This window comes from Molossus molossus, unplaced genomic scaffold (assembly GCF_014108415.1).
Source record: "Molossus molossus isolate mMolMol1 unplaced genomic scaffold, mMolMol1.p scaffold_m16_p_8, whole genome shotgun sequence".
Taxonomy (NCBI): domain Eukaryota; kingdom Metazoa; phylum Chordata; class Mammalia; order Chiroptera; family Molossidae; genus Molossus; species Molossus molossus.
In genome coordinates this window covers 27604120-27748298 of record NW_023425402.1, presented here as the reverse complement: position 1 = coordinate 27748298, position 144179 = coordinate 27604120, and the positions used below count along the sequence as shown (strand labels likewise).

The following is a 144179-nucleotide window of genomic DNA, read 5'->3' as shown; positions in this document are numbered from 1 at the left end:
CCCGCAAATAACATCAGGGGGGCCTTTTGGTGGCTTTATAATGTATAGCCACTGCTTCTACTGTGGCTTATGCTTCAAAAATTAGAAGGCAAGTACAAAACATTTAGAGGAAAAAGTAGAGAAGACAGACTGTTGCATATGTCTCCCTGGATTAGGGAACGCCATTGCTCTTGCCCAGGTTCCATATGCTGTATCCTGAACTTTGGGAAAGTGCTTACAGAGATGTTAATTTTAATCCTATAGTTATGTAGAATGACAATCTCCAAATGTATGTAAGAAACAAGCAATTTAAAACCAAGGGGAAGTAATCAGAAGTTTTGTTTAAATGCTTTCTGTGTCCAAATTAACATTGTCGATCTCTTCCATGCCCATTTTTCTTGAACCAGTCTTCTAAGAGCAAGTACATTAGTTGATGTTTCAGCTCTTCAACAGTCTCAGAGCATTTGGAGCTGGGTCTTCATTAGACCTATCTTGCAACTTATAAACTCAGTTCCATGGTATTTTATTTTATCTGGACACATTAGAGCCATAAGAGATTGACAGAATTTCTCATAGATGTTACTTAATGGATGTAACACTGTATCTTAGCAAAGGCATACCTGAGTTAACCTTTACTTCAAACAGCTTAATTAGAACTAATTGCTAGACGTTTCCTCCCTAAACAGTTGCCTGGAACGGAATTCATACAGAGCAGCAAAGTTAAATGAGGGGGTTCTAAATAGTGGTCAGGATTTATAGCTACCATACTGAAGACCTACTGGGATTTCTCGACTATGACAATGGTCTTTACTCTGTATCCATTACCATCAAATAAAATAAGACTCACCCCCAAATGGATACTTTTTATTAAGTTATCGACTCTATTACATTATTAAAAAGAGTGGTCTCCAAGATGGTAACCCCACTATCGGGGCTACATAAGGCAATCCAAATGAATTGAAAAAATTACTAAATTTTTTTTTTTTTTAATAAAAATGAAAATTAAGTTTTATCAATTTTCCAGCACTAATACTCAGACAAACTCTCACATTCCCAACCATACGTGTATTGGGTGGTCACCATCACAAACAGGAGATGAGGTATCTTGAGGGAAAAGAATTGTTTCCCAGTGTGGAGGGGTTAATGCGGCACCTCACCTGTTTGCTTGTGGTGTGGTGTGCATAGAGGACCTGAAAGTGACTACTATGGTAGAATTATGGGTTGGTTTAGTTCTAGCTAAAGAACTCTTATAAACTATACAAGAAGCTTAAAAATACTCCTGCAAAGACCCCAGATTGAATGTAATACTAACAATATAAATATCTGTGGACAATAAATGTCAGAGCTGATAATTATGCTCCTTATATGAAAGTTTACTTATAAAGTAAAAGCAAAAATAATCTGGCCACCAAAAGTAATTTGATTGTTTCAAAAAATTACTTGAACTATGGATATACATTTACATTTACCCTGTCTTAGCTTTTTGGAGTGCCATGAAATATTACCAAATGATTCTACCACTGACTGACAAGATGTTTTAAATAATGTATTAAGTTGTGTTCAACTTTGTCTTTACTTCTGTGTATACTTTTTTTTTTTTTTTAATCCTCACCCGAGGATATTTTTCCATTTTTTGTACAGATAGAGCGGGAGGGAGAGAGAGGAAGAGAGAGAGAGAGAAACATCGACATGAAGGGACACATCGAGTGGCTGCCACCCGCACGACCAACCAGGGCCAGGGACAAACTGCCACCGAAGTATGTGCCCTTAGCGGGAACCGAACCCGGGTCTCTCCAGACCGCAGGCCGACGCTCTAACCGCTGAGCCAAACTGGCCAGGGCTGTGTATACTTTTTAATGCACCCAATATATTAATGAAATGATAAATGTATTTATTATATAAGCAAATAAATTATATAAAGATATTTGGGGAGTATATACTAAAAATATTTTAGCAACAGATGGAATACTAAAATAGTTTATAGATCAGTGACCTAAAAAAATGGTAGAAAGGTGAAATATAGTAGAAAATAATAAGTAATTCACAAATAAGATAGATGTACACATACACACACTGTTGTGATGTGTTTTTCCTGTTTTCATACTTATTCTGAATACCAGTGTGTTTTACATTTTGGGAATATACACACAGCAAAAAACAACAATCCCCACACTAAAGATTTCACTTAGAGTTTAAAATTTCTAAATATCACTTTTATTTTTCATTCTTTAACACATTTCTTCATTGCCCAATTCGGACTGAATAAGAAATTGCTCCCAAGATCTAAGCAATCAGCAATTTGAGTGGAAATACAATTAGGTTCTCCTGTATGTTTCCGGTTTAAAGGAAGCCACAGTTATTTAATCCCAGATTAAAATGTGCCCTGAGGAACTAAGAAAGAAATATTAGCAGGAAAATATCTCTGCACTAGTTTACTGACCATGCTTGAAATTATGGCCCAGCCCACGGTAAAGGAGATTTCAGTAATGTTAGCACCTCCAAGGTAGAGTGAGATAATGATATCCATCACCTGTAAGAAGAGAAAAATGTTATGACTAGAATACCAAATACATTAACTCTAGAAATAGCAAAAACCCCTCGTGATTATGATGAAATCTAAAACGAAGACACCTGCGAGCCACTTACCACCTGATCAAACAGCGCCTCCTGTCATAGACGTTAAAATATTCTCAGTGAGTTGAACTTTTCACTTGACTATCAGTTTCCCTAAAGGTAAATCTTGAGTAGAAATAATTTGAGAACTTCTCTCGCATATGAAAGCTATCTTTTCTTGTCTCCTATAATTTTAAAAGGTATTTTAAAAATGTTCCTGGGATCAGACTTTATGTGGAACATGTCATGGGAGAGTGAATATTTATGATCAAATTGCTCTTCTAAAACGTATCATAAAATCAGGTTTATGGTAAATGTTCCTCAGACCATTAGCTACCATAATTCTCTAGTCTTTTTCTTAGCTGTTTTATTAATAGTGTACAATCCTCATTACTACTAACTGTTACTTCTTAAATACAGACCCATCCACCATAAGCCAGATTCTTCTCCTGCTGCCTGTTTTACAGGATCTATAAATAGCCTCAAAACCCCTCTGTCTGGGATTCTTGGGGGCCCTGGCTCCTAGAAAATAATGAAAAGGGCTCAAGGGCCTCTTCTGGACTTTTCCATTTCTAGAACACAGTAAGCCTCAAAACTCAGCCTGGAATTATAACTCATTTGGTGAAATTTTTGTAAAAAAAATAAAAATTAACTTACATCCTGATAACGTGCTGTGCAGAAGAAAAGAAAAGGAAATGGGCATTCAGAACGAATGCAAGAGGGAAACCCAGAAGCAAAAGAGAAGTCCTTTCCTTCTTCCATGATTACTTTTGATGTCTGAGTCACCTTATAAAGTCCACTTAGTGAAACCGGCAGCAGCAGGTATGTTTGGCCTTCAGGCTGTGTCGTGTGCTGTCGGGAGTAAATGGAGGCACCTTCTGGAGGTCTCGGACAGTCCCCGAGGAAATCTCGCTGCTTCCTCACTGAGGCCCAGTGCGGAAGGCTCGTGGAAGTTCGGCTGAACCAGATTGCTTATGTGATGAGGATGGACAGCAGGAGAGGAAAACCACTCTGCAGAGTGGAGAGCAAATAATCAGAGGGAAGATAGATAGCAGGGACTTCAATGACTCCGGGGACACCCTCGGAAGCCAAGTGACATTGATATCAACATCTAGGAAATGATAGAGGCAGATAAATGGCTTGGGCAAGAAAAAAGAGATGACCCAGTTTAAGCAAAAAGTCATTTGCTAATCACAAAGCAGAGAAATGACACAATAGACTCCTCTCTCCACTCGCACACAGCAGGGCCGGCCACTATCCAGAGACCGCAGTGGACAGAAAACGAGATCAACTCCCATGTGACTGGTGCTCAAACCACAGACGGTTTCTTTGGAACAAGAGCTCACCCCAAAGAAAAATTGGCAGCCAGTGCCACCTGCAGAGGGAAGATATATCGTCTGCAGGCCCCAGCTCTCCAAAGCTGACAGCCTGATATATTCTGCTGAATAAATCGAAAAACTTTCGAGTGGTCTTAAAAAGGTAGTCTGAAGTAGACTGCACTGCAGGGATCCAATCAAGTTAAGAATGTCAGGAGCCCATGGCAACATCCACACCAGGAAAAAGGCTCCCAAACTCCGAGCTAAGTGCAAATGAGAAAATATCATGGTGGGTTTTGTTTCTTTGTGTGAGTATGTTTTCGATTTTTTTTTTTTCTTTTCAGGGTTTGTATGTTGTGATTTTCTAAAAGACACAAAACTGCCAACTGTTCTTTTCATATATGGAGAAAAGCAGGCACAGAAAGTACTTTTTCCTGGAACACAGAGCAGGTGAGTTACTTTCTCCTTGAATTTTTCCTTCTGCTTTTTGACACCACCTGGAACTGACCTTGGCTTCCTCCAGCTCTGCTTCGGCCCGGGCTTCTCTGTGAATTTCTCCTGAATGACTCCAGCCCTCATTGATCTCTCCCCTCGCCCAACTAGTAATTTACTTATTGGTCGAACCATTCAATGTGGAGCTAAATTAAATAGTTGTGTCTCACGGAACTCCGGGACAGGTTCTGGGAAATGCACTGTCAGGTGACTTCGTCGTGTGGACGTCACAGAGTGCCCGCAGTTGTATAGCCCACTCCACACCTAGGCTACATGGAATACCTCTTGCCACAAGGCTGTTCACCATGTTACTCTACTGAACACTGCAGGCAATTGTAACATAATGATAAGTATTTGGGTTACTAGCACTTATGTCTAAACATTCTAAACCTATCTGAGCACAGGAAAGGTACAGTCAAAACATGAAACAGAAGACAGGAAATAGAACACCTCTACGGGCACTTACCATGATGGGGCTGCAGGACTGCAAGTTGCTCCGGGTGACTCGGTGAGTCAGTGGTAAGTGACTGTGAAGGCCTAAGACATGACTGCTGCACTACATTTACAGAAATAATTTTTCCCTCTTCAGTAATAAATTAACCTTAGATTACTGTAACTTTGTGACTGTATAAATTTTAATTTTGTTTAATTTTTTTAACTTTCAATTCTTGGGTCCTAACACAGCTTAACACACAAACACATGTTATAGCTAAACAAAAATATTTTCTTCCTTCATATGCTCATTCTATACGCTTTTTAAAAATGTTTTCTTACTTTTTAAAACTTTTTTGTCAACAACTAGAACACAAACACACAGAGTAGCCTAGGCCTGCACGGGGTGAGGTCACCAATATCACTGCTCCCACCTCCCCTCGGGCCCCACTGGAAGGTCTTCAGGGGCAACCACAGGTGGAGCGGTCATCTCCCATGACAGTGCCTTCTCCTGGAAAACCTCCTGAGGGACCTGCCTGGGGCTCTTCTTGAGGAGATGTCACTCTTTTCAGAAGCATGTCCATGGTGATTTGCTTGATTTGTTTCCTTTTTCATCACATATTTGCTAATAATCAGATGAGGCACCGTGAACATTTCTCTCTATTAGTGAAAGCCTTTCGGTGTCGTGGTCCCGGTTTCCAAACTCTTTCAGGAGCCTGTTGAGGTCTGCAAAACCTTTGGCTAAACCCTTCACTGTGGATTGTCTTGGGGGTTCTTGTTCATTGTTTTGTTTTTTTTTTCCTCCTGCAGTTTCCTTTGTTTCTTGCCTCTTTTCTTCAGCTCTGCGTTCCTGTTCTGGTTCCAACAATGACTCATCAGTCAGTTCCTCAGAACCCACCCCTAGGGGCTCCTCAGCCCATACCTGGGTTAAGACCATTTGCCATCTCAACCACAGCCTTGTTGAATTTTGCAACCTCCTCATCCATGGCAAATTCTTTGAAGTAATGGATGAACCTCTTGAGCGTCTTCTTCCAGATACCATTCATACCGTCCTTGGTGACATCACCCCAGAATCAAGCAAGCTGCATCTATGATGCAGTCATAGATGCTGCAATCCCTCCAGATCTGCATCTGTGTCTTCCTCAGCTGCAGCAACAGCTTGGGCAAAGGTCTTCCTTAGCTATTAGGCCTAAAATGATGCTTTAACTCCTTGATTCGTTGGTTGGGTAAAGAGGTGGTGTTTGGAGGAATAAATACCACATTGATATTGGGATGAAGACACCAATAAAAGGAGGATGTCCAGGAGCACTATCAATAAACAAAACCCATGTTATTCTTTAAACAACGCTTCTCCATTTTGCTGATGGAGCCGTTCAGGAGGACCTCACGGAAGAGCAGGTGGGTCTCCCTGAGTTCTCGCTGCTCCTGCAATACACAGGCCGTGGCTGCTCACCTGAAGGCCCCGGGGTTCTCACTGGGCCAGATCAAAGGGGTTTCAGTTTGTAGCTGCAGCATTGCCCCCAAGCAAGACTGTTATCCTGTCCTTAAAACCTTCTAAACCTGGGTTAAGACCATTTGCCACCTCAACCTCCAGTCAGGAGGCCGTTGACTCGGCCTCCTTATGGGTGAGAGTCCTTTCAGGAATGTGTTTCCAGTAAGGAGGTTCAATCCAGATCAAATATTTGCTCCAGCAGGTAATTTTTCTCCACAATCAACTTATCTAGAGTTTCCCAAACTCCCTCCTCTGGCCTCGCATCAGCACTTGCCGAGTCACCGCTCACGGCCACGTTACGCAATGGATGACGACTCCCCAGTCATTCAACCCACCGGGGCTTACCGTTATTGTTGTTGTTAACAAAGCCAACACTAAGTGCTTACTATGGGCTAAAGGTTACATGAATTTTTTTTCTTTTAATTGTCACACAACCATGAGTAGACTGTTATTACCCCATTTTATAGATAAGCAAACCAATGGAGATGTAAATAACTTGCCCAGATCCACCTCGTCAGGAAGTGATAGAGTCATGAGTCAAACCCAAGTCTTTTTTTTTTTTTTTCTTTATTGATTTTAGAGAGAAGGGAGAGGGAGAGAGAGATAGAAACATCAATGAGAGAGAATATCTATTGGCCGCCTCCTGCATGCCCCACACTGGGGATTTGGCCCACAACCTGGGCATGTGCCCTGACTGGGATTCAAACCAGCGACCTCTTGGTGCATGGGTCAATGCTCAACCACTGAGTCACACCGGCCGGGCATAACCCAGGTCTTTGAATCACACAATTACCTTTGCATGTCATTACAGAATAGTTTAATGTACGTCGAGCTCCGGGTTTAAACAGAGCTCATAGTAAGTGAGTGCCAAGCCTTTAATGGTTCACCAGCACCTACAAGGGTAAGTTCACATACTTCATCATGGCATGTGAGTCCCTTCGTGATCTGGCCCATTCTGCCTTTCTAGCCTTGCCCTGGCCGCCACCAGTCCCAACCGTCTAAACTACATAGGTTCCTCGAAATAGACCACATGCTTCCATTGCGACCTGTCTTCTCCCAGGCTGACATGCACTCTGTTCAGAAAGTGCTGTCCACACCCCTGACCACCCCTTGCCCAGTCCTTCCCTTAGCCTCGTCAAGACCTAGATACAGCCTCAACCCCTCAGGAATCCTCTCCCGGGCAGTTACATGCTTCTTTCTGAGCAAACATCTAGTGCTACACGCAGCTCATAACAGAGATGTTACAAACATAGCAAAGATATACCATTTAATTGTTTGTTTATATCTCATTTTTATATAAATCTTCATGCCTTGTAAAACTCTGGAAGGAAGGGACTATATCTTATTCTTTGCATCTTTAGTGCTCATCACATAATGGATATTTTAGAAATGTTGGATAAATGATTTGCTGGCTGGATAAATGGATTGATGGATGGTTTCGTTATTCACCTATATTAACACAACCCAAAAATTGTTCAAATAAATTTTCCAATAAAAAAGTCCTTATAAAAAACATTTGCTTAATCCTAGTTTATCTAGTGCCTTAATCTTGTCTTTTAAAATACATGCACACACACACACACACACACACACACACACACACAAATGCCTTGAAGGGAAAGTGTTGTTTTAGGAAATATGCTAAGCATTCACCAGTAATTAATATTAATAAATATTTAAAGAACACTTAGCTAATAATAACTACACTTATTATTGACTGCAAGCCTTGTGTATCCCATACACAACACACTGTGACATATGATTATTATTCCCATTTTATAGATGAGTAAACTGACTCCTAGAGCACATAAGGACACATGGCTAAGATAAGGACCTGAAACCATGAATCCCTTACCTACAGTCAATGCTATTATCCACTGCTAGACTCAAATAAGCAAAATTTACAACACCATCATGTAGGATGTGACTTTCTCTTTAATAACTATGTAAACAGTTTTGGTATTTTCTTAGACGTGGTAAAGACAGAATTTAACCAACAGCTCCACCGTGAGTACGACAAGAAAGCAATAGCAAAACAGGTCAATATGAAAATTCATTTTATACCACACAGCTAACACTGCCCAATTTATAATTTGTTTGTTGTTTTTTTAAAAAGGCAAGTTTGCCAACAATAATCTGTAATTATTTCTGTAATGAATATGAATAAGGAAGCAATGTTTCTGTTTCAGGGCATGTTCTCTAAATTATTTCCAAACAATCCAAAAATGCCCCTAGCATGTTAGAGAACAGAATTCTTAGTAAATATTGTCATGATTGTTTCTAGTTTTAAGAAATGATTTCTTTTCTGTCCCCCCGCCCCCCAATGAAGAACACAAATAACTTGGAGCTTGTCTACACTGTGGAGGACCTTGTGGATAGAATTTGGTTTGCTCATAGTTGTCTCATGTAACTGCTTAGAATGTTGACAAATACTAGAAGCTCAAAATGAGAAGGAACACATACTTTACCTTAAGGACACAGCTGGGGCCCTTTTGCTCACACCCTCGCAGTTCCTTCCACAAGGGAATACAGAAGCTACGACGTGTGACTTACAAGGCCATGTCATAAAAGGCATTTTGGTTCCTCTATCTTTTTCTCCCTCTCTCTCAACCCCCCCTCACTCGGGGTGGGGGGAGCTGACTTCCATGACATGAGGCTAGTCCCCCTCACACAACCCTACTGAAAAGTCCACATAGTGAGTCCCTGAGACCTTTGGAAAAGAATTATCCTAAGGACATGTTATTTGTACACATTTGTTTTCTAGAACTCAGCTGTAACATGCCAAAGCAAATAAAGTCCGGTAAAAATGTCTGTATTTTTAGATTTTACTTTGAATATAAATTGAACACCACAGTCTCAGGGCTTTGGGTGTTAAAATATTTTTTTTGTCCACTAAAAATATGAAGCCAACAAAATTCAAAGATGTGCCTTTTGTCTGTCCATGCCACCCTAGACAGTGTGAATAGCTGTGAAAAGAAGATAGGACTCGAAAAGGCTGAGATTTTACTAACTCTTGGAATTGACCCAACACGCAAGTTTTGTCTTGAAGCATTTAAAAAGAAACCACACCTGACTGAAAAGATCTCATTGAAATCGTGTGTTCTGTTGTGTGACTTGGAGCAGAGAAATGATAATGAAGCGGTGCCCTTGTCAAGGAATGTCTCCGACGCCACGAAGCAGGCCGTGCGTTCTGTCTGGGCAGCTGCGCCATTCCCGGGCACCGAATGAAGCCACCCAGAACGCAGTGCGGCGCAGTCTTGGCTTCTTACAGTAATCTACACCGACTTGGTTGGGATGTTATAAAGGCTATATTTTAAAAAGGAAAATATTTCTTTGTTTAGAAAATATCTGACTTTAAAAAAATCATGATCGTCTTTCAAGGATGCTGAGCCGAACACCTGTGTCCTTTGTTAAAGAAAATAGCTCCACACGTCACCAGAATCCACTGCTTCCAATGGCAACATTATCAAAGACTCTGCCAACACTCCTGGAAAAAAAATCACAGTTATTTCTCTGAACATCATTTCTATGAATAGAGTCAAGGTCTCTACCACCCAGAAGTTCACTGGCATTCCAGAGGATACAGGGTAAAGAGGCCACCAGTCCTGGATTTCGATCCCAGATTGGTCACTCACTAGTAATGGGACCTTTAACAACTCCTCTCGCCTCTCTGAGTCTAGAGCTTTTCCATGACTAAATCGGTAATGATAGTATCTACCTAAAAATGAATGCAAAGGCTCAAATATGGTAATATGGAAATACCTAGCAATGTGCATGGCACTTGGTGAATTTTTGGTTGCTTTAAATTGATTAAAGATGATACAATTTCTTTTATTCCTTCTCCTGAAGTATCAAGTCTAAGTTTTCCCAGTGGGCTGGGAGGTTTTTCCCCTGATGCCTAATTGCTCTCCAGGTGCTCCCAGGACTGCAGAACAGTTTCTCCCAGATCCTGCCGCCAAGAGGGCCCCTTTTCCCAAGATCAGCCTACGTCTGCCCCAGCAAGGGAACCCCAAAACGTATAACCTCGCTCCCCTCTCAGATATGGACACTATTTCCACCCACACTTAGCTATGCTCTTAGCTGCTCTTTCGGGGTACGGAAGCAAGCCCATCTGTTTAACAAGGCAGAGTTTTCCTCCAAGCTTGGTACCGCTGTCTCCTCTGGATGGGCCGGGCTGCTGCAGCTATACACCTGTCATTTTAGTTTTTATTCAGTTAGCATTTGACATCCATTAATCTATCCATCCTCTATGTATATGCATATTGGGTTAAGATTGACTATGACAAATACAATCCACACCTGAACCCTTAATTTACTTCAGACTTTACAGCTCACCATCTGACTAGTGTGTCATTCTATTATTTTTAACCAACGTTCACTAAGTGTCTTACACTTTAGCAAACACCTTCGAATATCTATTTAATCTTCGCAAAAATCCTATGTGGTAGGTAAACCAGATGTTATTGGTCTCACTTTTCTAAGATGGGGGACAGAAAATTTAGGTCCACTGGCTAAAGCTACTTGGCTAATCCATTGTCAAATAAACTAGCTCTTGTGGTTTAAAGTGCATACCTTTCATCGGGCTGAAGTGGCTCAGCAGTTGAGCTTCAACTCATGCACCAAGAGATCGCAGGTTTGATTCCCACTCAGGACACATGCCCAGGTTGTGGGCCAAATCCCCAGTGGGGGGCATGCAGGAGGTGGCCAATCGATGTTCTCTCTCATTGATGTTTCTATCTCTCTCTCCCTCTCCCTTCCTCTCTCTCTAAAAATCAATAAATGAAAACTAACTAAATAAATAAAGTGCATGCCTTTCCCACTATACTCTGTTGTTTCTTGGTGTTGCTGAGTGGTGTCTTTTATCTCACTGGTAACAGAAGTAGTCCATACAAACGGAAGCCTCTAAAATTTGCATCAGGGTATGGGTATCAAACCGACCGATTAAAGAAAGCACCAAGAAATGCTTTATGTAATTTTAAGTCAAAATGTTATCTCCTTTATAAAAGCAGAAAAAAAAATAAAGCCAAATTATTTTTCCGAATATAAAAATTACATAGGAAATTATAGAAACTATTAAAAATATAAATAGGAAAATTAAAAATTGCCTGGATGCTATTTGGAGTGCATTGGATATGTATTGACCACTTGGAGGGTGAGAATGATGTGAGGTAGTATGTTTTTAACCCATCCCCGTAGCTGCCCTGTGGAGAGTAGTCAACTAGCCCACGAGACAGAGGAGAGGTCAGTTAGGTGCTGACATGTGATGTCTGGAACTGGGATATACTTTGAAGGTACAGCTGGTGGAGTGGATGGAGGATGTGAGCAAAAGAGAAAAGTCAAGAATATCTCAGGATGTTGATCCAATAGGAAAGAGAAGGAGAGGGGTAGGTTTAGCAAGCAGAAGTCAAGAATTCTGTTTTGGATGTTGTTACAGGAGCTGCTGGTCGTTCATGTGAATTACCCAGTGGGCACATGGTTGGATATTTGAGCCTAGAAAGCAGGGGAGAGTCGGGCACAAGATAGAAGGGGGCGGGGGGGTGCATTGTCTTCACACCACTGTCTCAGTTCATGCACGCAGCTTCAGATTTGTCTCAAGCAGTACCTGTAACATTCAAATAGGTGAACAATCAGCACAGGTACTCCAGTCATCTAGGGAGGTCAGTTTGATCCAACTCAATAAACTAGTAAATTATGTGACTAAAAGTACTAAATTGATAATGCTATACTTGAACAAGCTGGGTAGAGCTTATATGAGGACATTTACCTCCCTAATTATAATCTGCTTATTGATTATTACAGGAAATTTGTCCAAACATCATTTGTTCCCACTTGCTGTGTTAGTTTTATTTTTGTTTAGCTTTTTTGTTTGTTTTGGAATTGAGTATTCCCTCATTTGTTTGTATTTATGAGGCAGACATAGTTGTTCAGATACAGAAAGCAATTCTGTTTTATTTTTAAATCATTCATTTTAAATAGCAGCAATTGCATACTCTTTAGCTGTCTGGTTTAATACTAATTCAGAAATAATTTCTGAATAACAAAATACTTTTATCCTCTCAAGCTTGCAGCAATGATAGCTGAATCAAACAGCTATGTGTTGGGGTGGGGGAGGGGGAAAGGAGTCATCTGATGTCTCCTGATTCCTGGATCTCCAAGCAACCTTCTGATGATAATTTAGCTTCCTATGCTATGCCAGCAAGAATACGCTGATCTGCACGAGACTCATAATTCTCATTAAAATTATTAAAATGACCCTCTGAAATACAAAATGTACATACATACATAACTAAACTTTTCACTTGCGAACCCAAGAAGCAAAAGTGATGTAATATTTGGAAAAAAATAACACAAGGGAAAGCTAGAGAGAAGGTAGACTCAAATGGGCAGTTTCAACACCACCAATTAAAAATCACCAAGGGGCGTGACAGCTGATGGTGGGAAAGAGAGAAGAGTAGCCGTGGTACCTGGTGGAAGAGAAGAATATTAAGTACTTTGAAGCCTAAAAAGGCACCTGCCCCTGTGGGCACCTGCACTAAACTCAGGCGAATGTTATTACAGAAATGACACATTGCAATGGTGGGTTACTAGCTCTCTCCCCGAAATTTGTGGGTCTTTGATAGTATCAAGGTGTCATGAAAAGAGAAAACGAAATGGTGTAGTGAAATAGCATGAAAGGCTCAGGGAGAAACCGCTAGACGAACGTGGTCTGGGGACAACTGAGGCTAATGACACAATAGTGGGTCCACAGCAATTTTTCCTAATGTGCGCTGTGTGACAGGCACCGACCGTGCTAACTGCTTTCCATATATTTCTTTATTTACTACTCAGACAACCTGGGAGATAAAGTCCATCACCTTCTTACCACTACAGCAGTAGAGACCCCGAGAGAGTGTCTACATGATGTACACACAAACGGTTGTATATAACACAACAGAGCCACATCAGTGATAGAAAACCATCCTGAACAAGCTTGAGAGGAAAAAGAAAGTAAGCTTCATGCATATAAGCAAACTGTGTTCACAAGGGTTAGTGCAGCCATTTCAGGGGCGCTGCACCAGGCACAGTGCACGACTCTATCTTAAGATATGAAATCAGCCCTGGCCGGTTCGATTCCAGCCAAGGGCACGTACCTTGGTTGCAGTTCGTCCCTGGTCGGGGTCGTGAGGAAAGCAACCAATCGATGTGTCCCTCTCACGTCGATGTTTCTCTCTCTCTCTTCTTCTCTCTCCTCCCCTCCCTCTCTATCTGAAGATAAATAGAAAAATGTCCTCGGGTGAGGATTAAAAAAAAAAAATGAAATCACTTTCCAGACAAAGTCAAAGAAAAAGAAGCAGATCATTAAAGGAAAAGAAATGGGAACGTACTACATAACTTCAGAAGTTTAGTTCCAGAATATTCATGGTAGATTAATTACTGGTTTGTCTGCATCATGTGATACCAAAACACAGAAAAATAAAATGCAGTCGACCCTTGACCCACGTGGGAGTTAGGGTTACCAACCCCCTCACAGTAAAAAATGCACATATAAATTTTAACTCCCCCAAAACTTAACTATTAATGACCTACTGTTGACCAGAAGCTTTACCAAAAATATAAACAGTCAATTAACATATATTTTGTATGTTATATGTATTATATTTCGTATACTCACAACAAAGTAAGCTAGAGAAAATATGTTATTAAGAAAATCATAAGAAAGTGAAAATACATTTACAGTAGTTATTGAAAAATATCTCTGTTGTTCAAGGGTCAACTGTATTTCAGAATATTCAGATTCTCATTTATCTTTACTGACAAAGCAACACCTTCAAACATAAAATAATCCTCTTCCCCAAATACTACGAAGCAGTTAGGAGAGGTCTAACCTTTGGAAATTCAATCCCCTTAAGAATGTGATTAAATCTACAGACCATAGTCCAGTGATGCAGCTATTATCTCTGAGATTTAAACGCACCCAGTTTTGAGATGCTGCAACCACATTCCTGCTTTGCCAGCTGTCGCGTCTTGCTCAGGGAGACCGCAGGATGGGAGGAGGGAGAAAGATTTTGCGTTTCCCTGTCAACTTGCATGTTCCTTGATCATTGCCCAGCAATGCTTTTTCCTTTTCTTTTTTCTTTGTTTGCAATTTTTATTAATTTATTTTTGTTACAGATGATTCTTCTTTTCTCCCCATTACACCCTCCTCTGGATCCCGCCCCCGGCATTGTTGTCTATGTCCATTGGTTACACATACATGTATACAAGTTGTGTGGTTTATCTCTTCCCTCCCTCCCCCACCCCACCACCCTCTTCTGAGGTTTGTCAGTCTGTACCCTTTTTCTATGTATCTGGGTCTATTTTGTTCATCAGCTGCCATCTCCAGTCTCCTTTTTTTTTTTAATCCTCAACTGGGGGATATTTTTTCACTGATTTTACATAGAATGCAAGGGTTGGGGGGAGAAAGAGAAACATCCATGTGAGAGAGGCACATCAGTTAGTTGCCTCACGAATGACCCCAGCCAGGGCCAGGATGGAACCTGCAACCCAGATACACGCCCTTGACCAGAATCAAACCTGAGACCCTTTGGTTGGTGGGCTGACACTCTAACTGCTGAGCCAACCTGGCCAGGGCCCAACAACGCTCTGTCCCCCAGCAGGGGCAGTTTGCCTCTGAAGCTGCAGATGAGTCTAGGGTGAAGCACCAGCCTCACGGCGCCACCTGAGAGGCCCTGCACCGGCTGCTTTAGGATTCTCCCGAGTGTTCTGGGTCCCAGCACCACGTGAGGAGCGGCTCCTCTGAAATCTTAGTTTCAGATCCGTAGGGTCCCTTCACCATGTTCCCAAATTTTAATCACACTAGCCCTTTTTCTTTGTTTCTTCACCTCTAGGAACAGTAGCAGCTTCCTGCCATTGCTACCTCTGTGATAACTTAGAATTCTCTTTTGGCCTTTTTAGCTACCTTATTAATGATTTACACTTAGTTAATAGTTGCTTATGTAAAATTCTCGCCAGTAAAATCGCGGGTGTGATTTCTAGCTCCTAAATAGATAGTTATGGCCATACTCCCAGAAACAGGCACATATTACATTCACACACTCTATAAAAAGTTTGTGTTCAACCACACGCTAACATCCGTCTACAGCCACCGTGGAGCCCACGCGCCCACGATTAAGAATCTAGGGGTCTGATGCAGGACGTGTTCAATAATGGCTCTCAGAAAACAATCTGAAAGTGCTTGTGTTCAAAGCTATTGTTCACGGAAACGTTCTGTTTCCTAAGTCGATGCATTTACCTGTGTTGTGTGCTGCTTCTTAAAACGTGGCCTTGGCATTTCAAGAGAGACGTTGCATCGGAAGACTCTATAGTCACCGGTGAAAAATGGTTAATAAATCGTGTTCCCGAGGGGGAATTTCATGGTCCTGAGGAGTTTCTTTCTGGTCAGAGTTTATTCTCTGAATAACTTTACAGAACTGATTTTTTTTTTAAAGTCTATTCTTATCATGTTTTACAACCTTTATTTTGGCAGGTCCCAATGAATCAAGTTCCCTTGGTTTAAGTAGACTCAAGGTAAAAGATGATATTAAGATCCAAAAAATTGTAGGGCTGATGTCACGTGAGGAGGGTCGTTTTTTTTCCCGCCAATAGAGAGAACTCCAAGATGAAGTGTAGATCCCCCAAGAAGAGGGCAGAAGGACCTTCTGAGGCACAGAAAGAACTTCTAGAGCCTCTATGTAGATTCACTTTATCTCATGTTTTTCAAATTTCTATTTTTGTGACTATTTTATAATGCACATCACTTAGTAGATTGGTAAGACATATAAATACTTTATACATAAACATCATCAGTACCTCAAAGCTTTTAATAATCAGGGTCCACTTTTTAAAATGTGGATACCGCTGCTCGGATGATAAGAACTGCATGTTTGAAGCAAAGATCACCAAAAGTCAGCGGCAGGCAAACTCTGAGCCATGGCCTCCTTTGTGAAGCTCTCCAAGCGAAGACTGAGAGGAGGAGGAATAAGCGGAGAAGGCTGACGGGCGGCATGTGGCCCACAAAGACTAAGAGATACACCAACTGTCCTCTACAGGAAATGTTTGCCAGCCTCCCCTCTGGAGTGAGCCCACAGCCCACTTCAAAACACCTCCAACAGTCTCTGAAGGGAAGAGGGCAATTCCCTTTCTCACTTCATTAATGAAATTAATACAAATGAGAAGGAAGGAGAGGCAAGATCATAGGTTAGGGCTTCTGGCCCAACGACAGCTGTTACAGACCCGAAAAGTAATTATATGAACAGGGATGAAAAGTCAAGAGCAAACGGAGCAACAGTACAGACACTGATAACGTTTTGAGGGTGATAAAGGCACTTGAAAGGGGCCGGTTACACTGACCCAAAGGATCTTACAATTAAGCTTCATTCTATGAGAAAGAAACAAGGAATCAAAGACTAAGTTGGCAAATAGCCATTTTATTTCAATATCCATGACTACAAAATTTCCTGATGACTATGCTCAAAAGGTGATTTGGAATCATGAAAATTAGGGTAAATTATCTTCAGTATCCCCCAGTAAGGAGTGGGAAATACGTGTACATCCAAGTAAATGGCTGAAATAAACATTCCTGAACTTAAGAGGTTAATTCACATCCAAGAAATGGCTACACAGAATGACTTGATACCCGGTTGACCAATTCTTGATCATATAAAAATAAAAACAGAAGCTTAAAGCCAAAATGCTGAGAGCCAATTCATTGACGATACCCCTTAGTACCTGTTAATGAAGAAGAGAAAATTAAAATATAAAGTAATTAGGCTACCTATGTTAGGGGCAATAAGGCTTTCCAGTAGGCCTAATTAGCTGTAATATGTTACTTCTATTCCATTTTCAAGCTCATTGAATATGCTATTCATAGTATCTAAAATCTGGAAACTGGGAATATATCTGTCCTTCGACCACACAATCAAGTAGAATTAACCTTTTCAAATTTAAATATAAATGCCTAATAGAAAGCACACACCAGCTAGCGGCCGCGGCTGCCAGGATGGAAAGTTTTATTGCTCACTGAGGCGCCGTACTCGCGTGTGAACAGCTTGAGCACCGGGGTTATGTCTGCAGCAGACACAGCCAGTCGGCTGCCAGCATCCACTCTCCCTCCTCCCTCTCGAACAGAACTTCAGCTTTGTTTGGGGCAACAGTGTCACTAACTACAAAGATCCAGCACTCTAGCTAAGACTAGCCACGGAACCCAGAACCTGCCAGTTAGCACACAGATGGAGTCTCTAAGGAGGGCATCCCCTCCAGAATAAAAAGGCAGAGCTTGCGAGTAGAAGGCATTCAGTCCGTCCATCTTTTTCTTTCTGGATTGCAGTTAGGCCTGGAGGAACAGCATCCCGGTGCCACGGCAGCAGGAGCCACTTGCTAAGGCAGAGCATCAAGAAGGTAGAGCGAGCCTGGCACGGCAGCACTGGTGAGGAGCTGAACCGTTCTAGGGTGTCTATCTCTGCCCTTTCTTTTTTTTTTTTTTCCCCCTTATGTAAGAAAAGAAAACTCCTTAATTTTTTAAGCTATTGCTGATGAGATGTCCTGATACACTCAATCCAATGCAACCCTCGCTTTCACGATGTGTTATTATTGTGCTAAGTACAGTACTAACTGCTGTATTTTTTTCCCTCTTTATTGATTTTAGTGAGAGAGGAAGGGAGAGGGAGAGAAAGATAGAAACATCGATGAGAGAGAACATCGATTGGCCGCCTGCTGCATGCCCCACACTGGGGATCAGGCCTACAACCTGGGCATGTGCCCTGACCAGGAATCGAACTGGCAGCCTCTTGGTACATGGGTTGACACTCAACCGCTGAGCCACACTGGACAGACCTAACTGCTTTAAATACGCTATCTAACTTTGTTTCTTAAATAGCTCTAGAAGGAAAAATATAGTATTTCTCGTTTTACAGGGATGTAAACCAGTGAAGTAGCAGAACTCAAACTCCAATCCGGATCTGATGGTCTCTACTGCCTCTTCCACCATGCTGCTCCCAGCGCATTGCACACAGACGACTGCAGTTGTATCTGGGGAAGTTTGCATCTCAGACAGCCACAGAAGCTATAGCATGTCACTCTCTTGGTCAGAGAGCTTATTTATGTACTCACTCTAGGATAATACAGTCTCCCTGCTTTCCTCAGAGATTTGCTTGCATCCCAAGGTATGAAAATAATGTCCTTAGAGGCAAAGATGGAGCAGGTTTGCCAACAGCCTCTTATAAGCCTAGAGGTTTCCTAAGCTCAGGGTTCCTCACTGTAACACATACCCCTGTGTGCACAGTGTTCACCTGGGCCTAATCTGCACCACCCATGCGACTTGGGGACAAGGGAAACTGATGTAAATATTAAGCTCATGCATACATTGTCTAAATACACGTGGGCTTGTTGTCTCTTTACTGAAGGAATCAATGGAAAGGTGGCAAGTCGATCTAGCAACTGCAGTACTCATTGCTGCTTCGAGTCTGTTTGACCTCTTGACAACAGACAGGAGATACTTAGACAATCCAGTTGAGAATCTCTTTTTGGTCCAACAGGACAATTTTGAAAGAATCAAGAAACTTCCATTCAAATGCCTCACACTATATTGTTTAAAATATAATTCTCCCAAAGCAGTAGTTCTCCACCTTTTGGAATGCATCACACTCTTGAATTCTAGAATTTTGGCAATATACTTGAAGGATTAAACAGAAGATCATCATCATCATCAAAGTCATTAACAACACAAATCAGTTCTGCAACATAATAGCTCACAGTTTTCATAAAGCTTCCCTAGTATGACTTCACTCATTCCCTTGTAGCCTTTCTCTGGGGGCTGTTGGAACAGACCTAGCTCCTGACCTGAGTTTATCCTCTTATATCCTCAAGGTGCAAAAGATTTCACCTGTCCCAAGAGCATATGCTCTTTTTTTAATGCCAGTTTTGCATTGACAAAATTGCATCATGTAACCCATTCTCTCTACATGGCACCTCGCAGAGCTCTGAGTGACAGTACTGAGTCACAGCGAAGACAAAATGTTATAGCTGATAAAAATGTGTCGTGTGATTTGGTGACGGGATATGCCTAGCACACCAGATGAGAACCACTGTTCTGGAGGCTCTGGGTAGCACATGGATATTTGCTCAACACTCACTGTATAGAGAGAGTGATGTTCCAGGCACAGTGGAGGATGATGACAGATATTTTTAAGTGGTCCTTGCCATCCAAGACATAATAATATACTTTGGAAAACAGGACACGTGAAATATCCAAAGAACTCATCTATAAATGATATCCTTACAAGATCCAATTAATGCAGTGGTTATAAATCTAAGTCCACAATCCAGGTGTAGAGAAAAGAGTGAATTTCTTTACTGTCTCCAAGTAAATTAATCCAGTTCCAAATACCGAGCCTATGAAGTGTTCCTTCCTTCCAGAATGCACAGAGGTTGTGTGTGTTATAGCAAGGATAAGGAGGGGTCCCCTTGCCCCCCACTCCTGACTTATCCCCCTTAACTAATCACTGCTGAGGCCTCGCTAAGATCATCCCCATCCTGGGGACACAGGAGATGTGGCAAGGCTGGGAGGCCCTGTGCCCAAGCCAAAGCCTCTGTGCGAGCCATGCAGTCTTCTTCCTCTTCAAGAAAACTCTGCGCCCGCTCAGCCTCTGTTTCCATGGAGGAGCTCCAGGGAGCCATCTGCTGTGATCAGCCAGCTGCTCTCCTCTTCTCATCAGGAAGAAGGTCCTCTCACTTGCCTTCCCTCTTTCTCTTCCTCTCTCTACTTATCTTTTTTCTTGGATACTTAACATTGTCTCAATTACACTTATACAATTATTATTATTATTATTATTATTATTTTATCTTCACTGAGGACATTTGGCATTTATCTTCAGATAGAGCAGGAGGGGAGGAAGGAGGTAGGGAGAGAGAACATCAATGCAAAAGAGACACATTGATTGGTTGCCACCCACATGACCCCATCCGGGGCCCGGAACAAACTGCAACTAAGGTACTTGCCCTTAGCGGGAACCGAACCGGGGCCTTTCTGATCCGCGGGCTGATGCTCTAACCACTGAGCCAAACCGGCCAGGGCTATACAATTATTATTATAATGCAACAAAAACTAACCATTAGATTGTGTTTATTATGTGTCAGGCACTATTCCAGTGCTTTATGGCATTTACTCACCTAATCCTTATACAACTTTCTGAGATAGACCTATTATTATCCCCACTTCACAGGTGAAGAAACTAAGGCATGGGGACATGACTTTGTTCCAGGTCTTTTAACTGGTAAAATTGCTCATTTTGACATTTAGTAAAGATAAGGGGAGCCACTGACCTAAGAATCTTCTGCTTTTCAACATACCCCTTTTCCCACAATGCTGTGGAAGCTGCCTCAGAAAACGTGAACCACAGACAAAAATAACACATAAAAATGGTCCAGTTTTCCCCCCTTTTGTAAAAACCATAAGGCAGAGTCAACCATATCTTAAACACTATTCTAAAAACCTTACATAGTTGAAGTTTTCTTATGATAGCTTTTAATTTAGAATAGTATTATCAGGTGGAAAAGGGTTTATCTCAATTGTTCAGACACAAGAAACACTCAGCTTTCTGAATTTGTTACTCAGTTATCTGACTTCTGGACAGCTGGATAGCCATCCTGTAGTAACAAGTGCTAGTAGTATTAATTTGTAGTTTTACAGGAAGTGAGGTCAAGAATGTTTAGGTCACACATCCTCGACCCTGACCCGAAGGTTTGCAGACCTACCATCCACAGGAAATTTCAAATAACATTCAAGTGAAAAGCAATCTCCTGGACTCCCAGAAAGTACTCCTCTGAGGGCTCCTGACTTTCTGGGATAGAGAAAAGCTAAAAAGGAATTATTCTCTCTCTCTCTCTCTCTCTTTCCCCCCCCCCCTCTCTCTCTTGTTTCAAAAGCTAAGGCCAAATCAGTATAGTGGACTGTCTAGAATTTGTTCACATTAAATGGATACTACAAAAAATCAGGACTTTTTTCCTTACAATTCATCCAATATGATCAAGTGGTATACGTTTCCTGTGTCATATTTGTCTTATTCCCAACAGTAACTATTAAGAAGCAGCCTTCCCTTCTAAAGGGGAAGTACAAAGTCTGATGGGTATTTCAGGAAGAAAAACCAACTACAATTTATTCACTCTATCATAGCCTGTCATGTAACAGCTGAGCCCTGGCACCACCACCAACAAACAAATGTGCCAAAGACAGCAAGATGCATTAGGGAGATAAAGCACAGCTCCCTTCTTGCCAAAGCACCCTCTTGAACAGACGAAGAGAAGGCGTGAGTACTGCTTGAGGAAGGTGGATGATGAGAGGGCAGTAGTGACAACACGACACTGGGCAGCAATTGAGAATGTCGGTCTTACTCCAGACCTCTGAGACAGGGGAGTTGCACCGTGTCTTTTGACATTGCCACTTGGAACCAAGTCATCTTTCTCATTAGGCTCTTAAAATGCCACCTGGCTGTGCTGAGAAATCTGCAGTGACGAATTTCAGTGTTTCCAAAAAAAAAAGGTGTTGTAAAAAGCTAAACAATGTTAACACAATGCAAAATTCTAACCTGCCACTGACATATTATCGTGTTGTCACAAATTATGGTAGCTCAATCTGAAAACCTAAGTGCAAATTACAGAATGGTTTGGCAGACTCTCCCTTCTGTCATTGCTGGGAGAATTATTCATGGGCTGAAGCTAACCATGCCCACAGCAAAGCTCTGAATGTCATCTTTTAAACTCGGAACAAGAATTTGGTGACTGGCCTCTCAGTTCCCAGATGCAGAGCAGCTAGACTATGTTTTAATCCATATCTAATCTAAGATCCAGAAAAGATACTCAGAAAAGAGCTTTGTGAATTTCTTAAACCACGGAGGTTACTTGTTACAAAGTCTCCATCTGTACCTCCTGGAAAGCAATGCTATTCTAGATAAGAGAACAAAAAAGAGTAAAAAATTGAGACCTGAGATAAAATAGGTTGAAGCGGTCGTCGCTGTTAAGCATCCTCTGACGGTGAAAAGTAAGGAACTACTAAGTAGTTAACAATTAGCAATGATGTTCCCCACAATTAGAAGTGCACGTTAAGGAGAGACAACCAAAAAATTTCCAACTTGATTGAGATGATTATCAACCCCAGAAATACAGACCACTGGGACACAGCCTAGTACTAGGGAGACCTGTGAACACATTCTAGATCCGTGTTATAAGGCTTCTGCGGTTTTATACATTGCTTAGGACAGCAGTTCTCGAAGTGTGGTCTACATGAGTAGGCAGCGCAGTCTACCCACTAGGAGTTTGCAAGATCCTGTCAGAGGGAACATCAGGTCAAAACTATTTTCCTAATAAGAAGAAGCAACCATCTGCCTTTTTCACTGGGTTGATAGAGCACTTACAGTGCAAAGCAATGAGTTAATGAGTCAAACTACTAGCACCTTGGGCTGAACCTGTGTGTGTGTGGGGGGGGGGGGTGTTGTCTCAATGACTCAATAAAAATCCTTAGCTTTATTAACTCTCAATCCTAAAATTCACTTTTAAAAAATATTTTATGTGACAAAATACGCACAAAGCTCTTCTATTCTATACCAAAGTATAATGGTTGTCTCAAGAAACAGCACTTACATGATTGAGTTGGAAGTGAACTAGCTGGCCAGACATGTCAGTCCATAGAGACTGATAATCCATTCACTCATCCAACTAATATTTCTTGAGTTCAATGCTGTTCTTAGTCTAGATTAGAAATAATCTCTATCAGCACTCCTTCAAAGTTGAGTGATGTACCGGTAAGCGTTCAATCATTATTTTTTTAATAATAACAGTTTTATTGACACATAATTCAGAAATTTAAAAAATACAATTCAATGGTGTCTAGTATATTCACAGAATTGTGCAACCATTACCATAATCAATTTTAGAATATTTGTATCACCTCAAAAAGAAACCCCCAGAATCATTAGCAGTCATTCCTCGTTTTTTCCCACCTTCAATTTTAGGCAATCACTAGTTTACCTTTTTTTTATGTAAATTAGTCTATGTTGGACATTTTACATAAATCATACAGTATATGATCTTTTCTGACTGGCTTTGTTCTCTTAGCATGTTTTTGAAGTCCATCCATGTGGTAGTATGTATTAGCACTTCATTTCTTTTTATTGCCATGTAATATTCCATTATATATAGGCCACATTAAAAATTTTTTATTTTCTTTATTGCTTTTATAGAGAGAGGAAGGGAGAAGGGTAGAGAGACAGAAACACTGATGAGAGAGAACATCGATTGGCCGCCTCCCATACCTCCCACTGGGGATTGGGCCTACAACCTAGGCATGTGCCTTGACCAGGAATCAAACTGGCAACCTCTTGGTGCATGGGGTCGACACTCAACCACTGAGCCACACCAGCTGGGATATAGGTCACATTTTATTCACGCCATCAATTGATAGAGATTTGAGTTATCTCTACTTGATGGCTATTATGTAATAATATTCTGCTATGAACTTTATGTACAAGTTTTTGGGTGGGTTTTATTTTCATTTCTCTTGGGTATATACATAGGAGTGCAATTGCTGGGTTATATGGTAACTCTATATTTAACCTTTGAGGAAATGCCAGGCTGTTTTCCAAAGCAGCTATGCAATCATGCATAAAAACTTTCAGCACTAATTTATTCACTTGTTTAGAAAATATTTATTGAAAACTTACTATGTCCAATTCCATGTGCTAGATATTAGTGACACAATGCCAAATAAAACAGTCTCTGCCATAATGGGGATTACAATTTATCAGGAAATACAGACAAAATAATAACACTCAAAATAAGAATAGTGATATGTAAAGCACAGAGTACGTCGGACCAGGAATTAGAGGGACTTCACCTGTTTAGATATCTGGTAAGATCTTCCTGAGGAAGAAATGTTTTCACTGAAACTCAGTGAAACTCAGGCGAAGGGATAATCGGAACTAACTTGGCAAAGAAAGGGGAAAGTGTTTGGTGCATAGGAGCACAGTTATGTGAAATCCTATAGCGAGGGAGGGAGCATGTCTGCTTGAAGAACCAAGAGACACTCAATGCAACTGTAAACTGTACAGTGTGCAAGGTCAAAGAGGGTCAAAACTGAGTCTGGAGAGGTAGACAGGGACCACTGACAGATGTTTAATAGAGCAGTAACACAATTCATTTGTGGTCCTTAAAGAACACACTTGCTTCTCTCTGGAGAATGGATTGGAGGGAGACACAACTAGGAGCTTGAAACAAGCCTCGAGGTTATAGACAAAGATGGTCGAAAAGTTATGGTGGCCCAGGCCACAGTAATGGTAGTGGGCCTGAGGGAATGGGATGGAATCAAGAAACATTTCGAGAGTAGAATCAATAGGACTTGGTGACTGATTGCATATGGGGGGCAAAAGAAAGGAAGGAATCAAAATAGATTTCCTATTTAGGTACTGGATGGATGGTAATGCCATTTACTGAGGGAGACAGAGCTATAGGGAGTATGCCAAGTCAGGATCCACAGGTCAATGAACAGAGAAGCATTTCCCATACACTCACATATGCAAGGCACCGGGCTAGAGCTGGGACTATAAAACCAAAGGAAATAAACGTGCTGTCGGCAGAATAATAATAGCCCCAAATATGTCCACATCTTGATCCCTTAAGCCTTCAAATACGTTGCCTTACATGGTGTGCAGAAAAGAGTTAACGTAGCAGTCTTAAACTGCTATTCTTGAAAAGACCTACTTGCAAGATTAGCCCTTGACTGACATCTGGGAATTTAGATTTTATAGGGTTCCCACTGTGAACTGATAAGAGTGGCTCACTGTGCCTCAAATGTTTGTGTGAACAATACGGTTTATGATAAACATCTGCTTTCCTCCTAGGACTCTGAAATTTTGGTTCAAGGCAGGCAAAGGATGCCCATCTGACCAGCACCAATAAAAACCCTGGACCCTGAATCTCTAATGAGCTTCTCTGGTTAACAACATTTTACATGTGATGCCACAACTCTTTGCTGGAAAAATTTAAGCACATTCTCTTTTATTCCACTGGGAAAAGACCCTTGGAAGCCTGCACCTGTTTTCTCCTAGACTTTGCCCCATGTGCTTCTCCCTCAGTTGACTTTGCTTTGTTTTTTTTTTGTTTGTTTTTTGTTTTTGTTTTTGTTTTTGCCTTAATTAATCATGGTTGTATGATTATATGCTAATATCTGTCCTAGCAAAGCATCAAACCTGAGGGTGATCTTCGGACCTCCAATACATATAGCAAAAGGGATTTTGCATATGTGATGTAAAAAGATTGTCTTGGATTATCTGAGTGGGCTTAATGTAATCAAAGCAGACGTCCGAGTGATGGGACTGTGATGTTGAAGATGGAACAGGCCATAAGCCAAGGAATGCAGGCAGCCTCTAGAAGCAGAAAAGATGACGAAATAGATTCTTCCATCAAAGCCTCCAGAAGCAAGCTTGGCAGCACTGCCGACCTCCAGCACTGCAAGATAGTAACTTTGTGCTCTTTAAGCTAGGAAATGTGTGGCAATTTGTAATAGCAGCACTAGGAACTAATAGAGATGCCCTCAAGGACTAGAAATTCATAGGGAGGAGAAAAATACATAAACCTGTAACAATTTCCAGTTTCAATCAATAAGCTTTAACTATTGTGCACTATCCAGTTTACCGTAACTATTCTCTTTCCAAGGATAATGACAATATGTGTGGATAATTAGAAAGTAAAGCCTTTTCATGCTACCCAGAGAGGGGTCCATACAGTGATGTCTGGGTTCCCGTCATAACTTAAAGGGAAACTTGCACAATGTCCAGGGCCATTGATGTCCTGTAAATGAAGGAGGGGGATGTCCTTAAATTTCTTGCAGCAGGAGGCCACTTAGGTGGCATCCACCTTGACTTCCATACGCAAAAGGAAAAGTGATGGCATCTTCATCGTACATCTGAAAAGGACCTGGGGAGAGCTTCTGCTGCCAGCTTGTCATTTGCCATGAAAAACCTGGATGATGTCGGTGCCGTAGCGTCCAGGAATACTGGCCAGTGAGCTGGGCTGAACTTTGCTGCTGCGGCCACGGAAGCCACTCCTGTTCCTGGCCGCTTCCCTTCCGGGACCTTCGCTAACCAGATCCAGGCATCCTTCCAGGGGCCACAGCCTCTAGTGGGTACTGATCCCAGGGCTGACCACCAGCCTCTCCAGAGGTGTCTTATGTCAAGCAGCCTACCATCGCTCTACATAACGCAGACTCTCCGCTGTGCTATGTGGACATTGCCGTCCTGTGCAACGCCAGGGAGCTCACTCCGTGGGTCTGAGGTGGTGGACGTTGGCCCGGAGGTTCTGCACAGGCGTGGCACCATCTCTCGTGTGCACCCGTGGGAGGTCATGCCTGACCTCCAGTTCTACAGAGACCCTGAAGAGACCGAACAGGAAGAGCAGGCCACTGCTGAAAAGGCGGTGGCCCAGGAGGACTTTCAGGGGCAGTGGACTGCTCTAGTTGCTGAATTCACTGCTGCTCAAGTCAAGGTCAAGACCGAGCGGAGGTGTAGGTGCCCGCTGCGCCTCTAAGCCATTCCCCACGGAAGACAAGTCCACGGGCCCCCTGCTCGGCCCTAACTGGTAGGAGCAACCAGAGCGGTCTTGAGCTGACCTTGTACAGACTCTTAAACCGAAAATGGAAATAAGGTTGATGGATAAACAGTTTCTTAAAATAATAAAAGAAATAAAAATTTTTAAAGTAACAATTAAGGAGAGTTTGTTGTAGAGTGACAAAGTCAAGTAGAAATGGCTCACTAGACATTCCAACGTTATCACACATAGCAACACTGTGCAATACCAAAGTGTAAATGACAAACTGGTTTATCCAACCATGAGCCAGAAAACAATATATAGGCTTTAATGCCTGCTTTAAACATTTTTTTTGGGGGGGGGGACCCTCGCTGGCAATGTATCAGGTTAGAAAACTCAGTAGGTTTCCTGATGTAAAGTAGAAAGTAACATGATGTTAATTATTGTGAGACAGAGTTAATTGATGAACTAGCCAATGATACATATAAAACAAGGTTTCCACTACCAAGAAAACAGGTGTTTGCTTGCTGGAAAGGCAAAGTTAGACAATACAACTGCCTTTAATTTCACAGTCTGTGACTCTTCATAAAAATTTTAAAGATCAATTATGTCCCATCAGTGTTAGATCCAAGCCAAACTAAGTGATTTATGTACAAATATCCTCACACATGGAGTAACTGTTGATGGAGTAACTTATCTTTATTTAATATGAACTCAAGAGATTATACTGAGCCCAGCTGGTGTGGCTCAGTGGTTGAGGATTGACCCATGCACCAAGAGGTCACTGGTTTGATTCCCGATCAGGGCACATGCCTGATGTTTCTCTCTCATCGATGTTTCTATCTCTGTCTCCTTCTCCCTTCTTCTCTACCTAAAAAAAAAAATTGATAAAGACATTTTTAAAAAGAGATTATATTGAGAAGTAATTTACACACGACTTTCTCTACACTTTTTAATACACCTCTGTTTTCTGTTTAAAGAATATGCCCTTTAAATAACTAGAAGACAAGAGATATTGCTTTTATTTTAGAACTAGATTAAACACAGAAGTTTAATACAGTGATTCAGGTGTGTTCGTGAAATTTAGGTGATATTATATTTAATCCAGTTTTTCAAAATAAGAGCTTTCAATGATGCTGCAGAGCAATGAGAATTCTAGTTCCTGGGAGTCGGTTGTATTTATTCACTATACAAACATTCACACAGTATTTACTACTAGGATGAAGACATAGTGTTAGGCATAGATGACTAAAGAACAGCCTCTGATCTCAAGAAGCTCAGAGTCTAATGGTGGAAACTGACACAGGTCCAGGTGATTATGAGCAAGGGATGAAAAAAACAGTGATGGAGTGTTCTGTGATGGATGCAATAGGCAGGCACGCAACCCAGCCTGAGGGTAACATAAAAACACCCTGGAGTCAGAACCACTTGCTACTAGCCTTAACGACCGAGGCAGAAGTTATATGGGGTCTGGCAGAGGGGACTAAGTCAGCAAAGACAAAAAGGGATGAAAACTACCTGGTGTGTCCAGGCAACCACAACAGCTGAAGCTGCTGGAGGATGAATCATTTCTCTGATCGCTACAGACCTAAGTTTGATTTATCCCACAAAATATGCAATCATTAATGAGTAATAGCTGAAGGTTCATAAACTGGTACCTATATGGTTAGGGGAAAAGATATTTAAACAGTTAATGTTTGGAGTCGGTTTAATACTTTCCCCAATTTCTATTGCCCCCCCCCTTTTTTTTTTTTTGCTGTATCCTGAGTGAGTTAATATTTAAATGTTTAGTGGAAGAGAATCCTACGTCTTCTTTTGCTGTGCTTCTTAACAATCTTAGATTAAACACAGCCAAAGAAAAATCCCCTGGATATAATATTAAGTCTGAGAAGAATCTGGGGAAGTACCCACATGCAGCTAAATACACCAATAGTGTTTCTAAATCTTTATTGTCCCCCAGCTCTTATGTCACTCTGAGCTGTCAGTGAGTTCAAGTGTATCTACAAAACCCACCCCGTGGAGACAATCAGATTACTAGGAGTGTACTCCTGGAGCAGGCTGCGGCAGTAATAAGCTCCCGCATTACCCTGGGATACCTAGAACTTAAAGGAAAATCCAAAGCTTCACATAACTGGACTAAATAATACTGCCATGAAAAATGGTGACAATAGGTTATACAACCAGCTTATGAATAAATATATGAACAGAATAAGTAGAATTTACTATTTGCTTTCCAATTGTATTCCCCAATAACCTATGAAAATAACCTATAAGAAAATCATACCACTATTCAGTGTATTCTTCACTAAAGTGTAAAATACAACATTAAGAACAATCTAGGCATAGAATCGAAGGTAATTACATTTTGCAAAATCTCAGACTGTTTCCAGTTCCTTTAACCCAGCTGCTGAAGAGGTGTGAAGCAACTGAACTATCTTAACTTTTCAGGTGGAACTCCTCTATCAGAATATATTTTAAAAAAGAAAAACCTAGAAATAGAAAAACAGTGAATTCTCTTTTAGTACTAAGATGTAATTCCCAGCTAACTGTAAACTCAGAAAGTCAAAGCTTACATTTCACAATTGCACACATCAAGTGTTCAAAAATCCAGTCTTTTCTAAGGCTGAAATAAGTTGTTAAGGATCACATAGAGACAGAGCCTTGGATATAGAAGTGTGATTAAAAATTTTTTCTTTTGCTTATTCAGCAGCCACACACACACACATACACACACACACACACACACACACACACACACTGACGATCTACTCTGTGCCAGACTTGGCACAAGTGCCTGGGAACACAAACACCATGCCAGAAGTGTTACAAGAGAAATAGAATTAAAGAACTGGGAGATATGGATGCCACTCCCTGGGAAATGTGCAGACAGTTTCACAGATGAGGGATCTTCACAGAAGAAGAATCTAAGCTTTGAATGTTGAAGCTCACCAAGCAAAGATGGAGAAGAAGGAAATCCCAGTCTTGGGAGTCAACAGAGGCATCGAGAGATGGCAAGACATGGGTTTGTGCAGGGAATCCTGTCTAGTCCGATGCCGCTAGGAATGAGTGTGTGTGAGAGATGGTGGGAGACAGGAGGGTAGGCAGGACCACAGACGGCAGGACTATAGGAAAGTAAGCAGGGGAGCGAGCTGCATAAAGGCAGGAGCAGTGTGAGTAGAAAGACAACTCTGAAGTGATGTGATGACCTGGACGCATGGACAGTTAAGAGGCTGCCATGCCTACGCCAGTGAGAGCCAGAAGGGGCCATTACTAAGACCGTAAAATGCAGAGAAGGAAGTGGCCCTGGGAGACATATCAGAGGCAGAATAAACAACTGAATTGACAACTGAATTGATACAGAGAGGAAGACAAACTTACTGATATGGAAGTATAGGATACTGCTATTTAATAGAGAAAATAAGTTTAGCACTTTTCTACATTGGGTATGCAATACCTACAGGATTTCCAAACAGAGATGTTCAGTGGATGATTTGGGGTTAGGACTGCACAGGCAAGGACCCAAAATGATTGTCAAATGTTTGAGAAGCTAAAGTCTTTGAGGCCAGGGTCTTTGCCTTTTACAACTCGTATCCCCAGTGCCTCGCACACTGTCTGGAATATAGCAGGCACTTGATAAATATTTATCTTATTATATTTCTAAAGGAATAAGCATTAAAAAAAAGATAAAGCATTGAGAATAGAACCCTATAAATATATTTGAGGCACAATTATATACCAGGGAAAGGCAGAAGTAGAGATTCCAAAAAGGAGAACAAGAAAATGTCAGAGAAAAGGGAGATGCCCAGGAAAGACATCTTAGCTACCGAGAGGACAATGATACGTAGGGAACAAAATTGGAGAGACACAGTATATGAGCTGTTGGCAAATTACAAAGAAGAAAGCTGACACTAAAATACAAATTAACTCATTTCTAGAATATATTTAACCTATGTTGACAGATATCTGCTATAAACTAGCTTTAGGGGCTACACAATTTTACTCTAGTAATTATTTAACATTTGCATTTGCAAATTTCTCAGAAACATTCTTTATATTTAGCACTATAATCATGCAAAGATAGTTTCATTTAATCCCATTTAGCTAATAAGACAACTGGGACCTAGAGGAACATGTAATGTGCTGGAGTTCCCACAATATAGAAATCTCACAAAATTGAAAACGTGTTGTTCAGCAGTTTGTTACATATCCTTCATTACATCATTTTCCAATAAGAGCCTTTGGTTCTGAGCTCTTGATAAAAGCCTATCAGAGAACCATTCTCACCCCACCCCCACCTCCCTCTTGATCTAAGCACCCTCTAAGCTGAGGGCTTCCCAACACCTCCTCCTATGAGGATGCAGTTAGGATGCTTTCTTCTCACGTTTATTTCTCATCCTCAAAAGGCCATTGCATTTGTTGCAAACATTTCTTCAAAACTCATTATCTTTGGCAAGAAACTAAACTTAATCAACTAAATATCCAGAGAAAGAAAACAACCAGGAACTTTAGCTCCAAGAATCACAGAAACAATGGTTTGAAAAGCCTTAATTATCAAGTGCTAAATATCCCAAACCGTATTGCTTCTCAGAATCACCTGGGGGATTGTTTATCTATCAGCACTTTCCAACTTTTTCCTACCCCTCTTGCCTCAGACCCTGAGGACCCCCACTGAGGCTGATCATGGCTATGGCACCTGGCCTGGGGTCCTTGGCCTCTTGAGGGCTGAAGGGATCAATATATCAAGTCATATCTTCAGCCCTATCCAGTCAAGGGTTAACTCAGCAGGTCTAGGTTGCTCAAACACTAAGCTTTCCAAATAAAGGACTAGCCCTTGACTCCTCATAGGTTGATAACCTCTGAGCGCTTAGAATATCCTACCTGATGTGAATGTTTCTGTATGCCTCAGGCCCTGGGCCATGCTGATCAGTTTGACCTCAGGGGGGCTGGACACTAAATAACTAAGGTCAGTCTCTCAGGTGCTGAATGCTTTACTGACCCCCAGTAAAAACCCTGGACACTAAGGCTTGGGTGAGCCTACCTGGTTGACTATCCTTTGTACATGTTGTCACACATCACTGTTGGGAGAATTCAGAGCATCTCTGTCCAAGCAATTGCACTGAGAGGAGACACCTGGTTACGCCTGGACTTTGCCCTACATACTTTTCTCCATCTGCAGAAGTTAATCTGTAGCCTTTCACAATAGACCACAACCGTGAGTATAACAGCTTTCCTGAATCCTGAGAGTCATTCTAGTGAATCGTGAGTCTTCAGGTGGTCCTGCTGACCCCCAACAAAAGCCCATTCATGGCGCAACATGACACCCGATGGGAAGGTCTGATCCACACAATGGGGCTCTCCCAGAGCTCCCTGAATGAGAATCTCTACCCAGAAACCTTTGTGTTTTACACACTCCCTGGTTTAATCTAGCACAGCCAGTGAGCCACCAGTTTTAGAACAGGCGGTTAGAAGCTTCTGATTTTGCCAATCAGCTATGAACTGCTTAAAATGACCTCAAAAAAGTCCCTGTCATTTGATTTGTAAATTTCCAGAGATAGGAAATTCACACTCTCTCAAGACAGCCCTCTTCAATATTTAAGTGGTTCAGATTGTTGAAAAATTTTCCCTTATGCGTATGTAAAATATCTCCACATGACTTCTAATCTTTGCTCCTAGTTACACACAATGAGGCCATTCAGAGTAAATTTCATCTGCCTTCAGATGACATCACAGTCCAAACACTGCAGTGTTGTTTCTCCGAAGTCCTCTCTTATCACCCAGTCTCCTAAATCAGGCTGATGGAAAAGGAACTCTCCAGCAGTCGTCTATATCAAGATCCTCAGGACAATAACCATCAAATATGAGTATATAACAAATTTATTGGTCAGGGAACGAAGTCACAATTTTTAAGTACCTCCATCTTTATTCCAAAGCTTTATTTTTATAGTTATGATACTGTATCAAACACAGAAAAACTAGTTTCACAATAAAAGAACTATATGTACATTCAATATGGATCCATGCTGACATCACAAAAATGTACAGAGATATAAATAATGGTGTTTGTTTATTTGATTGGTTGCACAGACGTCAACTTACAGAGTCCGTTAAAAATAGAAAACTCTGGGAAATAATATCAGGCAAGTGGATGGGGAAGATATATACTGGGGTTGGCTAAAATAGGTCTACAGTTGTTCATATGAAAAATTACAAATTAATACATAAACAATAATACAAAAATAAACTCTGTGTTTCCTGTACTCACAACAGTAAACCTCCCTTTGCCCATCCCCGTGTTCCCAAGGAAGGAGAAATTACTTTTCTGATTGGGGAAGTTCGGAAAAAGTGATAAGCAGTGAGGTGAGGCACCTTCTGGTTCTTTCCTAGTTGCCTGCCTGCGGACAGACACGCCGGATCTGTTCTCTGCCATGCGGTAAGGTCCTGTCGCTGCGGAGCGTGGCCTGTAGCTGACCAGCTCTTCCAGTGACGGCAGCTCATTCTGCCTGTGGCAGCTGATAAGCATTTAAATTAATGCAGCCACACGTTACTCATGCCCTTCTATTGAGCTTCTATCAGTAATAAAACTGATATTCTCTCCAAGTATCTGACTCCTGTGTTTTTCCTCTCGATATATCTAAGCTTGGGATGGCAAAAAAAGGGTTACTTATTGGGCCCCTAAAATCCATCTTATTTTTCCAGCCAGGCTTCCCCTGGGTCACAAGCTTCTGTCTTTACATGATTGTGAGGGCAACACACAATGAATAGAAATTGATCCTCCAAAGTTGTAGCTCCAACCCCACATTCTCCTGGAAGCTATCCTGACCCCTGTAGACTAGTCAGGTAGAGGTAACCTTTACTCTGTTACTCCTCTGGGACCTTTAACTTACTCCGTGCAAAAGTTTATTTCCATTTCATATTCAGATGTTGTTGGCTCACAACCCTAGCCAGGCGCTTTCCGAGTGTAACCTGAAACCGGCCTCCACCAGAGTACAGGAAGAGACTGGAAAAGGGGCAGACCTCATCCAGCTTGGTAGGTGGCAGGTTGAATGACAAGGGGATTTATGAGGTTTGTCTCAGGAGGCTGCAAGAAGAGTAGCTTTCTACACCTGTCCGCCAAATCTTAAAAGTTTATATAAAGACTTTAACTGGCTTCAGTCACATGCCCCATCCAGAGAGTCTCAATATCACATTTCTGCTTCAAGGATACAACCTTGGAGCAGCTTCTGGGAGCAGGGGATGCTAGGGGAATGCACGGTCCAAGGCACAGGAGAGGGATTGGGAACCTTCAGTTGCCCAGGTCCAGCTTGTGGGTCAAACTGGCAGTCGTGTCTTGATGACCTTCCCCAACATATATGTATTTCTCACCTGTGATACGTGACTATAAGTTCTTTAGGGAAAAGGGTCAAAGTGTTACAGTTCTCCTTTCTGTCCCTTGGCTGCTTTCTTAGTGCCACACACAGAAGAGGCAATCAATAATTGTGGATGGCCAAGTAGTCCTTCCAAGCAGCTCAGACAACCATAATTGATGAAAATGGTTTATGGGGCACATGAATCTCACAGTCTACAAATAACTAGCTTCTTCTCTTTTCCAGTTTGATCCATGGCAGGATACAAAGCTGACCTCTATGAATTCCCGCCTCACCACGGGACTGCTCTGCTGCTTTGAGTCAGGTGCCAATGTGCCCTTGAGGCAGTTCTTTTGTCCATTTCACATACAATTACATCCCTTCAATTCACCACACTCCAAGGGCCCTGGCTTCCTAGTGTCATCCATTCTCATTGCATTATCGGCCAAGCATCATGGAATTGTGATAAGCTTGGCATGAATGTCTATGGACGGTCTCTGCTTCCAAACCTCTTTACGAAAGACAGTTTGATGTAAAATAAAGCAAGCAGGTGTGGCGATGAACTCTTTCCCAAAGCCAAAAGGACATTGGCTGCTAAGAGGTCAAAATGTCACATCCATACCATAAATAGAGCAAATTTTGCTTTGTTGACCTTTGCATTCTGTAAAGGCCTAGTTCTCTTCTCTGCTATAAAATCTGCTAGAAAATTGCCTCTGGGAGCCAACTATAAAAACCAAATGTTTCTGTGCACTGTGGAGCCTAGGAGGAAAGTGTTAAATAATTCCAACTTTTTTTATTCCTCCTAATATGTTCCCACTATTTTTGTTTTGTTTTGTTTTGTTCAGGGAGTGCAACTGGACGTAGAACCTTCGGGCTGAACTGCAAAGGCATCAGGATGCTGAATGTAATTTAAGATGTCCAATGAAGCTGACAAGCAAAGGCGCTAATGAAGACTTGGGGTTAAATCAGCTGGTGGAGTCAGAAATATCAGGATCTGGATGCAAAGTAAGCATTCAAGGTCAGGATGGAGGTTGAGGGTAATATAGGACCTGTGTTCATAGGAGTCCAGTTCATTGGCCACCAAGAACTCAGGATAAGCAGAGGCCAGTGTCCAAGAGGACGGAGTCTCTTCTTGGGGCTCAGAGCCTAGAAGGGAAAGGCAAATCAGCAGAGACGTTCAGCTCATCCTGGCCATGTAGGCTAGTAAAAGCCAGCCTGAAATACCAAAAGCAACACTTACCTAGCAAGGCTTGTAAATAGGAATTGTGTCTGTAGGAATGCATGGCAATAGGAATTTTGTTGAAATTCAGATTCTGTTGCTGAAGCTCTGAAACTGGGCCTGAGAATCTGCATTTCTAATAAGTTCATGCTGATGGTCTTCAGACCACATTTTAAATAGCACCAAAGTGCCAGATACTGCTGTATGCTCTTCGCATATGTGTACGTACTCGTTTCATCCTCATGACAGGTACTCTGCTGGTATAACCACCACACTGCCCTTCCAAGGCTATGCCATGGGTACTGCTTCTCAACACCTCTGAGTAGAACTGGTGCTGAGCCAGATCTGGGTGCCCTGGCGAAGTTAAAGCTTTGCCACCATCACTCTAGTATCCAACTCAATCCAACAGGAAGAGGAAGTAACTCTGGCAATACTGACGTGGTTGAATAAAAGTCATGTGATCTGCAGTGTGCTGCCTACAGGCTCATCACACAAAATGGTGCGTTTGCATGTACATTCTCCGATCATTTATTTATTGTATCATTTCTACCTGAACGTGTCCCTGAGGATTGAAAATAGACAACAAATTAGCACAATGAGCAATACACATGGATTTGCTCTCATTTTTCCTTCCCACACAAGAGCATCTGGCTCAACTTCCTCCTCAAGACTTTGTATTTTACCAGCCTCTGTGTGTGTACAGTTTTGCTCGTCTTTGTGAGGCAGAGAAATGCTGGCTTCTCCCGTGGATTAAAATAACTGTAAAAACTCTAATTTGAAAGGACCTCTGGGCCTGCTGCCTGGCTGCTCCAGGCAACTAAAGATTTGAATTCTATTGAATTATAATCTAATGTGGTCAGAGGCTGCAGTGTGGGGAGGGAGGAGCGCCAGGCCAGCCTCCTGATTGTGCAGCTGCCGAGCCTTTGACAGGTTCCCAGAAGCCCTGCAGCCTTTAGTGGCAGCTACAGCAACCCGCCAGGCCAGGGCTCCATCTCAGAAATAGCAACCCTATGGGGAGGCTTAGCCGACTGCGTGCGTTCCCAAATGCACCCAGAGAGGCTCCTCTGTTAAACACACGCATGGAAGCCGAGCACAGGGTAGGGGTGAGGAACAGTGAACTGCTGCCATGTGCTACTCTGCAGAGGGAGAGGGAGAAATGAATAAAATGTTTCCTTATAAATCAGTGAAAACAAATGGACATAGACAACAATGCTTGGGGCAGGGGGGCAGGATAGGGAGGAGGGTGTTGGGGGGTGGAGGAAAAACATCTGTAACAAAGATAAATTAATAAAAAGAAAAAAATAACAACAACAAAAACAAGTGGAAACAACAGTTGCTCCCCTCCCCCTGAGTGAGAATACTTCCCCTCTTTTATATTTATTGAATTGGCCCTGACTGGTTTGGCTCAGTTGGTTGGACACCATTCTGAACACCAAAACGTTGCCAGCTAGATTCCCCATGGGGCACATGCAGGGGTTGCAGGCTTGACCCCCAGCAGGGGGAGTGCATGCAGGAGGCATCGATCACGTGATATTTCCCTCTCCCGGCTCTCTCTGTAAAAAATAAATAAATAAAAATAAAAATATTTAAAGAAAACATTTTTATTGAATCATTTCGATAAATTTATATCTTAGACACAAAGTAATAATACATGGAATAGGCAGGAAGCTTAAATGTGAAAAATGGCATGTGAGTTCAGTCAATGTTAATAACAGGCAAATATGTAGTGATTTACCTTTTTCTGTGATGCTATCAATTGCATAAAAAGGAAGCAACTTTCTTATAACAACATATTTTTAAAATATATATTTGGATTTTTTAGGTAAAATGATGTATACATATATTAAGTCAGCCTATAAAGTATATTACATAATGCTTAGAGAACATCCAATTTGCATCTCTACTAAATATTAAGATAAAGTGCTTTTTACTTACTATAATTATCTCAGGATAAGTGAATGTAAATATATATGCATGTTTGGATAACACAAACATTTTCCAATTAGCTGAGAGTTTGAAATGCAGTAAAATTTTTACATGGTTTTCTTTTTAGACTTTTGTTTTAATTCATTAATCAGTGTAGCAGAATAGCAAATATCTAACTCATAAATCAATTCAGATGTGCAGAGAAAATGTAACTTCTTGATTTGTCTATAATTAATAAGGCTTCCTAGCAAGTTGATTAGCAATAAAACAAAATCTACATGTTCAGTCTGTTTGTTTGAGGTCTCATCCTATAGTTCCAAATAGTACCTTTAAGTACTGTTCTCTTGGATAGAAGTGCTTCTCAGAGGCTTCCCCTCCTTCTGCTTCTCTCCAGGAGTTTACCCCTGGATGCTTGACAGGAAAGAGGGACATGGGACTTTGGGGCTAGTTGTGGTCCTTGGACCCACACTGAATTTCACTCTGGTCTCTTGGTGTCAGAGACAGTATCCCACAACTGACTGAAGATTGTTGGCATTTCTGTCATTTTTAGAGCTGACTCCGTGACAGGTATAAGCTGTAGTCTATTTTCTCCAGGCAGTGTTCCCTCAGTGACTCAGCCTCACCTCTGCTGGCAAGGTTGGTGTAGACTCCTGTGAGGTCCAAATTGGACTTCCCAGTCATTGTGCTCAGTAAAATAAGCCAGTCACAGAAAGACAAATACTGCGTGATGCCACTTGCATATGTGTGAGCTGATAAACTACGTGTTGGTCCCATTCCCCAGTTCCTGGCACGGAGCTTCTGAAACCTTTGTAATGTCCTGGGTAACAGGAGTGCCTTTCATTCTAAGAAGGAGCTCTGAGCGGCTCCTGGAGGCTCCCAGGTGAGGACAGGTCACCAGAAAGAATAAGCCATGACTGGAAGCTTAACATTTTCAGCCCTGCCACACATTCTCTTAAGAAGTGGGAAGGGCTGGAAATGGAGTTAATGATTCATCATGAATATTTAATTAAATCATATAAAAATCCCAAAATTATGGGGTTTAGAGAGCTCCCAGGAGGGTGATGTGCCCCAACTCCATGGAGACAGAAGCTCCTGTATTCAGAACCCTCCCAGACCTCATCCTCTGTATCCCTTCAAATGGTTATTCATCTGATTCCATTACCATATTTTTAAATAAACTGATAAACATAAGTAAATGTTTCCTTGAATGCAGTGAGCCCCTTAAGCAAATTATTTGAATCCAAAGGGGTTATGGGAATTGGTAGACAAGTAAGATGGACATTGTGGGTAACCTGGGGACCTGGGGACCTACTACTTGCCGTTAACCTGTGGGATTTGCTGCTATTTCTAGGTAGAGTGCCAGAACTGAGTTAACTTGTAGGACACCCAGCTAGTGGAAACCCCACACACATTTGGTGAACAGACATGTCAGAAGTGAAGTGTTCCACGTGAGGAGTAAAACAGAGACACGGGTAGAAAATATAATTTTTCTAACACAGTACCTAAAATGGTCAGAATCACAGTAGTGGTAGCTGGGGAAGGGGGATAAAAATATGGTGGGTATGAAGTTTCAGTTATACAAGATAAATAAGTTCTAGAGGTCTGCCATACAAAATAATGTCTGTAATACAGTTAACAATACAGTATTGTGCCCTTTGAAATTTAAGAAGGGAGATCTCCAATAAATAAATACATATCAATAATCACCTTAAATGTAAATCAATTGAATGCTCCGATAAAAAGATATAGAGTAGCTGAATGGGTAAGAAAGCATGACTCACATACATGTTGTTTACAAGAGACCCACCTCACAACAAAAGACTCACATAGGTTGAAAGTGAAGGGATGGGAAAAAAATCTTCCAAGCAAATGGAAAGGAATAAAAAGCTGGGGAAGCAATACTCATATCTGATAAAATAGATTTCAAAATGAAGGCCATAACTAAAGACAAAAAAGGTCACTACATAATATTGAAAGGATCTATCCAACAGGAAGATATAACCTTGATAAACATATATGCACCCAATATAGGAGCACCAAAATATATTAAAAATCTTCTGGAAGACTTCAAAGAAGAAATCGATAGCAATACAATCATAGCAGGAAACTTCAACACCCCGCTGACATCACTTGATAGATCCACTAGAGAAAAAATTAGCAAGGAAACAGAGACTCTAAATGAAGCACTAGACCAAGTGGATTTAATAGATATCTATAGAGAATTACACCCCAAAAATACAGAATTCACATTCTTCTCAAATGCACATGGGACATTCTCAAAGATCGACCACATGTTAGGACACAAACTAAGTCTCTACAAGTCCAAGAAGATTGAAATCATATCAAGCATCTTCTCAGATCACAATGGCATGAAACTAGAAATCAACTGCAACAAGAACATGCAAAGACATTTGAACACATGGAAGCTAAATAGCCTGTTATTAAACAACTAATGGGTTACCGAAGAGATCAAGGAAGAAATTAAAAACTTCCTAAAAACCAATGAAAATGAACACACAACAACACAAAATCTATGGCATGCAGTGAAAGTAGTTCTGAGAGGAAAGTTCATAGCCCTACAGGCCTACCTCAAGAAACAAGAAAAATCTCTAATAGACTATCTACCCTCACAACTTAAAGAACTAGAAAGCAAACAAAAAGAAAAACCCAGAGCAAGTAGAAGGAAGGAAGTAGTAACAATCAGAGCAGAAATAAATGACATAGAGTCTAACAAAACAATTCAAAGGATCAATGAAACAAAGAGCTGGTTTTTCGAAAAGATAAAAAAAATTGATGGACCCTTAGCTAGACTCACCAAGAAACAGAGAGAGAACCCATATACACAAAATCAGAAATGAAAGAGAAGTAACAACTGACACCACATAAATACAAAAGATCGTTAACAACTACTATGAACAATTATATGGCAACAAATTTGACAATCTAAGTGAAATGGACAAATTCTAGAAACACATAGTCTCCCAAAACTGGACCAGGAAGAGATAGAAAACTTGAACAGACCAATAACAACAGAAGAAATTGAAGAGGTAATTAAGACTCTCCCAGCAAACAAAAGCCCAGGCCCGGATGGATTCACGGGGGAGTTTTACCAAACATTCAAAGAACTAATACCCATTCCCCTCAAACTATTTTAAAAAATTCAAGAAGTAAGTCATCCAAACTCGTTTTATGAAGCCAGCATAATTCTAACTCCAAAACCAGAAAAAGACATTACAAAGAAAGAAAACTACAGGCCAATATCCCTGATGAACATAGACACCAAAATCCTGAACAAAATACTAGCAAATTGAATCCAGCAATACATCAAAAAAATTATTCACCATGACCAAGTGGGATTCATCCCAGGGATGCAAGGCTGGTACAATATTTGCAAATCAGTATATGTGATACACCACATAAATAAAATGAAGAATAAAAACCACATGATCATATCAATAGATGCCGAAAAAGCCTTCGACGAAATCCAGCATCCATTTCTGATAAAAATAAATAAATAAATAAAAAAGCTCAGCAATGTGGGAATAGAGAGATCATATCTAGACATAATAAAGGCCATATATGAAAGACCTACAGCCAACATCACACTCAATGGGCAGAAACTAAGAGCATTTCCCTTAAGAACAGGAACAAGACAAGGAAGCCCACTTTCACCACTCCTATTTAACATAGTACTGGAAGACTTAGCCACAGCAATCAGACAGGAAGAAAAAATAAAAGGGATCCAAATAAAAAAGGAGAAAGTGAAGCTGTCATTATTTGCAGATGACATGATAATATACATAGAAAACCCCAAAGACTCCATCAAAAATTTACTAGACTTAATAAATGAATTTGGCAAAGTAGCAGGATGCAAAATTAATGTCAAGAAATCGATGGCATTCTTATACACCAATGATGAACCCATAGAAAGAAACTAAGAAAACAATCCCATTTACCATTGAGGCAAAAAGGTTAAGATACCTAGGAATAAACTTAACCAAAGAAATAAAGGACCTATTCGCAGAAAACTATAGGTCATTGAAAAAAAAAAAAAATAGAGGAAGATATAAAAAGGTGGAAGCACATACCTTGTTCATGGATTGGAAAAATTAACATCATTAAAATGTCCGTGCAGCCCTGGCCTGTTTGGCTCAGCGGTTAGAGCGTCGGCCTGCGGTCCTGAGAGACCCGGGTTTGGTTCCCGCTAAGGGCGCATACCTCGGTTGCAGTTTGTCCCCGGCCCTGGTGGGTTGTGCGGGTGGCAGCCACTCGATGTGTTCCTTTCACATCAATGTTTCTCTCTCTCTCTCTGTTCCTCTCTCTCCCTCCCACTCTACCTGAACAAAGAATGGAAAAATGTCCTCGGGTGAGGATAAAAAAATAAAAAATAATAATAATAATAATAAAATAAAATAAAATGTCCGTGCTACCCAAAGCAATCTATAGAGTCAATGCAATCCCCATCAAAATACCAATGACATACTTCACAGAACTAGAACAAATACTTTAAAAATTCATATGGAACCAAAAAAGACCTCAAATAGCCATAGCAATCTTGAAAAAGAAGAACAAAGTAGGAGAGATCACATTACCAGATTCAGGTTATACTACAAAGCCACTGTAATCAAAACAGCCTGGTACTGGCACAAGAACAAGCATATAGGCCAGTGGAACAGAACAGAGAACCCAGAAATGGACCCAAGGCAATATGCTCAATTAATATTTGACAAAGGTGGCAAGAGCATACAGTGGAGTAAATACAGCCTCTTTAATAAATGGTGTTGGGAAAGTTGGACAGCTACATGCAAAAAATGAAACCAGACCATCAACTTACATCATACACAAGAATAAACTCAAAATGGATAAAAGACTTAAATGTGACCCGTGAATCCTTAAAAATCCTAGAAGAAACTGTAGGCAACAAAATTTCAGACATCATACACAGTAGAATTTTCACTGATACATCACCTAAGGCATCAGAAACAAAGGAGAAAATTAACACATGAGACTACATCAAACTCAAAAGCTTCTGCACAGCAAAAGATACAATCATCCAAATGGAAAGGCAACCCACTGTATGGGAGAGAATAATTGCCAATGATATATCAGATAAGAGATTAATTTCCAATATATATAAAGTGCTCATACAACTCAACAAAAAGAAAACAAAGAACCCAATTAAAAAATGGGCAGAGGAACTAAATAGGCACCTCTCCAAACAGGACATACAAATGGCTAAGAGACATGTGAAAAAATGCTCAATATCACTAATTATCAGGGAGATGCAAATTAAAACAACAATAAGGTATCACCTCATACCTGTCAGAATGACCGCCAACAACAAATCATCAAACAACAAGTGTTGGCGAGGGTGTGGAGAAAACAGGACTCTAGGACATTGCTGGTGGGAATGCAGACTGGTGCAGCCACTATGGAAAACAATATGGTGTTACCTCAAAAAATTAAAAATTGAACTTCCATTTGACCCAGTGATCCCACTTCTAGGAATATACCCGAAGAAGCCTGAAACACCATTCAGAAAGAATATATGTACCCCCATGTTTGTAGCAGCACTATTTACAATAGTTAAGATCTGGAAACACCCAAATGTCCATCAGTAGACGAATGGATAAACAAGCAGTGGTACATATACACAATGGAGTACTATGCAGCAGTAAGATAGAAAGCTCTCTTATCCTTTGAGACGACATGGAGGGACCTGGAAAGTGTCATCCTAAGCGAAACAAGCCAAACAGAGAAAGACAAGTATCATATGATCTCACTTATTTGTGAAATATAATGAACATAACAGTCTGAGGAATGGGGTAGTCCCAGAGACGTGGAAGTGGGGTACAGACTGACAATCCCCAGAAGAAGGGGTGGTGGGGGAGAGATAAACCACAGAATTTATATGCATGTATGCATGAACAATGGACATGGACAACAAATCTGGAGACAGGGCAGGGGGGGAGAGGGAGAGGGAATTAGTGGGGGGGGAGAAACATCTGTAACAAAAATAAATAAATAAATTAATTAATTAAATAATAATATTTAAGAAGGTAGATCTCATGTTAAGTGTTCTTAACACACACACACACACACACACACACACACAAATACAAAGGGACACAAGAAAACTTTTGTAACCTTGACTGTGATGACGAACTCACGGATGTATACATATGTCCAAACTCATCAAACTGCATACATTAAACGTGCAGTTTTATAGCAATTATAACTCAATAAAGGTTTAAACAATTAAAATATATAAACTGGACTTCCCATCTGGCCTCAGCTCAGAAGGTCCACTCTGTAGCCCTCCTTGCCCCGGCACATTTTTCAGCTAGACCCAACTATCCCTATATCCAACTATACCACACTAAAACCAAGATTAACTGGGGAAACCTAAACTTTAGAAATCAAAAGTCCACCCAGAAAAACCCAGAGAGGGAAAATTAGGGTGCATGCCTGATCAACTCCCATATCTCTCTCACCTTTCTCTTCCTCAGATCCCCCTAAGTTTTGCTTTGAAAAAATTTCCCCTAGCTTTCCCCTCATACCATCAAGCCATAAGGCTTGTGGTGTTTCTATTATTGATGAAAATGTTAAACTGTAACAGATTTCTATGCACATCGGTCTTTCATATTTGATTATTAGATATTTTATAACAAATGATAAATGAATTTAGAAAAAAAACAGTTTCTCTCTGGATCTCAAAACTTACTTGAAAATCTCATTTTGCATGTTAAAAGTTAAAAATTATCCTATTCTATCTCTTCGCTTTCCCTTGGTAACAAATACTATCTATACTATGTATATAGGCAACTTGGTCTTGGGCTAACCTGGGGGAAGGGCTAGTCCTTAGAAAAGCAAAAGAAAATAGGACATTAATAAAATATAAAAAATCCCATTAATGAGTCAAGATAAACTTAGATTGCACATTAAAATCATTGACCCATACATCTCTACTGTGTTACGTGATTATTATTAGTTTCTTAAATTCAAAACACATTTATTACTAGCCACTTAGTGGGAAATCGTGTTGCTAAAGAAAAGATCACAAGAAAGGAAAGTTCTTTTCTGAGAAATAAAATGTAGGTTCACAGTTGTGAGTATGTGAAACACAGAGTTTATTCTTGTATTATTATTTATTAGTTATTGTATTATTTTCCATATGAACAACTGTAAATCAATGTTTGCCCTATCTTGTATGTAATAAAAATAATACAAACAGCCCTGCTGGTGTGTCTCAGTGGTTGAGCATTCATGCATGCACCAAGAGGTCACCAATTTGATTCCTGGTCAGGGCACATGCCTGGGTTGCGGCTCGACACCCAGTATGGAGTATGCAAGAGGCAGCCAATTGATATTTCTCTCTCATTCTCATTCTCTCTCTCTCTCTCTCTCTCTCTCTCTCTCTCTCTCTCTCTCTCCCTCCTCTCTGTAAAATCAATAAAGACATTTTTAAAAGAGTAATAATAATAATACGCACAGAAGTCTTTCAACCCTATCCAAAAAGCCGTAAGAAAGAAGGATGCTGAGAACCGACCTCCTTCCCCTAGCCCTCTGCTGTTTATGGGATTTTGTGCCCCACCCCCCACCCCGGGTCAAAATTCATATACTGAAATTCTAACCCCCATGTGACATGATTATGAGGTAGGCTTTTTGGGAGTTATTAGATCATGAAAGTGGAACCCTCATGAATGGGGGGAGTGCCTTCCTACGTGAGACTTTAGAGAGCTCACCCCCACTTCCACCCTGTGCAGACACAGGAAAAAGACTGTGCTCTAAGAACCCAGAAGCAGATTCCCACCAGGCACTCGGTCGCCAGTACCTTAGTCTTCGACTTCCCAGCCACCAAACTCCAAAAGGTCCATTTCCAGTGTTTATAAGGCAGCCAGTCTATGGTATTCTGCTACAACTGCCTGAAAAGACTAAGAAGCCTCCTGGGGTGGAGTCTGGCAACACCTGGGAGGAGGGCCTCGGCTCACGCCCCAGCGGGGTGGATGGAGGCGGCGCTCGGCTTCCTCGGAACCACAGCGGAACCACAGCGGAACCACAGCGTGTCCTTCATCCCCGGAAGCAGCAGCACCGAGCCCGTGAAGGCGATGGCATTTCCCATGTGCCTTGCAGAATGACTCCTTTCTGGACCTTTGTCATTGTGGTAGTCTTTCAAACAAAAACCGCAGTAGAAAATATATGTAACTTAAATAATCTAACATCCCAGCCATGAAACGCGGTCATTGGGATCTTCTGTTTTGCCTGGAAGGGCCTCACATTAAGCTGTTGAAGAGTGTAATGGAGACGGCTAGAGCCCATAATATCCTTCTCCCTTCTTCTGGGCACCCAACTGAACCCCATTTTCAACTCTCTTGCAGTTAGGCTAAGCCCATGTGACTCATTCCTGGCCAACAGAAGGAGTGGAAGAAATATATGCTACTTCTATGTCAGAATGATAAATAAATCCCACACAAGACTAGTCTAGCAGTCAATGAACTAGAGTCTGATGGCTAAACCCAGCCCACCATATGCGTTTGTATATAAAATTTTATTAGGACCAAGTTACAGTCACAGCTGCTTTTTTGTTACAATGGGAGATTTGAGTAATTGCAATAAAACCATGCGGTTTACAAAACCAAAATATTAGCTATCTAGCTTTTTACGGAAAACGTTTGCCAACGCTGCTCCAGTCTCTCTCAATTCCCATTATGCAATAACCTTGAGAACCTAAGGTGTTTGGCTCCCAATATAAAATAAGTCTTAATTTTTTAATTACTACATGTAACACAACTGTTCCTATCTCCTTGGGCCTTATGTGAGCAAAAAATTTGCTTTTATTATTCAATGCCACATAGATTTTAAGATCGTCTGTTAACAATAGTATCACTTTCCCCTCAAAGCCCCAAAGGCAACCGTGAATATACCTGTGTGGTTTGGGTTAATCATTCTGACTCTGAATTGGCCTACAAATTGGAAATGTGTACTCTACAATGAAGTCACTCTGAAAATATCTTCCTCATAATGACAGTATGCAAACTCTCATAACCTCTAGCTGCACAGGACCGAAACTAGCAGGTGACTCTATAAGAGGTACAGTCATCTCTACGTTCTCTGTCCCTGCAAAAGTCACATTTTCTACCAGATAGCACTAGGAGGGCGAATGACTCTGAGTCTCTAGTTGTCAGTGTGGACTCATAGTAGAACGAGACTGTGAAAGGGCATAGCTCCCAACAGGAGCCCTTCACAACACGTTCCAGAAAAGCTGTTGACCTGGAAGGACACCTGGGAGATGCTGATGGCTGCTACCTATTATCTCCCACACAAGATCAGATGTGACGGACAAGGACAGAACGCTGGTAACTATGCATGTGGAATTCCCTAATCAGGACAACACCAGTGGTCCTTCGACAGCGCAGGAATTTCCAGTGTTTTTAGTCACACCATCTGATGTGTACTTTAAAACTATAATTCGGATCCTAAAACGAGAGGAGGAACCATCTCAGTCAAGACCCACAGACGTCTTGACTCAGAGAAGGTGGAAAAGTAGAACATACAGTGACTCTAAGACCTTTATTACATCATTCCTGGGTAGCAGCTGTAGCCAGAAAAATCACAAGATCACCTTCAACGGAGCCAAGCGACTCTGCTGACAGGGGGCACCTGTAGGAGGTCAGCCCTGGGAATGAGGTCTCAATATGACCTGTGCATCTCGATGATGACAATGAACTTCCTTCTGTAATCTGACGCCAGGGAAGTCAGAAGGGTGAAACAGACAGACAGGAGGATAGGCACATTTCGGATTTTAAGTTATCCCTCCTTGGGTGATTTTGGGGGAAAAAAAACAGGAAAGATGGCAAAACAAATCTGAAATTGTGCACTTCTAAAAAAAGAAGGAAGAGAGTCCAGATGCTCTGCAGCCTGTACTTCTATAGATATTAAATTATTTACAAACTGTCTCCAGGCCTGGTTTTTAGCAGGCACAGTATATGTTATGTACACACAGCTATGTTTAAATTGCAGTATAAATGCTAATCTAAGCATGTTGATTTTTAACCAGAATTGTATTTGCAAAAGGACATATGAACATTTATTCTATGTACAAATGTCCTTATAGGGAATTTCTTTAAAATGGCTCTCTCTTTTTTTTTCAACAGAATAAACGTAGATAAAAGTAATATCTTACCTAAGCAAGGTTTTGGGGTAGTGATTCTCAGAAGAAACCATTTATTGTTTTTTAATCTTACTAGGAGACTGGTCAGAAAAGTATGCAATATAAAAAAGAAAAAAAAAAAAACAGACAAAAAGTAAGCACTTTATATTAAGTATATTCTCATTGCCACCCTCCCCCCTTACAAGCATCACCCCCCCTCTGTTATATTGGGAGAGAAGAGGCGGGTTTTCTGAGTCCTTCTGGTACTACCTGCTCCACAATTTGTCACCATCAGGGGCTGCCCTGACACTTGGAGCACCAGATGGACCAACCTGATACCCCTTAGGCCCCTGGACAGCTGATGTGGGGCAAATTACATTTCCTTTAACTCTCACTTTATTCTTAACACTACCACACACGGCTGTACAGGAGTATTTAACCTTAACCAAGGGTTGGAGAAATGAAAGAGAACTGTGCGTAGGAGAAAATTGAACTGTACGGCAAACATGGCTTTTCTCAGAGTCCAAAGGAAAGCGGTCAAGATCAATAAACCTTCCCAGGACTCCTTCAACAGTCACATCTCACTCATAAACTTTCTCTGCTGTCCAGAGGTCTGCATTTTTCTGTCTGCTCCTTTCTATTCTACTCCCAGCCCCAAGTGTGGCTGGGGACCCGCCTCCGTGTAAATCCCACTGTATGTCTACAGGCACTGTTTTCAAACCAGATTCATCTCTTTCTCCCAAGTAGTATAGTGCATTTCTCCAAATCAGGTTAATTTGGCCTAGAACAAAATCTGAGAGGGCCTCAGCTGTGTAATCAGTGGAGGTATTTGACTTGAGAAATGAGGTATAACCCTGATGCTCCAAAGTCCTCGAGGAGAGAAAGGTCCTTTTCAAGCCTGACATCCTTCAAAATTTTTCTATCAGGTGACTCTCAACTATACCTTTTCATTTTCCCAACCACTGAAACACTTGCTCACCTACACACACAAATACATATACAATCACAGACATGCCTAAGACAGGCATAAAATATCTACGTATGTGCTAAACAGTATTGAGTCATTTTTCCTTTCCTTTTAAAAAATAATTCTTCCTTTGATATCAAATTATGTCTGCTGAGAGCTGCTGAGACTATGCAGTAGCCATGGCCCAGCTCTGCTTCTCTTAATAGCTGCTCCCTAACAGCACAATGACAGGCCCTGGGTCAGTTTCCAAGTCTGGCAGCAGTAAACAAGCTGGGCTTGATTTACCTTCCCTCGCCTTCCAATTTAAAGACCCATGAAAACAGAAAAAGACTCGAAGTTGTAACAATTTAAGTAAAGAATATCAATAAAGGAATTCCCCAGTTTGGAAAAACAATTCATCTCTAAATACAAAGCAGATGAATGGATCTGAGAAATTATTAGCTCCTGAGTCACTTCTAAAGCACTTTAATATGTAGAGATAAGAGGTGGGTAACGGTTTCCAGCCACCTCTAATTTATATGTTTGAAATTGCAGTTCTGCCCTGGTCGGTTTGGCTCAGTGGTTGAAGCATCGGGCTTGCAGAGCAGAGAGCCCCTGGGTTCGGTTCCCACTAGGGGCACGTACCAAAAAAAGAAAAGAAAAGAAAAGAAACTGCAGTTCTATCCCAGAGGCTGAAAGTCACTCCTCACCACCCCAGTCTATCAAGAAGTTCTTTACCCAAGGGAGCTCTTGTATCAGTGTCTCTCTGCGTCCATTCAGGAGACCCCAGCTCCCAACAGTATAAGACAGGACAATGGTGCAGCAAACAACAGCTCTGGTGGTCCAGGGCCTGATTCGCTGCATTGATTGACAATTATGATGAAGGCAGTCTGGTTTAGCAGTGAAGATTATGAACTCTAGAATCAGAGAGATGTGAGTTTTACTCCTGACTCTTCTACTTAACCAGCTGCGTGACCTTGGGAAAATAATTTAAACGTCCTGAGTCCCTATATTTTATTTGCAAAATTAAAATAATATCTTATCTGATTGTTTCGAAAAAAAATTTGAAGTGAAGAACTTGTCGCCATGTCTTGCACATGGTAAGCACTTAATAAATAGTATTCAAGAGTAGGCAGGATAATGAAATAATTTAGAAAACGGTCGGGAGCCTGAGCTTCCCTTCAAGCTAGAAGTGATTAGGTTCAGCTGTGTCTAAGTTCTGGTCAATTAGACATGAGCAGAAAGAATGTGAGCAGCATTTGGATTCTGTACTTGAAGAGAGGTCCTTCTCTTTCCCTATTTCTTTCGGCTGGATGAAATGCTGACATGGTAGTGAGCCATTTTGGACAATACAGATTAGGGCAACGCAGGAGAGAGCGTGAATCAATAAAACCTCTGTCCTCCCTAAGTAAAATCATTACTCTCTACACCGGACCCACAGTTGTCATTCTGCAATTGCCTGCATCTCTCTCTAGCTTATTACTTTTGTTCCCACGTCTCAGGCCCTTCCTTATTTCATTCCCTCATTCTGCTTCATTAAAGAAGAGTACATGGAGTGTAGCCCTTCTGTGTACCTGCAAGTCTAAAAATGTGTTTTCTCTTCACGTTGAGTGATAGTTTGGCTAGGTATGTAAGTCTAGGTAGAAATTCATTTGCTGTCATATTTTTTTAACATTATGCTCTACTGCTTTCCAGAATCCACTATTTCCCTTGAGAAGTCTGACATATGCATTTATGTCTCTTAAGTCTTCAGTAGTGCTGTTCCATTTGAAGAACCATGTCATTCTTTGGCTGTGAGAAACAACAAGCTGTTACTGCTTTTAAAACTTTCTTTGTTGAAATTTTCTGCTCACCTTTTCTGGAAGACTTAGAATATGTTAAATTTCTGAAATTATTTTCTATGTCTCTGAACTTTATCTCATATCTTCCTTTTATTGTCTTCTTATTTTATATTATGACATTTCCAGAACTCTTCCAATTCTTCCATTAATATCCTATATTGGTACTCATAACAGTATTTACTAAGAATGCTTTATTGTCTATAAGCATTCTTTTTCATTGCATGCTGCTCTAATTTGTGGATGCAATGTTTTCTTAAATTATCCAATTACACCAAACTCTTTATATGAATTATTATTTTCTGGAATCACGCTCTGTGGGATGAGGAATAATTATTATTACTTTATAGATAAGGGGAAAAAGGTTTAGCAAAATTACATTAATTTTTTTAAGATCATAAAAGAGGCCCTGGTCAGTTTGGCTCAGGGGTTAGAGCATCGGCCCGCAGACCAGAGAGAGCTGGGTTTGGTTCCCGCTAAGGGCACGTACCTCAGTTGCAGTGTGTCCCCTGCCCCAGTTGGGGTCGTGTGGGTGGCAACCACTCAGTGTGTCTCTTTCATGTCGATGTTTCTCTCTCTCTCTCTTCCTTCCTCTCTCCTTCCCACTCTGTCTGAAGATAAAGGCAAAAATGTCCTTGAGTGAGGATAAAAAAAAAAAGAGATCATAACAGAAATTAATCTAAGTGACAGAATTAAGAATTTAGTGACCACATTAAAATACCCCCATTTTCTCCTATTGGATTACAGTAGGCTGAATAGTGAGCTCCCAAAGAGTTCCACATACGAATCCCTGGACCCTTTGAAGATGTTACTTTACATGGCAAAAGAGCTCAGTAGATGTGATTAAATTAAGGATCTTGAGGAGATTATCCTGGATTATGAATCCACTGTAATCACAATCCTTGGAGGATGAAAGAGGGAGGCAGGACAGTCTGAGAAGCAGCAGAAATGACAGTGATGTGACTGCTGCCTTTGAAGACAGAGGAAGGGACCACGAGCCAAGGAACACAGGCAGCTGGGAGGCAAGGACACGCCTTCTCCTCTAGAGTCTCCAGAAAGGATGGGGCTCTGTGAACCCACTTTGGACTTCTGACCTCCACCACCAGAGGACAATCCATCTGTGTTTCCTTAAGACACTAACTTTGTGGGACTTTGTCATAGCAGCAATCGGAAACTAAAATGTAGATCTTGCACATTTTGATGAGATTTACTCCTGGATGTTCTCAGTATCTGGGCTATTTTTAAAGACATCCTTTCACTCACTACATTTATACATTCCATTTTTTTCTCATTATAAATTACTTGTGATAGGTAAGAGATAGAGAGGGGACTCCCCAAACTATGGTCTCGGGTTACTATTTACTGAAATAATACTTTAAAATGTATACCTAAATGAAGGATTCCATATAAAATTCTATATCATTCTTGGGTAAACCAATAAAAAAGTATTTGGATACAGAAGAAACGAGGCATTCTTCTCCACACTGCCCTAAGAACCAGCATTTCTATGATATAAACCTGAGTGTTTTTAGGTACAAAGATATTTTTTATTTTCTTCTTGTTTGGGGGAGGGGTTATGTAGAATCCTGCCTAGGGCAGAGCCTGGACCGGTCTTCCCAGAGGAAGCCCAGGCTCTTGGGTTCTCAGGACTGCTGAGAGGTTGGGCAGGGGAGTCCTGTGAGAAGAAACACTTGGGGGCCACAGTCTGCAGAGGCCCTTGTTCCAGACTCAAGGCTAAGGTGTCTCGCTCAAACTACCCATCAAGCAATGATCATTTGTACCTCAAAACACTTAAATTTGATCTCACTATATACCCAAATGAAGACATAGATTTCCTAATTTTTTTTCACTAATTCTAAAGTTTTACAGATAGTCAAACCCAACCAACTGTTCTTTCTTTTTAGACTCACAAGCCCTGTGTATTCTATCTCTGGCACCTCTCTGGCTCCTTCTCTCCATTCCCATCACCCCAAACACTACCGTAAGCTCCTATCTGATCTTCCTTACTCCGGTCAATCCACCTGCCAAAAGCAGCCTACGTGGGTTTTCTAGAAAACAAAGTATCCTAATACTTTCATGCTTAAAACACTAAGTGGTTCCTCTTTGCCAAGATTTGGGTGGGAAAATCCTTTCGCCCTGTCTTAATGGATTTTTTTTTTTTTTTTTTTTTTTTTTTTTTTTTAGTCAAGATACTACCTAACTTTCCAAACTCATGTCCTGCCCCTACCCAACCATAAACCCCCTTACCTGGCCTTATCGCCAGATTCTTCGTGTTCTGACTATTTTGACTCTGCGGACCTGCCTGCCCTGCAAGGCTTTTATTGCCCAAATCCATTTGGCTGACTTCTGCTGATCATACAAACTCTTTACCTTCTGTGAAGCCCTGATCAGTCTGCCCTCTCTCTTCTCCTGACTGAGCCTCTCTTCCCCCAATTTGAAAACATCAACATTATTATTTCTTTATTGAGGGCGGTACTCTACCCACTCTCCTCAAACACCTTGGAATGGAAGCATTTCAGGTGCAGAGACCAGGTCTTACTCCTGTTTGTACTCACGCATCTCTGAGGTGATGCCATGGGTAACGGGGTAAGGAGAGGGGAGTAACTCAAGGTTACCAGTGAACAAAGCCCCGGACGTTTCTCCTCCCTGCTCACTTTGCACAAAGCATTGGCTGGGGAGACATGCGTCTTCGGTGCTGGAGCTGACCCCGCAGCTGCCGTGTTGAATCTGGGGAGAAAGAAGCTTCTGGGGGGGAAGCCAATGGAGATGAGGCAGGGAGACCACAGCATGTGTCCCCGAGGGTCCCCCTGCAGCCCTGAACCCCGGTCAGCACGTGGTGGAGCCGGGTGGGGAGACATGGGAAGGGAATCGTGTATCAGAGCGACTTCAGCTGCAGGGCAGGTGGGGCCGCAGGGCAGGTGGGGCCGCAGGGCAGGTGGGGCCTCGGCCCAGGGGATGGCAGAGCAGGCAGGTGAGCAAGAAGCCGGGAAAGCTCCCTGGCAAGTGGGAGGAGGAGCCAGTCAAAGTGGCTGCACCAGAGGTCAGGCCGGCCCAGCAAATGAACAGCCAGCCGATAAATCACAAGACTCTATCCTCCCTTGCCGAAGACACCTAAAAGCAGGTGCTTTAAATCACCTTAGTCAGGAAGACAGATTAAAAAAAAAAAAAAATTAGAGCCAGACTGATGCAAGATAAAGGTGAAACTAACCAGAAAATTATGTCAGACCCCATTATACGCTCATTTTAATACATCAACATACTGAAAAACACACCCAGAAATTTAATGAATACTGTTCAATTCCTCCCCTCAGGACACAGGATGCCAGTACCCCCTGTTCTTTGGGCATGCCCAGGCCCCCTTTCCTCGGCGGGTACTTTGCTTCTGCTATCCTACACCCTGAGGGTACCCTTGCACCAGAAGAGCAATGGGCAGCTCATCTGGGCTTACCCCCTGATCCTGTCTCCAGGGGCCCTTCCTCTGCCTCACTGTCACAAGTTTAATAAATTTACTCTCAGGAGTCAAGAACCTGGAGGTCTCCTGACACTCAAAAGGTCCCAGACCATACTGGGGGAGGGCCAGCCCCCAGCATGGAAGCAGTCCGGTAACAAGAACAAAGCAGGTCAAGGTCACTGGAAGACCTGCCCTTCAAAAGCAAGGGTACACCAACACACTGACCATTCTGGCTGAGACCCTACAGGAGCCAGTCTCTCCCAGTGAGGCCCAAACCGCCAAGGTTTCATACGCCCGAAGCCTCCTATTCATCTCATTCCCTGATTTTAGGGTTAACCTCCTCCCAGGTCTCACTTCCAACCAAAGAGGGACAGTGTTCCCCGCTCCGAATCTCCCCTCTAACGCGGGCTTGGTGTTCAGCCCAGGCTTCCCGAGTGAATAGCGCTCTTCGGGGAGGGGGAGATTTAAAGGCAGCTTGTGGTGTGGGGAAGAAAGAGTTGAAGCCATTTTAAGCCCCTGGGAAGATGGGGAGAGAGTCTTCTCCCCAACTTCGCCCACTTCCCCTTTGAGGGGACTGTCCTCTGTGGGTTGGAGGGAGGTGTGGGTGGGCTGCGATCTGCATTGATAGTTAGTGCGGCGCCCCCCTAAGAGCCAACTTGATGCCTGAAAAGCTCGTGATATGAAAGGAAAGGGAGGGAAATCATTTCACTCCCTCCAGCGGTGCTCACACCCCCAAAGAGGACGCTGGAACACACACACACATTTGGGGGTGGGGCAACTAATAGAACTTCTGTTTGCCTATTGGAATGTGCCCACAAAATACAGAAATTGGGGGAGAGGATGGGGTTTGGGTGGGGAGAGGAGATCTCAGCCAACCTGTAGGTGGAGACTGGCCCACTGGTAACAAGTTATTGTCAGTGATCGAACTTACCAGGTTGAGCCTCCGTTTAGCTCAGTGAACTCGAGCCCTGACCGGTTTGGCTTAGCAGTTACAGCACCAGCCAGTGGAACTAAGAGTCTCAGCTTTGATTCCCAGTCACATGATCCATGTTTCTCTCCCTCCCTCCCTCCTTGGGTGAAGATTAACAACAACAACAACAACAAAGCCACTTTAACAGTGATCACCAATATATTGGGTTCTTTTCTGTAAATGCATTTTCTCTAAGATTGTCATTTTTTTTGTATTCTATTTTTTAAAATTAAGTATGGTTGATATATACCATTACTAATATATTGTTCATAGGTGGTGTTTTAGTGTAAAACCGAGTGGTCTGACTTAATAAATGGTTTTGAAATGTGTGACTGGTATTACAAAATTATGACTGCAGCATAAACATGGTTTAATCATCTCCTTTGAAGCATCTGGTAGGCACTGTCTCCTCCAGTTGGGTTCAATATTAAAGTCGTGGCCTAACAGAGTTGCTAGGCAGGGAGGGCGAGTGGGGAGAGGAGTGTGCTTCGGAGCCAGGCGAACACCGGACGGAGCTGGCGATGAAGCATGCGCGAGAGGACTGGACTCCACCCACACTGTACAGTCCCAGCTTCTGACCCCGATCCCTCCTCTGCTCTCCACCCACTCCCTCCGACAACCACCAGCCACTGTCTTGTCCCCCACTAAGAATGTCCAAACCTGTAGTGGACTTTTGTGAGTTGATTGGAGCCAAATTGGCGACAGCTGCCAGGAAGCAAGCTCTCAGAGGCTCCCGAGAATGACAGTTCGCAGTTTCTTTTATGCATTTGGAATTAAGAAGAGGGAACAGAAGAAAGATCACATAAAGGTGGGAGGAAGCAAGGCTGAGGATGGGTTACAGGAGACTTCACAAGATCATGCTCCCCGAGGGCTGTGGAGTAGAGGAGTACCTCTGGCATTTCAAAGGTGTGGGGGTGTTAACCTAGATGCACAAAAAACAATGAAGGGCTTAAGGCGAAAAAAGAAAACTTTTATTAAAGAAGTTATAGGCCTGGGACATGACTACCCACCGTGACCTTTCCGGTTAGGAATTTATGATCAGATCACCCTGGGAGGTTACTTTTGGTTAGATTTATTATTGCACCCCCTTTTCATCCACAGTCTAATTTCCAAATGTCCTGGGGACGTAAAACATTCCCTAATTCTCACTGAACTTTACTAACTGAATTTTGGCAGAGTTACCCCTGTATGAAAAGGGTGAGTTCCTCATCTTCTGAGCCCCTGTTACTTTAAAAATAAAAAACCTGTCTCAATAACAAGAAGACCCAAGATAAGGTAAATAATAGGCATTAATTGAGGGAAGAGCAGGATTTACACTTTGTAACTCATGAAATGGTGAGAGATTGAGGTAGGTCAACCTCAATATTCAGTCAGCTATCACCAAAGAGACTGCAAAAGTTTTCATATAAAAGCTATTGCTCTAGATTCTCTCTCTGCCATGCCAAGTTGGAACACACACACACACACACACACACACACACACACACACATTGCCATAGCCTCTGCTCAGGCTACCATAACAAAATACCATAGTCTAGGTGGCTTAAACAATAGAAATTTATTTCTCACAGTTCTGGGAGCTAGAAAGTCCAAAATCAATGTGCTAGAAAGATAGGTTTCATTCTGAGGCCTCTTTTTCCTAGTTTATAAGAGGCCACAATCTCACTGTGTGCTCACATGACCTCTTCTTTGTGTCCACGGTGGATAGATGAAGGGAGAGAACACTCTCTGGGGTGTCTTCTGATCAGGACACTAATCCAATCATGAAGAACCCACCCTACTGACCTTATCTAACTCTGATTACCTCCTAAAGGCAGCCTCTATGAATACCATTGCGTTGAGGGTTAGGGCTTTAACATATGAACTGTGAACACAAACATTCAGTCCATAATAGCCCATAATCCACAAAATAAATGGCATCTAATACCTTGCATGACTTGAGCTCTGTGAATCATGTATTCTTCACTGGTAAGTATCTTCACTAGCTGTATTACTTCCCAGTGTACGCCTATCTGTATAGAAAAGATTGAAACATTATCCATAGCTCTTCTTGTACCATTTATTGTCTTCCTTTTATTTACAACTGTTTGCTTTACCTGTCACACTGACATTAACATGGATGTTCTCTTCAAATTAAACAACTTCGTTCCTGATTTGTAGTCACCAGTATAGTCTGTCTACTGCTGTTTGTTCACAATTACCAGCATGTTCGTTGAACTAGGTCAGGGGGCCTCCATAGCTATTTCTACCCTCAAAAAGAAAAGCCAAACATTTACCAAAATTCTGCATGCAGGTGTATAAAAAGTTGTCCACCTGAGGAAGAATGTGTCGCCTTCCTGAGTATTACACAAATGCATATTACTCTTAGCCATTTAAACCCACGGTGTCCAAACATTCTTATATGAAACAAAATTGATTGTTACAGAGATTCTACAGGGATTGTGTTTTTATTAATATTTTTATGGAAGTTTCAAATTCCCTGAAGCAGAAATGTAATTTCTGTTTGGTTTATTTTCAGAAAGGAAAAAAATTTTTCTTCACTCCTGTAACCAGCTTAGAAGAGACAAGATGGAAGAGAAATTGGTGAAAACAGGGGTGAACAGCAGTGCAGGCATTTGAAGTCAGCAGAGAACAAACCCGCAGCACTGTAATATAAAAAGAAAAAGCTATCCTTGACAAAAGAGACTGTCTGAGGACACTGGTCTCCTTTGAAAGTCTGGAGAAGCAGTTCCGAATAACAACGATGGCCATTGTAATGACTACAATTTGTGCATTGTAAATGGTATGTTTCTAATAAGTTCTTAAACTGATACATCTCTTTGTTAGAAACATTCTGTTTCTCCCCACGTCATTTTTTATGTTCTTCTCCCTGAACGCATCCTCCTTTTTCTAGCAAAACCGCCATATCCATATTAATGGTATAAAATGGATCCGAGTCAAAAACAAATTGTGTGACATAGCTATAATAGCTCTGCTCCTGTCACCTGAACTGAAGTTGACCTTGGAGGGAAGGTTCGGTGTTACATCCCTAAGGATGTTCACTGGAGCTGAAAAATGCCGACTGTGGAGGTGACGACACACTGAGGGAGACAGAAGGCATGGCAGCTGTTTGTTCTACTCATATGGATGCTGGGTAATTCGTGGTTCAAACAGTGACGCCAGCCTCCCAAGACACGGAGCCACGAATCTTTCCCCTTAACAGCAAATTATTCCTATTGTGAAATGAGAGTAAACCATCCTTATTTCCAAAAGCTAGAGGTCCCTGTGACTGTTTAACCAACCTGCAGTGTGCAAACAGCCCTCCGTATCCACGGGTTCCCCATCAGTTTCTACCAACGCTGGGTCAAAAATATTTGGGGGGGAAAGTTACATTATTGTTGATGGGTATGATGTAGTTAGGCCTACAGTCGTTGTCTCTGTATGAAACATGTACAGAGACATCTTTTTCTTGTCATTATTCCCTAAACAATACAAAATATTTATATAGCATTTACATTGTACTAGGTATTCTAAGTACTATAGAGATGATTTAAAGTATACAGGAGAATGTGCTTAGGTTATATGCAATTACTATGCCATTTTATGTAGGGGACTTGAGCATCTGTGGATTTGGTATCCACAGGCCTCCTGGAATCAATCTCCCGTGGATGCCAAGGAATGACTGTAGAGCGAAATGTGTGTTGTTTTTCAGAGGAATCCATTGGGAGCTTGATATGTGTGTTCTATCAGAGGTAACGTTATTCAAAGAACTCCAGGATAAAATGGGGCGAGGCCTTCCAAGAGGGGAGAGCAGTGAGACACTGTGTTCAAACAGCACCAACGCCAGCATAAGCAGAGTGAGCGGGGAGACTGGTAGGCCAGGCAGGCGAGTGTGGGGGAGGCAGTGTGCCCCATTGGACCCGACAGATCATGAAATAGAGCTTAGAATTTATTTTGGTTTGTTGGGAAGCCATTAAAATATAGGGTGTCCCCCCCCAAAAAAAAATGTATACACAAAAAAAGTGTAATTATAAAGCCAGTGTTTATTAAAATACATTTAATTTTTGAAATGTAATAGAATCTACTGATACCTTGTGCACATTTTTTGGGACACCCTGCATTTAGCCATGGCGGTGATAAGATACATTTAAATATCTCTCTGGCTGCTATGTGAAGAGCAGACCAGAGAAGGGCAAGAGTAGAAGCAGAGACCTTTGCTGGGGTGCAGGTGAGGTCATGGTGGCTCCAGTAGGGGGCAGCAAAGGAAGCGGTGGGACCGGGTTAGTGTGGGTTGTGATTTGGATGGGGACGAAAGAAAAGAAACAGTAGATGTGAAAAAAGTAAAGTCCGTAAAATACTAAGTCCTTTATTATCCTTTCAAACACTGAAGATACGAGATTAGGAGGCTCTGATTGTTTTGTTTCTTTGCAAATATTCACCTCTATCTTTCTTAAAGGGATATTAAGAAAAATATTCAATAAAAAAAAATAATGCTGTTTTAAGTTTAAAACTAGTACACTTTAGTTCCAATTCTTCTAAAATTCAGAGTATCCATTTGTTCATTTATTCCACGATAATTACTGACCACTTACTGTATGTCTGGTGCCATGCTAAGTAATAGAAGTCAAAGATGGATAAGATACAGTACAGTTTAGCAAGAGTGTCAAGAATATAAAATTTTTCTACAGCTCACAAGTATAAACACACACAAACTCTTGATTGCTATTGCATAGAGGTATTTAACACCTCCAGGTCAAATTGCACCTGTCAAACATGAATTTTTTCCATGTAATAAATTTACAAATGTTGTAGTAAGGGCAGTAATCAATGTGAACTCTTGATCTGGTTTTATGTAGTCCATACTTCTATAAGAAAGGAACAATTAAGGGGCCGCAGAGAAGGTACAGATATGTCTTTGAAGAATTCATTATTTATCTCAAAAGACTTCAGTGTCCTCATCTTTCAGATCATGGTAATAATACCTACCCAGACACCACAGAGAATTTTGATATGGTACATGCCATCTTTTCTATATCTGTATGATCATCCTATAATATTTCATTTATGGAAATTTACAAAATGTATCTCCTCTCATAACTCTTAATAAGCATTCCTTTCATTACTAGGCTGTGGCTTGACGCTCCCACTAAAAGAAAGTTTCGGCCTCGTGTTTTCCACATTAGCTTTCTTTGCCCACTTTATATTTTAATTTTGTATTTGAGTCCTAATATTATTTATCTTTTGTGCAATTATATTTCAAGCAGAAATTTGATTAAAATACAGCGATGGTGCCTATATCTAGAAGGCTTAACATATATTAATAATCATTTAAATATCAAAACAAATTAGAGGAAAGCCCAAACTATTAACATGACACCTTAGGATAAATTCTGTAGGTGAACAGAAATGCTGCATTCCCTATCTTCTCACGTGCCTGTTTAAAATATGAATTATTCTTCTCCAACAGTATGTTTAGAAAATTAGTTTTTGGAGACCTCCACCCTTCTAGTCAAGATGAAAACATGCTCTGCCTGAAATAAAAACAACAAACCCCAGACAAATAAATGAAAAAGGTTTCAAGAGCCTTGACTTGAAGGACAAAGGATAGCAGTCCCTGAGAGACAGGAATCAGGAAGAATTTCCAGGCTCGGTACAGAAAGGGGAACCCCGGCTGAGCCTGATGAACTTTCTGAGGTGAGGAGGCAGAGCTGAGAGTCCAGCGAGACCAAAGAGGCGAGAGTTCACAGGACAGAGAGTTCACAGGACAGAGCATCAGCTAGGAGACAGCTACGTGGAAGGAGAAACCAGGAAACAGCTGGTCTCCCTTGAGGATTCAGCTGAGTGTTCAGCCCCTGTGTGTGAAGAGATTACCCACAGCCTGGGAAAGAACCATTCGAAATCATTGGAAGGAACAGTCCCATATGTTCACACAGGACTGGGAATAGTGCCTATTCACAATCACCAGACCCCAAAACCTAATTCACGGGACATTGGCTGTCATCATCAGGAAGGTCTTATCTCAGTGGTGGGGAATAGTGAGTCCTAAGCTCAACATTATTCCAGATGCACCGAACAATCATAAAAATAAGACCTGAGCCCTGGCCGGTTTGGCTCAGCGGTTAGAGCGTCGGCCTGCGGTCCTGAGAGACCCGGGTTCGGTTCCCGCTAAGGGCGCGTACCTCGGTTGCAGTTTGTCCCCGGCCCTGGTCGGTTGTGCGGGTGGCAGCCACTCGATGCGTTCCTTTCACATCGATGTTTCTCTCTCTCTCTCTGTTCCTCTCTCTCCCTCCCACTCTACCTGAACAAAAAATGGAAAACTGTCCTCGGGTGAGGATAAAATAATAATAATAATAATAATAATAAGACCTGAAATGATCAAACGAATTCTAACAGCATCCTAGAACAAACCTTGAGGAGATTCATAAAAACACAACACTTAATAAGATAAAAATTGAATAAAAAATATTCAACACTTAATAAGATAAAATACACAATGGCTAGTACGCAATCCAAGATTATCAGTCATACAAAGAAGCAGGAACGTATAACCGAGAGTAAGGAGAACGAGTTGACTCAGAATTGACACAGATACTGAAATTATTAGATGGATATTAAAACAGTTATAACTATATTTCATATATTTTCAAAGTTAAATGGAGACATTGAAGATACAAAATAGGTTCAAATCAAACTTTCAGAGATGAAAACTACACTGGAGTTAAAAAATACACTGGATGGGATTACAAGCAGGTTTACATTGCAAAAGGAAAAAAAAATGAACTTGAAGTTATAGCAATAGAAAATTTACAGAATAAAATACAAAGAGAAAAGAGATTTTAAAAAAATAAGTGAATCAGAGACCTTGGGACAACTCAAAGTTTATGTGTCACTGCAGTCCCCAAAGAAGCAATGAGGGAAAAATAGAAAATTATTCGAAGAAGTAATGGCTAAATATTTTTCAGATTTGATGAAAACTAAACCCACAGATTCAGGGCCTCAACAAACCCCAAGTATAAGAAACATGAAAAGAAAAGGAAAAAAACGGAACTACCATAAGGCACATCATAATCAAATTGCTCAAAATCATGATAAAAAGAAAATATTCAAAGCAGCTAAAAGAAAAAACATTATTTATAGGTAAACAAAAATAAGGATAACAGCAGATTTCTCTTCTTAGAAAGATACAAGAAAATAAAAGTACAAGCCACAAACTAGGAGAAATTACTTTCAAAGCCTATATCTGATAAAGGACACATATAATATATAAAAACTCATAAGAAAGCAATCCAGTTTTTAAAGGCAAAAGATTTTAACAGACACTTCACCAAAGAAGATACACAGATGGCAAATAAGTACATGTAAGGTGCTCCCCATCATTAGTCACAGAAAAATGCAAATTTGGCTCAGCGGTTAGAGCATCGACCTGCGGTCCAGAGAGACCCAGGTTCGGTTCCCACTAAGGGCATGTGCCTCAGTTGTGGTTTGTCCCCGGCCCTGGTTGGGTTGTGCTGGTGGCAGCCGCTCGATGTGTCCCTTTCATGTCGATGTTTCTCTCTCTCTCCCCCTCTCCCTCCCACTCTATCTGAACAAAAATATGGAAAAATGTCCTTGGGTGAGGATAAAATAAATAAATAAATAAATAAAACTACAGAAACTACAGTTAGATATCACTACCTATTGGAATGTCTAAAATTAAAAAGACTGACTCTACCAAAAGTTGGCAAGCATTTAGAGGAACTGGAGCTCTCTATTACCACACTACTAATAGGAATATAAAATGGTAATTTGTATTGGAAATAGTTAGGAACTTTATTAAAAAGTTCAATATATATGCATCATATTCTCAGCCATTTTACTTCTAGTTGTTTTCCCAAGACAAAAGAAGGCATATGTCCATACAAACACCTGTACACAAAGGTTCATAGTGGCTTTATTTGTAATTGTCCAAAACTGGAAACAGCCCAAATTTCCATCAACAGGTGAATGGGTAAACACACTGTGATACAGCTATATAATGGGAAAACTAAGCAATTAAAAAATTGATAAATGCAGTAACACAGATGATTTTCAAACTAATTATGCTGAGTGAAAGAAGAGAAAAAGATTACAAATGGTATGAGTCTATTTATGTAAACTTTAAAAAATACCGACGTATCTGTAGTGGCAGAACAGTGGTTGTCTGGGAACTGGGATCGGGTAGAAGAGAAGGTGGGATTTCAAAGGGGCATAAGGAGACCTTTGAGGTAGAAATGTTTACTACTGGGATTGTGTTGATACTTCTACTGATGTGTACTTACGTCAAAACTCACCAACACATATACTACAGATATATATGCCCATTATACTTCCACAAAGGTGTTAATATTTTTAATATAAAAAGAAAAAAAATGAGGGGTTTTTTAAAATAGATTTTCTTTTTAGAGCAATTTTAGGTTTATAGTACTAGTGAGCAGAATGTGCAGAGATTTCCCATAGACCTCCTGCCCCCACACATGTCTCCCACATTATCAATATCCCCACCAGAGTGATATATATGTTACAATCGATAAATCTACAGTGACACATTGTTACCACCTAGACTCCATGGTTCACTCTTGATGTTGTACATTTTATGGGTTTGGACAAATATATAATGACATGTATGCACCATTATTGTGTCATACAGAATAGTTTTGCTGCCCTAAAAATTCTTTGTTCTCTATCTGAAAAATAAAATCTTTATCTAACTTCTTTTACTACTTTAATTTTTACATGATAATGATAATAAAATAACCTTTTTATCTTTTTTATTAACTCAACTGCCCTTTGGAAAATGAGTAAATGGTTGAAGAATATATATCTTGGTACATGTACAAAATTCATCTTCAAATGATATACATTTTAAGTACATTTTATGTAAAACTTTATATGTGAGAATTTAGGAGTTCCTGTTTAAGAATTTTGGCATTGCTTGGTTGATCTCCTGCATGCTTTAGGCTTTTTGACTCAGTGTTGAAATAATTCTTGATGCGCAAAGGATTTCATACTGAGACTCCCTGGTGGACACAATGATGAAGGTTGTTTAGTTGATATGTTTATTTTTTTCAAACTTTACCACTACACTGACCCCCAAGTATTAAATCTCAGCATGAAGATGTTGCCAAGTTACATTTATACAACATAGTCATCCATAACACTTCAGGGATTTTATATCCCAGTGTCAAGGTTATCTTCTCTTAGCCACTGGAGTTTTTCATAATCATTGAGCCCCAACATGATGGCTGCTGCTTATAAAAACAGTATTTTTTAAGATTTTTCTTATCAAGGATATGTCCAACATGAATATTAGTGCACATTTTCTGGTGTCATTATAAATAAAACTCTTTATTACCTAATGTTTTCCTGTCTAGCTGGATGTAGACACATGATGTGTTCTATAGCTCATGGAATTTTCCAAATATAGCATTTTACTGATGTGAGAATTTTAAGGACAAAATGTCCTGTGATCTTTCAATTGTGTTTTGATCAATATCTTGCTAAACTGGTTTGAATACTGGATTTTATCATGCTATTTACGTGTGTTAACACAATGATTCTTTATAATCCCCCACCTACAGAGAAATAAAGAAATGAAGGTATTATCTAACAAATATCATACAATGATTTTATAAACACAAACCACATTAAAATTCAGATGATCCCAGCCCAGCCCATGTGGCTCAGTGGTTAAGCAGGTGCCAGTTTGATTCCTGGTCAGGGCACATGCCCAGGTTGTGGGCCCCATCCCCAGTGGGGGGCAAGCAGAAGGTGGCCAATCGATGTTCTCGCTCACCCGTGTTTCTATCTCTCTCTCCCTCTCCCTTCCTCTCTAAAAATCAATACAGAAAAAAAATTTTTTTTAATTCAGAGGATCCCAGGCTAAAATTTAAAAATAAAAAATCACATGTTATAATGCATTTGATTTTTTGTTAGAAGACAACACAAGTTTTCAGGAGACCTAAGCATTGTTTTGATGTGTTTTCTCAGTGTTCTTGTAATGGTACTATTTTTCAAAGTTTTGGTACAAGCCATTAAAGGTAAATAATGCATGCCTTCTTTTTTTGGTGGGGGGTGGAAAAAAGATGCTGTACAAATGTTGGTGTGAGGACAGTTGCAGTAGCAAGAAGGTCCAGTGTGGAAGATCATCTTAGTGACATTGCAGTAGTCCCTCGCCACTTCGCGCTTCGATGTTCGATGTTCGTGGTCTCACTCTATCCCTGTTTGAAAATAGCGCATCCTACTTCGCGGAAATTCATTTATCGTGGTAGAGTCTGGACCTGATTAACCGTGATAAACAAGGGCTGACTGTATCTTATTCTTAATTGGAGGGTTCTGTAATCTATGCATTTAGATTTCATCCAATAAACCTAAAAATGAATTACAACAGCAAACTATTTCATTTCCCAGAAAAACCATAATGGTCAAATATGTAGGTTTAGCATATAGAATCATTTTTACAGAGGGAGTCTAAAGAATTTCTGAGTTAAGATTAACTGAGAAACAGCACAATGGATCGACAGCACTTTTACTCAGGCCTAATTGTATGTAAAGTTCTCGGTGTTTTTAACCATCCTGGTAAGATGTTCTGCTTGATGTTGGTATTTCTGCTGTTACAAACGGAGGACCCAAATGAGGCCTGAAAAGTGGGAGAACATCACATGGCATGAGGGAAAAGAAAAATTAGATACACTGTATTGCATAACAAATCTAGAAGTCAAAGTAGCTACTAACGTTTACTTATAAACTTGCTTCCTGGGCTGGTTAACCAACAGTGGTGTGCGGCACACTATTGGGAAAGGTTGGTGAGGATTGTTGGGAGAGAAGAGGCTGTTTCTGGATGCTGGAAACTTCTGAGTTCTCTGCCGGTTAAAGACTGTAGTGGGGAACAGCTTGGGGATGGACATCTTCATAAGAAGACAACTTGGGACTATAATTAAGGAAATACGTTTAATCCTTGATCTTATCAGCCAATGGTGATGTTTATGGATTTCAGAGTAAGTGAGCAAAGACCTGCCTGAACCACTGTACCTAGAGCCGAGGAGAGCAGATCATCAGCAATGTCTGGTGTCAGGGCACGAGTGTCAGGAAGATTTTTGAGTCTGTCAAGAAAGTGCCGATGAAAACACTTCGTACCTGCCATCATAAACCGTTAATGATGTTGGCGGTATGGACACCACTTATAATAGAGAAACACATATTATAACTAAAATGAGATGCCATAGGTTATATCAACTGGGAAAAAATTTTTTTAAATTGAATGTTGTTGGTACATTGCTGATAGAAATGGAAATTTCTACAACTTCTAAGGAAAGCAATTTGGCAATGTGTGTCCAAATTATGGCTACCAACACCCTTGACACAGCAATTCCACTTCTAGTGACTTTTTTCCTACAAATGGATTCACAAATCTGCAAAAGGACCTAATCATTTAATAAGTGTACTGAGTTAGCACCAACTACATAGCAGAGCTACCATTTGGGCACTAGATGTAGAGCAGCAACGGCGGTCTCACGAAGCTTCTGCTGGTTGGGAAGGTAGGCTGCAGAGAGCTAAACACGTAACCTGTCAGATGTGGGCATGAAGGAAAGGGAAGTAGGGTAGGAGAGATGGGAAGTACTGAGGGAAGTATGCTGTTTTAGATAAGGTAAGGAGGTGACATTTTTTTTTTCTTTATTGATTTCAGAGAGAGAGAGGAAGGGGGAGGGAGAGAGAGAGACAGAAATACTGATGAGAGAAAACATTGACTGGCCACCTCCTGTATGCCCCCCACAGGGGATCGGGCCCACAACCTGGGCATGTGCCCTGACCAGAAATCAAACTGGTACATGGGTCAACGCTCAACCACTGGGCCACACCAGCCGGGCAGAAGGTGACATTTAAATAAGACCCAAATGAGATGAGGAAAAAGCTTTGCAGACACCTGTGGGAAAAGTGTTCTAAATACACATCACTGCAGCATTGTTCGTGAAAAATTGAAAACAACCTAAATATCACCAATAGAGACCTGGTTAATTAAAGTATAGATAGATACATACATACATACTTATATACATATAGTATAACTAAATCTATTGTGTGTGTGTGTGTGTGTGTGTGTGTAATCATAGAAAAGAAAATGATAAAGTGGTCACTGGAGAGTCCTGGGTGTCTGAGGTTACTGACATTTAAGAAAATGTTTTTATTTTTCAATTACAGTTGACATTCAATGTTATATTAGTTTCAGGGATACAGCATAGTGGTTAGACATTTATATAACTTACAAAGTGATCCCCCTAATAGTACTGACTTATTTTTTACTGAATCTCTCTTTGTACCTTTGAAATTTTGTACCACAAGCATACACTCTTGGTTTCATAAACAAAACACTATATGACATGGTTTGTGTTAAGTAAATGTCTAAATTTGATTGAGGCAAAACTATCTGTCCTGTTTTAAATATTTCTGGGAGGTCTGGAAATCCAAAATGATAATATTCTGCAATCTAAAATACCTGAAGACGTGTATGTGCAAATACATGTCACATGTGTACACCAATAATATTTCTGGCCTTGCTGATAAAGACATGTTATGTGAAGAACATTTCTGGAATTATTTTAACAGGGGAAAAACAGTACCTTTGGAAAGAGTAATTCAAGTAACATCATCATCTATATCACTAAACGAGAATGAATCTCACAGACACATAGTATCTTGTCAAATTTTTAAGAATTCCTATTACCACTCTCTCACATAAAAAAAAAAAAATCGTATATATTTTCTCCCCCCGCATTTTAATTAAAAATGGTCATGAAGCAAAGGCCTCAAACTGAAAACACATTCAAGCCAAAAACCTAGCACAACACATCAGAACACACACGCAAACCCTAAACTCAAGGTTATCATAGAAACGAATGCTAAAAACATTTCCCTGTCTTTTCCTTGATTTTCCGTAGGAATATGAATTTTTTAGGAAACTGTAGGTTTGCCGTTGACAGATAAGCTACAGGACATAAGATAGCTTTAACTATGGGACAAATCGCCAATATTTAACTGACAGAGCTTGCTCATGCTGATTTACTCTTATTGACTGGATGTACCACATCCTGACGGCTCTAATCCATGTCCCCAGTTGATATCATCAACCAGTCAGGTGTGAGGATGGCGGCAGCCCGTGCTGGGAAAAGGGCCAGCAGGCTCATTAAATGAACCCTGGTCGTGGCCACACACCAATGGACATAACGCTCCACTCCCCAGGACCCTTCTCCAGTATCTGCTGCATCCTTCCCCCACCGCCAGTAACCAGCCTGAAAGCATTCTGCATTGAACAGCCGTGGTAAGCAGCACTTCTAGGATTCTGTTCATCTTACTGAATTGTTTTCAAGTCTGAGGTAAAGAACTATGAAATGTGCAGAGAGGGGGTTGAGGCTGGGGTGGTGGAAGAGAACATCCTTTTCCCAAAGTCTGTTATCTTCCACGCTGTTCCTTCGTGGTTAGCTCAAGGGTTACATTCAGCTTGGACTGAGGAGACAAGTGTTTGGAAGTGGGCTCAGAATGTTCTGCCCTTACCCCTCTTGTGTTTTTGTTATATGCATGTTCATCTTTTCTGGTTATTTATTTATTTATTTTATCCTTACCTGAGGACATTTTTCCATTTTTTGTTCAGATAAAGTGGGAGGGAGAGAGGAAGAGAGAGAGAGAACCATCAACGTAAAAGAGACACATCGAGTGGCTGCCACCCGCACGACCAACCAGGGCTGGGGACAAACTGCAACTGAGGTACGTGCCCTTAGCGGGAACCAAACCTGGGTCTCTCGGACCGCAGGCCGACACTCTAACCGCTGAGCCAAACCAGCCAGGGCTATCTTTTCTGGTATTTTAGCAAACAAAACATTCCAATTGCATCTTCAAATCAATAGAATGGGACCTACACAGGCACTGCCCTTCATGTGGCATTCCCTGTCGTTGACCTAGTGTCAGGGTTGTAACCAGCTGCTCATCTTCTTAGAACAGTCTCCTCTTTCTGCAGTTAACCCACCCCCAACTACAATAAACCAGCAAGATCAGTTGGAGATATTTTAAATAGCGGCCTTTCCATCTATTTTTCAGAGGTCCAAGTATAGTTGCATGATACTGTTTTTTATAGCCTGGTCACCATAGAGTGCAGCCAAGCGAGTGGTGTGTTCTAGTGCAGATCTGATCCCAAATCCTTTTCAGATGTCAGGGAAATCAATAAATCATACATGGCACGTATGGCTTGTCCATGTAATCAACATTACTTCATAATAAGATTAGCTAAAAGTGCTACACTAGTTTTCTTTTATTGTGGTGCTACACAAATATATAGCAACACCAGATTTGTATGTGAAGAGAGGAGTGAGGAGGAGACCAAAAAACTAACAGTGATGATGGGGGTTGCCTAGAAGCAAATAGCTTAAGATTAAAAGGACTCTTCTAAAAGCATCTCTCTGCAACCCTGACAGTTTCAATGATGAAATCAACATTATGTTGAATATTTTCACTCTTAAAACTCCTTCCCAGTCTGTACTGCTCAGCCAGCAGGCAGGAACAGGAAGGACCAAGGGCAAACAAAGAGCCCCCCAGTATTGCTCATTGTCCCCGGAAATGACAGCAAGAAGAATGCGTCTAGCTGCATGGCGAAAGCATCGTTGTTTTTACTGAGTCCACAAACTGTTTCAGGGTTTGAAGCTGGTGCTGTTCTGGGCCTTTTTGTTTCCTGTGCAGATGTAGGTACACACCGTGAATAACAATAATCTCTGCACTGTAAAACTCAAGTTGTCATTTTTTTCAGAATGCATTCTGCACAAACTTGTTCCCAAGGCAATTGGAGTTTTATACCTTAAAACTCAAGATGTGGTAGAATCTTATTAATGGGGATTTCATCATGGGTGCAAATGTGAAAAGTGATGTAGGATCCTTATCAAAAAAAAGATCAGGATAAGCTTGTTAGATAAATTGGAATATAATTGTGGTAAGATCAAAGCATGCCCTCTGTTTATAGCAAAGAATTTGTAATGGTGATACAGAAAAGGACAATTAAAAAGGGGGAGGGGATGTGAAACTCTTAATGACAAAACTGTGGCTAAAGGGTATTCCATGAATGTGGCTGCTATGGATTAAAACACTACACATAGTGCTCTGACCAAGAATTCGCTGTCAAGTGTGCAAGGAGTGCAATGAAAAATAAGTTTTCAAACCTAGCATAGTAAATTCTAACCATGGATTCAACAGCCTGCTTTTACCAAGCAGAAGTAACAAGAGGTCACATGCAGAGGAGAAAAGCACAGGGACCTAAGTCAGAACCCAGTTTACACAGTGCCCATCATCCATTGGGAATCAATTTATTTTTCTGTGAAAAGAATGTTTCAGAGTTTTTTAACCCCCTGGATTCAACTTAATCAGTGGTATCTGGGGATATGGGTTATAGAGCCAGGAGAATCTTTATCTTATTAGTATATATGAAAAGTGTCCATCTGCTTATCTTAGTTTTGTAATACTTGGTTTGTGTCAAAAACATACAAAAATATTTTGAGAGTAATCAAAATAATAAATGCCAAGCACTTCACCTTTCACTTCTCAAAGGTCAAGTTCTACTTTCAAAATAAGATTTCCCTGCTCATACAATCTGGCACATGGCAATTACCACTTTAAGATTTTTCTGAACTGAGAGGGAAGAAAGCATTTGTAAAGCAAGATGAGCCTGTGTCCCCCCACCCCCAACACATTCTCTGGGCTTCTCACTTTCCCGTCCATGAGAAGTTTTCATTGATTTGTCATTGAGTGCTCCCCGGAGTCCCATGAAAGCAGAGAAAATGCGACCATATGTTTCAGCGGTGCCCTTGGTCAGGGAGCTGCTGACACCTTCATTGTCCAGCCTTCAAGATTCTTTAGTACATTTTATGTCTTAGAGACAGAAGTTATTTTAAAGTGATTGACTGAAGCCGAGCTTTTGGAATTAGAACAGGTGTGATTTGCGTACACATCTGTTTGGTCATAAAATATTGGCAAGTAAGGGGAACATCCAGGTTTGCAGCTGCTTTCCAAAAGCTTCACGCCGCAGTTAATACCCTTCTCCCACAACAAGAGTGGGGCATTCAACAGTCTCTCACTGTAGACCACAAAAACAAAATTATCTATGTTTTGCTTATCATTTATCCTATATTTCTAGTTTTTTAATAAAGTTAACTTATCTAAATTTCTTGATTCCAATTTACTCCTTTGTTTTAAAATGCCCACCCAGCCCGTGTGGCTCAGTGGATTAGGCATCGTCCCAAGGACTGAGAGGTCCCTGCTCAACTCCCCGCCAGGGCATATGCCCAGGTTGGGGACATGTGGGAAGCAGCTGATCAATGTTTCTCTCTCAGATCAATGTTTCTATCTCTCCTTTCCTCTCTCTCTAAAAATCAATTTAAAAAAAACATATTTTAAAAAAATACCATTCTATTTTCTTGTGGAACCGAGAAGGCAGAGATGAAATACTTAACAAAATAAATAATTTGAACCACACATAATGGCATGATTTCATCATTTCCTTAGAATAAACCTCTGAGGAATAAATATAATATTTCTTCTTAAGAGAGAAGAGTATCCCCAGAGAACACATGCATACAAATACATGGAACCAATCAGGCCTTTCCAAATATTTGTTTCTCTTTTTTCTAGTTTTGAAAAGACATATTTTGATACATATTGACCAGTGTCGAGATGGAGGTTTCTAGGAATACTCTATTAATGTATTCAGACAGCCAGACCTTTGCAATTTAGTAGTATTATAACACACGCTCAAAGAAAATAAATTTTAGCTCTGCTTCTGCAATTCCCCTTACACATTTATACGCAAATATTTTCTCAGGCCAGGAAACTAACTACCAAAGGAAAAATCATCCTGCCTTTCACGCCAAGATATAAGGGCCCCTTAGTTTTTCTCTCCACAAGGCCAGTATTTCCACAGAAATAGGTTGTTTATGGCATGATTTCATATTCATTTGGAAATTGTGCCTTCGAGGTTATTTTCATTTGTTTGGCACCGCCAAGGGAACTTGACACAGAAGCCATTTGCTTTTAAGTGGCTTAAGGAGAAGAAGAATACCAGCTAGCCCTGGATTCTTGGTGTGCTATTCTTTCCCTAGACCCACTATAGCTACTAGTGCCCCAACTGTCAGCCATTTCGCTGGTGGTCACTGAGACCCTGACTGAAATCACCGGTGTTTCACACTGTAATTCCCTAGCAGTTTTGAAAGGTACGTGACGTACTGCGTACAGTGCCAAGTGTAAATTAGGCCTAGGAGACAATGTGGGCAGATGCCCAAGCACAGCTATTGAAAGATAAGGCCCCGCCGGCCCTCTTCCAAGGCCACCCTAAGACTGTTGCCCAGAAGAAAGGAGGCTTTCAGAGGCTCCCGGATACTAAGGCAGGAAAATGAAGGCCGGAGAGAAGCTGATCTGCTCAAATGCCCCCCCTCAGGCCTCCAATAGTATAAGAACCAAGAACCCTTTGAAGATCCAAGTCAGTAACTGAGAATCTAGCCTTCGGTAATTCCCCAGAGGTCCTAGCGTATTGGAATACTGACCAGGAGCTGCATTAAGGTTCACTATCCGGTCACAAGGACACACCACTGGAATTTCTCATTCAAGTCCAATACCAAATCAGGTGTACAGCCATCCCCCCTGCTACCCAGCCAAGAGAAGAGGCAACCTTCCCTTTAAGCCTGCTTCCATGTGCCCCCTTAGGTAATCTTCAACCCACTGAGCCTTGATTATTTACAGCTGCAGTTGTAATGCGTGTGAGCAAATCTCAATCAGCCTTCACCTCAGTCTTTTGATTTTATTTTTTTAAGAGAGAGAGAGGAAGGGGGAGAGAGGGAGAAACTTTGAGAGAAATATTGACATGAGAGTGCGACATTGACTGGCTGCCTCCTGCATGCCCCCTACTGGGGATCGAGCTCCCATCACAGGCATGTGCCCCAACCGGAACCAGTGACCTCTTGGTGCATGGGGCGACACTCAATCCATTGAGCCACTCAGGCAGGGCTCTGCTTGTCTTTTTAAAAGCAACTCATTTCACATCAACAGACACTTTCTGACCATTGTGGCTTTATTATCTTTCCCCTATCTAGACCACTCATTTTGGCCATTTATTATCATCATCCATTCTTACATACACATGTGTATAATTTATAGTTCTAATTACATTGGTTCTTCCTAGAGAATAGGAAGTATTCCTTACAATTTCCCCTTAGCACTGAGCCTAGTGGGCACTTTATAAACACTTACAGAAGATGAACAGATGAGCCAATGTGTCATTCAGTTTTACATGAAGTAAAGAACCATGAAGAGGTCTAACGGGAGTCTAAGCTGAGTCAGATCTGTGGGATTCCTGTTAAACCCTAAATTCCCTTGCTAAATGTCCATGTTAACTGCAAGTCCTTAAATGCATTGTAAAAGCCAATCAAATGTAAAATTACTTCACAGGGGGGGAAAATGTGAATAAAAGTATCACTGAAGCACCAGTTTCAATCTAACATGTTTGAAAAAAAAACTAACTTTGGCTTCCATATACCAGGGAACTATCTCCTGATAGTATACATAGGAAGGAAATATATATTAAACAACTGCATGTGACCAAAATAAAAATCCTAGAACAGCAGATAAATAAACAATTTTTGTTAAATGTATTTTCATGTCAAAAATTTAAGGCTCATGTATATGGGCAATAATAGTCGAGTCACATAAATATGAAAATCAAAAAGAAAGTGGTATTTATAAAATATAAATTATTTCAAACTCTTTAGTCATTTGAGAAATATCTAATTGACAAAATACCACTTTAAAAAACTGTGTTTATAGACTTAACGGTCAAGATGGCGGCGTAGGTAAATGTAGTATCACGTCCTCCCACAACCACATCAAAGTTACAACTAAACTACAGAACAACCATCATTCAAAGCCGCCTGAAATCCAGCTGAATGGAAGTCCTACAACTACGGAATTAAAGAAGCAGCCACATCCAGACTGGTGGTAGGGGCAGTCGGGCTGGTCTCACACCCACTTGTGGCAGATAAAAATCAGGAGGACACCTCAGCTGGGAAGGTCCTGACTGAGGGGTCCCCGTCCCACACCAGGCACCATGCTCAGGGTTCCAGTGCCAGGAAGACAAGTCCCCATAACATATGGCTGGAAAAACCAGCGGGAACTGAGCTCAGGGAGGCTGAGGAGGCTGGAGCCCAGGCAGCTCCTCTTAAAGGGCCCGCGCATGGACTTACTCAGACTTGCTCCGTCTAAGCTTGGAAGGGAGACAGCTCGAGGGGTGCCAGGGACATATGGGGAAGAACTGAGCTATTTGTCACTGGAGCAAGGACTGGAGAAGGGGCTTTCTCTGGGACAAACGTGCTGTCAGAGGCCTTTGTTCCTTTGGTGAGCCCTTCGCTGGGGCGGCCGACAGTAGCCATATCTGGGACTCCAGCAACCTGGCTCACACTGGTTGCCCCACCCTGGTGACTCCCTGATGCCCCGCCCCACCCAACTTTCAGGCCCACCCAAGTTGTTGCCAGTTGGTTAACCATAGGATTGGCCTGTCTTGGATCCTGCTTCAGATTTTCCTAAATTCTTTCAAACAAGTAGCATCTAGTCTCAGATAGCCCCATACCTCTCATTAAGTAATACACAGAAACAAACAGGGAGGCAGCCAAAATGAGGAGACAAAGAAACAGGTCTCACATGAAAGAAAAGATCAAAACCCCAGGAAAAGAACCAAGTGAAATAGAGATAAACAACCTAACAGATGCTGAGTTCAAAATACTGCTTATAAGGATGCTCAATGAACTTAGTGAGAACCTCAGTGAACTTAGTGAGGGCCTCAAGAGCATAAAAAAGGACCAGTCAGAAATTATGGATGCACAGTCAGAAATGAAGGAGGCACTAACTAAAATAAAGAATAATTTACACGGATTCAATAATAGAGCAGGTAAAGCCAAGAAGCAAACCATCGATTTGGAATATAAGGAAGCAAAAAACACCCAATCATAACAGCAAAAAGAAAAAAGAATCCAAAAAAATGAAGATAGTGTAAGGAGCCTCTGGGTCAACTTCAAGCGTGCCAGCATTTGCATCTTGGGGCTGCCAGAAGGAGAAAAGAGAGAACAAGAAATCGAAAACCTATTTGAAACAATGATGGCAGAAAACTTTCCTAACTTGGTGAAGGAAACAGACATACACGTCCAGGAGGCAGAGTCCCAAACAAGATGAACCCCAAGAGGCCCACACCAAGACACATCATCATCAAAATGCAAAAGGTTCAAGATGAAGAAAGAATCTTAAAAGCAACAAGAGAAAAGCAGTTAGTCACTTACAAGGGAGTTCCCATTAGACTGTCAGTTGATTTCTCAAAAGAAACTTTGCAGGTCAAAAGGGAGTGGTAAGAAATATTCAGAGTGATGAAAAGCAAGAACCTACAACCAAGATTACTGTATCCTGCAAAGCTGTCATTTAGAATCGATGACCAGGAAAAAAATGGCGGCGGAGTGAATGGAGCTACACAGACCATCTCCCAGGACCAAACTGGATTTACAACGAAAATAAAGACAAATCGTCAGGAAGGAGCAACCGAAAGGCAGCCTGGAGGAACACATAACCAGGGACACTGACTCAATCCTGGTAGGTTTGAGAGGAGGCGAGAAGGGGCCGGGAGCCCACCGTCCGCAGTGGCCTGGACTGGGACCAGCGGACTCGGCTGGAAGCTGCTGCTGCCTCGGCTGCATGCTAAGCCCTCGGCTGGTGCCGCACAGACTGGGCTGGGACCAGGGGACTCGGGGGGAAGCTGCTGCCGCCTCTGCTGTGACCGTGGCAAGGTCCTGAGTGCTACGCCCTCGGCTGGTGCCGCAGACTCAGCCGCCCTTAGCTGGGAGCAGCTCCATTGGGTTAAAAGTCCCAGGCGGCTCCATGACACAGAGTCTGGACAGAGGCTAAATTGGCAACAGCCACTCACCTTGGGCTCCGGCAGAGGGAAGGCAGACTGGACTGGAACTGTGTGGGGACACTCGGGATTTGGAGGGTGCTCAGAGCTTTCGCTGAGTGCAGCCACACAGGACAGTGGTCATCTAACTCCTTCCCAGGGCCCTGGGGAGAGGTGGCGGACCCTCCCTGGGAGATTCAACCCCACCTGGCGGCCATTGAAATGCTAATTGAGGCCCATTAACAACCAGCATCTGCTCTTCCTTCAGGAAATCCTCTTACACTGAGCACCTGAGGGAGTTTTTCAGGCAACTCAGAAACCAAGGTTCTTCTGGTGACCTCTACTAATCCTCCAGGCAAAAAAAAAAAAAGCTAGAGGAAAGTTAAGACTTGACAGTGGTGGTTAAAGTGGGTCCTCCCTGCCTCATCCAAACCCAGGAGAGGGAGCCACAAACAGCAGAACACCAACACCCACAGGGGAAATTTGGCAGACTCCAAAGCCCACTGTGATAGCCAAAATGGTGAAAAACAGAAACAAAAGCCAAATGAAAGAACAAGAGACCTCTACTGAAGATGAGATAAATGAGGTGCAGTTAAGCAAGTTAATAGAATCGATGGCCATATAAAGAGTTTCCCAGACAAGGAAAAGCTAATGGAGTTCATCACCACCAAACCATTATTATTTTATTTTTATTTTTTATTCTCACCCAAGGACATTTTTCCATGTTTTGTTCAGATAGAGTGGGGGGGGGGGAGGAAGAGAGAGACAGAGAGATAGATAGATATATATATAGAGAGAGAAACATCGACGTGAAAGGGACACATCGAGTGGCTGCCACCCGCACGACCAACCAGGGCCAGGGACAAACTGCAAACGAGGTACGTGCCCTTAGCAGGAACTGAATCTGGGTCTCTCTGGACCGCAGGCTGATGCTCTAACCGCTGAGCCAAACCGGCCAGGGCACCAAACTATTATTATATGAAATGTTAAAGGGTCTTTTTGAAGACAAAGATAAAAAATATGAACAAAATGGCAATGAATACATAGCTATCAACAATTGAATCTACAAATAGAATGAACAAGCAGAACAGAAACATTCTCATAGATATAGAGAACATTTTGTTGGTTGCCAGATGGGAGGTGGGATAGGGGAATGAGTGAAAATGGTGAAGAGATTAAGAAGTACAAATTGGTTGCTAGACTGACAAACCTCAAAGGGAATGGGGGTTGGGGATGGAAAGAAATAAACCAAGGAACTTATATGCATAACCAATGGACACAGACAACAGTGTGGGAAAAGGCAGAAGGGGGGTGGGAGAGGGGAGGAGTGGGTCAATGGGGAAAAAATGAGGAACATCTGTAATATATTCAACAATAAAGATTTAAAAAAAAAACTGTGTTTAGCCCAGCCGGTGTGAGCCAGTGGTTGAGTATCACCCCATGTACCAGGAGGTTGCGGATTCAATTCCCGATCAGGGCACATGCCCAGGTTGTGGGCCCGATCCCCAGTGGGGGTCATGAAGGAGCCAGCCAATCAATGCTCTCTCTCATCGAAGTTTCTATCTCTCTCTCCCTCTCCTTTCCTCTCTCTCTAAAATCAATAAAGAAAAACAAAATTTTTTAACTATGTTTACTATGTACAAGACCCTGTGCATCCTCATTTAACCTTCTCAAAAAATCTATGAATGAAATACAATTACTCCCATTTTACACCCAAGGAAACACACCAAACAGGCTCAGTAACTTGCTCAAAGTGTCCAGAGCAGGCTACGGGTCCAGCAGGCCAAGGGCACTTGGGAACAATCCTGGGTCACAGTTTCCTTCGTCCAGGCTGGTGGTACTAATAATTATGTGTGACATCTTGATCCACGATGATCTGTGGTTGAAGATTAATCCTTGCTAATAGAAGATGCTGTCCTTTTCAAAGTATTGAATCGGCTAGAATCTGTTTTAACGCTCACTTTATTGTTCATTTCAGCATTGTTACCACCTTGTTCAGTAGATCTAATGGACTTCCAGCTGCTTCGCCAGTTCATGAAGAACCAGGTTAAGAAACAGAAAGCATCTCCGTTGATATTTTAATCCCTGCTGAAATGTGAGGGGAAAATAGCAGATATAAAAAGAAGAAAAACAAAATCTTTGAAAGGTCTGTTTTCTCTGATAAAGTGTAATACAAGGAGCTTCCTCAAGCCCAGAGCCTGGAAAGAAAATTTCAAGTATTCAAAGAATCATATTTAGTGGTCAGTTGCTGTATAAAGCTCACAGAAATGGAAACTTATACACCTTAGAGTGTGACCTGAGGGGAATTAGTTTATTCGTGGATTTATGTCTTCATCTGTCACCTAAAGAGACAGGTGGCTTCTACTTAACATCACTTATTCCTTAATGTACTTGAATGTTTATTTTTACATTTGCTTTAATATATAAATGAGTTAAAATGATTGCATGATCTATAAATATTCCTATATATCTAAGTGATTTAGCAACTTGATGGTGAATTTTTTGTTATTTGTCTCTTATTCCTCTACTATTTTAATTTTGAATAATTGCAAAGCAGAAAAAAATTAAAAGAACGGTTTAATGAACGTCATATATTCTTCACCTAGATCCAGTTGCTAACATCACACACAGAGAGACATACACACTTTTTGACAAACCATTTGAAAGTAAGATACAGATATCATGGCAACTCACCACTAATTATATGCCATACATCTCTTAAGAACAAGGACATTTTCTTACATAAACACATCTTTATCACATCCAAGAAATTTAACACTGGAATAACATTGTTGAATATACAGCCCATATTCAAATTTCTCTGATTATCTACAAGGATGGTCTTTCTAGCTGTGTTTATTAAATCCAAGATCCAATCAAGGATTGCACATTTATTTGTCGTGTCTGTTTAGTCCTCTTTAACTTAGACAGTACCCTGCCTTTTGTTTGTTTTTTTGTGATTGACATTATTTGAAGAGTCCAGCTTTTAGGAAGTTTTCTACAATCTGGACTTGTCTGGTTGTTTTCTTGTTATTATTATTTTTTTAAATATTCAATATGCTATAATCTATTACTGTCCTTTTTTTTTTTTTTTTTTTTTTTGATGTTTCTATTGTCTCAAATGTAGTCAGTCAAATAGTGTTTCTGTGTTCTTTTGACATGTTCCCATCATCTCTTTCTGCATTTTCTTGCTTCTGACCAAGATTCTTCAGGTTTATCTTATGTTCTCTTGCTGCAAGTCCTGGAATCATGCAATCCTCCAAAGAGTCCTGGTTCCTTCTAGTGGAAAAGGTATTTAGAAACTAGGATCTCAGTGCCTGCGAGGGTCAGTCACTGCATCCGGGCCCGTTCAGTGGACAGAGCTAGGAAACGGACTCTGTTACATTTATAACTTTGCTAAAATAGACAATCCATTTGGAGTTTATGGTGATGCATGATCTGAATATGGGCTCTATTTTCTCCTTTTTCATATTATTCAATTGTTTTAAAATCGTGTAAAGTCAATCTTTTCCATAGCAATTTAATATATAGCTTTATCATTTACTTTATCTTTTACTTCCTTTCTATATTTACTAATTGTTGTACATATTTTGGTTTGTTTCTGAACTTTCTATCTTTTCCAGTAATTCATAGTTTCCAATAATTCTCAGTTTCATAGTTTTAAAACAATTTTATTTTATTGTGATAAAAACACTGAGCATGAGATCTACCCTCTTAACAACTTTTTTAATCCTCACTTGAAGATACGTTTATTGTTTTGTTTTTTATTTATATTTAGAGAGAGAGAGAAAGAAAGAAAAATCAATCTGTTGCTGCCTCCCACAGGATCAAACCCAGAAACCTAGGTATGCACCCTGACCCGGAATCAAACCCGAAACCTTTTGGTGTATAGGACAATGCTCCAACCAACCCAGTCACCCAGCCAGGGCTACCCTCTTAACAACTTTTTAAGTGTACAATGCATTATTGTTGACTATAGGTACAATGTTATAAATCATATTTCTAAAAGGTATTCATCTTGTTTAATTAGAACTTAATTTCAGTTCATTGGTAACACCCCAGTTTCCCCTTCCTGGGGCTCCTGACAACCACCATTCCACTCTTTGATCCCATGAATTTGACAATTTTAGATCCCTCATATAGTATTTGGAATCATGATGCATTTGTCTTTCTGTGACTGTTTATTTAGCACGATGTCCTCAAGATTCATCCATATTGTCCCATTTTGCAGAATTTCCTTCTTTTTTTTTTTTTTTATCCTCACCCGAGGACATTTTTCCATTTTTTGTTCAGATACAGTGGGAGGGAGAGAGAGGAAGGGAGAGAGAGAGAGAAACATCCACGTGAAGGGACACATCGAGTGGCTGCCACCCGCACGACCAACCAGGGCCGGGGACAAACTGCAACCGAAGTACGTGCCCTTAGCGGGAACCGAACCCAGGTCTCTCCGGACCACAGGCCGATGCTCTAACCACTGAGCAAAACTGGCCAGGGCAGAATTTCCTTCTTTTTAAGGCTGAATGGTATTTCACTGTATATATACACTACATTTTCTTTATCCACTCATCTCTCATAGACATTTAGGGTGTTTCCTCATCTTGGCTATTGTGAACAGTGCTGCCAAGAGCATACGAATACTAAAATCTCTTGAAGATTCTGAGTTCAATTCTTTTGGATAAATGCCCAGAAGTAAGTAGCGCTGCCTCATATGGTAGTACTATTTTTAATTTTTTGAGGAACTTGCATACTGTTTTTCCACAGTGGCTGCACCATTCTGCATTCCCACTAACAGTGTCGAAGGGTTCCAATATGCCCTCCCCAATACTTGTTATCTCTTTGATAACAGCTGTCCTGACAGATGTGAGGTGTCAGTATCATATTCTTTTAATGATAGGAGAGTTAGAGTATTTTTTATTGATTATTTAGAGAGAGAGGAAGGGAGAGAGAGATGGAAACATCAATGTGAAGATACATCGATCGGCTGCCGCCTGTACAGCCTGACCGAGGATGCAGCCCAAACCCGGGCATGCGCCCTGACCAGGAATCAAACCGAGACCTTTCCGCCCATGGGACAATGTTCAATCCACAGAGCCACACCAGCTGGGCTAGAATATGTTATATGTTTTAACATACAATTTAATCATTTTCTTCACGCTGCTCTTATTTTTTTTAGGATCCTCGGTGTATATTTACTTTTCCACCTGAATATTTTTACATTTTATTTTTAAATAATTTCAAATTTATATAAAAGTGGCTGGGATAATACAATCTCCTCCATACACTTCATCCGTAACAAAAATTAAGTGCGCCTCAAGTTAGCTGCTTCAAACCTTTAACTTAGTATGAGCTCTGAGCTGAAAGAGGTTTGAAGGATAGCTTATTCAGATTCTGACCAATTATCAGATCAATAATCTGAGTCCTCAGGGATTTTGATTTGATTCTTAGATGAATCTAAAAAATAATTAAAAATTGAGACCATGATATATCAATATTAAAGACAATCCATTTTTAACCATTCAGTCAGGCCTCTTTAACAGAAAAACAATATCCATTTTGGCACATTGCCTTTGAAACCTGTTCCCCATGCTTCTGTATTGTTTAGTGTAATAAATATAATGTGTCTCTTAATTTGAATTTTTATTAATCATATCAAAACTTTTCTCCAGGTTTGTGCGTAATCTACATAATTGTCATTTTGAAAGGTTGGAAATATTCTGAGTTGTGTCAACACCTATTACATTATTACCTATCACTGAACCCAAAGTGTTTTTCCATGTTGTTTAACCCACAGTAACATCACCTCTTCACACCCCCAACAAAGGACACTATAATTCTAAATTTGTGTTCACTGTCCCCATACTTTTTAATTTTTGCTACAAATATAGAAATGTATGTATTGCTAACTAGTATTCAGTATTGTTGTACATGTTTTTAAACTTTATAGGACTGGTATCCTATCATATGCATTTCTCTATGACTTACACTTTTCATTCAAAATTAGGTTGTAAGAGTACATGGATGGATATATATTACTCTAGTTCCTTAATTTTTACTGCAAAATACAATTCCACTACTCGATTACACCATAATTTATTCATATATTTTCTCTTATTGGACAGTCAGGTTGTTTATAATTTTTGCTATTACAAATGCTGTCATTCTTGTAAATACATCCTTGGATACCTGTGTGGGAGCTTCTCCAAAGTATAAATGTAAAAATTAATTGCTGATTCATAGGATATTGTATCTTAAATATTATTTATTGCTACATAATTGTCCATGTTCCATTTTGTTCTTTCATCACAGGTCTGGTATTCTTATAGCAGGTGCCGTGGTCTGAATGCGTGTGTCACCTCAGATTTCATATACAGAAATCTAACACCCAAAGCTGATGATATTATGAAGTGGGACCATTGACAGGTGTTTAAATCATGAGAGTAAAGCCATCACAAATAAAATTAGTGCCTTTTTTTTTTCAAGGCGGCCCCAAAGAGATTGCCTAGTCTCCAGAACTGTGAGCAATAATTGTCTGCCCTTTATAAGTCATCCAGTCTGTGGCATTTTGTCATCGCAGTCCAAACAGACTGAGACAACAGGTGTCTTCTGACCGGTAATAGTTGCCTATCTGACAGATATTTCATTTTGGTTTTACAGCCTAAACACTAGTCAAGTTCAACATTTATTGGTTATATATAATTCCCCTTCTGTAAATTACATTTATTCTTTTCTATTTTTTGGCCTTATCTGATGAGTTTGAAAGGATTCCTTTACCATTTTCCCCAGCATCCAGATGGAGACAAGTATCTTTTTCACCTTCCTTTTGCTATCTGGTGGAAATGTCAAACTTGCTGCTTTCTCACTGAAGATCTACCACAAAAAGAGTGCTTTGCTCAGTAGCCTCAGCTCCGGCCCCATCCTGCACAAGCCCAGGGCCCTGTCTCCTACCCCACACACCAGGTTCTGCCATGAGCAAGGCCCTTTAGAGCATTCTTGGATGTGGCTAACACTCTGGTTTCCTAATTCTTTTTGGCCTCTATAGTTCTTACTTCTTTGCAAGTTAAACTATGCCTTCAAATGGATATTTGTTATGTTTTATCCAGCAATGGGTTTTTTTATGATGTCTAATTTTTTTTATTTTGGAGGAGGTACCTTTTATATGGTATCTTGTACAGTGTATGTACCATAATATAATCCACTTTTTCCTGTTGGTGCACATTTAGATTGTTTTTAATTGTTCAACATTAACAGAAATGCTGCAATAAACATTCCTGTGAACCTACTGTGCCTCCATGAAAGTATTCCTGTTGTATAAAATTAAGTCTACATTTCTAGAAGTAGATTTGATGTTTACAAGTGTTATGTGCATTTTTAGTTCACTCACCAAAAGGTTGCATAAATTTACAATTCCATAAACATTAGGTGACAGGGACTGGGTTTCCACAGCCTTAACAATACTGAATCTTCTCTCTAGAGCAGTGGTTCCCAAAGGGCTGCCTGGCACCAGCGACATCAGAATCTCCTGGGACCTTGTTAGATATGCAAATCTTTGGCCTCACCCCCGACATACCAGACCAGAAATCTGGGGGATGGAGTCCAGCAATCTGAGTTATAAAAGCCCTCCAGATATTCTGATGCAGGTAAAATGTGAGAATCGCGGATCTAGGATCTGCAGACTGAGGAGTAATGAGAGGGAACAAGAAATACTGTGCACTGGTGGCGGGGAGACAAACGGAGAAGAACGGCACTCAGCGAAACGAGTGAGAAGAAATGTGAGAGACGTTTTTATCTTCACTGATTATTGTGTTGGTTATAACGATTTCTACATGGCTGCAGGTAAAGGGTAAAATAAAAAGTGCTGCCCGGCTGGTGTGGCTCAGTGGTTGAGCGTAGACCCATGCACCAAGAGGTCACTGGTTCAATTCCAGGTCAGGGCACGTGCCCAGGTTGTGGGCCAGATACCCAGTGGGGGGCATGCAGGACGCAGCCAATCGATGTTCTCTCTCATCGATGTTTCCATCTCTTCCTCCCTCTCCCTTCCTCTCTCTCTAAAATCAATTAACAAAAAATAAAATAAAAACTTAAAAAAATAAATAAATAAAAAGTGCTTAGCTAACAGGATCCCTTATACTTTTCAGTTCAGAAAAACTGAGAAACCGTTGAACCAGATAAACATCCAAGAATTATCATGAGATCTGCAGTTGCGGAATCATGAGTGACCCTTTGCTAAGACCCAAATGCCCATCCCTGTGAATGTTAATCTCCTTCAGAGGTTAGAGCAGAAACAGGTCCAGGACCTGAGTGAGGAAGAAGTTTGGAAAAACCCAGAGAAGAGAAAACAGTGAGAGATAACAGAAATCAGGGGAAACTGTTGAGAAAGACCAGCATACAGCAGCAGTGCCGCTGGGAGGCTCAGGAGAAGGGGTGAGGGCCAAGGGAAGGAGTGCGGGCTGCCAGAGTGGACCTTGGGGAGGCTGGGCCAGCAGCACCATCTGGGGTGGTGAGGTGAGCCATATGCCCTGTGCATTTGGGCCTTCCACAACTGCCTCTGTGATTAAAAGGGAACAAAAAAATAACTTTTTCATTATTATTTTTAATTGGATACATTTACCATTATTTGCAACAACACACAGTTGAGCCAAATTCTCATTGAGTGAAATTAGCAACTAGAACCAGCTGGATTTGCCCATGCAAAAAGGACTTGGTGGGTTCAGGTGTTTAGCTTCTTTGTAAGAATTACCTATTAATTAAGTGATTAAAGATAATTAGCCTTTTGGTTGGGTATCCTGTCAGAATTAGGGATACATTCTTAGAGAAGACTGACTGTTAAAGGCACAGGATTGGATTGAGCCCATTTAAAATATGTCTGGGTCTTTCATTCCGCAGCAAGGTGTTTGCTTGGCTTAGAAAAATTCAGCACACAAGATTTTCGAAATAACCCTATGAACAGGACTGTTACTGTAGCATATCTTTGCCACCCTCTTGGAATTTAAAGCAGCATTTTCAAGGTTTATTATTTGTATTGGTTTTAATAGGATTCTTTTATGAACCAGTTTAATGAGGACTATACAATTATTGCTTCCTGAAAACACTGCTGTAATATCAGACTCCGTGCTGTGAGGCAGGCCTCTTTCAGAAAAAGTGTGTGTGATCTGAATGGAAAGGAAAAGGACCATTAAATAGCCATTTACTTCCTTTACTGTATCAAGCTTTCTGTCTGCCAATGTGGGTGAATGGTGGATGATATATGCAAATATCCCATCTTTCTGGTTTGATAAAGGCACTGCATATAAAAAGAAAATGTATTTAAATCTTAAAATCCATTTGCTGTGACACATCAGATAAGCACTTTTGCAAACTAAGACCTTCTCTATTTCCTTTGACAAATCAAAAAAGATTGGGCAGAAGTATTCTAAACCTGTGGGTTGATTAATCAGAGAGAGTGCCCCAGGCAAAGCTCAAGAACCCAAAGTCAAGCACGAACATTTAATATGTAAAACTCAATCTGGAATTTTAAACCGAATCTAGCATCTTGGAGCATGTGCCCCAAGGCATGGCTCAGAGACTCTGCTATAGAAATGAACCGGTACCGGGAGAACCTAAAACTGAATCCACTTTTAATCACCAAACCAGAGAACTTTGGCAAATGTTTGATAAAACAAGCCAGCATTCCGCTTGAGTCGAAAGTATTACTCGCCTTTTATGTCCATTTAATTACAAGCTATGGAAGTTCTCAGAAGCTCATGTGCATAGTAGATAATATTTCATTTTAAGGCATGATGAGTGGGAATGTTCACGACCAGTCTGGGAGGTTCTAGAATCAGGCCACCATCGATAGAAGGGTTGGGGCAGGGAGAACACAATCATCCCAACTAAATCAGGACCATGCTCATCCCTCCCTAGTTATCAATGTGTTATACTGACTTTGAATTTTTAATATAGATGGAAGAGTGTGTTTTTGTTTATCCTCACCAGAGTACATTTTTCCATTTTTTGTTCAGATACAGTGGGAGGGAGAGAGAGGAAGAGAGAGAGAGAAGCATCGAAGTGAAAGGGACACATCGAGTGGCTGCCACCCGCACGACCAACCAGGGCCGGGGACAAACTGCAACCGAGATACGTGCCCTTAGCGGGAACCGAACCCGGGTCTCTCTGGACCGCAGGCCGACGCTCCAACCGCTGAGCCAAACCGTCCAGAAAGAATTTTAACCCCTGGTCACCCAAACATTTATTTGGTACTAGACAATTTCATATATGATGTGATATGCACCTCATAAGAGAATTTCATTAATGTCCATGGAGGCCTTCCTTCCTTCCTTTGGCATTTCAGTCCTACACAGATTAGCATTATTCTGTGAGAGAATGACATGTGACATGAAACAGAAATTACAGAACAACACTTCCTTTGAACAAAGACTACAGCAGGACTAGGTCCGCAGTAGGTGTATTGACCGGAATGAGTTATTCTGAGTTCTGCAAAGGCAAAACACCCTGCATCAGCAGCATTAAAAAACAGCTTGTGAGGAATGAAGAGAGAGAGTGAGGCAGATGGACACTCCCCACCCCTCCTTCACCCATCTGCCCAGTTCTTATTCTTTGAATTTTTTTAAAAAAATATATTTTTAAATTGATTTTAGAGAGAGGGAAAGGGAGCGGGAGAGGGAGATGGAAACATCGATGAGAGAGAACATCAATTGGCCGCCTCCTGCATGCCCCCACTGGGGATTTGGCCCACAACCTGGGCATGTGCCCTGATTGGGAATCGAACCAGTGACCTCTTGGTGTGTGGGTCGACACTCAACCACTGAGCCACACTGGCTGGGCCTTATTCTTTCATTTTTAACAGTTGTCATTTTCTCAATCTTAAGTGAAGTGCTGTACCAACTACATTGCCACCCTCCTACACAGAGTTTCTGGCATTGGTATTATATAAATGGCAAGTGCTATTGGGTTTTCCCTTTTCTTGCTATTATTATTATTACAGTTATTATTGTAATTGTTCCCAGGTGAGGTTGAGGAATCTCAGAACTCCCTGTTGCTGTTCCCTCCCTCCTATTGAACTGGAGATTACCACCTTATTATGCCAAGTTTTTATTCATCACCAAACGGATGCATTGGTATGGGAATATTTTAATTAAAATATTTTTCATAACAACCTGATGATTTGGTTAATATGATTCTACTGCTTAATTGAAAGGGCAAAAACACCGAAGTAAAGAGATGCCATGTGCTTCACTAAAGTTTACCTCAAGTTAGAATTTGTATGCCCTGACTTTCTCAGTGGTAGTCAGGCTAGTTATAAAAACAAACAAACAAGAAACTGCCACCCAAGGAACTCTTTATCCTAGAGTAAGACACATTGATATAAATTAACTTACTTTATTAGTTCATGGGAACACTGCACCTTAGCACTCATTCATCAGCTATTGGACGATTCCATTGCTATTGAAATAGCTTAACAGGGAGAGAAATGCCCCATCGTCAAGAATGTGGACCAATTACACATCAGTACCAAGTTCAGAGGCTGTGAGACTTTCAATGGTGAACAAAGCTTGTCTCTACCTTTATAGACTCCAATATGGTCCCATGTTTTTGTTTTTTGTTTTCCCATCACTGGAGTAACTCCTGCTAATTGCTCACTGGACCTGTCAACACCTGGTACAAATACCTCTTCAGGTACTAGGTTAAGAAATTCTTATAATCTATTCCTCCACCTCTGGGACATAGATCTTTATCAAATTTGAATTCCTGAGCTCATCTTTTTCTTTCCCCACTTGGTCCAACTATAATAGGAGCAAACAGCCAATTTCATTAAATTCATTAGTTGCCCAAATGTTCAAACATTTTTTTAATTTTTTGGTTACAGATATTTCTCCTTTTTTACCCCACTGGCACCCCCCTCCCCACCTCCCACCCGCGTCGTCCCCGGCTTAGTTGTCCATGTCCATTGGTCATGCGTACATGCATATAAGTTCTGTGGTTTATCTCTTCCCACCCCCTCTTCTGAGGGATGTCAGTCTGTGCCCTACTTTCATGTTTCTGGTCTATCGTATTCCTCAGACTGTTATGTTCATTATATTCCGTATATAAGTGAGATCATGTGGTATTTGTCTTTTTCTGCTTGGTTTATTTCACCTAGGATAATATTTTCCAGGTCCCTCTATGTCGTCTCAAAATATAAGAGATCTTTCTTTCTTACCGCTGCATAGTACTCCATTGTGTATATGTACCACTGCTTTTTTATCCATTCGTCTGCTGGTGGACACTTGGCCTGTTTCCAGATCTTATCTATTGTAAATAGTGCTGCTATGAACATGGGGGTACATATATTCTTCCTGATTGGTGTTTCAGGCTTCTTAGGGTGTATTCCTAGAAGTGGGATCACTGGGTCAAATGGAAGTTCAATTTTTAATTTTTTTTTTAAATTTTTTGAGGTAACACCATATTGTTTTCCATAGTGGCTGCACCAGTCTGCATTCCCACCAGCAGTGTATTAGAGTCCCCTTTTCTCCACAGACTCGCCAACACTTGTTGTGTGATGATTTGTTGATGGCGGCCATTCTGACAGGTGTGAGGTGATACCTCATTGTTATTTTAATTTGCATCTCTCTGATGATTAGTGATGGTGAGCATTTCTTCATATGTCTCTTGGCCATTTGTATGTCCTGTTTGGAGAGGTGTCTATTTAGTTCCTCTGCCCATTTTTTAATTGGGTTCTTTGTCTTCCTTTTGTTGAGTTGTATGAGCACTCTATATATATTGAAAATTAACCCCTTATCTAATACATCATTGGCAATGATGTTCTCCCATATAGTGGGTTGCCTTTCCATTTTGATGATTGTTTCTTTTGCTGTGCAGAAGCTTTTTAGTTTGATGTAGTCCCATGTGTTCATTTTTTCCTTTGTTTCTGTTGCCTTAGGTGATGTATCAGTGAAAATTCTGTCCTGTATGATGTCCGAAATTTTGTTGCCTACATTTTCTTCTAGAATTTTTATGGATTCATGGGTCACATTTAAGTCTTTTATCCATTTTGAGTTTATTTTGGTGTATGGTGTAAGTTGATGGTCTAGTTTCATTTTTCTGCATGTAGCTGTCCAATTTTCCCAACACCATTTATTAAAGAGGCTGTCTTTACTCCACTGTATGCTCATGCCACCTTTGTCAAATATTAATTGAGCGTATTGCCTTGGGTCCATTTCTGGGTTTTCAGTTATGTTCCACTGGTCTATATGCCTGTTCTTGTGCCAGTACCAGGCTGTTTTGATTTCAGTGGCTTTGTAGTATAACCTGATATCTGGTATTGTGATCCCACCTACTTTGTCCTTCTTTTTCAAAATTGCTGTGGCTATTCAGGGACTTTTTTGGTTCCACATGAACTTTTGAAGTATTTGTTCTAGTTCTGTGAAATATGTCATTTGTATTTTGATGGGGATTGCATTGAATCTATAGATTGCTTTGGGTAGTATGGACACCAAATGTTCAAACTTATCATATACATAATCACCTAGATCCTTGCTTATTATAATTAGATGATTAGGAGTATCCAATGGTAATACTTTTAGTATCTCTATTGCTAGTTTAAGTCATGAAGTATCACTGATGTCTTTACTACTATAAAGAGAGTCATTAATATCTTTAAAACTAAACAGATTAGGAAGCCAAATCTGGAAACCCTAGAACTGATCCAGAAAACTCATCCTTAAAATTCTGTTCCTCCTGAACCACTCTAGGTACTAGAATCTGTATAAGTCAATATTCTCCAGAGAAACAAAACCAATAGCAGATAGATGATAGATAGATAGATAGATAGATAGATGATAGATAGATAGATAGATAGATAGATAGATAGATAGATAGATAGATAGATAGATAATTAGGAATGGGCTCACATGATTATGTAAGCTGACAAGTCCCAAGATCTCAGTCAACAAGCAAGAGGCCCAGGAAAACCAATGATTTAATTTCAAACCCAAGTCTGAAGGCAAAAGCCCAATATCCCAGCTCCAAGACAGTCACAGTGAGAGCAAGTTCTCTTCTTCTGCTTTTTTGTTCTATTCAGGCCTTGAGTGAAATAGATGAGGCTGGCTAACATTGGGGAATGCAATCTCTTTTATTCAGTCTACCAATATAAATGTTAATCTTATCCAGAAACACTCTCATAGACACGCCCAGAATAATGTTTAACCGAATACCTGGGCACATTGTGGTCTAGCCAGGTTGATGCATAAAATTAACCATCACAAAACATTTTCGGTTCCTCCCAGTAAGTTTAGAGTTTACCCATTCGGTCACCTCGGTATTCTATTCTCTGAAGACCAGCACAGCAGAAAGTCCCCAGATGTTAATATTACCAAAACAGAGTTTTAGATTGAATTAAAATCAAGTTAAGCAATAATTCTGAGCCAAATGTACAACATGCAGGGTTAGGAACCAACACTCCTGTGCTGATTATATAACATACACCACAGCTACATTTCAGTCAATAATGAAACACACATATGACAGTGGTCCCATAAGATGATAATGAATTATAAGAGAAAAATATGCCATGTTGAAATAAAAGGCTGGACTTCACTAAGATGATGAATATATTGCTAGGTATGGGTGGTTGAAATAGATGAGATTTGCTTACCTTATGCTCTGGGGCTGGGAGAGGCTGGGGAGGATGGGAGGAGGGGAGTCCTCCCACACCACCTGTGCACATGCACACACACTTGTGCACACAAACTCATTTCCCTTCCCTCAGTTCCTTTTTGTAGCTCTGATCCCATCCCTCCTCCTTCCCTCCCTCCCTCTCTCTTTTCTCTTTCTCCTGCCCCCCTTCCTTTTATTATTTCTCTCCTCAAGCTTTATCTCTGGTTTTCTTTCCACCTCTCATCTCCCTTTCTCTCCCTTTTCCTTTTCTCTTTCCTTTCCACCCTCCCTCCTCTTAATTCCTTCTTTCCCTCCCTCGGTGCCTCCCCCCCCCCCCAAGTTCAGATACACATGCACACTCTCTATCTTTTATACTGACTGTATTTTTACTGTACCTTTTCTATTTAGATATGTTTAGATACACAAACACTTACCAGCATGTTACAACTGCCTGTAGTATTCAGTACAATAACATGCTGTACAGGTTTGTAGTCTAGGAATAATGGGCTAAACCATATGGCCTAGGTGTGTAGTAGGCCCTACCATCTAGGGTTGTCAGGTGCACCCTATGATGTTTGCACAATGAGGAAGTCACCTAATGACGAATTCCTAAGAACATAGCCCCATCATTAAGCAATATATGACTATATGTGTACATATGTATACACATACACATATATGTCATTAAAATAGTTTTTTACTTTTGGCATGTAACATCTGTCTTATGTTTTACAAACATGCCTTATATGTAATACTAGCTTGTACACTGCCTTGTAATTGGTTCCCCAGTTATTTTTATGGATTTCTTGTCTCTCTAACGAGATAGTAAGCTCCTCATATGTCAAGAATCATGACTTCCTCTTCCTTTTGAGTCATGTTTATGAGCTAAAATTGTAATGCTCAATAAAAGCTGAATGAATCATACACCTTTATATTCTTGCTTGAATAAATGAAAGGATAAATGAGTGCCAAACCCTCTGATATATATATTATGTCTGATTTTCTAAGGGAGGAATGGAGGGGAGGATCCATCTCATAATTAGCAATAAAGAAGTTGCTTGACATAAAAAAGCTGAAAACTTAATCTATTTTTTTTATAAAAATTTACATTTCAAACAATATAACTAGCAGTGTTCTTAAAAATCTTATTCTTTGAAACACTTCATTATTTAAATCAACTCTCAGTTATTCAGGAGCTAATTATTCAAGGGTTATAACCCAAGAATTCAATACTTACCCAAGTTGTCTTTCACTGAAGGTGATCAAATACAAGGTCTCTAGAAAGATATACCTTTATGTTCTTCTTGAAAACATTATTTGAAGACAGAGAGAAGAAATATAATTAATAGGTCAAGAACAGGAAAGTTGAGATAAAAGAATAGGCAGTGAACATGAAGACCAATTAAAATAAGAAATCTAAATACTTGTAAATCTGGTCATAAAACTAGAGGCAAATGTCAAAAAGAGAAAGTTTCTTAGTGGGAAAAAAAAAAAAAAAAGAAGTCTTAGTAATAGCATAGATCTAAACCCAAAGATTCTATTAACAAAGGCTGAGAGGTAATGAGGGAAAAATAGAAATTCTCTTAAGCAGGTTTCAAAATAAATCATTTCACTCTTGATTTTGACAATTATGGGAAATGTTAATGATGCTTTAGAAAAACTTAAAAGTAATCACATATAAGATGAAAAGCAAGCCAGACTGGTGTGGCTCCATGGATTGAGCACGTCCCATGCACTAAGAAGTCACCAGTTCAATTTCCCGTCAGGGCACATGCCCAGGCTGTGGGCTCAGTCCTCAGTAGGGAAGGTGCAGGAGGCAGCCAATCGATGGTTCTCTCTCACATTGATGTTTCTCTCTCTTTCTCCTTCTCCCTCTCTCTCTAAAAATCAATAAAAATCTATTTTTAAAACATTTAGAAAGATGAAAAGCAAGATACATAACTTTAAAACATTGAAGAAGATTTAGAAAAATTAGTTTATTTCTTCACTTATCAGATATTTGTTGAGCAACCAGTTTGCTAGCACTGCTCTGGTTTGTGGGTTTACTGCAGTGCTTGGCAATCTCTTGCAGGTGGTAGGTAATGTCTCTTAAACTAGGTCTAAAAGTGATTTAGAAAAATATGTATAAGAATAGTCATAAAACAAAACAAAAACAAAAGACAAAAAAGTTAAAGGTTAAAAAGAAAAGACCCACTAGATCCTCAGGAAGGAACCTGCCACCCTTTGAGCATCCACTGGGTTGTAGACTTCCTGGATGTAGTGACCATCTTTCCAACCTCATCTTGAGCATTTCTCTCAATTAGTCATAATACTCTACTCTAGTAGTTCTCAGGGTGTGGCACATTTCCTGAGAAGTACATTTTATTTATTTTTTTGGTAGAGGGAAGTACATTTTTTATTTGTCACAGTCATTGGAGGCCACTCTTAATGGATGAAGCTAGCATGGTAAAGAAACTTCCTACATTCCATACAACTTTAAAATATTTCACCAGACATTTGTGTAAGCAAAACAATTGTTTTCTAGTTTATTATTGCCTGACCCTCATTCTATTTTATCTATGAAAAGAAATTACGTTTTGCAGGATTTTAATATAAATAACTTCTGTCAATCAAGAAAGTGGTATTTTATTTTGTCCAGAATTTTACCAAAACTTGTTCACCATGTGGGAGTATCATGTCATCAATAGCAACTCAACTCATAGAACTGAGCTGCCAACCAGTACTCCTGAATCAATCTGCATTTGTAACTGTAGCATTTATGGAGATACAATATTTGGTACAAATATCTGACAACTTTATTATACCTTCTAGGATATTTATAGCCAAGAGTTCACACATTAAAGACCTTATAATATATAATATATTCATTTCCTTTTGTTTCTTTTTTGTATTCCAGTTAGGGTATTATATTTTATTAAAATTATGTATATATTATAGGTGAACTTCATTTCAGTATAGTAAAACAAAATTTCAGCACTGAAAAATTTTGTTATGAAAGGGTTCCATATTGGCCTCTCTTAAGTTATTCCAACATATCAAGCCTTTCCCCAACTCCGAGTTTTCATACAGGTGAAGTTCATTACCCTCTGCCTTCCCTCAAATCCTAAAACCCTTACTATCTTATCCTGAGGCTGACTCCTTTTTCTTCTTTTCTCAGTCTTTTCATCATGGCTAAAATGCCACCTCTGCTGAGAAGCCTTCCTTGACTATCCTAGCAACTGGTTTTATGTGTTACCTTCCATACTTTTATATCTTCATCTCGTTCACTACTTTCAGAGCGCCTATTTTCTACCACTGGTAATGATTGTTGTGCTGGTTTATGTGTTTCATACCCATCTCCCTCAATTAAAGCAAGACCACGTCTTTTTCATGATCATTCATAGCTACATAGCCAGGGCCTAGTACAAGGCCTGAAACAAGTGAGCGCTCAGTATGTGTTAAGCGAATGAATTCAAACTCTTAGAAATAAATTTTTTTTGAGTCTTTCAATTTTATAGCATGATTTGGAACACAACTCCCAGTCTTGGGGTGGGGGTGGAGGTTGGGAAACATTGTAAAATTAAAAATAAATGCAAAAATCTAAATAATATGAATAATAAGGTTGCTCTCAGAGACATACACTAAACTTTGTGGTCTACAGGATATATCTTTTCTAGTGATCTTGGAACATTTTGAAAGTTCTTACAATAAATTACTTAGAAAATCTCAATTATTTCCAGAAAGTAAAACTGGACTACCCATATTCTCTGATCACAGGACAGTAAAGCTATAAATTATTTTTTCGTTCAACAAATATTCTCTATAGGCCAATTATGTGCCAGGTCCTTCACTAGGCATTGAAGATATAGGAGGGAATAAGATGAGCAAGATCCTTGCTTTATTATGTATCTACTGATAGAGAAGGGCAGACAATATACAAATAAATAAGTAAAAATAAAACAGAAAAAAATTCATTTAAAAAAATCAAGTGGTGCCCTGGCCAGTTTGGCTCAGCGGTTAGAGCGTCGGCCTGCAGTCCCAAGAGACCCGGGTTCGGTTCCCACTAAGGGCATGTACCTCAGTTGCAGTTTGTCCCCGGCCCTGGTTGAGTTGTGCAGGTGGCAACTACTCGATGTGTCCCTTTCACATCACTGTTTCTCTCTCTCTCTCCCTCCACTCTATCTGAACAAAATATCCAAAAAGAATGTCCTCGGGTGAGGATAAAAAAAAATCAAGTGGTTTTAAAAACTCAACCACTTAGAAATTTAAAAACATTCTGCTACGTAACTCCTACATTAAAGAGAAAAACAAAACTGCCAAGATGCTGTGTGAAATAAAACAATCATAATTTCACAAATCTAAATTTTGGGGATACTGCCAGAGTTGTGCTTTTAGGAAAGCTCTTGGTCTTAAGTGCTTTTATTATTTTAAGAAAAAAAAAGAATAAGGCTTCTTTCTTCAGTGCCTTTGGTCCCTCTCCCCCTCCCAGTGCTCCTTCTCTGTGCAAGAGAACTGCTTGGGGTGCCAGCCCTAGTTTGCCCTACTGGACCATGGGACAAGTTTGGGGGAGATGGCGGTGAAGTGAATGGAAGCTACACAGATTGTCTCCCAGGACCAAACTGGAATTACAACTAAAATAAAGACAAATCATCAGGAAAAACCAACTGAAGAGCAGCTGGAAGAGAGCCAGTACAACCAGGGACCGAAAGAGGACACCAGATTAAGTCTGGTGGGAACTGCAGAGGTGCGTGTGCTAGGCTGGGAGCCCACGGACACAACGATGGCTGTATTAGCGGTGTGCACTTCGCACTGAGAAAGCAGGGGTTTTTAAAAACACCAAATAAGCTACAGCCACTTAACTTGGACTCTGGAAGAGGGAGGGAGGACTGGACTGAAACTGTGTGGAGAGAGTCTGGGGCTCCTGATCACAGGACAGCTCCTGGCTCAGGAGAGAACTGGAGGGGAGGACATCGGGAGTTTTGTGCTGAATCACTCCCTCATAGGACAGCAGCCTTATTACTCAAAGGGCCCCTTCCCTGAGACCCACGGAGAAGCAATGGCCTTTTCTGCAGGAATTTAATACCACCAGGCCAGGCCAGAAAAATTCAAATTAAGGCTCATTAACATCTAAAATCTGATAGTGAGCAAGGATTTCCACACATGCTGGAAATTCTCTTACAGCCAAGGGATTTTTTATTCAGCTGAGGGCTACAGCCCAAGTAACTGAGACTAATAGCCTCCAGGCAAAAAGTTAGAGGATAACTGAAACTTTCCTTGGCGTGCAAACCTACCCAGGAATGTAAGACTTGATAGTGGTGTTAAATGTGGGTCCTTCCACATTCATCCAAACTCAGTAGAGCGAACCACAATCAGTGCAACTCCAACACCCATAGGGAAAATTTGGCAGGCTCCAAAACCCACTGTGACAGCCAAAATCATAAAACAAAGAAACAAATCCCAAATGAAAGAACAAAAATTTGACAGGGGAAGAAATGAATAAAATGGAATTAAGCAAGATATCAGAGGGAGAGTTTAGAGTAACAATCATGAGGAAACTCAACAGCATAAGAGATATAGAAGCATTGAAAACCAACCAATTGGAAATGAAGAATGACATAGCAGAAATAAAAAAAACACATAGAAAGAAATAACTAACAGAGTAGAGGAAGCCAAGGACCAGATCAGTAAATTAGAAGACAGGGTAGAAAAAAATCAAACAATCAAAAAACAAAATAGAAAAAAAAATTAAAAATCAGGAAGACAGTCTAAGAGAACAGTGGGACAACATGACATATAACAACTTCCACATCATAGGTGTACCAGAAGAAAATGAGCAAGGGTTAGAGAATATATTTGAAGAAATAGTGACAGAAAACTTTCCTAATTTGGTGAAGGAAGAAGGCATTCAAGTTCAAGAAGCACAGAGAGCCTCAAGTAAGAAGAACCCAAACAGGCCCACACCAAGACATATAGTAATTAAAATGCCAAAAATTAAAGACAAAAAGAGAATCCTAAAGGCAGCAAGAGATAAGCAACAGGTTACCTACAAAGGAACCCCCATAAGGCTATCAGGTGACTTCTCAACAGAAACACTACAGGCCAGAAGGGAATGGCATGAAGTAATCAAGGTAATGAAAAACAAGGATCTGAACCCAAGACTACTCTATCTAACAAGGCTATCATTCAAAATAGAAGGTGAAATAAAGAGTTTCCGATACCCTGGCCGGTTCGGCTCAGTGGTTGATGCATCAGCCTGTGGTCCAGGGAGACCTGGGTTCAGTTCCCACTAAGGGCATGTACCTCAGTTGTAGTTTGTCCCCAGCCCCGATTGGGATCGGGTGGGTGGCAACCACTTGATGTGTCTTTCTTACATCAATGTTTCTCTCTCTCTCTTCTCTCTCTCCCTCCTGCTCTATTTCAAGATAAATGCAAAAATGTCCTCGGGTGAGGATAAAAAAAAAGAGCTTCCCAGACCAAAAAAAAAAGTGACTAAGGGAATATATTAGCACCAAACTAGCACTCCAAGAAATGTTAAAAGGACTGCGGTAATAAGTAGAAAAAACAAAAAGAGAAATATAACCAGAATAAACAAGTATGGCAATAAATAACTTCATATCAATGATAACCTTAAACATAGATGGATTAAATGCTGCAATAAAAAGATACAGAGTAACTGAATAAATAAGAAAGCATGACTCATATATATGTTTACAAGAGACCCACCTCACAACAAAAGACTCACATAGGTTGAAAGTGAAGAGGTGGAAAAAGATTTTCAAACAAACAAAAAGGAAAAAAAAAAGCTGGGGTAGCAATACTCATATCTGATAAAATAGACTTCAAAATGAAGGCCATAACTAGAGACAAAGAAGGTCACTACATAATATTAAAAGAATCAATCCAACAGGAGGCTATAACCTTGGTAAACATATATGCACCTAACATAGGAGCACCAAAATACATTAAAACTTCTGGAGGACTTCAAAAACAAATCAACAGCAATACAATCATAGCAAAGGACTTCAACAACCCACTGACATCACTGGATAGATCCTCTAGACAAAAAATTAACAAGAAAACAGAGACTCTAAATGATGTATTAGATCAGCCCTGGCCGGTTTGGCTCAGCGGTTAGAGCGTCCGCCTGCGGTCCTGAGAGACGCGGGTTCGGTTCCTGCTAAGGGCATGTACCTCGGTTGCAGTTTGTCCCCGGCCTTGGTCGGTTGTGCGGGTGGCAGCCACTCGATGTGTTCCTTTCACGTCGATGTTTCTCTCTCTCTCTCTCTGTTCCTCTCTCTCCCTCCCACTCTACCTGAACAAAAAAAATGGAAAAATGTCCTCGGGTGTGGATAAAAAATAAATAAATAAATAAAGCGAATAAAACAAGATTTAAAAAAAATAAAAAATAAATGATGTATTAGATCAAATGGATGTGATAGATATATACAAAGAATTACACCCCAAAACTGCAGAATTTACATTCTTAAGTGTACATGGGAGATTTTCAAGATATATCACATGTTAGACACAAACTAAATCTCTACAAGTTCAAGAAGATTAAAATCATATCATACATCTTCTCAGATCACAATGGCATGAAACTAGAAATCAATTATAAGAAAAACTCACAAAAATATTCAAACAATGGAGGCTAAATAGCATGTTAATAAATACCCAGTGGGTTACCAAGGAGATCAAGGAAGAAATTAAAAACTTCCTGGAAACAAATGAAAATGAACACACAACAACACAAAATCTATAGGATGTAGAAAAAGCAGTCCTGAGAGGGAAGTTCATAGCACTACAGGCCTACTTCAAGAAACAAGAAAAATTTCTAATTCACTTTCTAACGCTACAACTTAAAGAACTAGAACATAAACAAAAAGAAAAACCCAGAGAAAGTAAAAGGAAAGAAATAGTAAAGATCAGAGCAGAAATAAACGACGTAGAATCTAAAAAAAATAAAAAATTTCAAAAGATCAGTGGAACAAAGAGATGGTTCTTTGAAAAGATAAACAAGATTGATGGACCCTTAGCCAGACTCACCAAGAAACAAAAAGAGAGGACCCAAATAAACAAAATCAGAAACAAAAGAGAAAAAGTATCAACTGACACCACAGATACAAAGGATCATTAAAATATACCATGAACAATTATACGCCAACAAATTAGACAATCTAGGCAAAATGGAAAATTTCCGGAAACACACAGTCTCCCAAAACTGAACCGGAAAGAGACAGAAAACTTTAACAGACCAATAACAACTAAGGAAATTATAGATGTAATCAAGACTCTCCCGGCAAACAAAAGCCCAGACCCAGAGGGCTTCACAGGGGAGTGTTACCAAATATTCAAAGAAGATCTAACACCCATTCTCCTCAAACTATTCCAAAAAATTCAAGAAGAAAGACTTCCAAACTAATTTTATGAGGCCAGCATAATTCTAATTTGAAAACCAGATAAAGACACTATAATGAAAGAAAACTACAGGCCAATATCCCTGATGAACATAGATGCCAAAATCCTGAACAAAATATTAGCAAATTGGATCCAGCAATACATCAAATAAATTATTCACCATGACCGAGTGGGATTCATCCCAGGGATGGAAGGCTGGTACAATATCCACAAATCAATAAATGTGATATACCACATAAACAAATGAAAGATAAAAGCCATATGATCATATCAATAAATGCTGAAAAAGCATTTGATAAAATCCAGCACCCATTTCTGATAAAAACGCTCAGCAATCTGGGAATAGAGGGATCATATCTTGATAAAATTAAGTCCATACATGAAAAACCTACAGCCAACATTATACTCAATGGGCAAAAACTAAAAGTATTTCCCTTAGAACAGGAACAAGACAAGGATGCCCACTTTTACCACTCTTATTTAACATAGTACTGGAAGTCTTAGCCACAGCAATTAGACAAGAAGGAAAAATAAAAGGTATCCAAATTGGAAAGGAGGAAGTGAAACTGTCATTATTCGCAGATGACATGACATTGTACATAGAAAACGCTAAGGGCTCCATCAAAAATATACTAGATTTAATAAATGAATTTGGCAAAGTAGCAGGATTCAAAATTAACATCAAGAAATTGACAGCATTCTTATATACCAATAATGAACTCACAAAAAAATAAAAACTAAAGAAATAAAAATTTCTCTCATTTGCTATTGTGGCAAAAATCTGATATCTAGGAATAAATTTAACCAAAGAAGTTAAGGACCTATTCTCAGAAAACTACAGGACATTGGGAAAAGAAATAGAGGAATATATAAAACAGTGGAAACAAATATCTTGTTCATGGATCGGAAGATTTAACATCATTAAAATATCCATACTACCCAAATGCAATCTATAGATACAATGCAATGCCCATCAAAATACTAATGACATATTTCACAGATCTAGAACAAATACTCCAAAAGTTTTTATGGAACCAAAAAAGACCCGGAATAGCCACAACAATCTTGAAAAAGAAGGACAAAGTAGGAGGAATGACAATACTAAATATCAGGTTATACTACAAAGACATTGTAATCAAAACAGCCTGGTACTAGCATAAGAACAGGTATATAGATCAATGGAACAGAACAGAGAACCCAGAAATTGATTCAAGACAATATGCTCAATTAATATTTGACAAAGGTGGCAAGAGCATACAGTGGAGTAAAGACAGCCTCTTTAATAAGTGATGTTGGGAAAATTGGACAGCTACATGCAAAAAAATGACACTAGACCATCAACTTACACCATACACAAGAATAAACTCAAAATGGATAAAACACTTAAATGTGACTGATGGATCCATAAAAATCTTAGAGAAAATGTAGGCAACAAAATTTCAGACATGATACGCAGCAGAATTTTCACTAATACAATGCCTAAGGCAAGAGAAACAAAGAAAAAAATGAACACATGGGACTACATCAAACTAAAAAGCTTCTGCACAGCAAAAGAAACAACCATCACAATGGAAAGAGAACCCATTATATGGAAGAGCATAATTACCAACGATACATCAGATAAGGGGCTAATTTCCAAAATATATACAGTACTCATACAACTCAACAAAAGGAAGACAAATAATCCAATAAAAATGTGCAGAGGACCTGAATAGACACCTATCCAAACAGGACACACAAATGGCCAAGAGACATATGAAAAAATGCTCAATGTCACTAATCATCAGAGAGATGCAAATTAAAATGACTATAAGGTATCACCTCACACTTGTCAGAATGGCTGCCATCAACAAATCATCAAACATCAAGTGCTGGTGAGTGTGTGGAGAAAAGGGGACTTTAGTATATTGCTGGTGGGAATACAGACTGGTGTAGCCACTATGGAAAACAATATGGTGTTACCTCAAGAAATTAAAAAATTAAACTGCCATTTGACCCAGTGATCCCACTTCTAGGAATATATCCTAAGAAGCCTGAAACACCAATCAGAAAGAATATATACACTCCTATGTTCATAGCAGCACTATTTACAATAGCTAAGATCTGGAAACAGCCCAAGCGTCCATCAATAAATGAGTGGATAAAAAAGCTGTGGTACTTATACACAGTGGAATACTTTTCACTGTAAGAAAAAAAGATCTCTTATCTTTTACGATGACTTGGAGGGTCCTGGAGAGTATAATACTAAGTGAAATAAGCCAATCAGAGAAAGGTGAATATCACATGATCTCACTTATTTGTAGAATATAATGAACACTACAAGCTAATGAACAGAATGGACCTGGAGACATGGAACTGTGGTACAGACAGACAAACCTCAGAGGAGGGGCTCAGGGGGGAGAGTGGGAAGGAGGAGAGATAAACACAGAACTTATATGCATGTATGTGTAACCAATGGACATAGACAACAATGCTGGGGATGTGGGAGCCGGAGGAAGGGGTCAGTGGGAGAAAAAGGAGAAACATCTATAGCAAAAAATAAATTAATAAAAATTGCAAAAAAATTTAATTTTAAAAAAGAAGAAAAATAATAGAAAAAAAAAGTACTAAGAATTTGACTCAAAGCAATAGAAGAGTATGGATAAAATGAACAAAAGTAAAGTGAGAAGATTAAAAATAAATGCAAACATTTTTAAATTAAAAAACAGCCCTCGCCAGTTTGGCTCAGCAGTTAGAGCATCATCTTGTGGACCACTGAGTCATGGGTTTGATTCCAGTCAAGGGCACGTACCTTGATTGAGGTTTGTCCCCCAGCCCTGTTCAGGTTGTACAGGAGGCAACCAGTCGATGTGGCTCTATCACATCAATGTTTCTCTCTTTCTCTCTCTCTCTCCCCCCCCCCTCCCATTCTATCTGATAGTAAGTAGAAAAATATCCTCATGTGAATGAAAAAAAATTAGAGCCCTGGCCGGTTTGGCTCAGCGGTTAGAGCGTCGGCCTGCGGTCCGGAGAGACCCGGGTTCGGTTCCCGCTAAGGGCATGTACCTCGGTTGCAGTTTGTCCCCGGCCTTGGTTGGTCGTGCGGGAGGCAGCCACTCGATGTGTCCCTTCATGTCGATGTTTCTCTCTCTCTCTCTGTTCCTCTCTCTCCCTCCCACTCTATCTGTACAAAAAATGGAAAAATATCCTCGGGTGAGGATAAAAAAAAAGAAAAAGAAAAGAAAAAAAATTAGAAAACATAAAAAATAGCATTCTAACATGTCTATGTAACTATAAGTTTACTCCAAGTTAAATTAAGTAAATTTGGAATATTGCCATAAAAAATTTTAATAAAGTATCAGTTTATGCACATTAATTTGAAATAATATTGATCTCTCCCAAGTTATATAATTTCAGCAATCATATTTATATTACTGTTCCTCACACATGGCATGTTGCACTCTCCACAATTTTTTTAGTATCAGTCTTCAACTCTGCAAGTTCTGAATTATGGGAGGTTTTGGGGAATAGCTTCATCCCTTTAAAAACAAAACACGATAGCCTCTTATTTATAGATGCGTGTATATTGTGTATAAGAAAAGATTGGAAGGGAGACTAAACAATGGTTCTTTCTGAGAATGGAATTGTAGGGGATTACTACATTTGCCTTTGTGCTGTTGCTCTTTTTTATATTCTTCATAATAAATGTGGACTACTTTTTTAAATTAAAAAAAAAAAAAACATTGAAACATAACTTATTTTTTATCTTTGGGTAACCTAGGAGATTCTTCTTTTCACCCTCTTCTCTGCAGGCTCAGATTTTGCTCTCTAGGTATCTAATTATAAAGCAGAGGTTATGCATAACACGAGGTGAAGACACAGGCTCTGGAGCCCCACAGCCTGGCTTTGAATGCTGGCTCTGCCTCATCTCTGGACTGCCCTGGGCCTTGGTTTATTCATCTGTAAAATTAGAATAACAAGGGTCTCAATCTCATGGGATTCTTATGAAGATTAACCCGGCTCATAAAGTTGTTATGACTTTTCATTGAAGTAATATGTGAACTACTTGAAACAGTGCCTGGTTCACAGCTCAGACTATGTAGTAATGTGGTTATTAGAAGAGAGGCTAGGAAATGTGGTCTTCAGTTGGTTGACCATGGGTCCATTAACAACAGAGGCCGCGTATTTTAAGGGAGGAAGGGGAGGAAGGGGAGAATGCACATCGGTTGCTTGACAGCTCTTGGCCTCAGTCTACAAACCAGGTAACACGTTGCAGGAAAATCCAGAGTTGTTATTACTGTGATTAGGGGTTTTCTTCTCAAATTTGATTAATCTAGAACTGATATTAAAATCTCATTCCCATATTACATATGCAGGAATCGAATGTCAGAGATGTTAAGAGATTCACCACCATTCAGATAGCCCGTAAGTAGGAGATGTGGTGTTTGAATCTCCCCCTTTCTGACTCCTGACATACTCCAGAGCAGCCCTGGTATCAGCGACAGGCGTCAATGTTGCCTAATGACACATTCTTGAGAAGGCTGTTTTTGCTAATTATAAGAAGTGAGTGTTGCCCTGGCCGGTTTGACTCAGGGGTTGGAGTGTCGGCCTGCGGACCAGCGAATCCCGGGTTCGGTTCCTGCTAGGGTCACGTACCAAATTAAAAAAAAAAAAGAAGTGAGTGTTCTCTACAGAGGTTTCAAGACAGGAGTATAGACGACAATGACAGTTTGGAGAATATAAACAGTATGCCCTTTCAGATGACCAAATTGGCATCAGAAACACCTTTCTAAGAGATCAGCCATGGCCAATGAAAGCCAAAGAATTTGTTGAGCTGTCAAAATTTGGTTTCATAATTGGATGGTTCAGTTAATTTTAATTTTTGGTTGCCAATAATAGAAACACACTTAATCCAATGAGCAAAAAGGACAGACCATGGTGAGCAAAAAGGACTGACATGTGTCACGGAACCAAAGGCTTGTTATTGGCATCACAAAAGACTGGGACCAGAAAGAGGTGACCCATCAGAGACAACACAACTGCTCTCCTAGCTTCTCTCTCACCCTCTCTTGTTCTCACTCTTTCCATTCATGTCTCCTCTCTCTCTGTTGCTCAACATAGGCTTTATTTTTCTCTTTCTCTGAAAATCAGTATGATTCAGAGAAGGGCCATCCCCCTTCCTCATAGCAGCCTCTGCTCAGAAATTTGTGTCACCTAAGGCAAGACAACTGAAAAAAATTAACTGACATTTCTGAAGTCCAATTCCACATTACCGGCAAAAAGACTACATTGATCGACTCAGTTAGAAGTTTACTTCTAGTCCAGTCTGCTCTGGCCAAAGGGCAGAGTTGTACAAGCGTTGTGAGCAGGTGTGGATGGTGCAGCTCTCAGGGGCGGCGGGCGGCGGGCTGTGGGTGGGGCTCATGCCCTGAAAATGCATCTACTGGAATGGAGTTTGTTTTTGTTTTTGTTTTGTTTTGTTTTTTGTGGTTTTTTTATCTTCACCTGAGGACATCTTTCCATTTTTTGTACAGATAGAGTGGGAGGGAGAGAGAGGAAGAGAGAGAGAGAGAAACATCGACGTGAAAGGGACACATCGAGTGGCTGCCACCCGCACGACCGACCAGGTCCGGGGACAAACCGCAACTGAGGCACGTGCCCTTAGCGGGAACCGAACCCGGGTCTCTCTGGACCGCAGGCCGATGCTCTAACCACTGAGCCAAACCGGCCAGGGCTGGAATGGAGTTTTTTATTAAAGACTATAACGTCAGAGAATCTGTCAAACTTGTGTTCATTTTTGTGAGGAAATTAGTAAGATAAGGCAATTTCAAAATGAAGGAATAATAATTTGCCTGCAGTTCCCTTAAAAATAAAAAGGCCTTATTATAAACTGCAACCCCAGGGGCTAAGAAGACTGTAGAGGAAAGTGTGGTGTCCGTATTGATTTTTAACATCAGCCCAACAACTTTCCTGCGTTTGAGGAAAGCCGGCATGTGATTAAATGAAAGGCCCTAAGACCATTTCCACAAAGCTCAGGATCATCCAAAATAAAAAAAGAAAAAGAAATTCTGTATCTCTGTTTCTACTCCTTGACTTTAAAAAAAAAAAAAAAAAAAAAAAAAAAAAAACAAGTAATAAGCTGAGTTCAGCTGGAAAACCTTTTACAGCATCCAGTATCAGGAAAGAGCAACAGCGAAGAGCTTTTCAAAACAGGAGACTTCTCACAGCCCCTGAAAGGTATTTCCTACAGAATTTGTCATGAGTTTCTGATTCTGAAGAGGATGTTAGATTGTTACCTTGACACTGATTCTGGGACGTTGTACTGTATGAGGACTATTATGTCCACTGTCCACATGTGTTAGTTGAGGATGAATCAGATGATTTCTGGGAATTAAAATGGGGCCCATAGCAGAAGAGAATGTTCTGCCCTCATTGTCCATGGATGATTTCACTCCCTCAAAGAACTGGTAGGTTTTCTGAAATGAGACATGGCTTCCAACTTCTGCCTGCATTTGTGAAAGCTAGAGACACACTTCAGTGGCTAGTCCCCTTTGTCCTCTGTGAAGGTGGGACCGGAGGATAGTGTGGATAACGTGGAGCTTTACATTAGCCAACAGTTCCTTACAAAATAAGGTTGAGGAGGAAAGAACTGATAGGCACTGATAGTGAACAAGCTTATCATATAGCATATGTTCTTGAGCCTTAATTCCATACCCACCAACAGATTTTATAATGAAGGCCAAGACATCGCTTCTATTGGACCCCTTTTGTGGACAGCTTTCGTGGCTACAAATGTCTTCTCAGCAGTAAACCCCGCACTTCCATCCACAGGACCTGACACCAGGCTCAGCGCAGTCCTTACACAGAACAAGTGCGATGCCTAAGGTGTAACAGAAAACAACTTGATTCTTTCCCCCGTTTTCCCATTTAAGCCTCCTGAGGGGCTGGTTCTTTTCTTTGCCTGCCCATCTAAACACTGTGGAAATTTCCACAACTTTTCTCTTTACTGTCCTATAATAAAATATATAAAAATGTTATTTGTCATGTATTATATTATTATTATTACATGGGTGTAGATGTATATATGTATCTATCCACTGACACAATGAGAACAAACTTACAGCTTTATTTAGGGTTAAAGCTTTTCTCCTCCTCTACCCTCGACGCCTGCCCACAGTTTGTCCCGCTTTGGGCTGGCAGCTTGAAGGAGGGATTGTGCTCACCATATTCTCTCTTTCCCCACCTGGCACTCTCCTGCCAGCCACACTCCAGGCTACCTCTGCCCCTCCAGGTCATGGTCTATAACTTGGGTGCTGCCTGAGTTTGGCCAATGTTTAGAGCTGGGCTTTTCTCTCACGATACACTTTGGAGCCCCCTTCCCCCTCACCATCACTAGGTCTCTCCCTGTAGTGCCCTTGACAGGTGAAAGCTGATCACTTTCCACTGTCCCCTTAGCCTCTCTGCCGTTGAAAGAACACCCCAGCATCCTTCTCCTGCGCCTCTCTTGGATGAGATCAGCTACAGTAACCATGTGTGATCCACTGTCAAACTCTTCTGACTCGTCCAAGTGTAACCTCACCCAGCCCAGAGAAAGCGCTCCTGCAGCCCTAGCTGGACAAACTCCGGAGGTGCAAGTGCAGTGGTCTGGTCAGAAGACATGACATTCCAGTTCCTGAGGTTACTGCCACTGTATCTACCTTGCTTTTCTCCACAGTCATTGCCAGATGGCCCTAGTCTTCAGCTGAGCAAAGATTTTTCAGGAATAAGCAGACATCAGCTCTGAGAGAAGCATGTGGAGCTCTCCACAGGGGCCCAGCGAAGCTCCTTTCCTTGGTGTGAGAAGAGAGAAAAGCACACTCTTTACTCCTGCTCCACGTCACTAGGGAAGGGGAGACTCAAAACACACCAAGAACCCTCTCTAAAAAATTACCTTTAAGACTCCAACTCAGCCCTTCTGTACCATTAGTGAATTGCCTGACTGAATTATGAGCACCTCCTTAGAAGTCTTTCACGATGCTTTAACACCCCACTCTCAAATGCAGAGCACACTTGGGGCTACAGCTGAAAGTGAAATTGACATCATTCTATTTAAATCATGCTACCGGTGAGGACAGACAACATGCATAATCCTTCTTCCAGAGGAGAGCCCTTTCAAGAACCTTTGACATGACCCTCAAAGCTCTTTAGAGTTTTCAGGTCATTCACATCTATTATGATATTTTAAATTCCTCTATAAAGTAGAGTACTAAACAAGGACCCCCCCCCCCAAAGAGATAGAAGTAACTTTTTCAAAGTTCTATAGAAAGTTATTCTGATCACAAATCCAGCCATAAACTGACAATATTTGAAGCAAGTGGAACTGCTCGGTCAAATAGCATTAAAAGCCCATCTATTAAAGAAGATACTGCCACCCTGTCTACCAAACTATGAAGGGTCCTTGAAAAAACAATAACCTCCCTAATCTAGTGGTTGCTATTGGAGATGCCTAAGTATGTGTATTTTGGGGAAAGTTTCCCAGGTGATCTTTTTCTTTCTTTTCTTTTCTTTTTTGTTAACCTTCCCCCAAGGATATTTCTCCATCAAGTTTTAGATAGAATGAGAGGGAGGGGGAGAGAGAGAAAGAGAGAGAAGCATTGACATGAGAGAGACATATTGATTGGTTGCCTAGCACACGACCCTGACCACGGCCAGGGATCAAACCTGAAACCCAGATACATGCCTTTGACTGGGAATTGAACCCCAACAGGCTGATGCTCCAACCTCTGAGCCAAACCGGCCAGGGCTCAAGTGATATTTTTCTGATGTATATACCTTTCCTACTTCTTTCTACTTCTTTCTTCCATATGGTCCCTACCCTATACCTTCCTCAAGAAACATGACTCTAATAGGTTTGAGAAAAATGGTGATAGTGAATTAAGACAATTAACCAAAAACTTGAGATAAAATAGTATTTGCAACCCAAAAACAACTAGTTGTTTGGACACATAGCCTATATTCACTTGCTAATGTGTAGAGAGTGGAGAACTATAAAAAAGGCCAGAGTCCATGCTATGGTTATTTATCATGACATACTTAATTACCAAGCACTTCTTAAAGTATTACATAAAGTAGACCAAAGATAAAGAGGCAGCTGCCTGTGACCTTTTTCTTGTCCTTACATTTAATTTCCTTTTGTTTTTCTCTTTTAATTTTTTTCTGTCAAGTTGCAGCATTAAAAGAGATTGACTAAAGCAATCCTGGGCAATAATTTAGGTGTAAACAATTTTATTTGACTTAGGGATTCTTTAACACACAAATCTTGACTCAGTCAGAATATTTGGAACACATGGTTACTGTAGCAGAAGACTCAGGAGAACTGAGAAAGGATACTTTTAAAATATTTCTTGTGTGCAGTAGAGAGAGTGTATCAAGTTGTGGGAAGAGACAGGTAAAGGGAATGATGTCAGTGAGCATACATTAAATAGAGCAGACATGTAAGAATTTAGTCCCTGGAAATGGGTTGCTGCCCTAACAAAAATGTAAGAGGCAAGCCACAGGCTCTTGGACTAGGCCACAAGCAGAAACGCAAAGGGCCTAGGGAGGTTGCCGGTGAGGGTTTGAAGGAGGTGAGGAAGATTTCATATGGTGGAAAGTTTAGCAACACTGACACCTGTGGTCCTGTGGAAAACAGAAAGGATACCTACATGAACTGATGGATCTGGCTGAGGAAATTGCCAGGCAGAGGCAAAAGGTGCAAACTTGCTTCCAGGTATCTAGGACAACATACTAGAAAAGATAGATGAACTTTCATTTATGTATTTATTAAATATGTTTTTATTGATTTTTTAGAGAGAGAGAAACATCAATGAGAGAGAACGCTGATCGGCTACCTCCCACATGCCCCCTACTGGGGATTGAGCCCACAACCCAGGCATGTGCCCTGACCGGAAATTGAACCGGGACCTCTCAGTCCATGGGAAGACACTCAATCCACTTGAGCCACATCGGCTGGGCAACTTTTTAAATCACTATTAAGTTTTCAAGCAGAATTTGGAGAAAATATAAGCAAGCCAGGACTCACATGGTTTGAAAATAAAAATTGTTTCATATCCCCAGTCTCTCCCAGCATAATATCCTCAAGGATATAGTTTCAAGGCAAGGTCAAACCCAGAGCACAACCAGGAAAGGATGACATCAAGGTAAAGATTTCAAGGTATGACGGTAAGACCATTTGTTAAGACCTCAGAAATTTAAAAATATGTCTAGGAGAGTTTCTAAGAATCTTAAGGATATGCTTCAAAGAACTTCTCAGTTAAGCAATTGGGCTTTTAATTATTTTTCATTAATTTATTTTTGTTACAGATGTTTCCTTTTTTTCCCCATTGACATCCTCCTCTCCATCCCCACACCCTGTCCCCAGCTTTGTTGTCTGTGTCCATCAGTTATGCATACAAGTATATAAGTTCTGTGGTTTATCTCTTCCCTCTCCCCCCATCCCCACTTCTGAGGGTTGTCAGTCTGTACCCTACTTCCACATCTCTGGGTGTACCCTGTTCCTCAGACTGTTATGTTCATTATGTTCCTCAAATAAGTGAGATCGTGTGATATTTGTCTTTCTCTGCTTGGCTTATTTCACTTAGGATAATACTCTTCACATCCCTCCATGTTGTCTCAAAGGATAAGAGATCTTTCCTTCTTACAGCTGCATAGTACTCCATTGTGTATATGTACCACTGCTTTTTTATCCATTTGTCTACTGATGGACACTTGGGCTGTTTCCAGATCTTAGCTATTGTAAATAGTGCTGCTATGAACATGGGGGTACATATATTCTTTCTGATTGGTGTTTCAGGCTTCTTAGGGTATATTCCTAGAAGTGGGATCACTGGGTCAAATGGAAGTTCAATTTTTAATTTTTTGAGGTACCACCATATTGTTTTCCATAGCGGCTGCACCAGTCTGCATTCCCACCAGCAGTGTATTAGAGTTCCCTTTTCTCCACACCCTCGCCAGCACTTGTTGTTTGATGATTTGTTGATGGCAGCCATTCTGACAGGTGTCAGGTGATACCTCATTGTTGTTTTAATTTGCATCTCTCTGATGATTAGTGACATTGAGCATTTCTTCATATGTGTCTTGGTCATTTGTATGTCCGGTTTGGAGAGGTGTCTATTTAGTTCCTCTGCCCATTTTTTAATTGAATTCTTTGTCTTCCCTTTATTGCAGAATGTGAAGGGCATTATCCTATCACAATCTCAGAGGAAGCCAAAGGTAGAGAAAGGGCCTAAGGAAGAAAATATTGGTGTGGGGTTTTGTTTGCCTAAAGAAGTTTCTTATAAATTAATATCTAAGAAACCCAAAAAGTTTATAAAATAATTGTATTCACTTGGACTGACCAGGACTTCAAAATAAAAAGATAACTCTGGCCCTGGCCGGTTTGGCTCAGCGGTTAGAGCGTCGGCCTGCGGTCCTGAGAGACCCGGGTTCGGTTCCCGCTAAGGGCGTGTACCTCGGTTGCAGTTTGTCCCCAGCCCCGGTCGGTCGTGCGGGTGGCAGCCACTCGATGTGTCCCTTTCACATCGATGTTTCTCTCTCTCTCTCTCTGTTCCTTTCTCTCCTCCCGCTCTACCTGAACAAAAAAACAAAAAACAAAAAAATGTTCGGGTGAGGATTAAAAAAAAAGATAACTCTGGATTTTAACCTTCTATGAAAAAGAAGCAGCTTGAAACGTGGGATACATAGAAACGGGAGGATAATTCTGACAAGCCCAGAAAACCTTCCCATGGAGCAGAACTGGGCCATCATCACGGAACTGACATAATGTGCTCACTGGCTTTTAGAGCTTCTATGGACTAGTGACAGCATAATTCTTTTTGAGTGGGAATGTCTCTTGGGGTGTATCTCTGAGCCAACACTGTGTACTGGTGATATGTGGGAATGATAATGTGTCTCTGGAGGTCATGAGTCTTCAAACAGAAAGGAACTGCACTTGAGGGGACACATCTGCACCTGGACTTGGAGCTGAAAGCAGGGGTCGGCCAGAGAGGGAATACGCTAAGTCTGCAGCCATAAAGTATCCGCCACAATCAGGAGAGACCTCGGCTGGGAAGGCCCTCCCTGAGGAGTGAGGGGTCCCTGTCCCACACCAGGCACCCAGCTCAGGGTCCCAATGCCAGGAAGAGAAGTCCCCATAACTCCTGGCTGGAAAAACCAGTGGGAACTGAGGCTCAGGGAGGCTGTGGCTGCAGAAGCCCCAGCAGTTCCTCTTAAAGACCCGTGCACAGACTCACTCAGACCCACTCCCTCTGAGCTCTGAGGGGAGGCAGCTTGAGGGGCACCAGAGAACAGGGAAGAACTGAGCTCTTTGGCCTTCAGACGAGGGCTGGAGGGGCAGCTTTCTCCTGGACAGACGTGCTGGTGGAGGACGTTGTTCCTTTGGTGAGCCCTTCCCCAACAGGGCAGGCAGACAGCCACCACATCTGGGACTCCAGCAACCTGGCTCACACTATTGGCCCCACCCTTGTGGTTCCCTGAGGCCCCGCCCCACCCAACTTTGGGGCCCACCCAAGCTGTTTCCAAAGTCTTTACCATAGGATTGGCCTGTCTTGGATCCTGCTTCAGAGTTTCCTACAATCTCTCAAACAAGCATCATCTGGTATCTGAGCCCACCAGTGCACCTGGCACCATCGGGCCAGTGGACACCCTGTGTCAACACAGACCAGTGCAAAGTAGTGGAGCTGTCAAGGTGCCAGATTCGGAAACCGCAAATGGCGGAGAGCCCAGCACCATCCCCCACAGTAGCAGCCTGATCAGAGTTGAGATATACCCCAGCAACAGAGGCTGGGGTGCAGACATCCATCCCCAGGCAACAGAAGCACAGACCAGCAGCAGAGAACCATCCCCAAAAACTATAGCAAAGGCTGACCAGGAGCTGAGCCCCACTGGGCAGCAGCACTCCCCAGCCACCAGCGGCAGGACCTGGGGCTCCATAGGGCCCTGTGCAACACAGCAGCCCACAAGAGCAGTGCATAACCAGAGCTTCAGAGGGGCCAGTCTCAGCAAGCCCCATACCTCTCATTAAGTGGCCCCAGGCCTGGTACTAGAGGCAGCCAGCCTTGGTTCACAACTTGGCTTTTCCTGGATACCTCCAAGCCCAGCACAAGAAACAGCCATCTGCAGTTCACTCTGTAGCATATGCTGGGTGGCCCTGGATAGAGCACAGGCAGTGGCTGACCTTGCCCCAGAGCCAGCACACCTGGTGGACAGCTTCAGACCACATTGAAACACCACCACCCACCACTTCCACAAGTGGCACACTCAATGAGTAGACTCACTGGGTACCAGAGCCCTGCTGAAGTAAGTCTTGCTCTGTGTGGTGGGCCCCTACACAGCTGATCCTCCAAAGTAGTGGCTAGTGGGCACAGCCAGTCCTTGCAGCTGATCAGTCTGAGTAAACCCCTCCCATTGATGTGCCAACAGCAATCAAGACTCAATTACAAAAGAAGTGTGTACAGTCTACACTAGGAGTGCACCATGAGGGCCCAGCTGGGGTGATCAAAGAGACTGTGCCACGGGATCCTACAGGACACCTACAATAGTAGGCCACCCTACAAAGCCTAGGAGGCATAGCAACGCTGCCTAATACATAGATACAATTACAGGGAAGCAACCAAAATGAGGAGACAAAGAAATGTGTCCCAAATGAAAGAAAAGAACAAGACTCCAGGGAAAGAACTAAACAATATGGAGATAAGCAATCTAACAGATGCAGAGTTCAGAACACAGGTTATAAGGTTGCTCAGGAAACTTGGTGAGACATTCAAGGGACTTGGTGAGACCTTCAAGGAACTTAAGGAGACCTCCGAGGAACTTAGTGAAAACATCAACAATGTAAAAAAGGGCCAGTCAGAAATTAAGGATGCACTAACTGAAATAAAGAATAATTTACAGGGTATCAATAGTAGAGTAGGTAAAACCAAGAAGCTAACCATCAATTTGGAATACAAGGAAGCAGAAAACACCCAACCAGAACAGCAAAAAGAAAGAAAATAAATTTTTTAAAAAAATGAGTATAGTTTAAGGAGCCTCTGGGACAACATCAAGAGTGTCAACATTTGTATCATTGAGGTGCCTGAAGGAAAAGAGAGAGAGCAGAAAATTGAAAAACTATTGAAACGATAATGACAGAAAACTTCCCTAACTTGGTGAAGGAAACAGACATACAAGTCCAGGAAGCACAGAGAGTCCCAAACAAGTTGAACCCAAGGAGGTCCACACCAAGACACATCATCATCAAAATGCCAAAGGTTAAATACAAAGAGAGAATCTTAAAAGCAGTGAGAGAAAAGCAGTCCGTGACCTACAAAGGAGCTCCCATAAGACTGTCAGCTGATTTCTCAAAAGAAACTTTGCAGGTCAGAAAGGAGTGGCAAGAGATATTTAAGATGATGAAAAGCAATGACCTACAACCAAGATTACTCTATCCTCCAAAGCTATCATTTAGAATTGATGGACATATCAAGAGTTTCCCAGACAAGAAAAAGCTAAAGACATCCATCACCACCAAACCAGTATTATATGAAATGTTGAAGGGCCTTCTTGAAGGTGAAGAAGAACAAAAATATGAACAATAAAGTGGCAATTAATACATACCTATCAACAATTGAATCTTCAAACAAAATGAGCAAGCAGAACAGAAACAGATTCATAGATACAGAGAACTTTTTATTGCTTGCCAGATGGGTGGGGGCTGGGGGAATGGGTGAAAAAGGTAAAGGAATTAAGAAGTACAAACTGGTTGTTAAACTGATGAACCTCAAAGGGAAGAGGGGAGGGTGGGTGGGATGAGATAAACCAAAGAACTTCTAAGCGTATATGCACAACCAATAGACACTGACAATAGTGTGGGGAAGGCAGGAGAGATGTGGGATTGGGGAGGAGGGGGTCAATGGGGAAAAAAGGGAGAAACATCTGTAATACATTCAACAATAAAGATGAGTTTTAAAAAAATAAAAATAAATAAAGTATCCGCCACAATTACCCAACTCTGCCTTTGTAGCATGAAAGCAGTCTTAGATCACCAACAAATTAATGAGCATGACTGTGTTCCAATAAAACTTTATTTATTAAAATAGGTGGTAGGCCATAGTTTCGCAACCCCTGATGTAAGAAAATAAGATTTGGGGGATCTTGGGTTATTTTGTGTGTGAGAGAAGTAGAAATAATTTGTGACTAAATTAGAGCAGTTTAAAGGTGGCCACGGACGTTTTTACATTCCTCCCTGAGAATTCGGGCAGACTGACTGCTGCGATCAATAGAACACAGCAGAAGTGACACTGTGCCCGTTTTCACACCCCTAAGACTGGCAGCTTCCTCTTTCTATCTCTGAAAATTTTCATTCTTGGAGCTCTGAGCTGTTATGTAAGAATTCCAAATAGGTACCTTCTGGAGAGACCACGTGAAAGTTCTTGGACTACCTGATGAAGGAGAAGGGACCAGCAGAGCCACTGTGGTCCAGACACCAAGCATGAGAGTGAAGTTATCTTGGATCCTCCAGAAAGGCTAGTTAACTACGACCAGGTGACCTCAGTCAACACTATGGAGAGCAGAAGAATCACCCATCCAAGATCTGCTCAAATTCCGGACCCACAAAGCCACAAGATACGGTAAAGGAGTTGTTCTTTAAGCTCCTCGGTTTTAGGGTATTTTATTGTACATCAACAGGTAGAAACACACATATACACCAACATTAGGAACAGTTTCGAGATTATGGGGAATTTATTTTGTGTTATGTGATTTATTATATTTTTCAAGTTTTAAAAATAGGCCTGAGAATTTGTCCCTGTCAAAGATAGCAATTGAGAGGCAAACCTGGACTCAAAGAGGAATGACATGGCCAAAATGACCCTTAAGAGAGAGCAGTTATTTCTGCTGCTCTAAGAGAAAGGACAGCAAAGCTGACAGAGGAGCTATGTCAGAGCCAAGAGGAATGCTGACTAGGATCTGGCAGTGCAAGTGAAGGAAAAGAGACAGATATTTTTTATTTTATTTATTTATTTATTTATTTATTTATTTATTTATTTATTTATTTATTTTAAATCCTCACTGAGGATATTTTTCCATTTATTTTCAGACAAAGTGGGAGAGAGAGAGGGAGAAAGAGAGAGTGAGAGAGACAGAGGGAGAGAGAGAAACATCAATGTGTGAGAGACACATCGACTGGTTGCCTGCCACACGACCCCAACCAGGGCCAGGGACTGAACCGGAACCCAGGTACGTGCCTTTGACTGGAATCGAACCTACGACTCTTTTGTCCACCGGCTAACACTCTAACCACTGAGCCAAACCAGCCAAGGCTAGAGGCAGATATTTTTTAATGTTACACAAAGTAGGTGGGACTTGCTGTCCTCATCTTCTGCATTGACATTCATAAAGATGTGAGAAGGCCACAAGAATTATACCCAGCGGCAGCAAGACTGCATCTTTGTTTTTCTGTTTCCATCTAAATTTGTGGAATCAGTGAATATAAAAACAGAAACATTTTTACATTTCATCAGACTCATGGGGACAATATTTGAGGGTATTTTCCAAAATAGATTCTTTTATTTTAATAGTCTTTAAACACTAAGTGTTCGTAAAATCTGCTCTTCATCCACAACAGCCCCCACTTTCATCCCTGTTTAGCTTTTGTTTTCAAACACAGATGCCAAACTGAAATTTTTTTACAGTCATTAAGCATTTCTTCTATATACCATCAAAGGTCACAGATTGCCTCATAATAGGTATTTTAGGACATATTATCTCCAATGTGATTTTTTTTTAAGGGGAGGGGGACAAGAGAAGCCACTGTTCTCTTCAGCAAAATCTCCAGGCAAGCTGTACCCATCTCACCGTATTCTAATAAGCCACGTAGGACACTTGTCAATTAAGTCATTTGCATTCTAAGACATTAACTTTTAAAGGCAAATATTCAATCTGATTTGCAAAACCCCAATATTTTTAAATGCTTCGTTGTTGTTTTTTCTTAGTCTGCCCTCACACAGCAACAACAGGCAGCTTATTGATGTTCCCTGGAAATTTAAATTCTTGCTTTGATTCTCCAGAAGGAGAGAGATGAGACATCTTAATGAAGGACAACAGAACACATAAGAAAAACTAATGAAAAGAACATGATGATGCCCCAAAGGTGCCTAATCCTACATTGTGAATTCCATTATAAATAAAATCTGATTCTTTTCCGTTTCTTATCAGATGCATCCTCGAAGCTTGTCTTTCATTCCTGCTGCAGGAAATTCTTTACTGACACCGAATTGAAGAAATGGTTATTTTCCCCCAACTGATGGTTTTGTGTTTGGGGAAAGATGACTTTCAACATGTAAATTGGATGCATCAAAAAACATTCTGATGCAAGGCTGGAGCTTCCTACAACTCTTTTTACAATTTCAAAATGAGTTTGCTGCCCAGAGGAAAACATAAGACACACCAAAGCTGGAGAAAGGGCTTAGAAATCTCTCCCTGCCTGATGAACTGCTTTTATTAAAGAGTTCACTGTGTTTCCCCAGTTTTGAATAGCTGTTTCTAGAGATGATGCAAGGTGAAAAGGCAAAAGAAAAGAAGCTGATAAACTTGTAACCACAGCAGTACCCAGACTCAAACAACAGGGACGGAATAATAAAACCAGGAAAGATGATATTGACATAAAAATGATAGCAAATAATTACACAGTGCTCCCTGCATGGCAGTGCTTCTATAAGCCCTTTTTGTACAGTGACTCGTTTAATGTTCAAAACAGGAGTGATTTTAATTTCCATTTTACAGACGAGAAAATTGAGCCACAAAAAGGTTAAGTAAATTGCCCACATGGTCAAGCCAGGACATAAACACAGGGAGCTCTGGCTCCAACTAAAACTGTTCTGTAGGCCTGGGGGAGAGAGAGAAGGTATGAGGGAGGGAAGACGGGAGGGAAGGAGGGAGGGAGGGAGGGAGAGAGAGAACTCTATCCTTCCTTATCTCTTCAAAAGTCTTCAGAGTTTCTTAAGGGCAGTGAACGAAATGTTTCCCGGGGAAAGCTGGTGTCTGGGGAATGAGGAAAACAGCAATGCTGACTAAAGTTTTATAAATCATCTGCCAGGAATTCCATAAGAAAGCACAACAATGGTCTGCTTTCAACCATCCCCCTGCTATTTTAGTAGACCAAGATGTTTAGATATATTTCAAGTTCTTATCGCAAAACTAGGTTTACAGATCATATGTTTGGAGGGAAAACCTAGAAAGAACAATTCTGTGTTTCAGTGGTAAATGTATTTTTGGTTGACACAAGAATTTTGTCATGGAGAGTCAGTAGGGCCCCCGCAAAAGTTATCGAGGCTCTCTGCTCCTCCCGTTTGACAGACAGCCACACCTTCCTGTGCAGTGCCAGCCGTGACCCTGAGACAGGATGGTGAAGGTCAGAGTGTGGTCGTTTTGGGCACCTGGTCCCCAGGGCTGCTTTTAATTCTCACAAAATGGATATTGTTGCTATTAATGACCCCTCCATTGACCTCAGCTACATACCCTACAAGTTACAGAATGATTCCACCCATAGAAAGTTCAACGGCATGGCCAAGGCTGAGAATGGGAAGCTTGTCATCAACGGAAAGCCCATCTCTCTCTTCCAGGAGTGAGACCCCACCAGCATCAAATGGGGTAATACTGGTGTTGAATATGTTATGGTCCATGGTGAGGCTGGGGCCCACTTAAAGAGTGGAGCCAAGAGGGTCATCGTCTCTACCCTTTCTGCAGATGCCCCCATGTTTGTGATGTGTGTGAACCATGAGAAGTAGGAGAACTCCCTCACAATTGTCAGCAATGTCTCCTGCACCACCAACTGCTTGGCCCCCTGGCCAAGGTCATCCATAACAAGTCTGGCATCGTGGAGGAACTCAAGACCACAGTCCATGCCACTCTCTGCCACTCAGAAGACCGTGGATGGCCCCTCTGGGAAACTGTGGCATGATGGCTGAGGGGCTGTCCAGACATCATCCCTGCTTCTACTGGTGATGCCAATGCTGTGGGCAAGGTCATCCCTGAGCTGAATAGGAAGCTCACCGGCATGGCGTTCTGTGTCCCCACCTTCAATCAGTCACAGATCTGACTTGCTGCCTAGAGAAAACTGTCAAATACAATGACCTCAAGAAGGTGGTGAAGCAGGCATCACAGGGCCCCCTCAAGGGCATTTTGGGCTATACTGAGGAAAAGGTTGTCTCCTGAAACTTTAACAGTGATACTCACTCCTCCACCTTCGATGCTAGGGCTGGCATTGCCCTCAATGACCACATTGTCAAGCTAATTTCTTGGTATGACAGTGAATTTGGCTATAGAAACAGTATGGTAGACCTTATGGTCTATATGGTCTCCAAGGAGTAAGAACTTCCTGAACCACCAGCCCCAAAGAGAAGAAAAGAGGCCCTTAGCTGCTGGGGAGTCCTTACACCAAAATGACCCCCCAACACACTGAGAATCTCCTAACCTCCACAGTTTACATCCCAGACCCCCTGAAGAAGGGGAGGGGCTTATGGAGCCCTACCTTGTCATGCATCATCAATAAAGTTTACTGTACCCACCCCCCGAAAAAGAAAGTTATTCAACCCTGGCTGGTTTGTCTCAGTGGTTAGAGCATCAGCCCAAGGACCAATGAGTCAAGGGTTCGATTCTGGTCAAGGGCACATACCTTGGTTGCAGTTCGTCCCCGGCCTTGGTCAGGGTCGTATAGGAGGCAACGAGTTGATGTGGCTCTCTAACATCGATATCTGTCTCTCTCTCTCTCTCTTTCTCCTCCCTCCCACTCTATCTGAAAATAGATAGAAAAATACCTTTGGGGAGGATTTAAAAAAAAAAAAGTTATTCAATATCCAACAAGTTCACTGAGTTATCTTATAAAAGATGTAGGTCATCAGGGGAGACTAAATGTACCAAATTGTGTACTATTGTTGAGGTTTTTGTCAACATGATGAACTTAGAAAGATGTCTGCCTGAATAGATACTGTTTTCATGACTTAATAGAAGTCACAAGTTACTTCAAAAGGAAATCATATTTACATCTATCCTTTCACATGGCAAATGTTTTCCCCAGATTTGATTTTTTTCCAAATTACTATTTTTCTGGGAAGAAGGAGTATGGAATCTGATAATACATTGTTGGAAATAATATGTGTTTTAAAATTTTATATATTTCTCTGCCTTAAATGAACTTTATTATATAATTTTAGAGCCTCTTGGAATTCTAAATAGGGATTATTCATTCACCCCAAACATTCTGCTTATTCCTTTGGAAGCTTTGGGTTCTTTGGGGAGAAGAGAACTCAACATTTATTGAACACCCACTCAGGGCTAGGCACCATGCTAGACCTATCACTCATGAGATATACTTTTGTTCTTATAAAATATTACTATTCTCATTTTGCATTTAGGAAAAGAGACTCGTGAGTAGTAATCTCTTCCAAGGTCATATAGGTGCTAAGTGTGAGAATTGGAATTCAGCCCATGGTTCTCCGGCAGCGTAGAGAAACCCTTCTCACAGCAGGACCCTGGCTTCCTTTAAAACACACACCAGCCAGCTGGCATTTCCGTTCCCCAATCCCAGCAGAGGGGTGAATAGAGGTTTCAAGAAGGCTGGGGAGTGGCAGCCGCCGCCGTGAGCTGCCTCCCAGGCTTCCTCTAGGACCCAGGCAGCCTGGAAGAAAGCTCAGGCACTATGGACGCACAAGCACCAGTACCAGGGCTGGCACCGCTCTCCTCCATGCTGTTTGTGCTCCAGGCAAAGGTGGAGATTTTGTATCTGTGATCATTCAGGTTATTGTTCAGAAATACTTAGTCTCTTTCCCCCACTTCCAGGGAGGTGTATCCTCACTTAATTAATGTAGGACTTGATCATGTGACACACTTTGGCCAATTCTCCTTGTTAGCAGAGTTGATAGTGGCAGATTTGATACAAGTAGAGAATTCAAATATGCTCACAGGGTTGGGTTTGTTCTTTCTGGCTTCCATGATCACACTGAGCAGAACCTGGTTCAGCTAGGAGATGAGAGACACATAAACTCTCCATAATACGTAGCCAAGATTAAAAGTAAACCATGCCATTTTGAACTATTGAGATCTGGGTTGGTTTTTATGCAGAAAAAGCTGATGGACTAACTTTTTCAGTCTAGCCCACTGAGGTTTACTTCTCAAAAAAACTCCCTTTTAACTTTAGATATTTTATGAGACTGGGTTTTCCATTGCAAGTAACAGTCTAAGGCAGTGGTTCTCAACCTTCCTAATGCCGCGACCCTTTAATACAGTTCCTCAAGTTGTGGTGACCCCCAACCATTAAATTATTTTTGTTGCTACTTCATAACTGTAATTTTGCTACTGTTATGTTTTAGGCGACCCCTGTGAAAGAGTCAGTTGATCCCCAAAGAAATCACGACTCACAGGTTGAGAATTGCTGGTCTAAGGTAACTTAGACTCTGGGCCACAGTTCTTGGGTACTAACCTTGCCACAGAGGTGACGTAAAATAAATAAATATACAAAGATAGATAGATAGATAGATAGATAGATAGATAGATAGATAGATAGATAGATAGATAATAATAAAGTTGTAGCTGAGGTGGTGTAGTGGGTTCTATATATATGTTTATGTGTATATGGTTTCAACAAAAACTACAGCATCTATACAAATAAGATCTGCCTGGTTTTTGTGAGAATTGTGCTTTGCTTGATACTTGTAGGAACCACACTAGATGACATCTGTTTATGATATTCCTGTGAAGAAATATTCAATTGATGTAGCGCTTTCTTTATCTTAAAGTGCACTTTTAGTATTTAATGAATTTTTATTTCTTGCACATCATCTTCCCACCAGATAGTTCAAGTGCTATTTAAGTTCTCTCTTGGTTCTTAGATAGATTTTAAAATAGAAAGTCGCTTACCATTCAGTGCATTATGTAGTGATATCCAAGGCACATCTGGAACAATCATTGTCCTGTTTTGCCTCATTTTATTGTTCTCTTCCAATCTATTATTTCTCCAAAAGGGAGAAAACTCCACTACCCTCACATAATGGTAAATAGGCTAAACCTCACAATGTATTTATTTTAACTGCAATTCCACTAGTTTGTCTGTGGTTTCACTCCATGTTACACTTTTTAAAAATCCATGTATAAGGAACAAGTCATTACTTAATTTCCCCTGGCCCCTCTCTTGGAGAATTTACTAAAGCGTTGTCTATAGAAATCGATGGTTAGAGTTCACCCTTGTGATGAAGGAGAATTAAAAAAAAAAGAAAAAAACACTTGGGGAATAATCTATTCCAATTATGGCTGTATTAGTGCTCAGATATGCAAAGATTACAAAATATGGAAGAACAGGTGAAATGAACCAAAAATTTGACTAAGATAATGATGACCTGGCCCTTTTCTCAGCCAGTCTGCCAATTTCTTCTCAGCAAGTAGTGCCCTGTCTCCTTTCCTCGGCTATTTCTTGCCATCCATTTTCCTGTAATTGCCAGTGTTTCACTCCAGGCTTTCAAGTTTGCTGGGCAGCATTTGTCAGTGTTGTACATGGCTCAGAAAACCATCGTTAGCCTGATTTCTACAGAGATAACTCTATACCAATTATGTTACAGCAAATCTATAGTTTCTGAAAACTACAGACGTTAACCTATAGGTATATATATATATATATATATATATATATATATATCCATAAAACTCTACCTCTTTATCCTTTACTTTCCCCCACAGAGAGCAAATATTTATGATATCTAAAGTCCAATTTTTTTATAATGCAAAAATAGATGTATTTGTACACACAGCAATGAAGGAAGCAGTGCTCTGTCAAAAGGAGAAGATTGAGATTCTTAAGATTTGTCATTAAGATATTTCTGAAGACTTTTTAGAAAGGTTTTTAAAATGTATTTAAAAGATTAATAGAAAGGATTTTAAAATAACAGGAGCTCTTTCTAAGAAGGCAATTTGTCACTATGATAAAATATAAAAAATATTGCCTAGAAGTTCAAAGACTTTGGCTGACATCATCAGTCTGCTCAAAGTTTTGATTTTGGGTAAGTTACTTACCTTCACTAAATGTCAGTGTTCTCTTTTATAATATCAAGATAATACCAGTTCTTCCATATCATAGAATTATTGGGAGTATGAAATGACAGAATGCCAGGATTAATCTATGTTTACATGGTATCAGAAAATTTTAAACATCAGTTAAAAAGTAAGGATTAATGCCTGGTTGGTGTGGCTCAGTGGTTGAGCATCAACCCCTGCACCAAGAGGTCGCCAGTTTGATTCCCAGTCAGGGCACATGATCAGGTTGAGGGCCCGATCCCCAGTGGGGGGTGTGCAGGAGGCAGCCAGTTGATGTTCTCTCTTGTTGATGTTTCTATCTCTCTCTCATTCCTTTCCTCTCTCTCTAAAATCAATAAAGAAAAAAAAGTTTTTTAAAAAAATAAGGATTAAGAAAAATAATGAAAAGGAATAATGATTAATTTATATTTAGGCTACTTAATATCGATTTTGCAGATGGTTTAATAAGTGTACTGAGTCTCATTAGAGAGTCTTAGAATTCATAGTTTGAGAAATCCATCTAGGGGCTGAGACATGACATCCTGCCCCAAAGGATTCATGTCCTAATCCCTGGAACCGGTAAATGTTACTTTATATGGGCAAAAATTAGTCTTTGCAGGTGTAATTAAATTAAACGTCTTAAAATGGAGAAACTATCCTGGATTATCTGGATGGAACTTCAATAAAATCAAAAGTATCCTTATTAGTATTAGTGTAGGCAAAAGAAGATTTTACTCACACAGAAGAAAAGATGCTGAATCATAGAGACAGGCCTGGGACTGAAGAAGCTACGAGCCGAGCCGTGAAGTGCTGGCAGCCCCTAGAAGCTGGGAGAGGCAAGGAACGGTTTCCTTCAGCACACCCAGGAGCGTGGCTCTACTGATCCCTTGACTTTGGCCCAGTGACACAGACTGCAGACTCCTGGACTCCAGAATGAGAAAAGAATACATGTTTGTTATGTTAAGCCACTAAATTTCTAGTTGCTTGTCACAGCAGGCTTAGAAAACGCATACAGGCACGTTAGCCCTACAGTTATCAGAGCTCTGTGTAGAAAAGGCAGGACAAACCTGCCGTATTTAAAACATGGCTTCATAATGAATGAATTATGTAAAGCAACAGGAGAGAGTAGGTGCTCACTAAGCATGTCTTTGCTCTCCTAGTCTATTGAACAGTATTCAAACAAGGTTTTCCCAAATGGCTATATTTTACTGAGAACTTACCATAAGCCAAGTACTTTTTAAAATATGTGTGTGTGTGTGTGTGTGTGTGTGTGTGTGTGTGTGTGCACGCGCGCGTTCATTAATTTTATTTTATCCTCACAAGAACACTCCTATCCCATTTTTCAGACGAGGAGCCCAAGACACTGCGAGGTTACAAGAACTTGCCCCGGTGGCCCAGGATTTGGCAGAGCCAGAACTCCGATCCAGGCCGTCTGATCCAGAATCCATTTTTTCCATTATGCAGCAGTGAGTCCCAGAGGACAGAGCAAGACACAAATGTGATTCTCAAGGGAGTTACAGTCAAGAGACATCAATATAAAAACCATGTACTTTATCAGTTTATCTATTACATAATATACTCAGTTTTCTGTTTAAAAAACAAAAAAGCCACAGGTAGCCACACTTCTTTGGGAACTCATTCAGTCCAGAGCCCCATGGGTATGAGTGCAGTGACACTCCCTGCCTCAGGATATACTACTCTGTCTGCTCTGCCTGTCCCAGGAAGTCAAGATGCAGACAGAGGTAATGAATCTGCCCAGAACTCCTTCTGGCATATTTTACAGTCCTAGTTAATGTGGCCTGAAGCCCCTCATCAAGTATTGTCAAGTGTCTTTCATTCATCCAATCAACACATGGTTATTGAGTGAAGAATACTATCCTAGAGCTCCTACAGGTGACGCAAAGGTGAACAGTACACACTTCCCTCCCTGAAGGAACCAACAATGTGGCAAGAGATCCAGGCCACCGTTTTGTGTTTCCAAAGCACGTAACGACCCAGTACGGGACATCTAAAATCCATTTGGTTTTCAGTGCTTATCATAGACCACGGCAAGATAAATATCATTTGGTGTTATTTGAATCACTATTATTTGTAAGCATTGCCAGAGGTCTTATTTTCATCATGAGTAAAGCTTTCCCTTGGAACATTCAGAATGCTATTTTAGGACAGCTATTCCAGGGTATGCTGGATCTATTTTGTATTCTGCCCTATAGGCTCAGAGCTAGGAAAGTGACCCTGTGAATATCAAGAATGCATGTCATCCTCTTCACATACCAGTCAAGATCTGAGTTCAGAATTCTGTGTTACTCCTGAAAGACTTGGGGACATTAGCAGCATCTAAAGCAGAGTTTGCTCCTGCACTGCCTCTGAGTCTTCAGATCTTGAGATAATAAACAGGAACTTGCTGTATTTTTCCAGTGTAAAAGAGAGAAGACTGGCATCTCAATTTTTTTTCAAGACAGTCTGATTCCTCTTTCTCAGAGCAATGTCAGAAAACCTTGACCTGTTTTTTTTTTTTTTTTGAAACAGACTGCATCGGTCAAGATCTTGTTTCACTTAATATGTGGAAACAGCCCATCCTAAGCCTGGAGAGAAGTAAAATGCATTTCACCTCTATAGATCATCTTTTATCCAACTTTAGAAACATTACTCAAAAGTTCCAAAATATTCTTAAGAGAAATTAAGAAAACTATTGCATGCAATTTTCATGAAATTTGAGACTCTCTTAAGTATAGTCCCAATTTTCAAGATATTAAAATATATCAATTTCTGAACATCAATGTAAATATTTTGTTCTCACAAATACTGCACACACACACACAAAGGAGTTTTTAATCAAGAGACTATTTGTGGCCTTGCATTATGAATAAGTTCTAGAAGCAGCAGCCTTTCTTGTTGGACCACTGTACATTTCTCATATTTAAAAACCAGTATCCACAGTTGTCTATTGTATGCCACGAAGGGATATATGCAATATACAGAAAAATGAATGAAACATAATTTTTCTCTGTCCACAAAAATAATTATGGAGGGTACTACGCCCAATGCCTTCAACATGTGACACTTTATTCATAAGATGAACACGCAAACAGATTCAGGCCAGTCACAAAATAGCCATAGGGCTGTAAAACCCAGCACAGGGTTAGAGTGAATAACATTGTAATAACTATGTACGGTGCCAGGTGAGTACTGGAAGTGGTGGAGGGAACACGTTGTAAAGTATATGACTGTCTAACCACTGTGATGAGTACCTGAAACTAATACAAAATAATACTGAATGTAAACTGTAATTAAAAAATAAAATTTAAAAGAAGAAAAAAAAAAAAGATACAGCCCTGGCCGGTTTGGCTCAGCGGTTAGAGCGTCGGCCTGCGGTCCGAAGAGACCCGGGTTCGGTTCCCGCTAAGGGCACGTACTTCGGTTGCAGTTTGTCCACGGCCCTGGTTGGTCGTGCGGGTGGCAGCCACTCGATGTGTCCCTTTCACGTCGATGTTTCTCTCTCTCTCTCCCTTCCTCTCTCTCCCTCCCACTCTATCTGTACAAAAATTGGATAAATAAAAAAAAAGATACAGTCAAACCTCAGTTCTTGAATGTCTCCCATCTCGAACAATTCACTTGTCACCCAGACAACCTTTCATGCTGAAACCTGTGATCGGTCATGCGCCTCTCAGGCGACAGAGGAGAGAATGCTCGAGTAGGAGTCAGTTTACTGCAGCTACCAGCTCAGGACACTGTGCTATGAATATTTTCATGGGGTTTTTTTGGCTTTTGTTGCTGCTTATGAGTATTATTGTTAAATTTTCATTCTTACTGTACATTTTATTTCCTTTATGTTAAATTTTCAGTTACATTTCATGTCCTTTTTGTTTTTAAAGTATTTATTTATAGGTTAAACAGTATATTAGACAGGTACTGTATATAACAAAGGTTAAAACAGGGAATCATCTGGGGGACCTGGACCGGATTAATTCAATTTACGTTTTTTCTAATGGGAAAAAAATGCTTCAATTTTCAAACAGCCTTCCGGAACGAATTACGTTTGAGAACAGACGTTCCATAAGAGGCCTTTTTTCAAACTTCTGCTCTGTGCCAGGCACTGTTACAGATGTTTTAAACATATGATTTCCAATTCTCTAACATTATTGAGAGGTAGATATTTTTGGTCCCCATGTTTACAGATGGGATTCTGAAAGGTGACCAGCTCAGTACATGGCGGGATTAGAACTCCATGCTATGACTCTGAGCTCTTCCTGTTTCTCAGTATAAACACATGAGGCAGTGCGTGACAAAAAGCAAATGGCTGTACTTTATCAAGTGCAAGGGAAAGCAGTGGAATTGCAATGGTACAATTGATGAACAAGATAGACCAGACTCTGTGTATACTTAGGTAATGCCAACCATTTCTAAAACTACTCACAATGAGCTAAAAGTCATTGTGTTCAATTGGCCAGCACTCTCCAAACACCAGTTCAAAAACGTATATATCTATCCACACATGCCCATACATACATACATACATGTGCGCGTGCACACACACACACACATATTTGCAAAGCATTATTTTTGGAACTAGACTAGAAAAGTAGTAATAGAGGTGATATGAAATACATGAAATGAACCATAATAACCTCTTCCCCTACCCTCAGCTGCTTGTCTTGACAGAATCCTTTGGGACCTTGAGCACAAAGGTGGAAAAGTCCTAAATCCCCAGTTCACTGTAAAAATATCTGCACTAGAAATGACCTTGGCAGTTTGCAAGACCAGTAGGGAATACTTGGTGACTTCTCATATGAGTGGTATGAAAGTATGTTCATTCACAGCTTCTTGGATGCATTCATACACCCTCCTTCCACTTCCTCTGTAAATGAGATTATTTATGCCAGAAGATAAGAATGATCCTTTGCTGAGGTACTAATATATGCAGAAGTGACATGTCCAGTATCTCAGACATGAGAGATGCTCCATAAATCAAACTATAGGACCGGCAAGGACTCTACAGTTCTTCCTCAGAATTTCTACATAAATCTCAAAATCCTAATCAGCCTTATGAGAAAGCAGCAGTTTGTTTAAACATGATGGAAGTGTTAAAAAGGTTCCCTCACATCTTAATACTTCCTGATTACTTTTAACTCCCCCTAAAGAACCATTCCTTTGCGTTCTAAAGACTTTTTGGTCTTTAGAAGACTCCTATTAAAATGTACCTACCACTGGAGCCTCTCTGTTGGCTGATAGGTAGAGGAAATTCTTATCAGCTGGTGTTCATGCTGTGACAGCTGGTAAGGAACAACATTCTCCAGGAACAAGATGTGGGACTTCTGCCCTGAGGTGACTTTAGAGCTTGGCATTGAGTCGTGTGGAGGGAGAGAAACAAAGACCAACTTCGCCTATTTCACAATATTGCTCAAGGGCAGCCCTGTTAACTGATTGTATCATAAAGATATCTTGCTTGACGATTTTAAATCCTCTGACATGCTGTTATGTAATACTCGGTACTGCTTTCAGGCTTCTAGCCAATTACTGCTTCGGTGCACTGCAGGTTGTCCCAGTTGACGGAAGGAGGGGGGACTCAGTCCCATGAAAAACACACTTCACTCCAAAGGAATTATTTACACCCTTGTAGAGTCTGCCTCGGTAATGTCTGTCTTTTATTGGTCCGCTGGAAGCTAAATTTGAGTCAAGATATTCTACGTATGGGTACCTAAAAAAACCACATTCTTCACTTCAATAACAACTGTTTATTACCTACGATAACCAGGCATTTTATCCACATACTAAAAATTCAACAACAACAACAACAAAAACTTGCAAGCTAACTATTAGTATGTGCATTTTGCAGATATTGAAATTGGGGCACATAAGTCCAGGTCACAAAACTGCTAAGGAAGAGAGTTTGCGTTTGCTGATAGGTCCAAGCATGTCCCAACACACTGCATTGCCTACCAACAAATAGGGATTTTCATTCTCATTGTTTGGTATTGCTGATGAACTTAAACATTACCATCAGACAATGCTGAGGGCCTACTGGTCATCAACCAAACAGGGCACAAAGAAGCAGTGCTGAAGAGAACACACAGACAAGTTGTGAATTACAAAAAGATGGCTAATAGTTCAAGACAACGTGCCTTATTGCTTAAGGAACAATACAAACAATAAGGGCTCCAAAAGTTTTTGATCACTAAAAACTATGATGTATAATATTATATATGTGTGATTAGGCATTTATATAATTTATGGAATGATCGCCTTGTCCCTATGCTGTATTTTACATCCCTATGACTATTCTGAAACTGTTAACTTAAAAAATGTTTTTAATTAAATTAAAAAGAAGAGAGAAGAGGCCAACATATTGAAATGTCCCTTAGAGGTCAAGTATGACAATAATTTAAAAAAAAAAAAAGAAAAAAGAAAAAACTATGATGATCAGAATAAAGACTATGAGGACAATCCTATCAGTACCCATTAAAATGATGTAGAAGGCTCTTAACCTTGATAACTATTAAAATTCTGGGTTGTATAATTCTTTGTTGTGAGGTGAGGGTGGGGTTGTCCCACATATTGCATGATGTTCAGTAGCATCTCTAGCCTCTACCCCATTTATGGCCATCAAAAATGTCCCCAGAGTCCTGGCTGGGTGGCTCAGTTGTTTGGAGCATTGTCCCATACACCAAAAGGTGGCGGTTCGATTTCCATTCAGGGCACATACATAGGCTGTGGGTTCAGTCCCTGGTCAGGAAGCTTATGGGAGCCAACCACTTGATGTTTCTCTTCCTCTCTCTCTAAAAATCAATGAACATATCTTCGGGTGAGGATATAAAAATATATATATACCTAGACATTGTCAAATGTTCCCTGGAGAGCAAAATTACTCTCGTTGAAAACCTGTGGAAGAAAAATATTTAGAAATGCAAAGTTTTATAATATATTATTTTCAAGCAAAATGGTTATAAAATATAATATACGATTAATTTTGTAAGTATATGTACAGCAAAAAATGAAACTTTAAGAACATCACAGTGTTAAAGTGGTCAGCCTGGTGGTAGGATAATAGGTAACTTTTATTTCTTGGTATGTCTCCCAGGCCTTCCATATTTACCACAATTAATATAAATTTATTTTGCAGCATATCATGGCATTCTAGAAATTCTAGGTATTCATTTATTTTAAATCTACATAGTAAGACTACAAGAAAACTTGTCTAATTCTGGACTGGAGATAAAGAAAAAGAGAAAAATAGTGCCTGATAAAATGTAAACTCCATATTTGTAAGTCACACAGTCTTATAATCTTAATTGCTTCTACCCTTGTGGTCTGGGGAACTCTCAAATGAGAAATTATCACAAAAACCAGTCCTAAATCAGTGGAGCCCTTGGCTCATATAGTAAAAGGAAATGCAAAACTGCTCTGGAGAAATTCTTCCACATTCTAGGCTTCAAGGAGAGATTTTCACACAAAAACAAAAACAATAAACAAATCTTCCCAAAACTGAGTCACAATGACCTGGGGACAAACTTACCGTGGGGAATTTAATAGACACAACCAAGAGGTTGAAGCTGCAAAACCATAAAATGACTGAAAGAAAATCTAAAGAGAATGAACAAAGAACATGTTTAAAGTGATAAGAGAAAGAAATAACCACCCTGCCCCAAAGGTAAGACATTGTGAAAATAAATAAGTAATCAATAACTTTCTGGAAATAAATCAGATAGAGCTTTGAGAAATGAAATGTATAATTGAAAAGAAAATTAGAGAGCCCTGGCTGATTTGGCTTAGTGATTAGAGTATTGGCCCATTGATTGAAGAATAGCAGGTTCAATTCCAAGTCAAGGGCACATATCTGGGTTGCAGGTTCAATCCCTGGCCCTGGTTGGGGTCATGAGGGAGGCAACCAATTAATGTGTTTCTCTCATATCAATGTTTCTCTTTCTCCCCCCCCCCCCCATCTAAAAAAAAAAAGAAAAAAAATCAATGGAAAAATATCTTCAGGTGAGTATCAAAAAAAAAATTATCCACATATTACTTTATATATTGTTACAGTTTTCCTCTCATCAACAGAATGTAAGTTTCATGTAAACAACTTTTTTTCCCTTTTCTCACTAGTATATTCGTAGTCCCTTAGAAAATGTCTGCTACTCAATAAAATAAGCTAAGTGAAGATATAATACTTCTGAACTTACATGCATCTAACAACACAGACTTAAATATTTAAAGACACATTAAAATATTTACAAAAAGGAAATATTTGTGAATTTAAAAACATGGATCAAAAGAAGACATCATATTGGGTGGTAGAAAAATTTAGAGCCAGATAATGAAATATAGCATATCAAAATTGGTAACACACACATTGTCACCTGACTTACAACAAATGTGCCAATACAACTCAGGTAAAGAGAGTAATTTTTTTTTTTTTATTATCCTCACCCGAGGACATTTTTCCATTTTTTGTACAGACAGAGTGGGAGAGAGAGAGAGGAGGAGAGACAGAGGGAAACATCGATGTGAAAGGGACACACCGAGCGGCTGCCACCCGCACGACCAACCAGGGCTGGGGACAAACTGCAACCAAGGTACATGCCCTTAGCGGGAACCGAACCCGGGTCTCTCCGGACCGCAGGCCGATACTCCAACCGCTGAGCCAAACCGGCCAGGGCGAGAGTAATTTTTTTTTATTGGGTAGATGTCTTTATGAATATTATAACCAGAGACACAAATTAAATAGAAATAGCTCTAAATGTGAAATCAAAACAATTCAAGTTTCCAGAAAAAAATTTAAAAAATATCTTTATGATTTGAAGATAGACAAGGATTTTTTTAATCATAAAATGTACTAACCATTTTTTTAAAAGACTTAATTAAAATAGAGAACATTTGTTCATTGAAAAAAACTAAATGCATATTGGGAGAATATATCGAAGAAAAGATTTGTATTCTACAAATCAATTATATTTGTATCATATAACTTATAATTTTATTTTCATTATTTAAAAAGTAGATAATTCAGTTTTTAAATGGGCAAAATACTTTAGCAAACACTTCACAGAAAAAAATATCAATATAGCCAATGATATTCAACAAAATAGCACTCAATCATCATTAGTAATCAAAGAAATGTGAATTAAAACAACAGGAGATATCACACACCCACCAAAATGTGAAAATTTTTTAAATGGACAACACCAAATGTTGGCAAGAATGAGAAGCAACCAAAATTCTATTAGATGGTTGGATGGGATGCCAACTGGCACAACTACTATAGAAAAGTACTTGATAGTACCTTTCAACTAAAGCTGAACATTTATGTACTCTCTGGATGTAGTGATTCTAGTTTTGATTATATATTCAAAGGAAATAGGCAGACAATATGGTTTTCTATGTAGAAATATCTATGAGAATCTATTGACAAATTAGTATAACAAATAATAGAGAGCAACAATTTTTCTGGATACAATATTATAATCAAAAAAGCAAATGTATTTCTATTTACCATAACAAATGCTTAGAAATGTAATATTTAAAAGCTACTGTTTAGCCTGGCTGGTGTGGCTCAGTGGTTGAGTGTCAACCCATGCACCAAGAGGTCGCCAGTTTGATTACCAGTCAGGGCACAGGAGGCAGCCAACTGATATTTCTCTCTCATCGATGTTTCTATCTCTCTCTCCCTCTCTCTCTAAAAATTAATAGAAACATATTTAAAAAAATAAAAATAAAAGCTACTCTTTATAATCATATGGAAAGATTATTAGGTCTCTATGTACTCAATATAAAAACTGTCTATAAGAAGATCTATATAAACTATCTATAAATAACTTTAAACTTATATATAAATCTATAAATAAATCTGACAAAAATATAAATGAGAACATTATAAAAATGTTATTACTGCAAGACATAAAGAAGACCTAAATTGATAGAAAAATATACCATAGTCATAAATGAGACTTAAAGATGGCAATCAATTCTCTGTAAATTAATCTATAGATCCAATGCTATAAATTTAAGAGGCTTTCCCCAAAACTTGGCTACCTATTGTTACCAGAGAATCAGATTCCTCCCTCACTGATGAGAGCGGGGTTCATGTGGCACAGTCGGAATAAGCATATTCAGAGGCCCCAGTAGGAGGATAAGAGGTGGTAGAAGACTTTATTTGCATGAAATTACATTCCTCACTTTTTAATGTCCCATTTCCCCCAAGCCAGTCCTGGAAGAGGGGTAGCTGGGCTTTAGCAAAGCAAAAAGCAAAGCCAGAGTCCAGAGTGTCCGTTCCATGTTGCAGTTCTTTCCAGATTAGGATTAGTCCAGCGTGGGTCCCACATGGCTGCGGGCCACATAGTGGGTACCAGGCATGGGCGCCCCGCAAGCCAGGGGCAAGAGAGAGGGTGTAAGCAAGAGGGCAGATTTCCTTTGTCTAGGAGAAGAAATATTTAGATTTCAGGCACTTGCAGTGGCCACGCCTATTTTGGCCACTAACTTGCTTCCAGGTGTGACAGACAGGTAGCACCATCCAAGACAGGTCAGCACCTCCCATGTCACTCATGCACTAGGCATGCATTTAAACTGCCTTTGTCCAAGCCCTTCCCCCACCCATCAGCAGGGAATAGACCTGGAGTACTAAGTTAGTTAATTTTCCCTTTACTCCTTTTCTGTTAAATAATAACCAGGTTATTACCCCAATAACACTATTGCTAAATTCATAAGGAAGAGAAAATGGACAAGACTAGACAAGATAATTTTGAAGAAAATAATGAGAAGACCTCTCCCCCACAATATATTAAGATGTTCTGTAAAATTACAGTGAGTTAAATAGTGTGGCATCAGCACCGTGATAGCTTCCATATATCACTATTTCTATTCACATATCAAAATAAATTAATTCACAGGTAACTAATATACCAGTTAATACACAATTTCATCAATAATCTAGAAAATACAAACCAAGGAGATGCTGCTTTAAACCCACTTATATGGGAAATATTTTAAATCAAATAACCCAAAGCCATGCCAGAGATATTAGAAAATTATTTCTTCTATCCAATAACAGTAAGGTTCTAAAGTTAATGCAATCGGTTTATAAAGCAATTTAACAATACCTAGAAGAGAGGAATATGGGTATATCCTATGACTCAACAACCCCACTGCTCCTCACAGCCACGGGATGCAAACATGGATGTTCCTAGGAGCACTGTTGGTAGAATGCGAAAACAAAGTGATAACCTGGCATGCTTGCTTAATGGAATATTGTGCAGGTATTTAAATGAAGGCAGTACTATATGACTACATCTTTTAAAACAATGTTAAAAGGAAAAAAGCAAATTGCAAAAAGGATAGATACAATATGATGCTGTTTAAATCAATTTTTCAAAACATGCGAAATAAAGCAAATATTGTTTTAAGGATTTATGTATAATAAATATAAAATATCACACATAGGAATGTCAGAGGCCTAGTTCAGGAGAAAGGCTAACTCTGGCAGGAGAAGGGATGGGACGCCGGGAAATGATAGATATACATATACATATAATATTTGTTTATGAGAGAATAAGAAATATTAGGGAAATTTGGCAAAAAAAAATGTGTTATTTATGTAATCTTACTAATGGGTATGTAGACATTTATATAACTTTCTAAAGGTCTCTACTATGTTTAAAGTGTTTCTTAATTTGAATATTTTGAATTGCAGCTAGAATCATCTCTGGCATAAAAAAAAAAAAAATGTGTTTCTCTTCAGTGTTTGATTAAAATCTCAATGGAAAAGAGTTCATTTGAAGTCTTTCCTTTGCCTCTTAAACTAAGGCTTGTCTACTTACATTATATTTTGTTCCCCAGGCATCTGCATCATCACCCAATCTTCCCCTCTCTTCTGTTGCATCACACTTCAAATTTTTATGAAAATGTAGGGTGTGAACACAACAATGGCAACCAGATCTTTGATACTCTTCTTAACAACATAGCACTTAAAAAAAAAAAAAAAAAAATGCAGCCCTGGCCCGTTTGGCTCTGCCGTTACAGCGTCACGGGCCAATGAGTCACAGGTTCAATTCCGGTCAAGGGCACCTACCTCAGTTGCGGTTCATCCCTGGCCCTGGTTGGGCCGTGTGGGAGGCAACCAGTCAATGTGGCTCTATCACATCAATGTTTCTCTCTGTCTCTCTCTCTCTCCCCCTCCCTCCCACTCTATCTGATAATAAGTAGAAAAATATATCTTTGGGTGAGGAATTAAAAAAACTCAAAATAAGGCATAGAACCCATTGAGGAAATTAAGGCATGACTAGTCATATCCTTACAACATGCTAAGTATCTCTACACGAGGATTCTAGTCCAACAACTCTCTATACCTTAGTCATTTCTCCAGCTGTTATTAAAAATAGACTTCACTTTCTTTTAACTGAAAAGGGGGGGGGGGTAAATAAATAGCACTCAGAAGTTCACTGCTATCTTCAGATAGTACTAACCAAATTCTGATTCTTTTCAGCTTAGACATTATTGTCCTATGCTCAGAGTTGTTCAAGATTCTGACAGTCACTGTGTTAAACGTCTGAACTACTTGACACTAAGGAACCATTGTAGCCTACTATCTAAAAAAAAAAAGGAAAACCCTACTATCTGTCCACTTAGGTAATAAAAGGTCTAAATTCCAAACAAGAGAGTTTGGATGAGAAAAACACTGAATAGTAGATCTGAATCTGATCAACTATAAGTGACTTACTTAAAAGAAGCAAATATGTATTTAAAGTTTTCTTCTAAATCAGTCAGCAAATGCATTTTTGAGTATCCTATATTACAAGTTCTCTTTGTACTACATAACTTCCAAAAAGCTTGCATGACTCATCAAATATAGCACCCTTCATAGAAAAACAATGACAGAGTGTTCAGCAATTACCTGTTGAACTCTTGTCAGAAGAAAAAGTTGGCCTTAAAAGTCTGTCGAACATATTTCTGCCTAAATTTGACTAATGTACAAATTATATATATTTTCAACTTTGTAAAAGCAATGATCCAGCTGGATAATTGAGTAAAAGCTAGAGGAGTTATAGCAAGGCCAGAGCTGCTTGGAAACAAAGCTTTCTAAGCTAAGAAAAAAAGCTGTCTGTTTGTTTAATATGTGTGGAAAAAAATGTCAGAGAGTAATTACATTTTCTAATAATTTTGATTTGAATTTGCATATATGAATCAATAACAGCTGCAGGATATGTTTCAATATTGTGCTGGTGTGATTTTTTTTTTTAAACTTTGCAATTGCCAGAAAAACTTGTATCTGGCAATTTACCATCATTTATCTTGTATTATTAAGAAAAATCAGTAGGCTTTCCCCCAACGTTTTGTCTTTTCCCTTAACTTTTCCACTGAATACAAACATGACTCTTTACTGCTCCCATGCATTACCCAGGCTGTTCTCTGAATAGCATCTCTCACTTCATCCTCCTCTTCATCTAGTTCATCCCTCGAGTCCCATCAGCTCTAAGCTCACGACTCCTTTTCACAAAAGCCTTCCTTAATTCCCTTCCCTCTTCACATTCACTGTGTCTCCCCTCAAGCCACATGTTCTACTTGAAGCCTCTTCCCATTTCTTAGCCCATCTCTCCTCTGGAATCTTAATTAGCAACCTGTATTTACTACATCATTGGTATCAATTTGCAACCAAGTATTTACTGCATCAGTATCTCACAGTCTGGTGGGTAGGAGAATCTCCCCAGGAGAGCTAACCAAGACCACAGGCTCATTGAAGCGGAGAAAGGGCTGGGTATTTCTACCAAGTTCCCGTGGTGATTCTGATGCTGGCCAAAGTTTGAGAGCATCTTGCATTATTCACTAATAGTTCCGTACAGGTGAGTGTTCTCTCCAACACAATTTGAAACTCCCAATAAGAAAATGGACTTCCTTCTTTGGTGCATGGGTCGACGCTCAACCACTGAGCTACACCAGCCAGGAGGACTTCCTTCTTTGGTATCTCTTTCTATCCCACTATACCTCTCCATTATCAATATTATTCATTAACCATGAAAACTGGAATTCTCTTATATCAGCTCTTTGCAGTACCATGATTCTTGATAAATTAGGGTAGGGGAAGATAAAGACACTTAATTTTGGCTGGGAGGAAAAGTAGCTTATAGTGAATAGCTATGGATCACCAGTGATTAATTCTATGGTATATTTGTATAGGACATTTTCTATTTGACACTTTCAAGAGCCTACTTTTTGGACATTTTGCCTCTGTGTCCATTACAAGGCTAACAAATAGAAATGCATCAATATTTTACCTCATAGGTATGTTACATCTAAAAACATACTTTATCCAATACTGTGTCATATAAACTGACAAAGAAAAATATCACAACGCATTTACTGTTCACTCAGCCAGTTAATATTACAGTGAACTCACAGCAAAATTTAAAATGTTGGAATATTGGAAATCTATTTATTATAAATTTATCCAACAGGGTGCTGAGGTGCCGTGGCCAGTCAGGAGCATGCACGATGCCCAGAGACTCAGACCCCAGGCGACAGGCCCCTACCTGCAGTCCCCGCCCCCAGCTAGGCCACCATACTGGCACTGCGGCTGTGCTTCCCGTTCCTGTGCAGAGTCGCTGATGTCACCAGCAGTTTGTACCACCACCTCTGACCAGAAGACTGAAAAGGACAAAGGGGAAATTGCTTGTTTGCCTGGCAAATTGACCCTCAGTCCAGAACACCAGGGACCACTGGACATCGAGTGGCTGCTGTTATCAGCTGATAATCAGAAGATGGATCAAGTGATTATTTTATATTCTGGAGACAAAATGTATGGTGGTTACTGTCATATCCAAAAGGACGAGTACATTTTACAAGTAGTGACCTCAAATCTGGCAATGCATCAGTAAATGTAACAATTGTGCAGTTGTCAGATATCGACACATATCAGTGCAAAGTGAAAAAAGCCCCTGGTGTTGGAAATAGGAAGATTCAGCAGAGAGTTCTGGAAATAACTTCATGCTATTTTCGTTAAAAAGCAATGCCACTGCTGAGTAGTCTGGACACACAGCTGTCCAGTCAGCAACCAGCGGGCTCTGACAACGCCCACCACCCTGCACGTTGCTCCTCCTTCAGACAGCACAGTTGCAGGAGCTGTTACAGGAACGTGGCTTGTTCTAGTGCTCATCTGTCTGATGGTCTCTGGCTGTCACAGAGAAAAATAAATGAAATGGAAGTTCATCGTGATATCGGGGAAGACATGCCTCCTCCATAGAGCCAGACGTCCTCCGCCAGAAGTTACACGGCAGCGGTCACTCATGCCGGGGTCCTTCCGAGACTCAGTGTAGACACTTCTGGTCAAGATGGAGCGTAGGTAAACCTCCCCCCACAACCACACCAGAATTACAATGAAACTACAGAACAAGCATCATTCCGAAGCACCTGAAATCTGGCTGTATGGAAGCGCTACAACCAGGGGTATAAAGGAGAAGCCACACTGAGACTGGTAGGAGGGGCAGAGAAGCAGAAGGGGCTGGCCCCACACCCACGTATGTCGGAAATTGGGAGGCATATCTCAGCTTCAGAGGTCCCCCTGAGGAGCAAGGGGTCCCAGCCCCACACCAGGTCCCCCAGCCCAGGGTTCCAGTGCCAGGAAAAGAAGTCCCCATAACTTCTGGCTGTAAAAACTAGCAGGGATTGAGGCTGAGTGAGACAGTGTGCTTCTAGAGACCCAGGCAGCTCCTTTTAAAGGGCCAATGCACGGATTTACTTGGACTCACTTCTTCTGACCTCCGGTGCTGGGGCAGCAGCTTGAAAGACACCAGAGACATGTGGGGAGGAACTGAATTGTCCTGCATCAGGGCAAGAACTGGAGGAGCAGCTTTCTACCAGACAGTAGTGCTGGCAGAGGCCATTGTCCCTTTGATGAGCTCTCCTCCCACACAGCCAACAGGTGGGCACTCTATCTGAGACTCTGTCAACCTAGCTAACACTGTTAGCCCCACCCAGGTGATTCCCAACTTTCAGGCCAGCTCAAGCTGTTTCTAGTGGCCTGAAAAATGGTCTGTCTTGGCTCATGCTTCAGACTTTCCTAAAATCTCTCGAACAAGTAGCATCTGGCCTCAGCATGCTCTGTACCTCTCGCTAAATGGCCCCAGGCATGGCACTAGCAGCAGCTGGCCTTGGTTTGCAGCATGGCCTTGCCTGGGTACCTCCAAGCCCAGCATAAGCAGCACCCTTCTGCACATTGCTTTGTAGCTCATTCCAGGTGATGCCGAGCTGAACACAGACAGCAGCTGACCTTTGTCTGTATCTCCCAAGAAGCCCCAGAGCCAGCAAACCCAGTGGACAGCTACAGACAATGTTGAAGCATCACCACCCAACCACCTCCACAAGTGACACACTCAAGGGGCACCAGAGCCCTGCTGAAGTCCTGCTCTGTAGGGTGGGCCCCTGCACAGCTGATCCTCCACAGTAGTCAGAGGTCAGTGGTCGGTGTTCTCAGCCAGTCCCTGCAGTACCTGGCCTGGGGTAGATCCCTCCCACTGACATGCCAACAGCAATCAAGGCTCAAATACAAGAGGAAGGTGTACATATCCCACACGGGGGGCATATATATAACATACACACACACACACACACACACACATATACACACACATACATACACACAAACATACATACACACACACACATTGTTACATAGCTTCAATATATATAATATGTATTTGTCAGTGAAATAAAAATACCCATGCATTTCAGTAAAAAAAGACAAAAAAAAAAAAGACTGTATAACCAAGTACCCAGCAAAGATTTTGAACATGCCTCAGAGTCTGACTCCCACCCACTCAGGTCTGCAGGATGAGACAGTGCCTGTGATTATTTAGCAGACAGCGACAATGGTCCCGAATCTTCGTACCTTTCATCTCTGTGCTCCACGCTTCTCTTCTTTTGAAATATAAAAACCTATTCTGTTCTAAATTTTGTTGCCAGACTCAATAGATCAAAAAGACGTGAACCAGAAACTTTAAGAAATATACTTCAAAAGTTTTGTCTGGTTATATCAACATAGTAAAAGCATCAAAGTTACTAAGAAAACTTTGCCATCTGAAAAAGATTTCCTTTTAGAGATTGATTTAATTGGTTTCTACATGTCAATACTGAGTAAGATGCAGCACTTTAGATATGAAGTCGCAGGGGGCGGGGGGAGAAATTGGTGAACTTACCTGCACACCATCTGAATCATCTGAAAGTAGAACTTTATTATTTCTACCATTATTTTTAGGATGCCTTTCTCAATTAATTTATAACCCAAAATTGGTAGAGAAGCATTTATGGCAAAAATTCTCATATACCTTTATGTTTGTTCTTGTTTTTCTATCTTCTTGAAAAACTCTAAATGTGTTTAGAATAGCTCTAATATCATAAAAACACTACAGTGTTCTAGAAATTGATAGTTTTACTTTCAAGTCATTCATACACTTTGTCTATGAAATTATTTTTTTAAGTATTTGATTGATAGGCTGCTATAGGCAACAAAGAGATAGGAAGCTCTTTTATATGCTAGAATAAAGGAGCATCTATGGATTTATTTAGCAAATTTGCTGTCAGCTATATAGCAATGACACCAGGGGTACAGTAGTGAGGATAAATTTTAGTGATGAGTTATCTGATCCCTGGAGGCCTTGGTGACCTTCAGAACGGTGACCAGCCAGAGCAAGGATGGAGTATTATGCAGTTCCCAACTAAATACTGGCTCTCCACTTTAGGTAATATTTTTCTAGTAAGAAAATGTTATAACTCATTTATTATTTGACAGATACAGGTTGAAATTCCCTAATTATTGGTTTCAAATTTTAAAAAGGTTTTTCTGGTTCAGTGTTTTGTTGTTTTTGGATGGTGTTACATGTTATATGTTTCAGAAACATGTCATCCTAAATGTGACTTCCTTATGCAGTTCCTGGAGGACATTTTCTTCATAGATTCAGAATGACAAGATACGTTTTAAGCTAGTAGGTATCCTCTGTCAGTTCTGAATTCCAGACTTGGGAGGATGGGCAGTTGCTATTGTGTGGCCAACATGTCTTTGTGTAGTTGCAGAAAATCAAGTTGAGCTTTGAAAAGTTTGAGTGTTAGTTTTGTGACTAAGTGATTTATTCCTTAAAAAAAAAAAAAGAGGAAGAAAAGGAACGGCAAAGGAGTAAAAGGAATACTTCTAACTGCCAAATGCATTAAATACTGTTTTCGTAGAAGAAAATGAACTAATTGAATTTTCCTTAAGATTGTGAGGGAGTGTGGATATAGCAGAATGAGCCAACAGTTTATAGTCAATAAGGTCTGAGATAAATTATTTCATGAGCTTTAAAACCTGTTTCCTAGATTTTGTAGGAAGTTGGTTTCTGTTCATTTATTTGGTTGCTGAGGTGGTTATTGCTACATTATAAATTAATGTCGGCATGAATTTATGATTAGGAAGAGTATTGTGTATAGTTTTTAATGGTCAATTTAAGCTGAATGTCGGTGTAATGGATTAGTGTATAGTTTTATATATTTGGAAGCATTTTTTAAAATAGGTTTTTAACCTTACATAATATTGCTTTTGTACTTGGGTTAACATTTTCATCTGTGTCTTTTTGGTAATTTAATTTTTATAATGAATTTCTGGTGCCTATGAGCTAGCTATCACTTGAAAGGTGCTTACTGTTCCTAAAAACGCATCACTGTGGTACCTTTCTAACCTCATACTTTCCATCTTGCCTTCTCTTTTCTGTTCTCTCTGGATACAAGTTAACGGGTTGTGTTATTCATAAATATTTTAAAATTTCAACACCCCCCAACACTCTTTTAACAGAGCAAAAACTATAATAAACAACTTTTGATCCCAAAAGTAAATTCATCCAACAACCTGGTAGAACGCTGTGTTCCGTGTGGACACATGAATGTTTATGGAATCAAACAGCATACCACATAGTAGTCTGTAATCTGCTCTCCAAACTGCAGAGGGCATAATAACTGTCAGCCGTCATTCAGTTAGTCAGTCCAGCCTCCAGAGAAAACTGCATCTAAAAAATTTCTGTCAGGTTGTTACAAATCTAATAGGTGAGATCGGTAGGAAAGGGAGAATCAACAGATTCCCTTGGTAACCTCATAGACCCTCTCAACACCGCCATTGGTGCATTTTTCCTGTCAGAACCTAGGTTCTGATCCAAAGTGTGATCCTTGATTAGCTACATGGGCATCACCTGGGGACTTGTCAGAAATGCAGAATCTCAAGCCCACTCCAGTCCTACTGCATCAGAACCTGCATTTTAACGAGACTCCCAGGTGGTCGTGTGCACTATGAAGTTTGAGGTGCTCTTTCCTGGTGCATCAGGCTAAGGATCTAAACAGGCAGCAAGGGGTTACACGTCATGAGCTAGACTTCATAAACATTGAATCAAAATGCAGGACATAACTGAAGTGTTCTCTTGACTACATTACAGGTTTTTGGAATAATCAATACAGCAACAGGATTTATTGGTGTTTATTCTGTATTACCCAAGTACAGGCAGTGGGTTCTGACTAAAAATCCCCAAGACTGAAAGGCAGGGCTGTCCGTGGAAGACGGGGTCTTAAGAGGGTGTCTCCTGAGTTAGTTTGCGAGGGGAATAGGGAGCAGCTTCTGCCACGTTTAGCCATAAATTAAACAAGCGTGGATGTTACAACACATGGAATTATTTACGACAGGTACTCCTTCCTGTACCAAATAAAAGATTTTCCCAGAAAATGTGAGATTTCTGTGAGCTCAATACCATTTCCTAGGTTCCTCTAAATCACCTCAAAGATGATTACTTTCACTTTATATTGCTTTTCAATGATCAATGTTTTTCTAATACTATAGTTTTAAATTTCTTTTCCAAAGTATTTTTCTCTCGGTTACTAAAAAAAAATCTATAAACACGAATTTAACCAACCAAAAAAAAGCACACCTTCCATAACAGATGATCTTAACTACTAATACATAGAATGCTTACTATATGCCAAGCACTATATAGATTAAATAATTTGATTCTCACAACAGAGGTATAAAGTAAATGCTACTACTTCCCCATTGCATAGATGAGACAACTGAGACGCAGTTGACATTATTGTTAACTAAATGGTACAAATTCACACAGCCAGTAAGTAGGAAAGCCAGTTTTGAGCCCACACTCTTGTTCATTATACTCCACCTTAGTTTACAAACACAAGCATGCAATAAATAACACATGCTTTGATTTTTTTCTAGTTCACCTTAATTTCTTTTTTTTTTTTCTTGATTGATTTTAGAGGGAGAGGAAGAGAGAGATGAAAATATCGATGTGAAAGGACATTGATTGGCTGCCTCCTGCATGCCCCACACTAGGGGTTTGGCCCACAACCTGGGCTTGTGCCCTGACTGGGAATCGAACCGGAGACCTCTTGGTGCATGGGTCAATGCTCACCTCTGAGCCACACCGGCCGGGCGAGTTCACTTTAATTTCAACTGCAAGCTTCCATCTAACTGAGCTCATTTTTGCATCTCTCCTGGTGCATACTCTCTAACACTGTGCCCATCCTAAGTTCAGAGAGGGTACCCAGCAGTGGTGAGGCCTCCTGTCATTGGTCATCCCTCCACAGGGGTCACTTCTAAATTATCCTGCACCTACCCATGTGGTGGTCCTATCGGGTTCCTTGGTCTGCTATTTCTATTATGCTCGAGGACATGGAGACTTGGACACGGCCTCCCAGGGCTCTGTGGGGCCATGTTCTCTGGTACTCCACAAGACAGCCTCCCTGATTCCTGCCACAGCTCAGATGTGGTCCAGGTGCAGACAGTAATCACACAACCCTTCCCTCTCCAGCAATCCCAGTGCCCTCAATAGCTTATGCTCTTGAAAAACAGAACTGGAAAACCCTGAAACGAAATTTCTCGGAGGTAAGGAAAAACAAGGGGGTACTATGTGCTTGAATTAGGAAAGGAAACATAAAGACATATTGCAGAATTTTGCCACACATGAATCCTAGTTACCAGATAAGTAACAACTGAGGGTAATAAGAGGGGAGAAAAATTGGTTCTGTTAAAACTTTTTTAAAAACACCAGGTTACCTAGATTAACCCTGGGTTCAAGGATGCTGAGATAACTGTGGCCTCTTTGGGGCTGCGGGGACTGACGGAGGCTGAGCAAGAGGAAGCGGTGGTCCTCTTTGAATGACATTCTGCCCAATGTGACTGGGAGCAGCCCAGGAACTGAACCTGAAGGAGGGAAAACCATGTTGCCTGTGTGTCCTTGGTGGGCCACCTGGGGTTGGTGACCTGCCACCTTGCCTGTAACCACATGGCTTCTCCCTCCCTGTCCTCCTGATGGCTGGTCTACATTCTGGCAAGAATAAAGGAAGAAATCCCGTCCAGATAAACTGATGAAATTAGCTATGATTTGTGACCTAAGCTTTCTCTCAACCTATGACCAAATTTCTGATCATAAAATGTCATAAAAGAGCCATTTTTTCATTTATCTTCACAAACAGTAGAAGATTTTTTTAAAAGCCTATATTAGCTGTATCTCTCCCCACCAAATATAGAATTCCCCCTAAAGCTAAAAATACATCGAATAACACTTTGAAACATGACTGTCTCTCCTGCAGAGAGCAAGGAGGTCCTCAGAAAACAAGGGAAATCTATTCAAATAGTTCAGTTCAGCTGCTTGGTATACTGGTGTACCCCAAGACCCTAGAACAGTGCATAATGTTATTCATCATGCATAATGGACAAATATCTGGTGTCTGAATGAATGACTGGATGAGCTAAGTCACGTACTGGGACTCTGACTTATGCCTGGGTATAGAAAGGGTAGAAGGATTTCTCTAGTCCCTCTAGAACTGAAGCCAGATCACTGCGCTGTGCTTATGCGCCTCAGGGGAAGACAGATGTCAGAATCACCACCTTACAGAACTTGGGAAGAAGGCAAGAAAACTCTTGTTCCTTTCATGTCTTGTATAGTACACAACTATGTGGGCTAAGAGTTAGTTTGGGCTGCAGTGAAACTCCTTGTAACACTGGCTTGAACAAGATGGAAGTCTGAGTCTCTCTGACGTCAAAGTTGAGAGGGAGGCAGTCCAAGGTTGTGTGTTGGCTCTATTCCACAGGATAGGGTTTTAACCTAAAAAGATGTTGGGAATCTAGGCTCTGCCTTGCAGCTCTGACTTGCACGACCTCCATTCAAGCTCAAGATGGCAACTCCAGGTCCAGCCATCATCCCAGAATTCCAATAAAAAGGTAGAAGAAAAGGGCAAGTAATAAAAAGGGCTGGGGACATATACCAGGTATGTCTTGGAGAATATTCCAAGAACTGCCACAAACATTATCTCATTGGCCAGAACTTAATCAAACAGACACACCCGAGTGCAAGGAAGTCTGGTAAATGTGGGCTTTCTTCTGGGAAGTGTGTGTCCTTAA

At 40.6% G+C, this 144179-nt stretch overlaps 3 pseudogenes; all 3 read left to right on the top strand.

Moving 5' to 3' along the window:
* The first annotated feature begins 26157 nt into the window (after positions 1 to 26157).
* LOC118621427 lies at positions 26158 to 26913 on the top strand (annotated as a pseudogene).
* A 56373-nt stretch (positions 26914 to 83286) lies between these two features.
* LOC118621426 lies at positions 83287 to 118090 on the top strand (annotated as a pseudogene).
* Positions 118091 to 119417: 1327 nt separating this feature from the next.
* On the top strand, positions 119418 to 136760 carry LOC118621425 (annotated as a pseudogene).
* The last annotated feature ends 7419 nt before the right edge of the window (positions 136761 to 144179 follow it).